At 36.7% G+C, this 106,498-nt stretch overlaps 9 protein-coding genes and 4 pseudogenes across 10 annotated transcripts; all 13 read left to right on the top strand.

Moving 5' to 3' along the window:
- The first annotated feature begins 21,460 nt into the window (after positions 1-21,460).
- LOC149015100 (eukaryotic translation initiation factor 4B3-like) lies at positions 21,461-26,783 on the top strand. Its single transcript, XM_089155875.1, has 2 exons — positions 21,461-22,745; positions 25,678-26,783. Exons 1-2 carry the CDS (start codon positions 21,568-21,570, stop codon positions 25,709-25,711), a joined length of 1,212 nt encoding a protein of 403 aa, XP_089012001.1. The 5' UTR covers positions 21,461-21,567; the 3' UTR covers positions 25,712-26,783.
- Positions 26,784-26,846: 63 nt separating this feature from the next.
- On the top strand, positions 26,847-29,334 carry LOC149015099 (Pollen Ole e 1 allergen and extensin family protein). The gene is made up of 3 exons (XM_089155874.1): positions 26,847-27,270; positions 27,367-27,799; positions 28,757-29,334. The coding sequence occupies exons 1-3, from the start codon at positions 27,081-27,083 to the stop codon at positions 29,106-29,108; spliced, it is 975 nt and encodes a 324-aa protein (XP_089012000.1). The 5' UTR covers positions 26,847-27,080; the 3' UTR covers positions 29,109-29,334.
- A 6,312-nt stretch (positions 29,335-35,646) lies between these two features.
- On the top strand, positions 35,647-47,579 carry LOC149015098 (protein PSK SIMULATOR 2-like). The gene is made up of 12 exons (XM_089155932.1): positions 35,647-36,364; positions 37,941-38,266; positions 38,458-38,550; positions 38,650-38,740; positions 39,939-40,032; positions 41,356-41,453; positions 41,694-41,763; positions 43,903-44,000; positions 45,389-45,505; positions 45,764-45,840; positions 46,078-46,122; positions 46,304-47,579. The coding sequence occupies exons 1-12, from the start codon at positions 36,119-36,121 to the stop codon at positions 47,169-47,171; spliced, it is 2,223 nt and encodes a 740-aa protein (XP_089012058.1). The 5' UTR covers positions 35,647-36,118; the 3' UTR covers positions 47,172-47,579.
- A 5,055-nt stretch (positions 47,580-52,634) lies between these two features.
- On the top strand, positions 52,635-59,643 carry LOC149015097 (ABC transporter C family member 3-like). 2 transcript variants are annotated; one of them, XM_089155600.1, is made up of 10 exons: positions 52,635-55,022; positions 55,246-55,332; positions 55,417-56,064; positions 56,172-56,336; positions 57,514-57,808; positions 57,916-58,124; positions 58,234-58,539; positions 58,930-58,993; positions 59,196-59,435; positions 59,543-59,643. In XM_089155600.1, the coding sequence occupies exons 1-10, from the start codon at positions 52,635-52,637 to the stop codon at positions 59,641-59,643; spliced, it is 4,503 nt and encodes a 1,500-aa protein (XP_089011726.1). The 2 variants fall into 2 exon arrangements, with proteins under 2 accessions (XP_089011726.1, XP_089011725.1); XM_089155599.1 differs by having other exon boundaries at positions 59,540-59,643.
- Positions 59,644-63,667: 4,024 nt separating this feature from the next.
- On the top strand, positions 63,668-64,791 carry LOC149015096 (polygalacturonase non-catalytic subunit AroGP3-like). Its single transcript, XM_089156497.1, has 2 exons — positions 63,668-63,715; positions 63,817-64,791. Exons 1-2 carry the CDS (start codon positions 63,668-63,670, stop codon positions 64,789-64,791), a joined length of 1,023 nt encoding a protein of 340 aa, XP_089012623.1.
- Positions 64,792-65,286: 495 nt separating this feature from the next.
- On the top strand, positions 65,287-66,656 carry LOC149015095 (uncharacterized). The gene has a single exon (XM_089156839.1). It carries the CDS (start codon positions 65,316-65,318, stop codon positions 66,522-66,524), a length of 1,209 nt encoding a protein of 402 aa, XP_089012965.1. The 5' UTR covers positions 65,287-65,315; the 3' UTR covers positions 66,525-66,656.
- Positions 66,657-67,130: 474 nt separating this feature from the next.
- On the top strand, positions 67,131-69,765 carry LOC149015094 (putative amidase At4g34880). Its single transcript, XM_089155588.1, has 5 exons — positions 67,131-67,862; positions 68,005-68,219; positions 68,382-68,624; positions 68,714-68,912; positions 68,998-69,765. The coding sequence occupies exons 1-5, from the start codon at positions 67,302-67,304 to the stop codon at positions 69,382-69,384; spliced, it is 1,605 nt and encodes a 534-aa protein (XP_089011714.1). The 5' UTR covers positions 67,131-67,301; the 3' UTR covers positions 69,385-69,765.
- A 3,807-nt stretch (positions 69,766-73,572) lies between these two features.
- Positions 73,573-76,193, top strand: LOC149015093 (putative amidase At4g34880). The gene is made up of 5 exons (XM_089156496.1): positions 73,573-74,115; positions 74,826-75,040; positions 75,139-75,381; positions 75,505-75,703; positions 75,834-76,193. The coding sequence occupies exons 1-5, from the start codon at positions 73,573-73,575 to the stop codon at positions 76,191-76,193; spliced, it is 1,560 nt and encodes a 519-aa protein (XP_089012622.1).
- A 1,600-nt stretch (positions 76,194-77,793) lies between these two features.
- On the top strand, positions 77,794-80,868 carry LOC149015092 (putative amidase At4g34880). Its single transcript, XM_089156319.1, has 5 exons — positions 77,794-78,333; positions 79,597-79,811; positions 79,907-80,146; positions 80,242-80,440; positions 80,509-80,868. Exons 1-5 carry the CDS (start codon positions 77,794-77,796, stop codon positions 80,866-80,868), a joined length of 1,554 nt encoding a protein of 517 aa, XP_089012445.1.
- Positions 80,869-87,615: 6,747 nt separating this feature from the next.
- Positions 87,616-88,199, top strand: LOC149015091 (dirigent protein 23 pseudogene; annotated as a pseudogene).
- A 5,384-nt stretch (positions 88,200-93,583) lies between these two features.
- LOC149015090 (dirigent protein 23 pseudogene) lies at positions 93,584-94,144 on the top strand (annotated as a pseudogene).
- Positions 94,145-98,898: 4,754 nt separating this feature from the next.
- On the top strand, positions 98,899-99,456 carry LOC149015089 (dirigent protein 23 pseudogene; annotated as a pseudogene).
- Positions 99,457-104,779: 5,323 nt separating this feature from the next.
- Positions 104,780-105,341, top strand: LOC149015088 (dirigent protein 23 pseudogene; annotated as a pseudogene).
- Positions 105,342-106,498: the final 1,157 nt, after the last annotated feature.

The following is a 106,498-nucleotide window of genomic DNA, read 5'->3' as shown; positions in this document are numbered from 1 at the left end:
CTGGATTTTGAACCCAAACAGCTTATGACTATTTCTTGTTTACGGTCAGTTTACTAACAAGTGAAGTCGTCCATGTGATTCATTGATATCCCTACTTAGGATTTTCTACTCATATGTTGTTAGATCACTTCATGTTTGCATATTTATCCATGTCATATGTTTTTATTAAGGATACCCTAGCCGCCACTTCATCTCAAGCTTATGCGGCCAGGGTTGCTTCCAAGAGTTCCACCACGCTTAGAAGTCCTACAACTGATCAAACACCAGTTATTACATTCAAGCACTAAGGAAGGACTCTATTTCTATATAAAGCCTTGTACCCCCCCCCCCTCTCTCTCTCTATGTACATCATGCTGTCTCCACATCACTTTAGTTTGCTTCTTTGACCTTCATATGCTCCAATCCTTGCCATGCAGCTAGAATCCCTTATTGTGATTCCCAACTTATTTTGTCTTAATAATTAATGTATTTTTATTTATGCTCTATTCCAAAAACATATATATTATCATTACTCAGACAAGTAATAGGAAGACTAGATTGACCAAGAAAACTTGGGTTCTTAATACTTTCCCCAGTCCCATGACTTGTACCTAGACAAATGTGTTTAGTCCCCAAGGGCAGTGCAAGATAGTCATTATGTTACAGTACATTTCATTTTCTACAGATCAGCAAGTGTATATATACTATAATAATAATGAGGGTATGAAATTATTTCAACTAGTCCATCTTCTTTGATGACATAATTAGTAGAGTAGCAAACCATTCAAAAGAGTTGATCTCAACCAAGAAAAAATTGGAATCTGAAATTGTGAACCATTTAGAGGGACAGCACATTGTTAATTCACTTTTTTTTAGGTAACCTCTGAACATTGTGTAGTAAAAAAAAGAAAATGTAGAAACAAGGAAGTAATTTTTTTTGGTATATGGTTGTATTGTATTGAAAAGACAGGAAATACCAAAAGAATACATCTTTACATAAAAATAAAACCTTGAATAAAGTTTTTTCCTCGATACCAATCTTACTGAGCAATGCCTTTGCAATAGGGCTACAACTGGGCCGGGCTTTTGCAATCCCAAGCCCAGCCCTGTATGTTCTAATCTGAGCCCATTCCCGCCTTGACCCTAGTTTAGGGCCAAGGATTATTGTCCCAGGCCCTAAACCCTACAGGGCCAAGCCAAGTCCATTCTCGCCCTAATTGGCCCTAATTGGGCCGGGTCGGGATGGGTTGGCCTTGACCCTGACCCTGATTAGCCCTGATTGGCCCTGTCCCTAGCCCTAATTGGCCCTGATTAGCCCGATTGACCATGTCCGTGACCCTAATTAGCCTTGTCCCTAGCCCTGATTGACCCCTATCTTGGCCCTCACCTTAATTGGTCATATTCTTGAACCTAAAATAACAAATGTAAATTCATAAAATAATAATAAAAATAAAAGTATCATAAGTAAACTAAAAATAAAATCATAGAAATATAAGATGATTCAAGCTCATACAAAATGATAAAATAATCAATAAGTTAATAGTGTTGCTTTAAACATAAATAAATTCATACTCCATAATTCTATGTTAATCTCTGAAAGTCTCTCATTGCTTTGATGATGGACCTCTCCCATTACTTCGGTGATGGAAATTGAAAACCCCTCCCATTGACATCCTTATTAAAAAAAAAAAAAAAATTCAAAACTTTATTAACAACTAAATCAACAATAATTTAGTATTGATATTTTTTTTTCATGGTTAAAGAAAATTATATTTTAGTTACAAACATAGCTATTTGTCCTTAATAAATTTTCCCCCCCTTTTTCTTTTCTTGGAAATATCACATTGGAGGCAAAAGAAAGATGTCAATATTCATGACGAGAAGTTGGGGTGTAGATTTGTTAGATATAAATTCTATATATACTAGCTTTTATTTTTATAATATATTATCTTGCCTTAGCTTAAAAAAAAAAAAAACAATGATTTTTTAAATAAAATTATCTTAAAAATAATATAAAAAGTGAACTCATAGTCTAATATTATCAAAATGACTGAATGTCAAAGTCGAGACTTATAGTTATATCAATGTTAATGTGAAGATTAGGGTAAAAATCTAATACATAATCAATGTCAAATTAACATTAAGACTAGAGCCAAAATTAGGGTTAGGATCGGGCCAAAATCAGATGAATGCTTACTACATTGGTAATGAAGATATAATTTATTTTTATTTTAATTTTTTTACAAAACATAATCATGTTTTTAAAATTTGACAGGTGTCAAATATTCACCCATGTGGATTATAATTAATTCTTCTCCATATGGGTGGAGGGTCCAGACTCAAATCAAGGCCAAAATCATGGGCCTAGATCAAGGCCAAGATTAGGGCCAATATCAGGGCTAGGATTAGGGCCAAGATCATGGCGAAAATCAGGGCCAGAATTAGGGTCAAAATTAGGGTCTGAATTAGGGCCAAAATCATGGCCAAAATCAGGGTCCAGATCAAGGCCAAAATCAGGGTCAAGATTAGGGACAAACCGGGATGGGCTGGGAGGGCTAGAGAGTAATCCCAGGCCCACCCTTGGGGCCAAAATCTTTAGCCCAAGCCCTATGCGGGCTCAGGGCGGGTCAGGGCCGCCAAGGCCAAACTTGCACCCCTACTTTGCATCACCCAAACTTGTGCCAAGCTCTTTTGTCGATGTTTTGCCCCAAGTCCTCCAACCCATGAGGCAGCCACTATTACACCTGCAATAAGTTTTTCCTCTTTGCCACTGATGTAGCTAAAAAAATCTGCAATTGGGTTAGCATCTCAATAACAATGTGTTATCTTCTCGTCTACTGTCTTCCAAAAGCCTTGCAAACACTTGCATCTTTAAGAGAAAGCCTGGAAAATATTTTAGAGTTATTTACCATCATCACCACTGTTGCTGAATCACATTCTACCCGAAACTTCATTAAGTTAAGCTGCTTTTACCCTTACAAGACCAAAAATTAAAGCCTCTCATTCAGCTACATTGTTTTGACACCCAAGGCCAATGGAAAACCATTGGCTATGAAAGACCTCTCTCTTTGACTGTGAATTGCTTTAAAGCCAACTCCCATTGTACATATTTGAGGATCCATTCCACCCTAGTAACTCACCCCCACTACAACAAAAATCCCTCATAACTACAGATAGTTAACTACAGTTTTTTTAACCGAAGCTACAAGTCTCTTTTAACTACAATTTTTCCATGTGTAGTAATATCAAACAGTTATTGTTGCAGTGACGTAACTTCGTAGTAACAAATATATTTATAGATGTGCTTATAAAAGTGTAACTAAAAATTGTAGTAATATGGACAACTTTTTACTACAGTATCCAAAACCACGGTAATATATTATTTCTAACTACAAAATTATAACTACAATTATGTATTGCAGTAATTTAAAATAGTTTTAATTACGATATTCAAGACCATAGTAATAAAAAAACATTGTAACTACGAAAAAAAAACTACAACTAAAAATTGTAGTAATATATGGAACTTATTACTATGAAATTAAAAGTGTAACAATATTAATTTTTTTAGCTACTAAAACATAACTACATTTTGGAATTGTAGTAATATAGTTTATATAATAACTGCAATATTTAAAACTGTAGTAACAATTTCTTTTTTAGTTGCGGTATTAGAATTGTAGTTAAAAATCGTAGTAAACACATTCCCTTTAAATGCAGAAATATAATTACAGTTATGTATTGTAGTAATTTAAGATATTTTAGATTATAGCATTTAAACCACAACAATAAAAAAACGCTATAACTACGACAACAACACTAAAGTTAAGAATTGTAGTAATATGAGAAACTTATTACTGTGGTAATTAATAGTGAAGCGACATCGAGTTTTTTAAAGACTATAATAAAACTACAGGCTCGAGGGTGGAACCCAAGCCCGACTTGACCCTGCCAGGGTCAAGTATTTTATAACCCTAACCCACCCTTCGGGTCAAATTTATCCGGGCTCAGGAGATTTAGGGTTGGGCTGGGTAAAGCGTGCTTTATTGACATCCCTATTTTCAAACATGGAAAGAGGGTCAAAGGAAAAAATTTAAAATTTTTAGAAGGGAATAGGGGAACATTTAAGTGTATTCATATCTAGAAATTTTCTTATCGGAAAATATCCGTATCCATCCGCTAAACAACCGGATTTAGATAATTGCTTATCGAATCGGATAAATATCTGGAATTTTTTTCTCGGATAAAGTAAGGTAAAGCATTCAACATTTTTTTCTCTGAAAATGGATGAAAATCGGATTCTAAAATCGGGGTAGCCGGATAATTGGAAATCGGTAATTATCCTGCTAAAGTAAAGTATTAAACATTATTTTTTTTCTAAAAAAGTGTTTATAATCGGATTCGGAAACCAGTAGTCAGTAACTAGAATTTGGATATCGAAAATTATAAATTAAAAAAAATGACAATCACCAATCAATAATCGGATAGTTTATTGGATATTCGATATAATTCAGGATTTGAATTCGGATGCCTTTTCTAAATTTCCATTTGATTCGGATAATAGTTTTGCTAATCGGATTCGGATACTGGCGTATCCAGGCCAAATCTGTTCCGTTTACTGGTCTAGTTACACTCACATACATAATTATTTAACACTATAATTAGGGGTGCAAGTTTGGCCTTGACCAACGGAATCCACCTTGATGAATTTTATTTATAGAAAATGTTATTTTTTGAGTACTGAGACACTACGAGAAAAGATACAATTGGTGACTCTTTTAATTTTTCAATAATGGCAGTTTTATGTAAATCGTCATGAATAGACAGAACCACGCGAGCCAAATTCCGATACTATAAAACACAATACATCAGTGGAGAGACGAAGGTTTGAACTTAAGAGCTCCTTGACATACATTAAAGTAGGTTACAATGGTAGAAAAAATTTACCAGGCCACACAAGTTCAAGCTTAGGATAGACTTCTCATTCTCTTCTAGTGGACCTAAAGTGAGGCAACTGAAGCACATCTTTTTCCATCTCCTGTAAAATAGTAGCTGATCATCTGTCTATCGGACTTGAAACTTCAAACCTTGCTGCTGTCGTCACAAGATGATTAGCTACAGCATTACACTCCCTGAAACAGGGAGATACAACATTGAGAGTTGCAATGGAGGTAATTAATGCAACTAATTGCATACATGGCCCGTTGAGAGTATACAAGTAGAGATATTCATCATTAATATACTTACCAACAGTATCTGGGAGGTTTTGATGCCTTTGATCTTGAGAAAATCATGGATTGGGAAGTACCACACTGTGTGTTCTGAAGGTGCAGTCATAGTTGCATGATGAGCATTTGGGAGAGATTTTTGTAGGCCTGCTTAAGAGAATTCCATACATCACTGGAGGTAAGGGTAATCAACAACTCGAAAATGGAATGATTTTATTAGTATACGAGATTCATTAACCGACTCATGATGAGTTGATCTTGTTGAATATATCTGACAAAGAGTAATCTTGTTGAATCTGGGTAAGATACGCTGAATTAATGGTCAAAACACTTGAGCTTGGGGCAGTATAATTAATGCCGAGAGTAAGTTAATAAGTTGGACAAGGGTGAGGAACCGATTAATAAGCCATAAATCATGAACCTTTGACAATAAGTGATGAATTGTGATCACCACAATAGGTAATTGGAATCAATAAGTTTGATGGAGAAAGGGGTTGTGGTTGGGAGAAGATCAACAGTAGGAAGTATTGATTGAGGCCATGGAGTTCTAGATTTCTGGTGCCATGAGATAGAGAAGAAAGAAGGGTGAACACTAGGATTTCAATGCAATTTGGCTTCTTTTTGACCTATATCACAGGATAGAGGTTTCTTGAAAGGGGATGATTACAAGGGAAGTTTATATATACAAGGAAAAGGGGTAACCAATTACACCTTACCGTATCACTTCCCCGACTAATCCTGTTTCTTCGTACCATTTTGGTGGGATTTGGGAGTAAATCATCATATGAATGTTTTCCTTCTTCACCATCTATTTCCCAATATTCAAATTTTGTTATGAATACTTCCCTTCTATAATAATGAAATGCCGGTATGGTACTCTCAAAATATTATTGATAGTCGATATATTTATCTCTCACCAACTGACAACATTTCTTGATATAAAATACTCCAAAACCACATAAACACACACTCTACTTGATTAACATTTTATTTTGGTAGGGGAAGAGGAGGATGGGTGAATTGGATATACCCGAGAAATCCTTACAGAGGGTGAAAACAAGTATCAAAAGCGGTCTATCAAGAAAAGCCCAAGACAGTATAGAAGAAGCAAAGAAGCAACAGTAGCTGAATTAGAACCTAAGAATGAGAGGAATTGCTCAAAAGAAGAAAGATACAGAGATTCTAAGATTGGATGATAGAGTGGCGAAAGGGTGAATTTTCCAGATCAAAGGTGATTAAAATTTATGGCTTTCCTCGATCGTCAGAGATGGTGGCTTCAAAGATCATTAGAGGAGATCTGGTCTAAGCACCAAAAGAGAGCTTACCACAAGATTTCTCTCTAAAGCATCTAAGGATCCAATCCTGGTCAAAATTGATCTTAAGGCATGCATTTCGACCAATAAACCAGATATCTGTGTGCTGTTATAGATAACGTTGAATTTAATTCTTGAGGCTTTTAGTCCTTCTTCACTAAATCATTTGACTTCAGCTCACAGTTTACTTCACCAGGCTAGATTTAGCCAACCCATGTTGTGTTCTATGTTGGATAGAGTTTGGATTCTCTACTTGGAGAGGTTCCCATAATAAGTTTCTATTGAGTTATAGGATTTTACCACGTGGAAAATTCTAATTCAAGGGTTAGCGTAAATCTAATAACTACCACTGGATTAGAATATTACACGTGGCCGAATCCTATAACTCATTGGGTAAGGAAGATGAGGAAGATGATGAACCAAATGCTGCTGTTACATACTAAAATTCAAACTCCGAAACGGAAAATGGCAATTGCCAACGGCCTACCTAGTATGGCTTCATGATTGTAGGTGCTTTTGGCCTATCACAGTACCTTGGTTGAAAGTGATAGTACCTTCAACTTAACCCTCTATATAAAGCTTTCTTTCCTTGTTCTCAAATTCAGAATGAGATCAATTTTCCGTCCTTCAGGTTCATTCAGCTTTCTGGTTTCCTTCCTTTCCCTCATCTGACCACCCTGCCTATTACAAGCATTTCCTTTGTGGCCTTCGGTTCACTCTGAAGCCAAAAACAGTTCATATTAACGCAAGTGCTCTCTCTCTCTCTCTTTTTATATGTAAATTTGTAGATCATTTGCTTTCAGTCTTAATTCTATTTCCCTTTTTTTCTTGTCTGCTTGATCCCTTGGATTTGGGTGTTTCTTTTTCTTGTCCGATTTATGCTTGTATGAACCCTTAGACAGGGTTTTCAGCTTATTTATTTACAGATCAGGTCCCTTTTCTGGCAATAATGGGTCTATGATCCTAAAAATTTCATTTGTTTTTATTGTAAAAATGTCTTGCCTGGATTTTCTTTTGTTGAACTGAAATTGATCCTCTGAGTTTTTTCACCCCTATTTGTGGATCTGCCGGTTTGCTTCTCTCTCTCTCTCTCTCTCTCTCTCTCTCTCTCTCATTTGTGCCTTTGGAATTACCGTGCATGCATGCAGAAGCTTTCCTGACGAATTTGATCTTCTTTCAGCAGTGATGAACTTGTCCTGCGGCGAATCCAGATGCAATCTTCTTAGATTATGAGTCTTTCTTTTTTGATTTGGTAAGATTTCTTCAACCATCGTCTTCTCTATGAATTCGCTTCTCTGTTTCCCACTTTGCTTTTTCGCATCAAACTCTCCTTTGCATTTTCATGAGTTACGGCAATTAGTGTAGCAATTGTTTACCATGTAGACCATGCAGAGACTCTCTCTCTCTCTCTCTCCCGACATGCGCGATTTTTGAGGTAAGAAAAATGTTTGTCTCGTGATGACATCAGCCCTTCTTTCCTGCTCCAAAGAAGGGGCACAAGAAAAAAAAAGTGGGTAGGCCAGGCGAGAAACCCGTGAGATTTATTTTCTTTTTGTTTTCAAATTTCCATATCTTTCTCTCTCTTTTTCCTGTTTTTTCCCCCCGAAAAGCCTAGGTTCTCTCTTATGAATCTAATTAATTTCTCTAGTTGGGTTTTTTCCCCGAGCCTAATGCTTTTTTTTTTCTGCTTTTTTTTTCTTCCTTGTTGATGATTATAGTTTGTGGTCATATATTTTTACTAAATGAGCATCCTATAATAAGAATATTCTGTTAATCGTATTATGATATATCACAGGTAAAATATTTTTTTGGCTCTGGTAATTATTATTTAGCTTATTGTTTGATCCTGAGACCATTTTGAGCAATGTACTTGGCTTGATGATGTTTCAAGTAAAATGTGTTTTAGCTGTGATGATTATTATTGCTAAATAGGCTAAACCAAGCATTAGTGATTGTAATGTATAATCAAATTTTAGTTTTCCTTGTATATATTCTAGGTAATAGAAATGGTGGCGGTAAATCTGAATCGCCGTAAGATGTCCCTTAACGTAATGATAGAAAATGAAAGTTCATTATTGAAGAGAAAACATTTAGCGGCAGTACTCAAATACCGATATTGAAGTTTTTATCATGCTATTATTATTGCCAAATAAGCTAAACTAAGCATTAGGGATTGCAATGTATAATTAATTTTTTGATTCTCTAGTATATATATTCTAGGTAATAGAAATGGTGGCGGTAAGTCTGAATCGCCACAAGATGTCCCTTAACGTAATGGTAGAAAATATAAGTTCATTATTGAAGAGAAAGCATTTAGCGGTAGTACTAACATACCAATATTGAAGTTTTTATCACCCTATATAGGTACCATGTATGAAATAGTAGCAAAATATGCTTCTATTCCTACTTTGAAAATCTTCTTTGACAACCCTTTGGCTTCTATGGAATATTAACAAGTATGTTTCCTTGTTGCTTTGCCATCACCAATAAAAGAAGTGCATAAACATTCCAATAGATGGTCATTACCAAAGACAGCCCTTTGATGTCAAATTTTCATTTCATAAGTGAAATGTTGATTGGACTACAATTTCAATGTTTTATTCCTTTAATTTTCTGACAAATTTTTAGTGTATGACAGAAAAAATGACTTCCAATGAGGAGCATAAAGGAAAAAGACAAGCAGACATGGTAGATGAACGCAAAAGACTGATAGAAGACATTGAAATAGAACATAGTGCAAAAAGACATAGACGACCAAGTTATGGGTTTTTTGAAGAAGAACTGTTTTGGGGACCATTCCCCTCTCAACATAGTATTCTTCTGCAGGCTGATCCTTGGCTAAAGACACAAAGGTATCAAAACTTCTCTATCATCTTCTCCAGAAAAAATTTTCTTACAAAAAGAAGAATTTTAGCACAAAATGCAATTGTATTAATCTCTTTTTGTCTCACAGGACTGTCTTTCAGCCCAAAAAATTTCGAGAAAGTTTTCTAACATCTCAACGATTGCAGGTATGAATACCACCTTTTGATTCTTTAGGCTCAACCTACTTTTGTGTAAAATAGACGGGATTTTAACATTTAAGTTCAATGGTTTCACGTGCAACTAGTTACGTACATGGTCACATCTTTCAACCGTTGGATTGGAGGGAAAGAAGAAATGCGATAACACTTCTTGCCTCAACATTTAATGGTTGAATGCACAATCATGTACTTCACAGCCATGAATGGAACCTGTTGTCAACCATACTAAGTATAAATTTTTGGTTCATAATAAAAAATAAGTAGAAGTGAATTTTTTTTAATACATTCTAGTATGCCTTCTTTTGCTTGCATGTAGACCTAAAAGGGAAGTAAAATTTTTTAAGAAGAGAAAGTTCTGTAATCATCACTTCTCTTCCCATAAATATTCTTTGCCACCAACCATAGTGTCTATGATTTTATGTCTCCATTTTGTTCTTCTAGGTTTCTTGAGTTTTAGACATGGAAATGGTGATTGTTACTTGTTTTCACCTGTGGTGCATAGTGATCTTGATTGAGGTGTAACAGTACCAATTATTACAGGAAGAAAGGCTGCATAGTGCTGACAAAGGAACCCAACCATTTAATTGCCCAAAGCTACCTGATCCCACGGCTGTCACTGTAAGTTATGATACTACATCCAGGCATCTGGACTGGAATAGGGCATCAGAGAATTCTTCTCTAGTTCCTCATCTGTAGTAAGACATTGCATTACAAGTGGCTAGTCAATTGTATTTGCTTACAACACTGGCTTTCAATGCACCTTACATGGGTTATCTTTGGTTTACCTGCACTTCTATCTCTATGTATCTCCATACCATGTTGTTTCCGTTTTCAGATCTTTTCAATTATCCAACATTTGTTTGCTAATTTTCTGCCTACATTCTACTGATTATTATAGGATGGAGCAGTGGATGATGAGAATCAAAGTTGGTCATCAACTGAAAGTCAAATTGGCTACAATAATATCTCTACTATGGTAAGTCCCATTCATTTCTTCAATTCCCTCTCTCTGAATGTTGATTCTAGATAGAAAATGTCTGCTCATTCTTTCTGCACTAGTCCATTTTTTTTTAATTCACTAAAAGATCATCTGTATGAAGTATAGAAAAGAAAAATCACATTAGGAAAATTTTCATTTGTAGAGCATTGATCTCTTCATTCTTTCTCACACTTCTAATATTCCAAAAGAATATCATCAAAAAATTTTTTAACTAGAAATACTCATTCTCTGTCAAAAGAGCCTATAATCTAAGTTTGATTGTTCATCCTATTATTTTCTTTCTCCGCCAAGAATTGATCAATTTTTGTAATTTCTTTGAAAACACTCACTCATCGCCTACTTTTTGAGATCTCTTTTCATCGTCTAGACTTGCAGATACTGAGTAAGGCTGATTCCTTCCCCCTTGCCCACTAGTTGCCCCATTTTTTTGGTTAATCTCATAATTCATACCAGAACACCTTGGCTTCACCATTGCACCCAAATGAACCATTGGATCAACTCCTAAATCATAATGACCAACTTACCCTCCATGCATAGAAGAGCATGCACTAGTCCATGTTGCATAATAATATTAACCGTAAATTCTACAGATAATTACAAGAAGGATTTGTGAGTGATGTGAATCAAAGGTTGTATGTTCTATATAAAATTCTGTCAAAATAGCGTGAGAGAAATATTTTAGAATGATTTGGCTGTAATCAACATAGTAACTTAGGATTTCTACTATGTTTCGAAACAATGTATTACAATCCTTTGTATAGAAGGACCCTTATGTGTTTCAGGTTCTAAACAATTTCCAACCCCGAAAGTGGGTGTACTAGAAAATTTTCTGATTATTACATATGCAGGGAAATGGGAATCAAAGTAAGTCATCAACCAATAATCAAACGGGCAATGGTTCCATCTCTCCACTGGTATGTTCTATGTATCTTACTTCATGTCTTCCCACATTACGTGTTCATTCTGAAAATTTTCTGATTGTTACAGCAAGGAGTAGTGTCAAACGAGAATACAAGACGGGTACCAATAAATCAGACCATGAGAATTAATCCCAACTCTACTGTAAGTGGTTGATCTACACTCATGTTGATGCTGGTTACATTGCATTTGGATTCTAAGGAAATCCAAATTTTATTTCAGCAAGCATTTGTGAGTAACGATAATCAAAGCTGGTATATATACATGCATGCATGCTTTTAACACCCACCTGGGTTGCATGTTGATGCTGATGAATGGAATAATTTTTTCTTATGGTTACAGAAAGAAGTGGATGGCGGTGACCACAGTGATTTTCAGAGATTGCTTCCCAGAAATCTGCAACTGGAAACTAATAATCCCATGTCTTCTTCTGCAGTACGTATACTCTGTATCATTTATTCATGTCTCCAATTCCCACATTAGATATTGGTTCCAAATAGAAAATTTTCTGGTTGTTACAGCAAGGAATGATTTCTAGACATAACAGAAGAGGGTTATCAATGGATCAGACAAGGAGAATCAGTCCCACCTCTACTGTAAGTAGTTCATCACGATTCATGTTACAGATGGATTATGGCTAATTTAGATTCTAAGTAGAAATCTTGCATTCTATTACAGCAACGATTTGTGAATACTAATTACCGAAGGTGGTCAGCACTGGATAAACAAAAGGGAATAGTACTGGTACGTAAAAATGAAGATGCTCTCCATGCATGCATGCATTTAATCCCTGCGTTTTATGTCTAAACTGAGGAGTGAATTTGTTGTAAATACTGTTACAGCAGGAAGTGGATGGTGTTGACAAGAATGATAATCAGAGAGTCGTTTCCACAAATCGGCTGCTGGAAACTAATAATTCTAGTTCTTCTCCAGTACGTAAATAAGATCACATTCATATTTTAATTTGATTCTCATGTAGCATTCGAGACACAAAATTACCAAATTTTTAATTGCAATGACCGTTCTTATTACAGGATTTTAGTCCAGAAACAATGCTTCAATTGCCTCAGCAACTCCAAGCAACACCCAGTAATCTTTTGGTATCAATTCCTTCATCCCAACGAATATTTTCATTTTTCCTTTTTTATCAATTTTATTCTTCTGAAATTGATACTATTTGCAATGTCTACTCTTCAGAACCAGAGAAGCTATAAACGAGAAGGATTGCTAGCGCCAGACATCTCTAATTCTCTGGACTTTAATGCTTCTTTGAGTAGTACTAACCAAAATTTGAGCAAGGCAACAACTTTCCCCACTGCAGAGTACGTTACTTTGTTTAGAATGAACCTAGGGTCTTTTTGGTATCAATTCTTATTCTCATTTTCTGATATTCTTTTATTTTCTTATGTGTCTGATATCTATTTAAATCCTATTTTTGTTTAAAAGAGTATAATATCCTCCAAAATCCACAATATGGATAAAATCTCCATCTATTCATTTTTTAGGGAAGTTAAAATCCAAATACAAATTGAAGGTATAATAGCAAACACACATTCTTCTTATGAAAACTTTGTTATTTCTTCTTTTTTTTTCATATTAACGTACAAAATTTATTTTTTTTCATTCCAAAATTTATTCTGGACAAAAGCTACCAAATTATTTTTCAATTTTTTTAAGAAATAAAATAGATTCTTGTTTTACACTTTTTTTAAATAAGAAAATTAAAAGATGCTAATTGATAAAGGCCCTTAAACTCTTCCTAAAGTGAATTTTTATTCTCACCTCAGGGCATGAAGTACATTGATATATGAATGTTTTATTTTCAGGTCAAAGAAGCTTTCACTTTATGATCTTGTATGTAAAGATGATGGAAATGGGAGGAAGAAAGCATACCAAACTCAAGCAGGTTCAGCAGTGTTAAATCAAGGAAGAGCATTGACAACTGAAGGTGTGACAACCCCACTCCGTAATCAGGGAGGCCTTTCAGAGAGGGCATTAGCAACTGTAAGACCATCATATCAAATCCAAGGAGGCCATTCAGAGAGTGTATCAGCAACTGTGAGACCATCATTTCAAATTCAAGGAGGCAATACAGAGAGTGTATTAGCAACTGAGACGCTACCATATCAAATTCAAGGAGGTCATTCAGATATTGTATCTGCAGTTATGGCAGCACGTCGAATACAAAGATCAGAGATGGTAGCAGCAGCTATATCTCCACGAAAAAGGAAACGAGGAGATCGACGTCAAAGGAGAGGAAACCTTTCAGAGATAGAATCGGCAACTGTGGAACCATATCAAAGTCAAGGCACCCTTCGACGGACAGCATCAACTGCTACAGTACCATATCAATTGCAAAGAGACCTTTCTGATATAGGTACAGTGGACGGCACACCACGTCGAAGGCAAGAAGGTTTTTCAGGGATAGCATCAACAGCTAGGGCACCAAGACAATGGAATGGACCCCCACCATGGCAAAGGGAAGGTAGCCTCACACAGATAGCTTCATCAACTTTGCGACAGCAGCAAAGTCAAGGAACCTTTTCAGAGATGCTATCAGGCACTATGGAACCATATCAGATGCAAGGAAGCCTTTCAGATAAAGTATCAGCAACTGTAACACCATACCAAACTCAAGGAACCTTTTCAGAGTTACTATCAGGCACCATAGCACCATATCACAGGCGAGGAGGCTTTTCGGACAGAGTATCCGCAGTTGCAGCACCATACCAAACTGAAGGAACCCTTTTCGAGATGGCATCAACAACCAGGTCACCACATGAAAGGCAAGGGGAACTTCCTGGTATAGCATCAGTAGCTGTGACTACACATCAACTAGGAGACTTCTCTGATATAGCATCAGCGGGGGTGTCATTGAATCAGAGGCAAGGAGACCTTTTTGATAGAGTATCAACAGCTGAAGCACCACTCGAAATGCAGGGAGAGCTCTTTGATATGGTATCAGGTGCTTTGGAGCCAAATGGAAGTCATGGAAGGCAAGGAGACCTCTCTGATGTAGTATCAACAGCTGTGGAACCACATGAAAGTCAAGTAAGGCAAGGAGACCCTTCTGATATAGTATCACCAGCTCTAGCACAACGTCAAATTCAAGGAACCCTTCCAGATAGAGTATCAGAAGCTATGGCATTACATCTAAAACAAGGAACTCTTGCAGATTTTTCATCACCAACTGTACATGGGACAGCACTTCAACATCAATATCTTCCAGAAGTGGGACTGCTTCAAAATAATACTCCTTCACAGTTGGAATTATCAACTATATGGGCAAATCCTTCTCTACATCAAAATGCATGTTTCTTATCAAATCAAGGTTTCACCTCTTCGCCAATTGAAGCTCCAGCTGATCTTGGTTTACCGGAGCAGCCATTGGTGACCCCGGAGCAAACAAATTTTATTCCTTCAATGGTATACAATCACTCTCTTGCTGTTAATAATTTTGTTCTTATTTCATGATTCTTTAGCTTATAGTAAGATTAAGAATTTGATTTTTATAGTCATCGTTATCCTAATAGCGGGTTTCTGGTCCACAGCCATTCCTAACAGGCCAGCCATTAAGTAGTTATCAGATGGAAGTCGATGCTAACTTCACTATGGTATGTGAAGATGGATATTACATCCATCCCATAGCATATATATTATTTATTTTTTATTATTATTATTTTATTTTATTTTTTGAATTTCTTGGATGAGGAAATAAGGATCTGTATACTCTAGGTTGTATTTATTTTTCCCTAACATACCTAACCAAAGAGGCAAAGAATAAGCTAACTTTGCATAGCTTCTAGTAGTTTATAAAATTGTCCTCATGGATGCTACCTTTTTTTCTTTCTTTCATAGTATAACCTATTGTTAATAACCATAATGACTACAGGGGTTGAATGAATCCAATCCGCCATGGATGATCCCGGAGCAAACAAATGAAAATATTGGAACCAATGATTTCATGGTATATTAACCCCCTTCCTGCTGTTGGGTTACTTTCTAATTTCTGATCATTCAGCCTTGCAATGAAGGGTCCTCATTTACTTCTGCTTCTTATTCTTTGTGTACTGTATACATTGGGTTGAGCTAGGTTTATACATTGTGTCCTCATGGATGCTACAAAAGCAATACTAGTTTTCTTCTTCTTTTTAGTCACAGAATGCAAATACTTACTACCTAATAAAAAAAATGACTACAGGGCCAGATTGAATCCAATTCACCACAGATGATCCCAGTGCAAACAAATGAAAACGTTGGAACCAATCCTTTCATGGTATATACTCACCTTCATGCTGTTGGTAACTTTCTAATTCCTTCATGTTTCTCTTACTTAATGTAAAGTTGATGTGTTTTAACTTTTAACTACAGGGGTTGAGTGAATACAATCTTCTGTCGATGATCTCAGAGAAAACAAATGAACATATTGGAACCAGTTCCTTTATGGTATACAATCACCTTAATGCTGTTAGTAATTTTTCTAATTATTTCATTTTCCTGACATTATTTTTTTTATATTTCTTGTCAATCATCACAATTGTAGGGAGTCTCAGGCCCATCAGCACTTTTAACAGACAAGCAACTAAGAGATTATCAAATGGCAGCCTATGGCAACTTTTCTTTGGTATGTGAAAGGGGAACTAAAGTTCCTTATGTACATTATCATGATTAATTAGTAAGGAATATTTGGCCATGAAACCGGTTTCCCATAAAAGGAAGCTCACTCTAGCTTTTTAATGATAAATATCTAAGGCTTTACCTGGTCGATATGAACTGAAACTTATATTTTGAGATGATGATTATAGGGCCAAAACTTCCGTGAAGGTTCGTCAATGGAATGGACCAATAAACATGCAAGCAACTCTGCAATGGTATAAGAATTAGATTTAATTTTACACTGTTGAGAATTTGTTGATTTTATCACACCCAATTTAGACTATTTAGACTATAAACCTGATTCTGATCATAATGATAAGTAAATATATGGGAAATTATTGCAATAACAAATGATAATTACAGGAGAATATTGGTAGTGAGAGACTACCATTGATGCAGCAACAGCTCGAAGCAACACCCAGTAACATTTTGGTATAAATCCTTCATTCTCGTCACAATTTCCATTTTTCACCCTTTGTTTGTCAATCTGGTTTAGTTTATCTTCCGGATGTTTGTGATTGCAATGTCTCTCTTTCAGAGCCAGAGAAGCAGTGAAGGAGAAGGTGGTCTGCCAAACATTTTCAATTCTCCAGAGATGAATGAACTCATCAGTAACCAGTTTTTGGGTGAGGCAAGAACCTTCCCTGATACATGGTATGCAAGCCATCAACTTATATATTCTAATACAGCAACACTGCAGTTAATACAAGGTTTAAGGTATTGTTTCATGTTCTATTTTCAGGTATGAGCCTTCACTTTTTGATCCCGAATATGAAAGGCTTTAACCTCCTAAAGATCCTATCTTCCACAACATCCTTCACAAACCATGGAACTATCAGCAATAGAAGTGGCTTCAACTAAGTAGATCAAACTCAAGGTTCAGCTATATTAAATCAAAAGGAAGGGCATCAGCAGCAACTGAACCTATGGCACCACCAAATGATACTTTCTTATACCTAGCTAGAGCATGTGAATCTTACAGTCTTGCTTGTAAATATCCATAGAAGGAGAAGCTTGAACTTAACAACTTCAATTTAATTTGATGATATTTACCATTAAACTTACCTCATATAGCTTAATCTTTATCAATCTCTAGTTTCGACTGTGGTTCAAAATGTAAATTTGTGCTGTCGAGTTTTTATTTTTTGCCAACGCTTAAGTCGATGTGAGGAAGATGAAGGTCACCTGTTGTAACGGGGATTTTTATTTGAAGCTCTGCTGCAAGCAGCCAATGGCCTAGATTAGACCATGTATTCAAAATAAAATCCAACAGTGCAGAATCAAAGGGCAAAGGTTTAGCTGTAAATATAAATTTTTATTTTTTACATTATAAGGTTTAATATTTACTAATTTACAAATTCAAATCCCTCCATTCACCCAAATCTTCAATCTCCTATCGGAAGAATTGCTAGTTGAACGGAAATGGTTCCATTGGTCACCGGATTCTGATGGTTCCAGAAGAACTGGTTTTACGAAGGAAAGCATGGCACATGAGAAAAACCCCAAAAGCCATGTTCGAAACTTCAACGTTGACAAGCTTGGGTCATTGGTGATCGGAACTATTAACCGGACTTCCTCTATTGGACAATCATTCACTTCCTCTAACGAGCAGGATTTCGTATCAACAATTGGCGCCGCAAGGATAAAGGGAATCAAATTAGAGGGGGGGGGGGGGGGGGGGGGGGGGGGGGGGGGGGGGAAGGGGTTTCAAAAAGCCATCGTGCAAATCAAATAAGAAACGATAAATCAACCCTCTGAATAATAATGAGGTGATCAAATTCCCTTGTGAGGTAATACTACCTTCAAATTCTTTTTTTGAATAATCCACTCATAAGGTACATCGCGTGTTCCTCTTCTCTTTAAAGTAATAATCTTTAAATCCGAGAAAACAGTGATGGAGATCATAAAATTGGTCTTATCTTGTCATAACTTGCTCTGAGATGGTGCCAATGCAAGGTTGGTTGAGTGGTAAAGATCCATGCTTCTTAGTGGAGAGGTCGTGGGTTCGATCCTTGACGGCATTAAATTTCCAGTATTAAAAAAGCACCGTACCAAAAAAAAAAAAAAAATTGCTCTGCGATGGTAGTTGCGACATCTATCCCGGCGGTTTGCACCTTCTAGGTATTGAGCTCTGGAAGTCTTGCTTTGGTGATGGAAATTGAATCAATGATAATTTAGTATTGGTATTTCTTTCATAGATAAAGAAAATGATATTTTAGTTATAAACACAACTATATGTCCTTAATAAGTTTTTATGAAATATCACATTTGGAGGCAAAAGAAAGATGTCAATATTCATGATGAGAAGTTGGGGTGTAGATTTGTTAGATATTAATTCTTTATATACTAGTTTTTGTTATTTATAATATATTATCTTGCTTTAGTAAAAAAAAAATCAATGTTTTTTGGGAAGTAAAAATGACTTAGTTCGAAAACTAAAAATTACCTTAAAAATAATATAAAAAAGTGAACTCATAGTTTAATATGATCAAAATGACTGAAGGTCAAAATCAAGACTTATAATTATATCAATGTAGATATGAAGATTAGGGTAAAAATCTAATACATGATTAGGGTTAAATTAACATTAAGACTAGCTAGAGCCAAAATTAGGATCATGATCAGGGCGAAAATCATATGGATGCTTATGGAAATGAGGATATAATTTATTTTTATTAATTTTCTACAAAACATGATCATGATGTTAAAATTTAACACGAGTCAAGTCTTCACTCATGTGGATTAGAATTAATTCCTCTTTATATGGGTGGAGGGTTCAGACCAGAATCATGGCTAAAATCAAGCCCAAGATTAGGGCTAGAATTAGGGTCAAATTATGGCCAAAATCAGGGACAGGCCGGGACGGGTTGGGCGGGCTAGAGAGTTGATGAGCACATTGATGTGTGAAATCTTAGGGCATAAAAGCATGCATTTTATACACTTAGAGTGGAGTTACCTTGGGTTTTATGTTGTTTTTGCAGATTTTAGGACTTTTCAAGATTTAAGCAAATATTTGGAGTTTTGGGCTTGAATCATGCTATTTTACACGTCAAAAAGTCCATTCAAATTCTCAAATGCGAAAATGGGCCTGATCTGGAGCATAATGGGCTAGAGATGTGTGATTATGGGCCAACTCCGAAATATTGAAGAGATAAAGAAGGCAAATTTGATTTACGGCTGAGATTTTAAATCAAATCTACAGAAATATTATTGAGAGAGTCCAAATGGAAAAGAGTCCTTGCATACCTCAATATCTTATTTTATATCTTGGATTTAATTAAAGAAAGAAAAAGAGGAAAAAGAATTATATTCAGAAAGAAAAAGAGGAAAAATCCCGTTTTTGAATGCTTTTGTCCAGTTTCGATCAAACCCTTCATCGAACGGTCAAGAGTAATCCTAGGCCCGCCCTTGGCCCTAGTTCAGGGCCAGAATATTTTAGCCCTAACCTGCCGCCCTTAGGGCCAAAATCTTTAGCCCAAGCCCTATTCGGGCTCAAGAGGGCTTAGGGCGGGTCAGGGCCGCTAGGGCCAAACTTGCATCCCTACATCTATTATGACCAATGGTTTCCCTCTCTTCTTTTTAAATATATATCCAGTCCCCACAAGCCAATGGGACTTCACTAGTACATGATTTGATAGATTGGTCAAATCTTCATTGGAAAAGAGACTTGTTGGCCTGTTTATTTTCTCATTTGGAGGTTGTTGTTATTCTAACAATTCCCATCATTTCCCCCAATATATGGATACATGGGAGTGGTACAATCAAAGCAATGAACTTTCAAGGTAAAATCAGCCTACTACCAATGTTTGGCAATGTCTAACTCCCAAGGTAATATATATTTTTCATCATCACCATCTTTTGTTGGAACAGAATTTGGAATATTCATACCTTACCAAAGATTAAATAGTTCTTGTGGAAAACATCTTATGAGGCGCTTGCTATAAGAAAATCTCTTTTTCATAGAAATAGTGCTCAAACCCCATTATGTCTTTATATGTGGCAAGAATGTTGAAAATTTTGGTCATGTTTTACTAATTTGTTCCCATACAAAAGAATGTTGAAGAATATCTCCTCTTAGGCATGATGTTTCAGATTTCCATGGTGAATCCTTTCATGATTGAATATATTTTATATTTGATAAATTTAAAGAATGTGGGAATTTGAATTACTAAGATTAGGTGTGGAGCTCTCTTATGTGGTGTATTTGGAAGTCTAGAAATTCCATTCTTTTTAATGTAAGTGATCATTCCATAAAACATACACTCACATCTTTTCATACTTTATATGCAGAAATTCAATTTTTTTGTACTAATACTTCTCATGGAGACAATAGGACAACATACCCTTTGCATAGAATGGAAAGCATGGATGATGATTTAGAGTTATTTTATCTTTTTGTCGATGGATCATGGGATTCTAGATCTTTATTTAGCGGCAAAGGATGCATTTTGTGGGATGTTCAACAGATTTTCGTGGCAACCCAATGCATTGGAAATGAAAGCTCATCAGCAACTTTGATGGAATTGGAGGCATTTAAATATGGTCTCCTTTTGGCAAAAGGTTTGAAAATTTCGAATGTGCATTTTAGTTCGGATTTTAAACCGGCCATTCAAACTCTTCAAGGTCTTAGTACCTCTCTTGATTGGAGGGGTTTAAGCCTTATTTTTGAAATTAGGACAATTGTTTTGGATTTCACATTTATTAGATTTGCTTACATATCTAAGTCTAGAAATAGTTTTACTGACTATCTAGTCCGGGTAGCTAATCTTTTTAAACTCTCTAGACATTGGTAAGGTTTTCCACATTTCTTTGTTTTTTTCCCAAACTTCTTCATCTCCAAACCTTTGTCTTTGGATGCATTTAATTAATGAAATTTTCATATTGTTGACAAAAAAAGGAAATGAATGACTATCTGGAAAAAAAAATATCATCCGTTGTGTACAGGAGTGTACTTATATGTCAAATAAGTGACTGAAAAGCAAGAAAAGTAAAAGATTATTGAGAAATTTTCAATTTAACATTAAGTCTTTAATCATAGCCTTCTATTTAGTATAAAAGTGCAGTGATCTGCACAATAGAAAGATGTGTACAGTAGATAATTTTTTCCCGATTATACGAAGAGGGGTTTAGGGTTTTCTCTTCAGGAAGGGGCATAATGGTCGTCTAATATTTAACTTTTATTAATTTTAGAAAGTAAAGATAATATTCGTAATTTTGAAAGCTGATGAGTTTACCGTTGAGAATGAAATTACACAAAAATTGTTAACGTTTCCGTTTCCGTTTCCCTTTCGGACGGTAAGTCTAGGGTAACTATGAGTCCATCACCAAACAGCATCGAACGTTGGATATATAATTCCTACAAGATCGAACGCTTGCGTTAGAGAGCCAACGAAAGAGGCAGGAGAGCGCGCGAACGACTGTGAGAGAGAAGGAAGAAGCGAAGAGACACAATGGCGGCCGCTGTATCGTCTGTTTGGTCGAAGCCAGGAAAGTGGGCGCTTGATTCAGAAGAACAAGAAGACGAACTTCTTCAACAACAGCAATTGCAGAAAGATGATTTCGAAAAAGGGAATGTGAATTTGGATTTCCCATCTCTTGCTGCTGTTGCCTCTTCAGGCGTCACTTCCAAGTCCAAGAAGAAGAAAGGTCAGACCTTCTCTCTTGCCGAATTCAACGTAGGGAAGCCAGTTGGGCCTGGAACAGGCAAACAAGCACCAAGCTCCAATGTCAATCGCCTCACCCTTGATGAGGCACTCGCCCTTCCCACCGGTCCCCGTGAGCGCACTGCAGAGGAGATTGATCGTTCACGCCATGGTTTCCGTTCTTATGGATTGAATGATGGTGCTGGTCGGAATAGGGCTTCTAATGGTGAGGATTCTTCCAACTCGAGGTGGGGTTCTTCTAGGGTTTCAGATGAGCCTCGTAAGAATGGTGGGTTTAATAAGGATTCTGGCCCTTCCCGTGCTGATGAAATCGATGATTGGGGCGCCACCAAGAAATCTATGCCTGCTCCTTCTTTTGAGCGGAGGGAGAAAGGTGGATTTTTCGATTCGCATTCTAGGGCTGAAGAGTCCGACAGTTGGGTGGGAAACAAGACATTCACCCCGTCGGAAGGTCGCAGATTTGGTGGTGGGTTTGAGAACCGTAGGGAGCGGCGAGGGGGTTTTGATATGTTTCAGAAGGAGACATCTAATGGAGGACCTGCGGATTCAGATACTTGGGGCAAGAAGAGGGAAGAAGGTAATGCAAGTGGAAGGCCGAAACTTGTTTTGCAGCCTCGTACGTTGCCAGTTAATAATGGAGATCAGCAGGAGCAGCAGGAGCAGCAGGAGGAGCAGCAACAACAACAACAGCAAGTGTCAGGGGTGACGGTCAGAGGTAAAGGATCCAACCCGTTTGGAGATGCTCGGCCTCGAGAGGAGGTTTTGGCAGAAAAAGGAGAAGATTGGAAGAAGATTGATGAACAGCTTGAATCAATGAAACTTAAGAAGAAGGATTCTGGGGGTTTTGATGGGCCATCTTGGGGGAAAAAGAATTTGGGAAGTGAGAATGGAAGGGAAAGTCCACGTGAGGATTCTACTGAGAGAAATTGGAGGAAGAGTGATACAGTTGATGCTCCGATCCCTAGGTATGTTCTTCATGGCTGATCCACTTCTAGTTTGTTGAATCAAATTGTTTAACCACCACCCCTCCCAAATTTTAGGTGGATAAGCTAATGATATTGTTTAGTCAAGCAAGGATGCCTATTGCTGCGCATTAATTAGTTCTTATGCTCTGTTTGTTTTTGCCTGTTGTCATCAGTTTTTTCATGACTTTGCATAAGTTCTTTAAAGTTGAAAGGAACTTTCTGTTTAGCTTATTTTGGATTATTTCTATTCTTATATGACTGTTAAATCATCTATCACAGTCTTGATATTTGAAAATCCATTCACCTTTTGGTAGATCTGAGAAGTTGTTACTTTCAGATTTTTGCTAGGTCTGGCTACACCCTTGTGAATTTGGTTAGGAGCTTATAATGTGCTCAATTTAACATAATGTCTTGCTAGGCTTGAAAATTCTGAGCCAAGAAAAATAAAAATGTTGAATTGGCATTCTGTAGGAAACAGGAAGAATTACGTTGGGGTATAATTGATGGTGAAATTTATGGGTATATTCACCAATGGTGGCTCCACTTGTGGGAGTAAAATAACTGGTATTGCATGAACACTCCTTCAAAAAATCCAAATGCTGCACAAACAATTAGGAATTAATAAACGTACTTTCGTACGCAAATATCATCCTCCATATTTTATGGATCATTTCAACGGAAGCAATGATAGATACATGTACAACTTGATGATTGGACAAAAAGGACTAGGAATCAGTATCTGGTTGGCCATTAACGGATCAGTGGTACAAAGACTAGGGAAGGCAACTAGTAAAAAAAGAAATTGGTATCTGAATCTTGGAGGGCAGTATCATCCCATCCAGCCTGGTACTGCCAAGCTGTATCAGCAGCAGTGTCTGTGTTGGAGGTGGCCGGTGCCGCTAACAAAATCCTTGCTAGACAAGATGTAGATAGACAACTTTATGAGTACCGATCATGACTTCTTTTCAAGTTTGAGGTCATGGAAATTAGGGGTGGCTTTGCTCTTGGATCTGATTGTATTTTTCTAGCAGATTTGGATATTCATCATCAATGAAGTCTTCTTTGTCAAAAATCGTCCATGCCTTCACAGCATTTTTAACGTGACATACTCTTCCTCTTCCTTTTCCTCTTCCTTGGTAAAAACTAGTTGAATGAAATTATCAATTGAAGGGTTTCAATGAAGGAAAAGTGCTGGCCCGAAGACTTGCAATAGAACCAACTCAATTAGTGGAAAATAGGGCGACATTAGGGTTTGCTGATTTAAGAAAATGATGATATCCAGTTCGAAGGTTTCATAGAAATTGACAAAAAGGGTTGAGAAGTGAGGAGATCATCCATCTGCAAGAATACTTGTGACTCCTTTGTCATTGCCTGTGAGCGAACCATACTTAGATCATAATGAAAATTTACAAGGATAGTCATAGGAGAGACAATGATGGTGATCATGATGATATTAACAATGACAATGGTGATTCCAGAATCCCCCATGAGTCAGGTTGCTTCCTTCAGTGCTCATGAGAGATTGGTAGAACCCTCAAAGTTACTTTCCTATCTTATTCCTACAAGGTACTAGGAGAGAGGATAGAATCCAGAGTCTATCAGAATTTGGGTTGCTTCCTACAGTGTTCATGAATAGATTGTTAGAAGTTTCTATCTTGTTAGAACCCTATGGCAGTTTTCTATCTTATTCCTAAAAGGTATTAGGAGAGAGGATAGAATCCAGAGTCCATCAGAATTGGGTTGCTTTCTTCAGTGTCCACGAAGGGATTGGTAGAACGGTAGAACCCCTGAAGTTAGTTTTCTTTCTTATACCTACAAGGTGTTAGGTGAGATGGTAGGTTCCAGTGTGTTGGCTTATGATTTCTTCACTCAGGTTAATATAGTGCATACAACTATTTCTGAATTCTGTGTAGAAGATAATTCACTGTAATTAGCTGGTGAGGAATTTCTGTATAGTTTATTGACTCCAGGTTAAATATGGATTGTCTGTTACATTCTTGTCTCCTTTACCTTCTGATTACATTCCATGGTTTGCCTAAGTTGGAGCAAACACAGAGATGCGTAGCATGGGTAGGATTGCTGGAGAATGTTTCTGCAAGGAAGGGGGAGGTTCACCAGAGATGGTGAAGGTAATAGGGTACAAACACTAGGCAATTTGGGAATTTGGAAATGGCATTTCAAATCTATATTTTAATTTCATGATGATACAATAATAAGGGTAAAAATGTAAATTTAAATTCAAAACTAACAGCTTACTAACAGCACCCTAATTCAGGATCACATATGTAATAGTCCAAACATTGGGGTGCATGGAGAAGAGGAAAAATCCAGGGGATGCATGTAATTAGTTCTTCATACAATTATTTGCTTCAGACTTTAACTGATTAGACTCTTCGAGAGTTGCATGGATCACTTTAATGTATGCACATGAGTAACTAACTTAATTCAGTCTGTTTTGAGTATTGTGCACTCAAGTTTCATTTTTTCGTTGTGTTTAAATTTGCTTAGTTAAAAATATCATTAATTAAGATGGAATTTTTCTGGTACTGCATGTTACTAGTTGCATCTTCAGCGATGGGAGGTTTGCCTCTGGGGGTGATCTATTGATGCCCCTAAAAGATTAGAAGATTATCTAGTTTTGCAAGTTGGGTTCCACGATAGTTTCTTGTCGCCTTTCTTTTTCTATTGTCAGACTCCTAGTGCAGACTTGCCACTTGACTGCCTAACTAATCTATTCACATCTGTTTGTAATTTAGAGCTTTTGATTCAAGATTAAACTGAATTTCTTTTTTCTGGTCAGAATATTCATGTTACACTGTAGTTCGTATGAAATACCATCCTGTTCTCTGTTATTTATTTTGGGGAAGCTGTATTTAAATAATCTGAATTTTTTGCTATGGTTCTCAAGTGCTAACCTTTTGTTTGGTGATAGGGAAACTGACGAAGGAGCCGCCACAGAAAACTGAGGATGAGAGATGCATAGCAAATACGACGGTGAAAGGGTGTTAGCTGTCCACCCATGATTCTTGTTTCCTCGGATTTTGGTTTTGTGATTTTGCAGTGAAAGCAGCTTGGAGACAATTTTGGTGGTTTTTCCTTTTCAATCTGGATTTAATTAACTTCACCCAGTAACAGAGTTGTCACTCTACATGCTTCTTCTTTTTCGGGTGCTAGTTATTGTTATATAAGTTTTCACTTCGTCATCATGTTTTGCGGGATTTTTTAGCTGTTTTTCGGGAGAATTAGTTAATGTATTATTTTTTCAAGAGACTTCTACTTATCTAATGAATTTGATTAGATTTTAGACTAGAAATTGTAAGGAGTCCAAGCTCCAGAATGACCCTGTTGTTTACCATATATCTGCTTGGTAGTGTTACAGTTGTGAATGCATTGTACGGGTGAAAGATTGCAGATTGCCATAATGCCAATGTGCAGTTCTCTTCACATGGATTCTTATTATGCTAAGTGCTTCAGAGATGCTTTTTTGTAAAGCTGGAGCGAAGAACTTGTGATAGATCAAATGGTTTGAAATGTGACACACCAAGCATTAATTTCACTCTGGAAACATGAACTTCTGCATTCTGATGGATCAAATGTTCAAACCAGAACTTGTGAATTTGTTAGCAGTTGGGAGTATTTTTCTCTTTTTATGGTAATGAAATTTATTCCAGTTTACCTTTCTGAACATCCTTCGGACAAAAAAAAGGTTGCCCACTACAATATCACGTTAACATGTTTCTGGAAGCAGAAGCTCAGCTTCTACATAAACAATGGCTCTCCCAGATCTCGATCACCTCCATATTTGTATCTTAGTGCTTGCCCCAAACTTCATATCATCAATGCGTCCCTTGCCTCCTGTTTTCTACTTTTCTTGGCCATTAAATGCTCCACCGTCAATATGACCCAGAAAAGAGCAGCACCACTACGCCTGTATTGACTTTTTATGTATCATCAGGGAAAACGTTAGGTGCCGAGTGTAATAACACTTCACCAAACATCCTCTCCATCTTATTAATTCTATGAAGCATATCATCGAACAGATGGTGAAAACACCCTTCCCATACTGATATGAAGCCAATCACATGATGTTGCAACTTGCAATCTATCGCAGGGGAAAAAGCTACTGCTGCTCTGTTTTCAGAACAATTACATCAATTAAATGCTCCTATAGTACAGTTGCAGAAGGCTATAAAGTTCGGGAGAGTTTGTCTCCAATAAGAACCCGTTTCCCACTTACATTCACATTCACATTCTCACATGATATTAAATGATGACAGTTGAGAGTTGAAATAAAATGTGCTCCTCTATTTAACTCTTCACAATCTACCTGGGTTGATGCAATTCAAGGCAGAGATGTTCCAACCCATAATCATGGATTCACTACTCAAGTTCTTCTTCATTTCAGCTATTCTTCTTCTCTGCGCTGCCGTAAGAGAAACACAAGCCGATGCAATGGTCACTGGTACTGTCTTCTGCGACCAATGTCGGGATGGGAAGACGAGCATTTTTGATTACCCACTTGAAGGTGACAAAGAAAACCCATTCACCACCATTCACCATTCAATCCAAACGTCAAGCTTTATTTATTTATAATTGTAGATGATGTGTTTGGGAGTTGCAGGAGCGAAAGTGGAGGTATCGTGTGGGGGAAACGATGGACAAATGACGATGATGAGGGAAGAGACAACCAATATACTGGGAAGCTATACGATGAGGTTCGTTGGAAGCCCAGATTTGAGCGGTTGCCAGGCGCAGGTGTCGGGAACCACCACCACCGCAGGCTGCGGAGCATCGGCCGGGCCGCCGCAGAATTTGAAATTGATGTTTGAGGTGTTTGGTATGGCCATGTATACCGTGGATGCCTTGGTCTCTCAACCTGCCCAGCCTATGCCCTTCTGCCCGACCCGATCCCCTAACCCGATCCAAAATCCAAACCCAAACCCAAACCCACCTCCAAGCCCAACCCCAACTCCGTCGTCACCTAGCCCTCGAAGTCCCAGGTTGCCACCCTTGCCGCCGGCTCCCTTCTTGGAGGCTTCAGCTTGTCCGGCCGAGTAAGTTCCCTATTTCTCAGTACTTGTCTTGTTCTTTTTTTTTACTAATACCGTTGAGCTTCAAATTTCAAACGTGGAGCGACCAAAATGCCCCTCAAATTATTTAATGCATTTTGGATCGAGCAATCAATTTTATTTATTCATCCCGTATCCTTGTCCTTTGATTCAATGATTCATAAGAAAGTCATGAAGGATACTTTCAAAGATGCAATTAATGCAAGAGAGGAGTATAGTTGTGCAAGAACATCCAAAAGGAGAAGGTTCTCTAAGTTGAGGCTTGTCATTTTTATACGAGAAATTATGATAGTGAGAGTAGGCCACCCTGATTGCATCCATTCTCACAAATTTGATGAATCTTACATACATAAATGTACATGTATTTGCATCCGAAGCATTCAAATAGAATCAATGTCCTAGATGACATAGCTTACATTAGCAGCTTAAAAAAACACTACCCCACACGTTTTACAAGTCAAGGGCCCTACTGGCGTTAATATGTTTTGATCCGTCCTAAGATCGAAAAGGGCCTGCGCTCAAGATTTTGGCCCTAAGAGTGGAATTAAGGCTAACAACAATTCTGAAATTAATGTTTGTCCTACTCAACATTGCCATAATGTTACTCTACTTTAGCATTAACCATACATATATATTTTCTTTAAGTATGAGCAATTGATTTTTATATAAGATTTATTAGAGCCAAAGCCAATCTTTAAGTCCTAAGTCAAGATTAGGGTGGGGAATGAGCTTAGCTAGAGATATTCTGGGCTGGGATTGAATTTGAAGAGCCTAACCCAGCCCATCTCTGTTGCAGCCCTAAATTAACTTATCCCCATGAGAAAAGCTCAGTTTAAGCTTGGAAATATTTGGTTGGGCTTGAGTTTGCTGGGACAAATTTACAGCTCTCTTGTAGTATTTTGATCAAATTCATCTATTTATTATCTTAACCTTTCTGGGCAGGAATTGGTTGATGGCAGAGTACAAATGTTACTGGAAGATAGTGAGCCCTGATACAAAGGTAGCTTTTGCTTTTGGACTAACTGCAGCAAGAAGGTATGGAACTGATATGACCCTACATCAAGGACTTCAAGGAAGGGGAGATCTTTACAGAACCCTTCTCAGAGAAGGAACAACTGCACTGCTCAATTCATACAACAGTGTTCAATTTCCCTTCCCTACACTTGTGGTAATAGCAGATATGAATATGGCTTTACTGGGTTCTTCTCGTCAAGCCCTATTAACTGCACTTCGCTTTAAAAGGGCTAATTCTGGCTCTGGCAAGGTTGGTTGCAAGTTCACCCCTTGCAATTGATAATTATATTTTTGGATTCCCTTTCCTGAACACAATCTCTACTCATCCTTCTTTATGATTAAGATGTTATCATTATCATAATTATTATCTTAATTAATTATAATATCATTAAGTTAATCACGTCTCCTTTGTTGTAAGATTTTTGAGCTATATATAATGTACACTAGTAATTAACAATGAGTTGTCTAGTGTCAAGGAATTAGATTTCAATTCCCCCAAGAAACTCAGATCCTTGATAACTCACCAAATGTTTTTGCATCGAGAAATAAAAGCAGTTTTGTGTGGTTCTGGAAGCAAAAATATTTTTATAGGCGTTTAATAAAACTTACTTCTGGAAACATAAATAGTATCAACAAACATTTATCGCACTAACTGAAAAATAGGGAAGATGAAGAGCAAAGACTACTTTTGCAATGACAACAGCTAAAATTCTGTTAGAGATGGAAAATACAAAAAAAGGAAAAAGGGTTTTGGTCTCCATACATACAAAAGATGAAGAATCGAACGGTCACTATTGTTAGGGTTGAAGAAACAATGAATAAAAGAGTATTATGGTATTATGAGAAAATTTTAATTTATGTTTACGATGTCAAATTTCACAAACATTTCTAAAATCGTTTCACTTAAACCCAACATATTTAACTTTTACTTAAATGGTATTCGACCAATTTTTTTTTTTTTCTTTAAGTAAAAAACTCAATAAACTTTTTTCGATGAGTTATCAAATGGATGCTTGATTTTAATTTCAAGACATGAATTGTTCTTACAACTTTTCATTATGAACAAATTACATATAGATCCCCTGTGTTTGCAGTCAATTACATTTACTACTCTTGAAAAAAAATCAATTACAAATCCCCATTATTGCCCCAATTAGCACTTTAATTAGAAGTTTTCTCTTTTCCTTGGTAGAACACTTTATTTAGAAGTCAAATTATGAACTTTAATCCAAATTCTAATCAAGTACTCATTCTGGTGCTAGGAAGATATCTTTAATTTATTTACTTAAATCAATTGTCAATTTGACTCCCAAAAATTCAAAATTTTAATATTCTATTTATTTATTTATTGGTAGATGAAATATCACTGTCTGCTCAAATAAGGGAGTCGTCTTGATTCTCTCAATAATAATAATAATAATAATAATAATAATAATAATAATAATAATAATAATAAACCATTTTGATGCAAAATCCACCACAATTTTTATGATAACTCTTGATAAAAAAAATTTTTTGGGGGGTAAATAATCCTTGATGATTTACTTTAGGTGATATGTCATATATTTTTTGGTACATAATATGTGGACATAAATATGTTAGAGGAAGTGGTGAGCACGTTTGAATGTTGGCTTAGTTAAAAAATGAGAGCATATACCATATATTGATATGTTTGCATGTTTCAGCATTTCAGATTTCTCTCAAATAAAAAAAGGTGTCCATTGGGTTTTATCATTAGATGGGCTGGAAAGTCTGATGGGGACAATAATGACATAACACAAATGACGAAATCATGATATCATGCTAATTTTATGTGATTTACAACTAATTAAGTACAGTTAGCCGTAATTTTTAAGAATAAATTTTCGTCATTTCAGTTTGACATCTCTTTTTCGTGGTTGCCATGATATGAGAGTCAACTTCTCGAAGTTAAATCCTATATCTATAGGATGAAGTAATTAGATACTTTGCTTACCAATCACATAGAATCTAATGCATACTAATGCAAGATTGGTAGAGTGGTAGAGATTTATATTTCTCAGTGGAGAAGTTATAGGTTCAATATTTGCAGACAGTGTCTCCTTGAGGATGTTATCAAGGTGCACACAAGTTGGCCTGGATGAACTTCAGCTTCCAGAAAAGAAAAAAGAAAGAAGAATATGAAATCACTTCTTTTACAGATTCTATGTGATTAACTCTTCTAATGTTATATACCTAATTGTACAATTATATACCTAAACTCCTTAATTTTAAAAAAAAAAATCTATCAGTTAAAAAGGATAATATCATTATGTACCAAATTTTACAAGTACAAGATCTAGATTCCTTAATTTTCAAATAGAGGAAAATGCTAATTAAAAAAATAATGACATTTTAATCACAAAGACTTGAACCCTAGGCCCAAGGATGGGAAGGGAGGAAAGAAGATGAAGGCGTGGTGGAATGGAAAACAAACGTACGAACCCAAGACTTCCTTGATCATTGCATAGGCGACTATGCCTTTAGCATTCTGTTCTGATAGGTTTTGTTGAACCCCAAACAAGAGCTAATGCTTGTTTTACTTTTGCTTAACCACTTTTTCATTTATAAATTTCAAATTCTTTTAATAGTCATGTATCCTTTGACTTTTTATTTTTATTATATATATATATATATATATATATATATATATATTATATATATATATATATATTGGGATGGGAGTATTACATAATATGTCATGAATCAAATTCACGACTTCTTCACTGAGAGTTGTTGGTTTTACCAACCAACCAACCCTGCATGGTAGTCTTTAATTTTGACTTTTGATACATCACATCATCTACAATTTTCACCCCCTGCAATTCCCTGTAATTCATATATAGGATTGTGACACGTGACATTTAATAATCCAACGGTCACCAATAAACCCTAATTAAGATTTGAATCTAATTCCTAAGGGTCTGTTTGGTTACATGAATCCAAAGATTTGAAATCTTTGGATTCATAAATGGGAGATTTATACCCGTTTGGTTTTGTGAATCCCCGGATTCATGAAATCTAGGGATTCACCTTTTTACACTAAAAACGTATATCTGTAGATTTATGGGTATGAGGTGAAATCCAGAAATTTTACCCCTACTATAAAAGCGTTAAACATTTGAATCATGACTCCTTAGACGTATTCAAGATGAATCTACAGATCTCATTCAAAAAATTTAGGCTAACCAAATAGTTAATTTTATGAATCATGACTCTATAGATTTGAATTCTATAGATTTGAAATCTCTAAATTTCTTGAAATTTTCAAACTCAAGTAACCAAACATACCCTAAAATTTATCCCAATTTTGACTCTTCTGTTTTTTCTCTTAAGCTTAACTTTGGAGATTCATTAGATTTAATTCTTAGTTAAACTTTATTGGTGACCATTGGATTATTTATTATTCATTGGATTATAATCTTTCACCTTCACTTTTCCCATCTACCAAACATTTTCTTTCCCAGTTGTTTCACATTATAGTTTATGTTCTAATCTCGTACTTTGGACAAAAATTAACTGGCAGTGCTAGCTCACAGCAATTAACAACTCCAAGCCGGTGACAACCGGATTCATGCCGGTTAATCGGACAGAGAGAGTGGTTGTAAGTCTTCACTCATTGACTCTTGAGAAATGTGGAAACAGAGGATGAATGGAATCGGATCCAAAACACGTGATCCTGGCCATTTTGAGAACTCGGACTTGGCCGTTGGCACGTGCCGCCAAGTAATTTCATATTTCTTTGCAAATTGACGAGTTTTTAGGGAGAAGCATTTTCTCATCTTCATTGTTTTGTCACAAAATATCAGAAAAATGTTTATTATTTTTCTATTTAAAAAATAATAATTTTTTTTATTCAGAATTGAATTTTCCGAGCCGGTTACTGTCATTTCCCATATGTATGTATGTCCACATCTATATTTTATGATTAAATGAGCAGAATAAGAGTTATTGACTAAGTATAATAATCCAACAAAAAAATTACCATAATTATATATGAGGAGAATTGAAAAAAATGCAGCTTGGTCGCACGCATTTTATCTAGACTTCCAGGTGGTGAATGACTACTACTCTTAAAATAATATAAAGGTCATGTGATCAAGCAATATTCTCTTGCCCTTCCATTAATATACATTCAAATAAAAAATTAGGATTATTCTATTGTTTTTGGATAAGATTTAGGATCATTTGACCATTGGTTGAGAACCATAATTTTGTCCGGAGAAAAATGTTTCACATGAAGGTTGTGTTTAGGTCAATCCAACTTATCCCTTGTTGAGGCATTGAAGTTATACTCAAATATGGTTTATGTATTTGAATTATACATAACATGTATTCTAATATAGGGTGGATGAAGTAGAGAAGTGCGTCCGGAGTCTTATGTGATCACTGTATTCCATTAAAGCTTAAAGAAAAATTTTATAGGACCGTTGTTCGACTAGCTATAATGTACGGTGCAGAGTGTTGGGCTGTTAAAAAGAATCATATAGATAAACACAATGTAGCATAAATGAGGATGCTAAAATAGATGAGTGGGAAAACTAGGATGGATAAGATAATAAATGATCATATTAGAGTTGGTCTGGGAGTTACTCTCATAAGTGATAAGCTTCGAGAAAGTCGTTTGAGGTTGCACAACCACGTTCAACGGAGACCTATAAATGCCCTTGTACGAGAGAAGTGATATAATCCATATTGAAGGACCTAGAAGAGCTAGGGGTAGACTTAAGATAACCTTAAAAGAAGTGGTGAGAAATGATATGTATAGCTTAGGTCTTGTATCTAGCATGACTTTGAACAGAACTGATTGGAGGGCAAGAATCCATGTAGTTGATCCCATTTATTGGGACAAGGCTTATTGTTGTTGTTGTTGTATAACATGTATTCTAATATAAGCTATCAGATTAATTATGATCCAACAATGTAATGGACCTTTGTGGGAGAGTCAAATTAACTGTAGAACTTAACGTTGTTCTATAAATACTAACAGCTGGAAGCAACGGTTTGGATATTGCAAACTAGATACTCAAGTTATAAGGTCTTAAGCAACATTCTGCTTAAATCCTAAACCCTAAACCCTAACATTCCTATTCTAAGTATGTGAATTAACTAATGGTATCTATCTTTACAGAACGAGAAGACAAACGATAGGGCAAAACGTAAAGAATGTATTCTTGCGGGTTGAGGGGCAGTGTATCTCTATAGGTAGAGAATTGAACATTTTCCTCGATAAGTTTGACTCTTCTAGATGGTATATATAATAGTTATGACTTTCTATCCTCATGAAGGGTCATGGGTAGAACAGTCATTTCAAGCTGCCAGCGACCCGTTTTATGGTGCCAAGCCAGCAAGCAAGGCCTGCCGCGTGACTCGTTCTCCTCTCCTCTTCCCAAAGGGCAGAAGTGCAAAACTGAAAGTCTGAACCTTGAAGCTTTCTTCGATCTCTTCAGTGATTGGCGTTTTCCATGGCGAATAGCGTTGTGTAACTTCGTAAGCCATGTGAACAAACGAAACGTCGCCGGCCGATTCCACTCTTCTTTTTATATTCTTACCTGTGTCATCAATCATGTTCGTTATTTTTAAATCGTAGACTTTTTTTTTAATTTCGTTATTTTTTTCTCTAATAAGTCAAACCACTAAAATATAAAACTCTCTTCTCTCCCTTTCCCTCTCTCTCTCGGGTCGAAATGCCTTTTAACTTTGACCTCACCTAACTGGCATCTTGTAGTCTGACAATAATGCCCTCTCATATTTTTTATTTACTGTGCTTGTCTTGTCTGGCCAAATTGAGTGAAAGTAAATAATTACTGAGGTTTTATTATTTTATTTTTTCAACTCTGCAAATGTGAAAATGTTCTCCAGCCGTTTTCTTTGAAATGTTACAACATTATTAAATACATTCAAAACAAATTAAATTTCCGTCACATGGTAATGCAGGTGATCCGTAAGCGAAGATTGTTCCAAAAATTTAAAATTGAACCAGCGTGTTTGACAAATTCGGTTTCTAAATATCCGTGTTGTCCGTATCATCTGTCCCATAAACAAATGTATACCAAATGAGAATCGCTTATCATGAAATCATCTAGATGTTTAATGGGGCTCATTTAGATGCTTCTACATTAGATTAGACCATCCTAGGCTCCTAGTATGATAGAGGTTAAAGGAATTGACTCAGTTGTTTCATTAGGTTTGAATCTTTTAATGCATTGATTAGACACTTAACATGTCCTTTTGACTCCCATATGTTCAATGTTTTGAACACTATATGATAATTGTTGCTTTGAAGAAGGCAGAAAATTTACTCATCTTCCTCGAGATTATCAATATCACTTGGATCAAAGAGTTGACCCGTTGACAATGCTTAACATCTCTGTGAATAGGTCAATGGTCCATTCTCCCTGATGATACATGTAATAGTCACATTCCAAATATATATAAATTCGCACGCGTGGCTTATGTTTGAGCCGGGGATAAATTAGTTCCATTGTAGTTGGACCAGACCGGGTAAATGTGACTTCTCACTGGTTCAGGTTGGTTCAGATTCCTTTCATATTATCAAATACCGGGTCAAACCATGGTTAATTAAATACAATAAAACCGCCTTTCAATCTCAGACGCGTTGACCAATCAATATCAGATTAATTTAATAACAACTATTATTGGTAATTTAGACAGAAAACAGAATCCAAGAAATTTACCAGGTAAGGGTAAGATGGTAAATTGACAGACCTGTACTCTTGAAATTACGTACGAACCAAACCGGACGGCGGGATTCTTACATGTATGAAATAAGAACTAGAGTCCTTTTCGCGCTTCGCAGTTCACAACCTGTCGAAGCATCAGCAGCGGTGATTGAATATTTCAATTCAACTTTCATTCTTGATGCTCGAGATACCTACCCCTCTATGATAAACAATATGAGTTGAAGCTCAACACAAATCCAACAAAATTTTTTTCTTTCAGATTTCTCTCTCTCTTCCTCTTCCAACTATTGCTTCGACGGGAACGACAGTTTCTTCTTTTTCAGATTGTTTTATTCTCCTCGATTTCTATCGCCAACATTCTAGGGTTTCTGATCCGGATAATTGTTGCAACTCGCATATCTTTTTGGTTTCATGGCATTCAGTGGATTGCTCTGATCAGTCGTTGCCTGCTACTCCTTTGTGAAGAGTTGGAAATTTGTTCTTAAGGTTTCTGGTTTGAATTGTGATTTGTTAATTTAATTTGTCATTTCGGAGGTTCTTCTGTTAAAATTTTCGTCTTGTAAGTGCAATGGGAGGGGTCTGTTCTGCTGGATCACCCGGCAGATGTCCAGTAAACTGGAACGATGGTGGTTGCAAGTATCCTGAAAAGGTCAAAAGGATTAGGAGCTGCAGAGAGGAGTCAAACGATGATCTACCGTTCTCTGATTTGGATGATTATGACTTTTCTCAGTCAAAAGACGATTCTTGCGAGTTTCCATTACCTTTCTCGTCTGAATTAAAGCCGGCGCCACCAAGAAGGGCAGTGTCCACCAAGGTAGTTCCTATATTTCTTTACCTTTCTTCTCTTTACATTTTATTCGTTTTCACTGTCAATGATTTTTTAGTTTCGTGATGATGATATCTTCATAATGCATCGATCATTTTCCTAATCTATTTAATAAGATAGATTTCAATCACTTAAAATCATGATGAGCAACTAATGAGAGCCACATCATACCTTCCAACTGCAGTTCTCTACAAGAAATTTTTGTAACTTAATTCACCTTTATGAGATGAGGATAATGGTAAACTCTGCTACCATTCTAGAAGCTCCCTTTCTGGGTTCAATCGAAATATGAGCAACATTTGTGGTAAAATCATTCAGATTGTTCTATAGAAGAGAAATGGTTGTAGATAAGTATATTTCAATAATGAGCTTCTTTTCCCGTAAGGATGATATAGATTGTTTTTGTTGAAACTGGAATAGGTAAGACATAATCGAAGAGGGTGATCCTTTATTTAGGAAGTTCTCCTTAGTTTTCCAATCTGTGGACCTTCTTTCCCTCAAAGACATGGGAGTGGAAAAGTATCATTTGTTTTTTCCATAAGTCCATGGCAAGCTTTTGGGTGCTTGTTTTCTGGTAGCAAATGAAGTAAGGGATCAAACCATTTATTTGTTGAGGGAATGCAAGTGTTGAATGGAAAATTTTCCCAGTTAAGTCTGATCATGATCTCCAATTCTAGCTCTTTTTGTTCTGGGTCTTTCTGTTTTAATTTCTTTTTGGGGATGCCAGTTGTTGTATATGAAGCTGACAAGCTGTATAACCATTGAAGGTTTCCTTCATGGATTGGTCCATAAAAGATAGAGGTGGATGATTCTAATGGGGTTGTGGGAAGCAAAGGCTGATTCCCTGGACTTCATTTTTTTGGATGTCTCATGTCAGCTCCTCTTTTCTGTGCATCTTTTTTTCCTCTCACTCCCCCCTGTTTTTGGGTCTTCCTTTTAGAGTTCCATCTTGTCCCACATTTGTTTGCCTTTGGGATCATTGAAAATTTTGGAATTATTTAATAAAAAGAAAAGGAGAAAGAAAAACAGGGGGACGGATGAGTAATAAATCCATTCTGTGCTAAACATTACAAATCTTCATTATCATTTCACCAGAAGGCCAACTCAACAGCATATCAATCCAAACCTATGAATAAAAGCACTAAACAGTTGCTTCACCAATAGATTTCAATCTCTTAGCAACTTATGTCAATGATGTTACTATATTATTTAGCTGGGGGGGGGGGGGGGGGGGGAATATACATACCAGTCAAAAAAAAAAAAAAGATGGCAAACTTGGTCCTGAAGGCTTCCACATAAAAAGAGTCTGGGGAGGCAATTTTCTTATGCAGTCTTACCTCAGAAATTTTTGCTGAGAGGCTGGTTTGATGCCTTGACCTTAGGCCAAAACTGTGGTCCACTGACCATGGTGTCCAGGTCCACACCTACACCCAGAATATCTGTGCCTTGGTGTTTATTTATGTGACTGTATATGACATCCATAAAATAGTTTTGGCACTGTGTATTATTTTCTTGTTGAAGGGCAAAGTTTGTGGGTCAACCTTAATTGTTTTACCTTTTGTAGGTACCACATATGGGTTCAATTTTGGGAAGAGCTCGACTTGTTGGACTAGAGAGGGCTGTTGAGGTCTTAGACACACTCGGAAGCAGCATGTCAAATTTGAATGGCAGTACTAGATTTGTTTCTGGGATGACTTCCAGAAAGAACAAAATATCCATCTTGGCATTTGAAGTAGCTAATACAATTGTCAAAGGTGCAAACCTTTTGCAATCTCTATCTAAGGAAAATATCCAGTTCCTGAAAAAGGAGATTCTACATTCAGATGGAGTGCAATGCCTAGTGTCGACAGATATGGAGGAGTTGCTAAGGATTGCAGCTTCTGACAAAAGGTGTGGGATGACTTTTTGAGAGCTCGAGCTTTGAAGCTTTGGTCCTCCTTTTATATTTCTAGTCTTATGTAATTTTGTCAAAGTCTTTTACTTACAAATTTAAGGATTCTATCCAATTGCCTTTCCATTTATATATTAATTTTCATTACCTCTCTTCTTTTGTCGTCTTAATTCCTTTGCTTGTTTTTCAGGGAGGAGTGGGAGGTGTTCTCCGGAGAAGTATTTCGGTTTGGAAACCTATGTAAAGATCCACAATGGCACAACCTTGGTCGCTGTTTTCAAAAGTAAGTTGGATACTTAATAGCTTTTCAAATTTAAAAAATTAAATCCCTGATGGTTACTGATGGAAGGAACATATTTCGTTGAATGCCTCAAATTTACAGGCTGGATTCAGATGCCACAATCCACAGCCAGATCAAAGAAGAGGTAGAAATGACAATGCATGAACTAGCAACTTTGGCTCTGAATACTGCTGTAAGTATATTTCATTTCCATTATAGTGCTCAAATTTTTGTGTATGTTATTCTCCTGTTGTTCATCTCAGGTTGTTTGTGGAATCAATACTGTGTAACTATTAACTTTGCTGTGGTCTAGTTATAAAGTTTGCTGTTGAATTAGATTCTATTTCAGAGAAAAGAAACCGTTGTGGATGAGTTTCTGCTATATCTAATACATTATAGGTTGTTATGTACCTCATAATGGAGGGTATTGACAAGCTTTATGCGTCAATTGTATTCTCACTCATCTTCTGCATATTTTGTCTTTTACAATATCTTTCAAGTCCTCTAATTAGTGAGAACCACGTTTGAAGCCTTGTAACACTAAGACATTTTGCTTTGAAGAAAAATACTCATTCTTTCTTTTTTTCCTTTTGTTTGGGGGCGGGGGGGGGGGGGGGGGGTTTCAGTCGACATTACTCTGTTTTTAATGTTGGTATTGTGAAGAGAAAATTGGGATAATTTTTTGAGATGAGCATTGATCCTTTTAACTGTAAGGATGAGAAATAGTTATAGCTTTAATTTAATAATTAGTTCAATAAAGATAGGCCTCGGCTTCCTAGTTTCCAGGATGCTCATGTTTTCCAATTGCTGTATGCCTGATATCATAGATTACTTACATGTGTGCAATATACACACGCTATTCCAAAGCAATTGATACCTTTGTATCTGCTGTACAAAGTGAGCACACATTTGGCTGACCATGACCTCTGGAAATTAAGTGACTGATGGTGAGAGTGCAGCATATTTAATTACCTCCTTGAAAGGTTTTTTCCATTTTTCCATGCAGTGATTAAACCAGTCATTAATTGCATATACTATTATACTCTTTTCCCACCACATAAGAGTATCTTTATTCATCTCTAGATTTTATTGGGATCAAATGGTTAACTTTATGAATGTCTGTTTCATTTGTAGATGATTCTGAAAATATGTGATTAACATCTTAATCTGATGCTTCTTTGAAGTTGTCAGCTTAGTACCTTACAATAAAGTTGGTTTTTATTGTTCACATAATTCTACAACTATACTGAACATTATATTGTGAGACATTTGTTCTTTTTCTGCCACACATTGGATGATTTTCTATACAGATGACGGAAGCACAATTTATTTATTATTACACTTCTCCTCTGACACTGGTTTCCTGCATTTGCAAAAATTTTCATTTGTAGGAATTGTACCATGAGTTACATGCACTGGATAGATTTGAACAAGATTATCGACAGAAGGTGGATGAATTAGAATCCCTGCATCTCACCGAAGGAGGTTGAATCTCTTAACCATGATTTTTCAAAGATGTGTGTTGAGCACTGCTTCATAACTTTTTCAGCTGGCTTTTTGGATCTTGTCAAAAATAAAAAAATTATTAGCTGCAAGCCTGCAATTTTGGATAAGATTCTTTCACTATTGTCAAACATAAAGCTACATATAAAATTACTCTAATATTAAATTAATAAATTATGTAAATATGTGTCAGTGACAATTTTTTGATCTAATATAAATTGCATGTAATCTCATCGATAGAGGTGGTCTGAGAAAACTAAATATTGAATTCAGCCAAGAAACCCTTAAAAATTCTGTCCTCATCAGTTGGGTGGTGGTAACATTTTTGGCATGAGGGCTTGGAGGAATGTTTCACTTTTCAGTTTTCAAGACGATGCATACAAACTAAAAAGATGCAAGTGGAAAACCAGACAAGATGAATTTTTAAGTTGTGAAGCATCATTTTGCAATATGCTTATCCAGAATTATGGGATTAAGTTTATTTTAAGAAGCATTGTACACAGATTTTGTTTTCGTAGAATGAAAAAGTTTGACAAAATGGTTATACGCTCATAAAGCTGCTTCATTCTGTGGCGTTGCAGTGTGGATCTGTGATTGAACTTGGAGAGGTCCTGTAGTATCATACGTCTAGAGGATTAAAGGCATTCAGTGATGTGCAAACTGATTTATTTCACATATGTTAACTATAAAGAAAAATGAATCAAAGAGTTGGGACCTGAATAATTTGTGTGATTTAATAATTTGAATGCATCAAAGTGCTTCACCTCTGATATTTTCCAATGCTGCCTACTCAAGAACTTGAGAACAGTAAATGCATCTGATCCAAATTCTAACAAATTTTTGTGTCCTATTGTCTTTATTGTTTCTATGTTAGTTAGTGTTGTATTAAATGTTTAGGAACTGCAAAATTTATTGAGTTGAGACATATCAACATAGTAATGGATTCAATTGCTTATGTTGGAACTTTCATACAATAGACCCTATGGAATTCTTAGTATTTCTTTTTCTTAAAATATTTACTTTTAAAGCTTACGATTTCCCCCCTGTTTCTATTTTGTTGGTTCAACATGTCCCTCTGTAGCAACTTGTTTATACTTCTTTTTTCGTTTTTGTTTTTGTTTTGTTTTAGCTCTTAGTTTTAGGGTGGTTCCTTTACTTCCTTTTCCATGTCAATGTGGGAAAAATATATTTGTGAATCTCTTTTTGTATGTTGTACCAGTACTCCATTGATTGGTTAAAGACTCTATGATCCATACCAATAGGGAATAATTTATAATGAGTTAGCTATTTTATCTCGTTTTGTAGGAGATAATCTTATGATATTGCAAAGTGAACTAAAACATCAAAGAAAACTTGTGAGGAGTTTGGAGAAGAAGTCTCTTTGGTCAAAAAATTTGGAAGAGGTATTTGTTACTTGCATCAGTCATTATTTATTAAGAGAAGAGTCAATGTTTATTGGATAAGTTTTCAGTGGAATTCATTTTCCATCCCCATTTGGTTTTCTTTCAAAGCCATTACATATAGTTAACTCCTTTTTCAAAGAAAAAAAATTCTATCGTACCTTACTGAGGAAGTCAGTAAAAATTTGTTTGTGATTGACAACCTTAATGATATTTGGATTTATGAAATGGAATCCACTGTAGGTCATGGGAAAGCTTGTTGACATTGTTACTTTTATTCATGAAGAGATCATGGAAGCCTTTGGAAACAATGGTAAGTGCTCACAATTAAATAGTTCATTTTAGCTCTTGGATTTGATAAAATGATTTAGTACATTCATCTGTACATGCATGATCACCCTTCCCTGGAATTGTAGCCTGTGCTTTTTGTTGCCCAACACCATGTTTTCTCACAGTAGTTCTCATGGATGCATTTAATTCTCTTTATATCTGATTGTTTTTCTATTTTTGAATGTTGATTTGTGATAACATATAAAATTGAAGCAAGTTTGATATAAAAGTCAGGCAACTGTCCAATAGTACCTAGGCTAGAAATCTTTTTCTACCTGTCTCTCCACCTGTTTGTGACCTGGACACTTATTTGTGTTGTATGCTGTACCCTTTCCCTTGATTCAGATGGCGCCAGCATGTGATGATCTCATGTGCAGAGCCGTGTCACTGTGTGTGGGCCTGCATACACCATGGTCGGGGATGATATACATTGTTGTGGCCCTTAACTGATCAAGCTTTTAGGATAGGCAGTTCTCACAGATTTATTTACAGTATTTTATGCTTAAAACCACTACTTTTGCATGTACTAATGCTTAACCAGCATCTCCCCAGGATGTTTGTTATATCCAGTTTCCTGATATGATGTCCATACTAATACTTAATTTCTTGGTTTCAAACATTTGCACTGAAGATCATAAATGCGCTGGGGAGTAATTATAGGACTAAAACAAGGAGTGAAAATGTGGGTTGAAATAGGGAGAAAAGATATGGATGCTTATCATTTCACAGAATATGTGTCTATATGTAGTAGAATGCTGGATGGAGATCTGTGTAACAGGATTTGTACTTTGTAGCCAATCAAAAATAGTGGCAATTGAGTTGGTACAGAAAGAATGTTGTATTTAAACCCACCATCATCCTGGGAATAAGGGCACTGGATCAATGGTATTGTATCAAAAGCAACCTAATTTCCTAGTGAAATATTTTGTTTCAAACCTACGGCTTTCTTTATATTCATAAGTATTGCAAAATCTTAGGAGAGTTCGTACTATGCTGGTCCTTACAAATTGTAAAATTTTAGGATAGTTCTGTGCTGGTCCATGCATTATTCTTTTTAGGTTGGATGCGTAAGTATCCTTGTGCCAAGTACTTGAGGAACTAATTCTAAGGTTAATAGCGTTTCTTTTTTCTTGTTTGTTATCTCTAAAAAAATTTCAAAAAATATGTTGTTTGTCACAAATGCTGTTGTCTAAATTCTTTTTCATCGTAAAATATCATGAATCAAAATTTTAATTATTTTCTTTTGAACTTTGAATAATGATACTAAAATTTGATTGAACTTATGGGATCATCATAATATTCAGCTCCATGTTTAACCTTTCCTTATAGGTTCTCTTTTAATGTTGCAAGATTGAATTTTTTCTCTTCCTGGAATGCTATAGTAATTACATCTAAAATTGAGTTGTGTTAGAATAATTAGTTGCTTGGTCTCTTTGTTTTAGGATTCACGTGTAACCTCCATTCTATACAAAGAACGTAATTTTGATATAAAAGAGTTGTTAACTAAGTCCAGTTTATATTATAATGGAAGTAGTTTGGTTTCATACTGCTCTAGCCTCTAAGATTCTCCACCCCTTCCATCTATGAGCATCATATTCTTCTTGTTAGGCCACAAAGATACTAAGCTGCCTTTTCAGCTGACAGAAGTACTAGTTCAATGATTTTACAGTACCAATTTAAAAGCATTATTATTTGTGTAGTTGATCTGCAAGTGCTTTTCCTTTTTCAATTTTCTACCTTAAATCTTATTTCTTCTATGTTTGCATTTATAAAAACCCTGGTTAATTAGATGAAATTGGTCCCTTTCTGTGCTTCAAAACTAATCATGTTTTATCAAAGGTTTTAGCTAATTGTAATCTGAAGTTTAAACAATACTCTAGAAGGTCTTTCTAAGAGTTTACAGGAAAAAAATTGTTTCTGTTGTTGATACTCACTGAATGAATGTGATTATTGCTACCATTTTTTTTTGGTAGAAGTGATTATTGCTACCAAGTAATCAAAAAAGATGGAGAAAGAAAAACGTTACATTCATTGACAGTTTAACCACATTTCCTTTGTAAGACATATTAGATTTGTACTCTTCCAACAATTTCTAATGTTTTCTGAGTTCTGGCACATGCAGCATTGATTAGCAAGGATCCAATTCACAAATCTCAAAGATTAGGCGTATGTGGTCTTGCATTGCATTACTCCAGTGTCATCACTCAGATAGATAACATTGTAAGTATGGCAATTCATCCACTCAATTAGTGTATAACATGGTTCATATACTCACTCTCTGATGTTTTCCTATTTTCAACTAAGAGGGAGGTTACAAAAGTAACTAGTATTCACAAACACATGTACTTATGATCATGACATAGTACAATTATGAACCATGGACATGAATTTACAGGTCCAACATGGTATTCTAACTATGTTGGTCATACAACTCTTCAACTGGGCATTGAGGGTGTAAGTCATAGTAGTGCCTCCAATGATTTTAGAAGTAGAAATAAGAAAATGTTACCATTCTACACCATACATCTGAGTGCTACCCAGATAGCTGGGTTTTGACTCATTTACATTCTTAAGCTCTTCTTTCTTTACTAGAACATTCAAATCCTCCACTGCAAATGTCCATACGAAACCTCAAACGACATGTCCATACTACCCTAATATGACTCCCTTGAACTTACCATATATAGGAACAGATCCTGGATTAGTTCCAGTGTTTTCATTCCTTCTTTTGATCTTTTCTAGTTTTACCTCTCATTCATCTTAACGCCCTCATTTCAGAGCTACACTAAGTTCGTCAACATTGTTTTCTCACTCCATAATTTTCAGCTCCATAAATCATGTTTTTAGAACATTTTAGGACTACCCCTCTATCATTGATTGGATTGTGAGCAAGGTTCATATTGTATAACATATATTTCTGGCTACTGAAATTCAGACAACATGATCTATGTAATAATTTCAAAAGATCCTTCCACTATTGAAAAACATAAGGTTCCTTGTTCTTCTTTCCTTTTGTTTTTCTTCTTTGGGGGGGGGGGGGAGCAGAGAAAAAGATTAAGTTTTACAGCCTCATACATGTATATGCTCCTTAGCTTGGCCAATGTTCCCCTTCTCCTTGAGGAGTTGAGTTACTCTATTCCATAGGTGGCCTTGTTTATTTGCTTTGCTTGAAAAAGGCTGATGAACTCTTCTTTGTCTGTTAGCTTCAGAAATCCATTAACATTTCAAGCATATGGGAATTGCTTGAAATATAATCGAATGACAAACAGTATTTGTGTATCTGACCCATCTAGTTGGGAAAAGGTTTATTTGTCCTTCAAACTTGTGTGGTTCTTTAATCTTTAGCCTTCAGAACATCCTAATGCAATATAACCAACTAAAAACAGGTCAGTAAAAACAACAATTCCATAATCACCACGGAAAAATATGAAACTGAAGTTCTGTTAAAAAAATTCAGATTGGTACTTCCACAGGTTAATAGTTATATCTGTCAAGACTAGATTAATAAACCTCAAAGCTAAGAGTCAAAATTAATAAGATAAACCTCAAACCTAAGAAGTGCCACAATGCAGCTTGATGCTGATCTATTTTCTCTTTCTGTGTGCTAGGTGTCTCGACGAAGTTCTCTTCCTGCTAATGCAAGGGATACACTGTATCATGCATTGCCACCAGGTGTTAAAGGAGTTCTACGTTCTCGATTACAGTCATTTCCGGCCAAGGAAGAGGTATGCTTCATCTATGTTGAAATTTACCTTCCTTGAACAAGTCATTCGAACTTGTATTTGATTAGCGTTTGGGCAATGGGTGGTTTGGTTCCCCAAGGTGCATGCCAAGGGCAAATAAAGGAAGCCTATGTGGAAAATTTTTGTTGCCCATCTTGGTTGCACACATGAAAAAGCTGATCAACAAGTGTTTGTTTTCCTTAAGTTTTTCTCTTGTAAGCATGTATATTTATGACTGCAAGTCCATGTGCATGCCTGCAGCTCACAGTTTCTCAGATCAAAGATGAGATGGAAAAAACACTAAGGTGGCTTGTCCCTGTAGCTTCAAATACAACCAAGTAGGTCCCTTACCTACTTTTTGTTATATATGGAACATACGTTAGTTTCCTTGTTATCTGTTGCTTGCCAACCCCCACCCGCTCACAGCACCCTCCCCTTTCTCTTCTTCTAGATTTTCTTTGTGGGGGTAACTGGGAAGATATCTTTCTTTATTCTGGTTACTTTCACTTCTAGGATTGTATGCATATGCTTACCTTTTCTTTGTTTTCTTCTTGACTTGTTGCAATACGAATCAGAGCACATAAATCTTTCGGCTGGGTTGGAGAATGGGCAAACAATAGGTCAGTTGAGACTTCAATGTCAGCCTTCCCTTTGTCATGTTCTTTCTCTGTTCCTCATTGTTCTTTTTCTTTCATCTGTTCCTTCTTGATTGGATCAACATAATTTCTGTTTGTGTTCCTAAAAATGGAGAAACAGCATCCATCTCTAGGAATTTTAACAGTGGTTCTTATGGACTGACAGTTCCGAAATCAAGAAGAAATCTAGACCTACCAATCTCTTGCGTCTTCAGACACTCTACCATGCAGACAGGGATAAGACAGAGCTTTATATCCTTGACCTGGTAACATGGCTGCATCGTCTGATAAGTCAAATGAGAAGCAGAGATTATGGATTTAGGCCACTCTTTCATGTTCGATCCCCATCACAAAATGGCCAATTCTCAAGGCCTGTAACCCAGCAAGGCTCATCTCCAGGGTATGTCAAAGGCGAAGCTCAACGTTTACGGCCTGAAACTGGTCGAAACTCATCCCCTGTACCTGTCAATGGTAAAACCATTGGTGGAACTCTTCTTTTACAGCCTGAAACCCATCAAAGCTCATCTCAAGAGCATAATATTGGGAAAAATGGTGGTGAATCCCTGGTTTTACGGACTAAATACCAGCAAAGCTCCACAGGGAATAACAATGGTAAAACCAATACCAAGGTTGTGCCTCAGCTTTTACAGACTGAAAACCAGCAATGCTCATCGTCATTGCTAGATAATAGTAAAATCAACATCAAGACACCACTTCGACAGCCTGAAAACCAGCAACACTTGTTTCCGTCGATAAGTAGTAGTAAAACCAGAATGGCTCATCAACTCTCTCAAGAAGATAGGGATATGTTGGACAAGACCCAGTGGAGAAGGCCGGTTCCCACAAGAAGCGGAAGCCAAGAATTTGGGGTGGGCGAGAATGACAAGCAAGGTTTGAGGCTGTCCGAAAGCACTGACAACTCTTCAAAGAGCTCAGTGCAAGATTTGAAGCTGTCCAAGAGCACTGGTAGCTCTCCAATGAGCTCAGTGCATCTCAAGACATTGACTGTATCAAGACCAATGCTTAAGACCTGATGGGTGAGCTGAGTCCTTATATGGTTGGCGTTTTATTTTACATCATTTCCCAATTTTAGTTGCACTCCAACCACCATCCCCAGATCCGAAAGAATGAGGGGGAAAAAATTTGGAGAAATCCATCTACTTTTGTATTTGTTTTGACCTTGGTTGGTTCTCATGTATATAGGTTTTGTTTAATGCTGGTCAAATTTTTTCGAATAATATAAAATACTTAGAACAAGTAAAAGAGCAACTCTGTAACGGGGACTGACTTTCCTGCGGTGATGCCCTGCCAATCTTTACTTACATCACCACTTCTTTTATGGAATCTTTACTAAACATAGCTTTGCCAGGAAGGAATAAGGTGAAAGAGCCAAGTAACATGATAAGGTACTGCCATAGCCAGTTAAATTCCAAACTTCCTCATATTCAGCTTATATTTCACAACTACCATGGTTTGTTTTTTTCCTTTTTTTTTTTGACAAGACACGATTACCATAGTTTGCTGAGAGTAAAACCAAAAATCAATCCCAAGGCAGAGTTGTTTTAGTGGTGAAACCAACACCTCTTAGTGAAGAGGTCGTCGGTTTGACATCTTAATACCCCTTCCTCCCGCTTAGTACATAAATAAATAATAAATTAATAATCCCCAAACCAAATTTTTTTTTTCAATTCACATGATTAAATTTTTGATAAAGTAAGATTCAAATTCAATGTCAGCCTAGCCTAGGAAGGAAGGTAGACAGGGATTTTTATCCAATCTATTTCTGACATTGTGGATGTGACGTATTCACAAGTCACATCAAAAGATTGTGATTTAATTAAAAAAAAAATTTAACTTCAACCTTTTGATATGATGTAAGGACACATCACACATCCACAAGAAAATGGATGGATTGAATATAACCCCAGGTAGAGAGCTAGATTTTAAGTTAGCATATGAGATCAATGCTAGAAAATGGTGTTGAAACCATCACCTTCTGCAAATGATACTATTCCTCTTTTTTTTTGGGTAGCCGATGAATGATACTATTTTGATTTGAAGTTGTTGCTCCCAAATCTTCCTGAGTCGGTTTAGCCAAGAAGGATATCAAATCAGGGATCTGTGAATAAAGAAACCAAGAGAGAGCGGGCAACCTTTGTGGATGGGAAGCCGCCTCCAATGGTGAAGTTAGCTTTTGGATAACACAGTTCCTCTCAAGGAGGAGAAACACGTGAAGAGATGAAACTCTTGGCTGTAGAAGTTATTTCTAGCTTAACTTGGCTTAGCTTGGCTTACCAAACAAGGGTCTAAGTGACCTATTTTATAGTTGAAGATGATAGATGCTAGTTGTAGGATGGCCAAATCCGATTCCCAACGAATCTCATTGAAGGGACCAAGGCAAAGGCAACTTGTTGGTGCACTTTACAAGATCTGTACGGGTTTTTACAAAAGTTGACACCAAATGTGATATCTTATCTTAAACTCCCGACAAGCCGACTGGAAGCAATATCTAGAAGGATTTTGGCAGGCTGACTTATCTTATCTTCTAATAAGCGTTGATGCATATGTATGATGCATTTAATGCTATGGCACACATACAACTATAAATGGAGTGCTTTGTATCTGTTGGAGATCTTGCTGACAACTGATGGTCAAGAAATCTATTAATTGGTAGCTCTGGAATGTAACTAAAGCTAAGCGGCTAATCCCAAAAATGAAGCTCTAAAAAGTGTCTTGGTAAGCCTGAAATGTGACTATATCCAAGTGGCTAATTTCCGGATACCAAATTCTGAGAGGTATTAGGATCTGGCGGGTGACTAGGCCAAAACCGGTTGACTTTGATCCATACAGTTCGCATGGGTTTGAAAGTCTCAAATACGGTTTGATATAACAGAAGCGTTCAAACCAAAACGTGTGGCTCTATTTAGAGGAAATGACCACAACTTTCTTAACTTTCCTAGTAATCTGGAAATATCTGCATTCCGGATCGGGTTACGAACCAGTCAAATTCATATTTCTTAGGAGGATTCGGTTCCCTTGGCACTTCAAAATGCTCCCTCTACTCACCGATAACTTGTATTTAAGCGCTTCACCACGTTCCATCATCAAAGGAAAGCATTTTTGGCTCGTTAAAGAAGTGTGTTTTCCACCCACATTCGAGTAACAGGGTTTAGTCTGAAGCTTCAATTCATCGATGAAGGTGCTTATCTCTTTCTATGGATAATCAATGCATGATTCCTGTTTTCCTTCCATTACTTGAATTAAACAAGATTTAGGCTTTGTAATGTTGATTAACTTACTATATAAGGAGTTTTATCAGCTTCCCAATGTGCTTCCCTGGCAGTTTTGAACTGCACAGTAGGGGTGGATCTCACATGAGTCCATTGAAATTTTTATTTTTAATTTTTAAGGCTCAATTCCTTTGTATATATCTGGAACCCACTTCAGATTCAACTGTGGAAGTGGTGTAAAAACTGCCATCGGAGAACCCTAAATGTGGCAATTGAAGGTGATTCTTCTTGACTCAGGCCTCACGTTTTGAGCAGACAAGGCATGGAGATATGGAACGATGAATGATCATCGAATGCATAAGAGTGTTAATGCTATTGTTATGACTAATGGAAATAAAAACAACTATTCAGTTCATTCTTAGAGATACTGAAAGTGAATCTGTCCATATCTTTGAGATAAAGCTTAATATTAGCTCATCCTGAATAGGATGGAGTGTTTGCCTATTGATCTATTTTCTGCCTATTAATCTTATTTTTGTACGTATTTTGAGATGGTTATTTACTTTCTCTTGTTTGACAGATGCAAGAGGTGGGAGAATTACTCAATTAGAAGGATAATTTGTCCAAGTAAAAGAGAGAAATGGAAGCTGAAGACTATTTTACCAAAAGTATTAATGGTACAAAAGCCCCTTTATATGCAGCAGTAACATTCTTTAATATATTAGTGGGGGCAAAGCCATGAGAAATGGCCAGTGGAAAATTTTCAAAAAAAAGATCGCTAGGGTAAATGGAATTTTCAAGGGGGAGGGGGGGAGGCCCTTGGCCCTGGGAAAGCTGTGCGCCTACATACTGGACGAGTAATACTGGTGCATATAAAGGAGCTTTTATATCATTGATATTATTGGATGGACGCAATATCTTCTAACGTTCATAAAGGTGCATATGCATTGCTCAATTGAATACAAGGTGTTGGGATTAAATATAGCAACCACCAGTCTAGTTGCAGACTCAAGTATAAGCCCGTTGAACCAGAGATTCGATTCGGTTTAGCGAGAGATTGGTTCTTGGCCAGACGCACAGAGGTAGAGGGCACACACGCATCAGCTGCGCCACCTAAAATCCAATCATCAGGCTTAATTAAGATCATACATTCAGTGCATGCATACTACTTTGTCATGTCCTTCATTGTTGACTAGGACACATTCAATGTACATTGTTGATTGGGACAGGTCCTACGCTTCAACCCTAAGTAGGGTAAGTATAAATACCCCCATATGTGGCAAAGCAAGAGTGTGCTCTTCTAATTGCTAATCCTTATTTCTCTAAGCACTTTGTGATTCTTTACAACCCTATTATTGTTGGTGTTGCCCACAATCTGATTTAACATCAGAGGTGGCCCTTCGATCACCATGATCAACCTGCTCCGACATTTCTTTGTTTTCTAAGCAGAACTTTACCAGGTACAACCTTGACTCCAGATTAGCACAAAATCGAGCCGGTCATCCAACCAATCGGTCAGATTCAGCAGCAACACAAGGTAATCACCTCTTTAATACAGGATGTGCTTTTCCATTTTTGATTTTTTATTCTAAGTTGAAGAATTTTGAAGCAGGTTAGTTAATCTCACCAGTTTTCTTGATCAAGATCAGAATGAATACCATTTGACAGGCAGAGCGAACAAGTTCAGCAAGACTTCTCTCTCTCACACACACACGCAATCCCTAGAGCTCGAAGATCATAATTTTTCAAGTTAAAACATGGGAAGGTGCAGTGAACTGTGTTCTTTAAAAGGGCTTACTAAATTCATTCTTGTAGTCATGAACTCATGATAGTGAATAGAGTTCTCCCAAAATGAGAATGATTTTTGGAAGTTTATAATACTAGAGGATTTTTTTTCTTGGTAAGATACTGTAGGATTGAGGATTCGATGAACCTTTAAGAATATTTATCTCAAGCTTCCATTACACCTTGCTCTTTATACGTAAAAACAGCTTGCATTTGGTCATCTGGGCTCTTCTTTAATGCATGACAAACCACTTGAATATTTTGGATTGCATAGATCCTTGCACGACATGATCACAATGTTCATCACATCAACAAAAAGATATATTAGCAGTCCCATTCTTCACCCTGTGAAACGATACAGTAAAGCAAGAGAGAGAGCACACAGGAACGCTTACCTAAGCAATACTGGTCCAATGAATTTTACTGTATATGAATGGAGGTAATGCATTCGTATTTGGAATATCCACATTTGTCTGAATATCTCAAATGCTTTACATATGAGAGAATCCTACACTTGGCTAATTACTGATAGGGAACTCAGATCTATTGACTTGATTTGAACAATCAACCCAAATCCTCGAACACACATTTGGATCAAAAGGATATAGACCCACCATTTACTATTTCTTCGGAGAACCCAGATCGTGTCCTTGTACAAGAACCTAATTTTCCTATTTCTGGGGGAATTATGTGCATTTCCATGGAGGTAGGAACCATCGATATCTTTCCTATTGTTTAGAAAGTCAAGAAAACTTAATGAGGCTCTGTACGTGATTCTGCCAATATCCAAGTTCTTTGAAGAGGTGCAGGGGAAATAAATTTGTTCATTGAAGAAGATCACGAAAAAGACCTTTATCATCAATATTCCCTTCGTCAAGGTGCATCTTATCTCTCCCTCTACGTAGAGAAACTGGTAATGTGTGATTTTAGCAGGATTGAAGTTTTGTACTGTTACCTAACCTAGATGTAATATTCAAGACTACGGTTTGGGATGATCTTATAACAGCTCTTTTGGCAGTTATAGGGGATAAGAAGGGATTACAACACACACACAGACACAGATGGACTGAAAAATAAAATTGAATTTTCCCCTGATTTTGAAACATGTTTTTTTTCCTTCTTGGTAAACCTGATTTTGAAACATGTCTTGGTTTATTTCATCTCATATTTTTTTTTATCTTCTCTATTATTCATGGTCTTAGTTGACATGGGCTAAATATTGTATAATTGCAATGTCTTCCAATCTTAATTTTCTATGAGAATCTCGCCAACTCTCTTATACTTTATGTATTCTATTGGTTCATTTACAGATTCAACTACATATAAGGGGATCTTGAGACTCCAAGTCTTGGGCTTAATATTTTCAGAATACATAAGAGGAATGGTCGGTATTCGGAAATGATGCAGGAGTTTCGAAAACATATATAGGATGTTCTTGAGCTAAGTCACTCAGTTGAAAACAGGAGGAGGAAAATCACAAACATGGATACTTTTGAAGAATCAAAGAACGATATGAATATCTGGGTTTTATTTTCACAACCTTCTACAATGATTTTCCTGCATGGGCTTTCTTCGTCCTCGCATCTAATTGTTTTGTTAGTTCTATCCATTTCCTGGGCTTGCAAAAGACAAATGGTGTCTGCCCGTGAACATTCGACACCATTATTCAAGAAGCTATACTTCTCATACCACTGGTTACCTACTGTATCATGCATGGGTATATCTTTCTGTCATCTTCTGTTATGCGTGTTAAATTATATCTCTGGTTATAGAGATGGTTGGTTCGATCTGAAGATTTTTGCCGAGTTAGATTTCACATTGAGAACAGTCACTTGGTTTGTGATCTCCGTTTACTTGTTGCACATCCAATTTTCTCATTCAAATATGCAGATGTTCCCTCTTCCATTGAGGATTTGGTGGACCTTCTACTTCATAATGTGCTGTTGTTATCTTGTTATACATTTTTGCTTCCATTGGGAACACTCAGCCTCACCATTCCTTTTATGGGTCTCCGATATTTCATCCATTATCGGTAGTTTAGTCTTGTGTTATACTAGCTTGTTTGGCAAGGCGCGGGAAGATGAAGATCATCATAATATAGAACCTTTATTGAGAACCAATTCCAGTCCAAGCGATGGCGATGATACACAAGAATCAAGTGCCATTAAAGATAGTGAAAATCCTTATACTAATGCCAATCTTCTCAGTATTTTTACTTTTTCTTGGATGGGTCCTTTGCTTGCTCTTGGGTATAATAAAACACTTAACCTTGAAGATGTTCCTCAGCTTGACAACAGTGATAGGGCCAATGTCATATTTTCTCATTTTCGAAAGAAACTCGAATATGATGGTAATGACAGTGGGTTGGGTAGTCAAGTCAACATACTCAAACTGGTTAGGGCATTGATTCTCTCAACTTGGAAAGAAATGATATCGACTACTTTCCTCTCCATCTTGTGTACACTAACTTCTTTTGTTGGACCATACCTTATTGATAGCTTTGTACAGTATCTCAATAGTCATGAGCAAATAAATTACAAGGGATATTTGCTAGTATGCATCTTCTTTCTTTCAAAGCTCGGAAGGTGTTTCTCGGAGAGACACTTATTTTTTCAATTACGGAAGATGTCAATTAAGATTCGAGCTGCTTTGTTTGGAATAATCCATAAGAAGGGTCTTAGGCTTTCAAGCCAATCAAAGCAAGGACATACTAGTGGGGAGAATGTTAATTTGATGACTGTTGATGTTGAAAGGATTGGACTTTTCAGTTGGTACTTGCATAGCATATGGAAGATTCCCCTTCAAATTATTTTAGCATTATTGATCTTGTACAAGAACTTCGGACTCATTTCACTTGTAGCTTTGGTTGCCTCGATGATTTTAGTGTTGGCAAATTTACCCCTAGGAAATCTACAAGAAAAATTTCATCGGGAACTAATGGATTCAAAGGATCGACGAATGAAAGCAACAACCGAGGCTTTGAGGAATATGAGGATTCTCAAACTCCAAGGATGGGAGATGAAGTTCTTGACTAAGATTATCAACCTTAGGAATATTGAAGCAAAATGGTTGAAGAGATTACTTTATTCTTTAGCTATTAGTGCTTATTTCTACTTGTCTACTCCCATGTTTGTGTCAGTGGTTACTTTTGGGTTTTGTGTACTTATGGAAATTCCATTGGAGTCAGGGAAGATTCTATCTGCACTTACTGCAATTGAGGTCTTGCAAGGGCCCATTTATTATCTCCCAGACGTAATATCCACGGTAGTTCAAACTAAAGTTTCCCTCAATAGAATTACAACATTCCTCTGTCTTGATGATATTCATTCAAATATTATACAAAAGCCTCCAAGTGATAATGTTGAGATTGCAGTTGAAGTAACCAATGGGAATTTCTCTTGGGATCTATCTTCCCCTAGTCTCATATTAAAAGATCTTAACTTTAAAGTGTATCGTGGGATGAAAGTGGCTATTTGTGGTTCTGTTGGGTCAGGCAAGTCAAGTTTACTTTCATGCATATTGGGAGAAATGCCAAAGTTATCTGGAGCTATCACATTGAATGGTAAAAAGGCCTATGCTACGCAATCTCCATGGATACAGAGTGGTAAGATAGTAGACAACATATTATTTGGAAAGGAGATGGACATTGAGAAGTATAAGATAATCCTTGAAGCATGTTCATTAGAGAAGGACCTGGAATTGTTTGCGTTTGGCGACCAAACTATCATAGGAGAGAGGGGAATCAACTTGAGTGGTGGGCAAAAGCAACGAATCCAGATTGCGCGTGCATTATACCATAATGCTGATATATATCTATTTGATGATCCTTTTAGTGCTGTGGATGCTCACACTGGAACTCATCTATTTGAGGTAATTGCTCACCACTATTTACAAAGTTTTCTTTAGTGCACTTGAGTTGAAGTCATACATTTCTTTTCTTATATCATAATTTTAGATATAAAATATAGAGTTTGCTTTATAAATTGATAAAAGAAGAAGGAAACGATTGCAATTTGAGTATTAGCTCATCTGCATTGTTGAATGCCTAACTGATATTTAACTCTCTGCTATTTATTTATTATTTTTTTTATAGGAATGCTTGTTGGGAATTTTAGGCTCAAAAACAGTAATTTATGTTACTCATCAAGTAGAATTCTTACCTTCCGCTGATCTTATCATGGTGAGAATACACCAACTTTCTTTTGTAGCTTGAAGTTCCTCCACTTGACTAAAAAGTTATCATTCTCTTTTCCCATTTTGATAGGTCATGAGAGATGGAAGGATTGTTCAGATGGGAAAATATGAAGAACTTCTTAGTTCAGGGACTGAGTTTATGGAATTAGTGGATGCACATAAGAAAGCTTTGGCTATTCTTAATTCTATTGAATGTGGGACTTCAAATAACTTAACTACAAACAAGAAAGATGGTCATATGATATCTAGTGATAGTAACACTCAAAATGGTGAAGAAAAGGAAGCGAAAAACTGTAAAAAAGAAGATTTGGTTCAGTCCGAAGGACAACTTGTCCAAGAAGAGAAAAGAGAAAAGGGTGGAGTTGACTTTTCAGTCTATTGGAAGTATATTACTGCTACACATAAAGGGGCTTTGGTACCATTTATATTGCTCGCACAAATTCTTTTTCAGCTTTTTCTAATAATGAGTACTTATTGGATTGTATTACGCACTCCTGTTTCAAATGACATAAGACCTCATATGAGAAGATCCAGGCTTATGTTTGTTTATATGGCTTTGACCCTTGGAAGTTCCCTTTGTGTGCTTATAAGGTCAATGCTCGTTGTAATTGTTGCATATCAAACAGCCACTTCTTTTTTCAACAAAATGCATATGTGTATTTTCCGTGCTCCCATGTCATTCTTTGATGCTACTCCAAGTGGAAGGACTTTGAATCGGGTTAGTATATATGGTTAGTTATTCATTGCAATCAAATTGTATTATTTAATTTGCTTTAAAACTAAATATTATTTTAAACCTTAAACAAATCATTTCTTTGAGTACAGGCATCCTTGGATCAAAGTGCACTTGAGACCTCGATTCCACATCAAATGGAAGAATTTCTCATGTCAATCATTGGATTCCTGGGGACTATCATAGTAATGTCACAAGTTGCATGGCAAATGTTGATAGTTTTTGTTCCGATGATTGTGACATGTATTTGGTATCAGGTAATTCTATGTACACTTGCATTTTTTTTATTTAAATTTCATATTAATATCAATCCTATTTTTCTCATTGTGACAAACCATAATACAAACTTATTTTAAGCTTTGCTTAATCTGTAAATTTTGAATTTACTTTTTCACATGAAATTGGTTTGGTGGCAGGTTGCACGTATGCTTTGGTGTAAAGTTTTATAATCACCTATACTTCTTATGATAAATATTTATAGGCAATGTTAATCATATTTTCCTCATGATTATAAGTTATAATACACCACTTTTGTTTTTAAGTTTTTCTAATTAGCATTCTAGAATTGCTGTGTTCTAAGTGGAATTGAACTTATAGTAGAAAAACATACGCTTGGTGCGAAATGGATGGTTTAAAATTTATTAAAAAAATGAACATAAAGTATGCATGTCCCCGACAACTTATTTTCATGTGAATTAGTACAAAGTTTAGTCATTTTTACACCAAAAATCGTTTTGAAAAGGAAGAAAGAAAAAAAATATGTACCTAAGGTACAATCATTGTGTTTTTCATAAACATAAAATATTTTAGATTTGATTGGATAATATAAAATTGTCACATTGACAACTCCATGGGTTGGAAGTCATACTACAAAAGACATGACTAAATTATAAATCAGGTATAATTCTAATAGTTGAGTATTATATAATTTTGTTCTAGCGTTCAACTAATAAATAAAATTTATTCATATTCATAAATAATAGGGATGAAAGGAAAATGTCATTTTAGTTTTCATACTGTTATAATTATTTAGGATCATGTGGAGGGTTTCTTCATCATATTATGCATTTATAATTATTCCCTACTTTAGATTATCCTTGATCCAGTAATTGCACATTCATAAGCTTTAGGTGATGTTTGTCTGGTCAATTATTAGTCACTTAGGTATAAAAGAAGGATGGGTATGAAACTCCTAGTAATACATATAGTTCCGGACAAATATAATCGAAATAGAAAACAATAATCATTTAAAACATAAAATACAATTTGCTTTAGTTATCTTGTGATGACCATTACCAAGAAAATTTAGATAGCCCAAGTCAAGAATTTTTTTATGTAAAAAATGTATTATTTTCTTACTAACTCTACATTCGTCGCTTCTTTTTGTTGAATTTAATCGATCTCTTACTTTTTTATGGTAAATCTTATTGGTAGAAATATTACATATCAGCAGCACGAGAACTTTCAAGACTGGTTGGAATATGTCAAGCTCCACTCGTACAACATTTTACAGAATCTATTTTAGGTTCAACCACAATTAGATGTTTTAATCAAGAAGAGAGGTTCATAAACACAAATCTTAAACTGGTGGATGCATATTCTCGACCCAAATTTTATTTCTCTAGTGCAATGGAGTGGCTATGCTTTCGTATGGATATGCTAGCAACCATCACATATGCTATCTTTCTGCTTTTCTTGACTTCAATGCCAAAGGGAGTCCTCACACCTGGTAAATTTTAAATTTTAAATCTTATACATACATTTTTTTTTAATAAAACATTTTGGTTGCTCTTATATAAAGAATGTGAATTTGAATTTTTTTTGTTTGTATTGAAGGTATTGCGGGTGTAGCAGTCACATATGGACTTGGTTTTAGCATGCAGGAGGTCATTTGGGTTTTTTCCAATCTTGAAAACAAAATTATATCTGTTGAGCGAATACTACAATACACTTGCATTCCCAGCGAACCACCACTATCGATAGAAGAAAATCGGCCAAGTCAAGAATGGCCATCACACGGGAATATCGATATTGTTGACCTAAAAGTGATGCCCATAACCTCATTCATTTTTAGTATGGAATACATTTTAAGGACTAAATACTTCCAAGCAGTTCTGTTAAGTTTCATAATTAAATTACTTAACATGTATATAGGTTCAATATGCTCCTCACCTACCACTAGTTTTACGAGGCCTCACGTGCACTTTTCATGGAGGGACGAAGATTGGCATAGTTGGGCGAACAGGAAGTGGTAAATCAACTCTCATTCAGGTTTTATTCCGTATGCTTGAACCCACAACTGGTCAAATTCGAATAGATGACATCGACATCTCTAAGATTGGCCTCCATGACTTGCGATCAAAACTAAGCATTATTCCGCAAGATCCCACAATGTTTGAAGGAACTTTAAGAAATAATCTTGATCCACTTGAAGAGTATTCTGATGAACAAATTTGGGAGGTAAGCAATATTTTATTTTATAAATAATCACTGATTAGTGCAAAAATATCATGGATATCTCTTTTGCTTACTAATTATTCACATATAAAACAAACATATCACAATTGATTGATTCGGTAATCTACCTGATGATTATTTTAGTTCAACTTTTAAAATCCTTTATGATAAGATATTGAAATTTATCATTGTATTGATTGCACTATTTTGTATAATTCATTCTTTATAGTTATGATACAGTAAAGGCAATATTTCTATTGCTTTATGTTTTCATTTCCATTTGGCAACCCAATTCATTTCATCTTTTCTTAGTTCATCTTTGCTGTACATTTATGCCGAACTCTTAAACAGTCTAGCTAATACTACATTGATATGGAATTTTGGTTGTTTTAGGCACTAGATAGATGCCAACTTAGTAGTGAAGTTAGAAACAAGGAAGGGAAGCTTTACTCTGCAGGTTGGTTTCCTGGCTTATTCTACCTATACAAAAATTTCTCAATATCAGTTAATTTGCATATTGTTGGATGATATATCAAATTTGTGATAAAGAATCTGACCTCCTTATCCTCAACCTAATTTTGGCAAGATGTATACAGGAGAAATTGAATGAAAGTAAATTTTTTAATAGACTGATGCATTTTGTGTGGTGTTTTTCATAGTGACTGAGAATGGAGAAAATTGGAGCGTGGGTCAAAGACAGCTAGTATGTTTAGGGCGAATATTACTTAAGAAAAGTAAAGTGATAGTACTTGATGAAGCTACTGCATCTGTGGACACTGCAACTGACTATCTAATTAAAAAAACACTTAATCAAGAATTCTCAGGATCTACTATCATTACAGTGGCACATAGGATAACATCAATTCTTGATACTGATAAAGTTCTTCTTCTCGATAATGGTTAGTATAGATGGTCATGGGTACACCACAAGCAAATGGGGTTCTTCTCATGTTTTTTTTGACATATTTAGTCTAATTGGATTCATTTGTTTTCTTGTTTTAAGCAGGGCTCATAGTGGAGTATGATTCCCCTACCAAATTGTTAGAGATCCCGTCTTCAACATTTGCAAAGCTTGTCAAGGAATATACCCAAAGATTCAGTTCTTAGTTTTCAAAATAATTGAATTTTGAATACTTAAAGGAGATAGTAAGAATGTAAAATGCAGAAACTACAGAGAAGTGAAGTGCATGCATTTCTATTTGCATAAAACAAAGAATATTTGGAGATCAATGTAACCATTTGACTTAATAGTTGCAGTCCACTTAAATGCTGGGGTTAGAAAAAAAAAAATTTAGTGAATGGTTAAAAAAAAGGAAAGATGAGAAGGCGAATAAGAGAAAACTTTTCCGTATGCATGTCTATTTGCCTTGGGAGATGTTTTTATAGTCCAACAAAACCTGTAGACTACCACAAATATCCATCATATGATTTATTGAATAAAGTTGAAATTTTTTCCTGAATCTAGGTGCTTCTTCTGTCTTCTATCTTAGATGGTGAATGGCAATGTTGTAAGTTTCCAGGATGAATTGTTCTGAAGAGTATATTAATGTATATATGTAAGATTACACGTGAAGGGTACAATAGTAATAATTCAAACTCTAATGCAAAAGCTTTGTAATACCCATAGTACAAACTCAAGCTACCATCAATAAGATTGAGTTTGAAACATAAAAAATGAAAATAGGAAGTAGGTAGCGCCTTGGCAAGCACATAAGCAAGCTTCTCTACCATAGAGATGAAACGACCTAGAAGATCGCCATGAGAGACCTTATCACGTACAAAATGAAAGTCGATCTTATTGGCTATTGCTACGGAGAACCCAAAAAGACGGCTTGAGTGCCATGAGGTAAAGTGACGAGACCGCCCAAAGGAGGCTGGTGTTGTAACTTAATGCATGTCTACCATATATAATACATTTGTTAGAGTCTATGATCATATTTGCATCACCATCATACATTATTTCATTATAATTTTATTGCATATAAATGTGTGCGACTATTGCATGATGTATGATTATGTTGACCTCATTGAGTTTTATTGAACTCATTTCTTTATATGTATTTTCTCTTAGATTTTATTGCAGGTTATAGGGACTCCTTTTATCTGGAGAGTCCGACGCCGAATGAATCCTACGAGAGACTGAGGACTCAGCCGGCGGGAGAGAACATGGAGGTACATCAAGAGTCTTGTCCATGCTAAGACTGTGCTTATGGAGTCTAGCCTTTCTGAGGTTGTGGAGATATCCTGGAGAGAGTAGTTGCATTAGTTTATATAGTTATGTTCCTTATCTATTTATTAGGTAGGGACACTAGTTATACTCTCAATTCTTTCATCGATAACATTTAGACTTCCGTTGTTGAACACTTTCTTTCTTTTATACTTTGACTTTAATTTTGATTATGGATTAAGGGTTACTATAGTAACAATTTAATACTTTGATATTTAAATACACTATTTCCCTTTTTGCTCTTTGATTATGTTATGTGGTATTATATTGTTACGGATTGGTCGTGAACCTGATCTTGTATGATTATCACCCCCACGAGTATTCGAGTGAGTCCGAATCAGGCTGAGTGGGGTGTAACACTAGTAAATTGAGCCCCATATCAGTAATATGGTGATGCTTCCTCTCAGCCACACCATTCTAGGCTGACATAAGACAATGGACGATGAATCCCACAAGTAGACAAAAATCGAGATAAAAACCTCTATATTCTCCTCCCAAGTCAAACTGAAACTCAGGAGGACGAACTACAGATCTATCTACATAACCAAACAAATCAACACCTCGTAGAAGAACAGGGAACTGTGATTGCCAAACCAGATAATTTCTAGGCTTGAGTTTGATCGAAAGAAATGGTGAATATTCAAGTTTGTCAAAGAAGATGACACACAAGAGTGGACGGAATCTAAAATGAATCTGAGGTTTCAGAAGCCATTAGTGCAACAATCAAACTAAAAAAAGCTGAGAAACCAAAGATTATATGCAAGAAACCAAGTCTAAGATGAATCGCACGTCAAACTGGAGTTTCAAATCTAAGATGAATCGAATTTTATTTGTAGAAAACACCAGATCCGTTGTGCGAAAGAAAATGAGAAGAAAGCCAGAAAATAAGGTCAACAATGCCAAGAAACGACACCAAGAACCAAGAGACACTATTCCGAAAGTGCAAAGAAGAACTAGAGAAAAAGAGAGAACGCAGGGAAGCAACCTAGTTAGGAATGGAACCTACTCAATGATACCATGTTGTAGTTCTCTAGAATGAATTATTCTGAAGAGTATGTTGGGCCTGTTTGGTTACATGACTCTAGAGATTTCAAATATCTAGATATTTTAAATCTATAGATTTCAAATCTATAGAGTCATAATTCATAAAATTAACTGTTTGGTGAACTTGAATATGTGGAATGAAATTGTGAATTCATTCTGAAAAAATATTTGGTCGATGTGATGTTTGTGGATGCACAAATGTTTGGCACTTTTATAGTATGGGGTAAAATCTCACCCCATACCAAAATATCTACGAACTCACGTTTTTAGAGTAAAAAGATGAATATCTAGATTTCATGAATTTATAGATTTTCACAACCAAACGGATATAAATCTTGCATTTATAAATCTATAGATTTGAAATATCTTGATTCATGTAACCAAACAGACCCAATGTATATAAGATTACATGTGATGGGTACAATAGTAATAACTCACTCTTTAATACAAAAACTATGTAATACCCATAGTACCCTTAATAGGCAATGGCTCAAGGTCTAAGGTTGTGACTTGAGTAGGTCAAATGAACAAATGAAGTCCTTGGTTCAATCTAGGGTTTGTTTTTTTTCTTTTCCCGGTACCTGAGGTTTTCATCCGGGCTAGCTTGCGCGCACCTTGATTACATCCTCAGGGGGGGTGCTTGTCGTCCGCAAGGGTCGAACCCATGACCTCTCCACTGAGAAGTATGGATTTTACCACTCTACATGATTAAATCTAGTTTTTTTTTTTGAAAACTGAGATTCATCCAGGCCAGCTTGCGTGCACCTTGATTACATCCTCAGAGGGGAGACAATGTTTGCAAGGGTCGAACCTACAACCTCTGATTACATCCTCAGAGGGGAGACGATGTCTGCAAGGGTCGAACCTACAACCTCTTCACTAAGAAGCATGGATCTTTACCACTCTACATACCGTGCATTGGCCAAGGACCAGAGGCCTATTGGCCTAGGAGATGGGAGGGGGGGGAAGAGGGTTGTGGAAGAAATGAAAATAAAGGTTCAAACCCAAGACATCTTTCAGTACTGTGTCAGAAACACATTCATACTAGGCACTAATCTAGAATTACCCTTTATATGCCTGCAAGGGAAAAAGAATTTTTCGCCATAAAATGCTTTCAAAGAAAATTTCATGCGACTCCATTAGACATGTATACCAAAATCTCCATGAATAGCAAGTGGGTCATCTTTTTTAAGCTTAAACTGTCTGAATTTTCCTCCGCTCAAAGTTTAGAGACATGCCTTCTGGGATTTGGCAGACTAAAAATTGGTTCACATACTAACAATTTATCTTTTTCTAGATGTAAGGTCATTTTGACCTGAAAAAACGAATGGTTCATATTCTTCACCGAAACAAAAAAGCTGTCTTGTTAATTAAATTACATAAAACATGATATATCAGCTTTTTCGTTCATGTGTTTTTGAAGATCTCTTAAATCTATTTTGGAAGAACTAATATCTGTAATTTTGTGTTGACGATCTACCCAAAAAAAAAAAAAAAAGAAGTTTGTGTTAACGATACCCGTTAAACTAGAACCATGAAAACTACCTCTGAAGTGCTTGAGCGCGGGAATTTAAATGATAACCAAGGTTCAAAATCCACGTTTCGATTTTGAGAAGGATCATTGCCCAAAAATCTTTTTGGATCGGATCAATATTATAAGTCGCTGTCAAGGTTAGAAAGTAGAAAACCTCTCCCCTACAGAGTTACCTAACCCTTGATTTCACACCGTCCATGGAGTTTACACATCTTCATATGGAATGTTTCTCTCATTATAAATTCAAACACTCTCTCTGCAACAAACCAAACTCATAACCACAAGAGCAAACCCCCATTCATATCCTTCTCTATTTCAATCCCACCATGACTACTCCCCTTCTCTTGGTTGTTCTGATAGCAGTACATTTCACTGTAAGAACTTCTCCTTCCGCATTATACATTCGTTCAATTTGAATGTTTCTTCTTGTTAGTTAAGTTCTACTTGATTGTTTTTTTCCCCCCTTAAATTTCAGGGTCCCCAAGCTTTAAATATCTTCTCACAATATTGGGAGCAACATATTGGTCTTCCATTGCCTCCAGATAGGTTGATTGCAAAGGCTTCTCCATTAAACCTCCATCAAGAAATAGTTTTTAAGAAACTTATGGAGAAAAATGAATTGTCTTTTCACTTGCGTTCATTTTGTAAGGTAGCTAATATTGCTTGTTCTACAAATATACTAGTGAAGAAGATAATTGATGAGACAATGCTGCCTCCAATAGCCCAATGGAATGCTTACATAATGGTTTATGAACACAGCCCAAATGACACAACCTTGTCGCTTTCCAGCCATGAGGGAATGCCCTTTTTTCAACAATCAATGGTGAAAGAGGGAAGTTTTATGTTTATCCCTGATCTAGGAGACCCCATGTCATTTAGATCATTCCTACCGCGATCTATTGCATCAAAAATTCCATTTTCATCAGCTCATATTGATAAACTAAAGAAGCTTTTTGGCGTGATAGATGATGCAAACATGAATAAGTACATAGAAGACACCCTCAAGATATGTGAAAGGAGTTCCATTCAAGATAGAAAGAATACTTGTGTGACTTCTGCCGAGGATCTCACTGATTTTGTTGCAGAAAATATAGGGCAACATGTACGTGCATGGAGTACTGAGAGTGCTGAAGGATCTTATCAGAACGTTACAATAAAAGCTGTGGAACTCCTGCATGGAAATCTCTCTGATCCACCAGTCACATGTCATAGTCAACCATTTCCATTTCAAGTATATCACTGTCACATATTTCAAAAGGTGAAAGCTTACATAGTCAACATACAAGTTAGGAAGAAAATGAATCGTGTGATCATGATATGCCACTATGATACATCAACTTGGGACCCAAACCATCTTTCTTTTAAGCTTTTAGGTTCTGGCCCAGGCTTAATTGAAGTGTGTCATTGGATAAATGAGAATGGGGTCGTTTTTACAAAGTCTCTAGGTTGAGCAGCACTTGAAGTGATAATTTTCTTCCAATTAATTCACTTGTTTGTTTAATATGTTACTGTTTATGCCATTGGAATGATGAATAATAGTTAACTATTTTGGTTTTCTATTACATTATTCAACTTTTCAAGTATGACTTATAAAATAATCATACTTGGGAAACCAAGTTTTGTTTGTCAATGCATGGCTACATAGTTATTGAATTGGTTAGGCCTACTTCATTCCCACAAAAAGTATAGTTTGAACTGCCCCATATTCTGCCATGCTATAATGTTGGAAGGCAATAAAAAAATGAAACCAGCATGAAATGCGCAGACCAAATCCAATATGACATCAAGGCTTGACTCTTCAATTAATCCTATTGGTTCAGTTCCTGTCATGAAATACTGAATCCTTCATCTCTCAACTGCTCCTACTTGGATTGCAGATCAGAGCATGAGCTCCTTATCTATTTAAACATCTAACACCCTTGCCATATCCATCAGAACACGAGACAGCAGAAATTTGTACTCAATATTACAGACATGAAGACCTTCTTCCTACCTCTTCTTCTCATCCTCCTTTCATCATCATCATCGTCTGTCTTCCTTGCTCATGCAGTGTCTCCAGCTGGAACAATTGAGAGGACTATAAAGCAACAAATCCTCGCAAGCCTTCCTCCTGAGCATGCTGGAACAACCCCAACAGCAGCAGCAACACCACCTGGTTCATCTCAACTATTCTTGATCTCCCCTTCTGGGAAATACACCGCCTTCCTCCTTCGCCGACCAACTATGCTTGGTGCCGGAGGTTTCGGGAATGAATTCTGCTACATTCAAGTTCAGGAAGCAGGACAAAGTGTGTGGGAATCTGATTGTGCTCCAGTGAGTAGTGAAAACACCTGCAGCTTAGTGTTTGATGATTCAGGTCTCGAGGTTTTCGATGGAAGCAATTCAATGTGGAACACAGATGCAAATGCTGACAACTTTCTGGAGACTCTGGAGTTGGTAGACAGTGGTGACATGCGGTTGAGGGACAAAGATGGGAACTTGGCATGGAGGGCTAGCGATAACCCGCAGGCTAACCAGAATTGTGGCTCCATGGGTTCTCCTGGTTTGGCTCCTGAAACTCCTCCATTTGCTAAACCTATTCAGAATAATGCTCCATTTGGGCAGCCCGCGCCCGTCCAACAACCCCAACTACCTGCAGTCCCAGTAGCACTGGGACCTGCCGGCAGTGTTGATCTGAGCGCGGGAGGAGTAGGGGCTCCTCTGGTGCAGCCACCACAAGGACAACTGGGTGATCAAGAACTGCCTCAACCGGGCGTGGGAGGAGTTGGGGCTCCTGTGGTACAGCCACCACAGGGACAACTGGGTGATCAAGAACTGCCTCAACCGGGCGTGGGGGGAGTTGGGGCTCCTCTGGTACAACCACCACAGGGACAACTGGGTGATCAAGAACTGCCTCAACCGGGCGTGGGAGGAGTTGGGGCTCCACAAGGACAAGTGGCAGATCAAGAACTGCCTCAAACTCCAGTTGGCTATAACCAGCCACCCATTTCAGGATCATTTAACCAGCCATTCTCATCTGTCAACAAACCACAGCCTTTTGGTGGGAGTTCTAGTTACCAACAACAACCCCTAGTGGACAACAATCCATTTGACAGTGGGTCAACAAGAAATTTGCCATTCAAGCTTGGGGCTGCTTTGGTTTCTATTACCACTCTGACGGTTTATTATGTTTTCCTTCTGTGAGGCCTTCTGTTCAACTGGGCTGGATTTCAGCAGCAGTAATTGTGTGTAGCTGCTTATTGATCCTTGGGGCATTTAATTTCTTTCTGGTTCTCTTGCTAGTACCATTCTTCATTAGTTTCTGCTAAGGCAAGGTAGGGGGGGGGGGGGAAGATTTGAAAAGGGTGGTGTAATTTGTTTTGGGGGAATGATGCAAATCATGCATGCAATGGAAATGTTAATGGATTTTTGATTTTGTTAGTTCTCATATTGTATTGGAAGTGGACTTGGCACAGTCCTAATTTTCTTTAAAATGATTTTATATGTGAGATAAGGACCTGTGGGCTGTCAGCTGTGGTTGTAGACATCTGCAGCCAGGAAATGAAAAATGAAAAAAACAAAAGAAGGGTCTCTGTCTTGGAACATCAATATTCTGGGATGATCGTATCGAATGACTTCTCAACAGAATGCCATATGGATGGTAGCAATCAGACTCGAGGATTATGAAGCCACTGCTAGCTTTATGAAGAGAAAAAGTTTTATGAAGCCAAAGCTCGCTTTCACAAAAGGACAAGAGGATTTTAAAAAACTTCATTGACCCTGATTTGAAAATTAGCAGAAATCTGGGTTCTGTCTGGTGAACAGTGAACTTGGTATCGATCTCTTACTATAATAATAAGCAACAAGCATTTCTTCTGAAACTCTTCCTTGATTTCTACGAATTTACATATTATATGATATCCTTTAAACACCAAAAATGGTTCATCTCCCGTCTTTGAGTCTTGATTTTGTTCAAGAGTAATGGCGTTCCATGCCCATCCCCACTTCATAGTTCTACAACTTTTAATTTCCCTACAAGTTCTGATCTCTGCTAACCTCATCTCCAATCTTCGATGCCATGGCTTCTCTATTAAGGAAGCCAGCGTGAACGATATCCACCAAGCCTTTAAAGAGAACAAACTCACCTCAAGGAAGCTAGTGGAGTTGTACCTGGAAGAGATTGAAAAGCTGAATCCAACACTCCGAGCAGTAATAGAGGTGAATCCTGATGCACTGGATCATGCCGACAAGGCCGATCTGGAGAGAAGAAGCATCAATAGAGACGGTGATCGATCCTCCTTATCTGGCCTGCACGGCATTCCGATCCTAATCAAAGATAACATAGCTACCAAGGACAAGCTCAACACCACTCTCGGATCGTTTGCGCTGCTGGGCTCCGTCGTCCCTCGCGATGCCGGCGTTGTTGAGAAGCTTAGAAGTGCCGGAGCCATCATCTTGGGTAAGGCCAGCCTTAGCGAGTGGTGCAACTTCCGATCTCACTCTCCGATCATTGGGTGGTGCGCCAGATCTGGTCAGGGTAAAGTAAGTGATTTCGACTTCACACCTGCAACTACTCAAACCTAGGGTTTCAAAATTTCCTAATTTCCTCTACTATTTTTTTAGTAATCATTTAGTCTGAAATGGGTGAATCGGGGTTGCGTTTTCTGAAATTTGGGAATTGCAGAACCCTTACAATTTATCGAACATGACGTGTGCATCAAGCACCGGATCGGCGATAGCTGTGGCGGCGAATATGGTGGCGGTGTCGCTCGGAACAGAGACAGACGGTTCGATCATCTGTCCGGCCGATTTCAACGGCGTTGTTGGATTTAAACCCACCGTCGGTCTTACCAGCCGTGCCGGCGTCGTCATCATATCTCCTCGTCAAGATACAATTGGGTAGGTGACTCTTCAACTTCTCCCACTTATCTTATATTATGATTTATCAGCCCGGTCTGGTTGAACCCATTTCGATCCAGTCAATTTGGTTTCTTTGTCGGTTTGTAATTGAATAATGAAGGCATTTAATTCTGGAATTTCTAAACTGGGTTGTCAAAAAAGACCCATCTGCAGAACAGTATCAGATGCAGTTTATGTGTTAGACGAGATCGTTGGGTTTGATCCCAGAGATGCCGAGGCTACCAGAGCTGCTGAGAAGTACATACCAAGAGATGGTTACAAGCAATTTCTGAAGGCAGATGGGCTTCAAGGAAAGAGACTGGGAATTGTGAGGAAGCCATTCTTTAATTTCCCCAAAGGATCAGTTCTTGCCCAAGCTTTTGATCACCACTTCAACACATTAAGGTAACACAACATCATTGATAATTGGAAAATTATGATACAAATAGAGATCGAAGTAGCTAATTATGCTCAAACTCTATACATGGATCAAGGGAAAGAGGTGCCATTTTAGTAGATAATCTTGAAATTGCCAACTTAAGCTCCATATTGGATCACTCTCGAAGTGGGGAACAGATGACAATGCTGGCTGAGTTCAAGCTTGCTCTCAATTCTTACTTGTCAGACCTGCTATCATCTCCAGTGAGATCCCTTGCTGATATAATTGCATTCAATGAAAATCATCCAGATGAGGTGAGTTCTGGCTTGGTCAAAACTGCTTGTCCTGGGTTTGATTAAGTGACAGTACTAAGAGTCTTCTGTCTATACTTGTTTGCAGGAAAGGATGAAGGAGCTTGGTCAGGAGAAACTTTTACAGTCTCAAAACACTACTGGAATCAACCAGGAAGTGAGAAATGCAATTGAGAACATGGAGAGACTGTCAAGAGATGGGTTTGAGAGATTGATGTTGGAAAACCAACTGGATGCATTGGTGACTCCAAGAGCAAGTGCTTCTGCTGTCTTTGCAATTGGTGGGTACCCAGCAATCAGTGTCCCAGCAGGATATGGGAGCGATGGAGTTCCATTTGGGATCTGTTTTGGAGGTCTGCGTGGTTCGGAACCTCAACTCATTGAGATTGCTTATGCTTTTGAGCAAGCCACAAAGATCAGGAAGCCTCCCTCCTTGACTGATTTTTATGAGGCAAGTAATTGTTCAGATTTGTGATTTGGGTTCAGATGTTGACAATGTTGGTGTAGTTGTATAAAATAGCAGCTGTTGTTTCACAACTTATTGAGATTGCTTATGCTTTTGAGCAAGCCACAAAGATCAGGAAGCCTCCCTCCTTGACTGACTTATAATGCAAGTACGCTTTCAGATTTGTGATTTCTGTTCAGATGCTAGCAATGTTGGTATAAAATATAGCTGATGTTTTTCAATTTCCATCTTGTGATGTTTTGGTGTAAACTGATACGTGCTTGCTGACATGGGCTTGTAGGAGTTGTAGTTCTATTCAGTTCTCACCAGTGCTAGAAGAAGAGGTAAAAAATTGGTGACCCTGCTTTATTCAGTGATTATGTATTTCAAATAGTGTAGATGGTTGGAATTTGATTAAAACAGGAGCATTTTTATGGGGCTAAAGATATTGATATTTTCAACCCTTCACTTATTTGAATTATGTTCTACCTACATAGAGAGGAATTGTTTTTAATCCGGATGGTTGGATTCTTCTTGATACAAATCCAATTTCAAAATTTTTTTTAATAAATTAACTAAAACAATGGTGTGTCAAATATTTGAATACTTTCATTCAAGCCAAAACAGCAGGATTGCATGAACTAGCCAAAACCAAAAACTTGGACGATAACAAAGACCTATCAATGATAAAAAGAGGGGGATAGACCACCAAGATCTAGAAAGAGAATGCCTACAAACACCCCTAGCAAGAAAATCAGCCCAAATGTTTTGGCTCCTAGGAATATAGTGAAAATTAATATAATTGAAGTCTAAGGTTAATCTAATTATCTCATGAACTAAATTAAAGTTCATCCAATCCAAAGATGATGATAAACCCTACAAAGCTAGCACCGTAGATAAAACAGTCAAAATTGACTTGCACACTCTATATTCTTAAAGAGCGCCCAAGAATAAGAGCATCTTGCACATATTTGAGCTCCCTAATAGAAGCATGAGTGGCTAATCCAGGAGTACATTGAGCTGCAATGAAAATCCCTCTTGTGTCCCAACAATGCAACCTCTTCCACCCTTTTTTGTGTTATAGTCCCAAGATCCGTCCAACAAAATCTGAAAATGGTCAACCTCTAAAACTTGATCTGTAGCTAGATTCACTAGATTACTTCCTCTATGTTTTGAAACCAAAGGGAGAATATTTGCATACGAAAAGGAGAAGTTAGTCATAGTAAATTGATACAAGCCTCTAGACCACGCTATAAAGTGGCATTCCTAGTTTTCCAAATACACCATGCTAGAGCACTCCATAATTGATCAACCTTCTCTTTATCATTACATCCTTTGAATTTAACTTGGATAAAATCCATCCAATCATGAAGATGAAGACCATGGAAATTTGACACATCAATACGCAAAGGAGAGAGTTTCCAACATTCTTGTGCATTAGGGCAAAAAAATAAAGCATGATTGATATTCTCAATTTCATTTCCACAAACAATAACTAAAGCCTCATGAAAAGGGCACCATAAAAAATGTTTTATCTTTTGTAAAGTGAGAATGTATCAAATCTTGTTCCAAAAAAAGGATAAAGTGGAGGAAGAATCAATATTATTTTGTGCATCGGCCCTTGCAAGACATTGAAAATATGCCGATCTAACAATGAATTTCCATTCTTGGTCTTAAGCCAAATCCAAGAGTCCAGGGTGTCATTAGCAAGGATTAGGATGATAAGGATGGCCTCAATCTCAAATAGGGAGATTCTATTTTGATTCTTGCTAATTAATTAAAGAGCTTTTACGCTACTCCCACTATTTTTTGGGTGAAATTAGTGACACCCACTATTATGCTTCACATTACATTGCACCCACTTGAAAAGTTGCAAGTGACCTATAGTTAAGTTTTGTTGTTAAATGACAGGTAAAATTACCTAAATGCCCTTGCCTACATTTAAGTCATTAATAATGATCTGACCCAACCCTTAGATGGTTGAAAAGAGAATCCCTTCACACATATTCTACCTACATATCTCTCTCATTTGCCAAATGTTGTTATGCCAAATAACTTTAACCTCCTCCCCCCCTCCCCTCTTTTTTTTTTTGGGATCTGAGGTTCTTCCAGGCCAACTTGCACGCACCTCGACTACATCCTTAGGGGAGACTTTAACATAATTAATAGGCCGTTCGGAAGGATCAAACCGACAACCTCTCCACTGAGAAGTATGGATCTTACCACTCTCTAGCTCCACAAGTTTTCGAATGCGCCTTCCAATCAGACTAAACGGTGTATTTCTTGGGACACTAGTCACATTTCCATTTCTTCTTGTCGTTTTTTTCACAATAATGCTTTTTAATCCTATAAGATCACCCAGAGCTCTTGATGGATCGTGATGAACACATGGACTTGCTGACGGACCTCATCGTTTGATCGCTGCTGAAGCTTCCACAAAAGGTTATGACCACAGTGGTGGAGCTGCAGATTCTGATTGCGTTGAAATCCTTTGTTGTAGATCTCACAGATGAACCGGTTCGTCGCCAGTAAAGCCTATTTGGTTTCCATTAAAGAGATGTAGGGAGAAGATGGGAGAAGAGAATACTTTCATTCACCTGAGGGTTTGGTAGAATCATTTTAAATGACTTAAATGGAGATAAAGGTATTGAAGTAATTTTATCTGTCATTTAACAACAAAACTTAACTGTGGTTATTTGTAATTTTTTGAATAGATGCCATATAAGTTAGAACATAATAATGAGCGGTCACTAGTTTCATTCAAAAATAATAGATACTGCATAAAAAACTTTGAATTAAATCAAAGACCCATGTGGGACTATGAGGTTGGAATGATTTTCACCTTAGAAATTGATTTGTCCATTCAAATTGGTTCGACTTAGATTATCTCAAAGTGTATATAGCATTTGTATTATATATCTCCTCAAACTTGCCCACAGATTAGAAGAAGGTCAAATACCTTATCCGACAATATTAAGCTTGAAAAGAATTAAAAATTAAGACACTTAGATACTTTGTGATCCGGTGTCTACTTGGAATCTCATATCTAAAGATCTTAGAGAGAAAATAATTTATTCTAACTAGACGACGACCTCCATCTTGCTTTTCATCTTTTCATCAGATGATGAAGGATGGATTTTATCCAGAATTCACCAAAGAAAATTTTCAATTCTACATTTTAAAACTTAAATACAATATAATATGAAATGTCTCATGCTACATGCTAACCATACTTTCTTTCTTTGTTTTTCTTCCCAAACATGCTAATCATACTTTTTTTTGTGCAATTTGCATGCCAAATCAAAACTACACAAAAATAGATAAAATGAGACAACACGAAAGTTTTTCCGTATCCAATTTTAATACATAATATCATAGTTAAGAGGGAAAAAAATGAAGTTTTTTTCATTTTAATGCATTGATAAATTAAAATTAGAGTTATAATCGTAAGAAGTGACGTTTAAGTACGAGTTCGGATGACTTTTCCATTAGGGTATGTGATATACACTTTTTTATCACATAGGTTTACTGGGTTCACTTTTAATTTATTTTGTCAATATTCAGAGATTGGTTTGATTTATTGTGTAGTAGAGAAGAATCAAAAGAACACATACCTCCCCCCCCAAATAGGGAGATGATTCAGATACCTTAAATATGGCATCTTGTTAATTATTGGTGCGTTTGACGTGATGATGCATGTGGTGCTAGCGTTGGATGGACAAAGCCTCATAGACTACATTAAATCTCAGCCGCACAAAAGAATCTTTCAGTTTGAATTAAGGAAAAACTTGTTTATTTGTCCATGCTGTTTTATGCGGCTAAGATTTAATAGAATTCACGTAGCGTCCATCCAATACTAGCCCATAGACACCACCACGTGAGACAAACCTAGCAAGAACTTAAATATGAATTGACAAATACTATCTAATCTTATTTTCTGCATTTTATTTCCAAGTAAGATTTTATATACTCTTTCCTGAATTTGACTTGAGTGTGTTCCTCTACCATAAATTTCTTTTTTTTTTTTTAGATTTATTTTTTCTAATGATCTGATGTAAGTTCAGCATGATTATTACTCACAAGCAGGTCCACTCTCCATAGCTTGATGAAGGAATGGAAATGAATTTAATTTTCTCTGGGTGAAATGAAGCCAAAAGAAGCAAGCTCTTATATATTGGAGTTCTGGGCTCAAACAAGCTCCACCCAGAAAATTCCAATATGGCATCTCACGCTCACCACCCAATTCTTCCCTGTGCATTGTTGCTTGTGATTGTCTGTTCTTCTCTTGGCATCAATGTCTCAGGCGCCTCCAATTTCTCTATCTCAGAGGCAACAGTACCAGAGCTGCAAGCAGCATTCAAGCAGAACATTCTGAACTCTACGACACTTGTTGAATACTATCTCAATCAGATCCTTTCGCTCAATTCAAAGATTCGAGGTATAATTGAGATAAACCCAGATGTTCTTTCATTAGCTCAGATTGCCGACAAGGAAAGATTAGCTGGGGCTCCAAACGCCGGTACTGGTTTGCATGGCATTCCAGTACTGCTCAAGGACAATATAGGCACCCAGGACAAACTCAACACCACTGCCGGCTCTTTTGCACTGCTTGGTTCGGTCGTTCCTCGTGATGCTGGGGTGGCGGCCAAGCTGAGAGCTGCCGGCGCTATCATAATGGGAAAGGCTGCTCTTAGCGAATGGGCTCATTACCGTTCTGCAAATGGACCCAACGGTTGGAGCGCTCGAGGTGGTCAGGCACTGGTAAGTTTATTTACATACTTCAGAAGAGGTAGAATTTGTGAGACGACCCGTTTGATAACTTATTGGTTCTTCATGAAAAACAAAATTAAACGAAAATCATTTGGTAAAATTGTTCCCTTTTTGTGATTTTACAACACAAATTAAAATTTGTAGAAATTTCTATTTTTGAGAAATATTTTTTGCACAACAAAACAAGAATTTGTTGTTGGGTTTTTGGAGAAAAAGTTGAGGGTGCTGGTTTAAATGAAACAATTTAAAAAAATGGGTATTCATGGTATTTGACATACTTAAATATAAGAACTTCGCTAAGACCTTCTCATATTATGATATAACTTATCCATTCGCTGTTTAATTTGTCATTTTTGCTATCTACAACGACAAAGTTCATCTTCATCTTCTGTATCTCTGTTGAAACCCTAACCCTTGTGTTTGCTAACCCTGTTCTTCATTTTGTCTATCTCCAATTATTGTCATAAAATGCTTATTAATTCTGTTTTTGCTTCCAAAAACAAGTTTTATCAAACGCCTATAAAAGTATTTTCAAAAGACAACTCTAGTGTTTCTCAAAATATAAACACATAGTTTGGGTCGGGTCTTTAACTAAAAGCTTTTATATATGCTGATTTGTCTGAGAGGATCTGGATTCATTTCTACCTAGCTGAGTTGTGATGTATCCTTCACACAATAATCTTAGTGTATGCTGAGTGCAGAATCCATATGTAATGTCGGCTAATCCATGTGGGTCAAGCACCGGATCAGCAATATCAGTGGCAACAAATATGGTAGCAGTATCTCTAGGAACAGAAACTGATGGTTCAATCCTCTGCCCTTCCTATTCTAACTCAGTTGTTGGTATTAAACCCACTCTTGGACTCACTAGTCGAGCTGGGGTCGTTCCCATTAGTCCAAGGCAGGACACAGTGGGGTGAGTACTTGGTAATTCTACACCAAATCCGTGAATTTGATGAAAGAAATTAATCTAATATGAATTTTCATAATAACTGTCTTCTGAATGTGAAATAGGCCAATCTGCCGCACAGTTACTGATGCTGCATATGTATTGGATGCAATATCTGGCTATGATCCTTACGACACTGCAACTGCAACTGCAGCAGAGTTTATTCCTCCTGGTGGTTATGCACAGTTCTTGAATGCAAGTGGGCTTAAAGGAAAGAGACTAGGAATTGTGAGAAACCCATTCTTCAACTTCACAAATGCTGCCTCTTACATGACCCAAGCTTTCCAGATGCATTTCCAAACCCTAAGGTACTCAACAAGCATTTCACTTTTCCTTCTTTGAATCCGTTTTTTGTTCTTCTATTTGGTTGGATGACCTAACTTTTATTAATCTTCTTCTGAACTTACTCTCCATAACCCAAAAACAAAAAGCCAATATGGTGCAGTTTTGGTGGACAATCTGCAAATAGCCAACATTAGTGCAATACTGAGTGGAAGTCAAAGTGGTGAATCATATGCATTGTCGACCGAGTTCAAGATCGCCTTGAATGCTTACTTGTCAGGGTTGGTTGCTTCTCCGATTAGAACACTTGCAGATGCAATAGCCTTCAACTATAACTACTCTACACTGGTAGGTCTCATTTGTTGCTTATTTAAAGTTTCGGTACAATTGAAGGATTAAATTAAAAACCCAAGTTCTTAAAATGGAAAGATTGATCTCAAGTAGTTAATCTGACATCTTTTGATGGATTGGGATGCAGGAAATGATTCCACAATATGGTCAATCCATTTTCTTAGCAGCTGAGAACACCACAGGAACCAGCGATCCTTTGTATCAAGCAGCGCTAGCAAATATGCTGAGCTTGACACAAAATGGGTTTGTGAAGCTAATGAATGACAATAATTTGGATGCATTAATCACTCCCAATTCTGGTGTTACTCCCATGCTTGCAATTGGAGGGTTTCCAGGAATTAGTGTTCCAGCAGGTTATGCACCAAATGGGACACCATTTGGTATCTGTTTCAGTGGATTGCAAGGTTATGAGCCAAGGTTGATTGAGATTTCTTATGGCTTTGAGCAAGCGACGAAGATTAGAAAGCCTCCATCATTCCTTGTCTGAGATCTTCCGAACAAGTTTTCTTTAAAATTTTGAATAATGAGTATAATGTAACCTTCAGATATAAGTTACATCAGAGCTTAATTTTATGTAATCGTTCTTTAAGGTTGGAGCAAACAACCCAGCAATCACCAGTAATGGGGTTATTCTCAATGATATGTATGAATATTTGTTTTTCCTTCCCAAACTATTATGATCTCAAATTTTGGGTTTTTTTTTTTCCTAAGTCAAACATAGTTAATCATCTGTTTGAGAAAGGTCGATTTTGTTTTCTTTGGGATAGTACAGATCGAAAAGGAAAAATATTACATATCCATTCGAGTGACTCTAACAAAACATACAGCAATTCTCTCTTAGCAAGAGCTTCAGAGCTATCAACTATACATTCATCTGTTGACATGTAGATGATCTAGACTTGATTGTAAAATCACAGACAATTTCTCGAAGAGTCATCAGTGACTATATTTTCATTTTCCTTATAAAGTCATTGTTAATAAGAAACAGCTTTTTTCTTTAGGAATTTCATTGGTACATTGTTAGATGAAAAGTAACAAGAAGTGAACTAAAATAGATAAAGTACTAATGAAAGGCCATAATTATTTTCAGGATAATAATTCTGGTAGTCCCATAAAATGTCATTTCTATGATACAACCTTTAAGATTGGCATTGAAATGTTGAATGAGACCATACTTACCATCACCACAAATTCATATAAATTAAAATATTTCTTATAGAAGATTTTCAATATATATACATATTGCATGTTAAGCGTTGGAAGCAAAATTACAAAAGAAGGGCCGGTATGGAATTAGGAACAAGAGATACTTGTAATTCATTATATATGTTTAATTTGGATTTCCATCTAAAAATCTAAATATCCTAAGATTATTAGTAATTGGTTTTTGACATTTCAGTCTTGTCTTATTTTAGTTCAGTTATGAAGAAATTAAGTTAGTGTTCATACATGTCAATTATGAGAAGTTGAAAAAAGAGCTTTATCACACAGGGGGAAAGAAAAGAAAGAAGAAAAAAAACCCAAACTTTCTTGAGAATGAGATATTAAAGAAAATGAAAAAACTGACGCATGAAACACCCTATGAAGCAAAACAATGTGTGCCAATTGTTGTGAATCACAAAAGGTCAATTTGAGTACAAGTAGAGTTAAAGATGAAGTGTATAACATGAGTGTTGAAGACAAGGAGCTCCTACTCCAAAACCATGCTTAAAAATAAATACAATTTTGCTTATGAATGCAGCATGGAACCACAAAATTTCCTGAGAATGAGACACTGAATATTATTTAAATGCAAGTATTGACTCTGTAAGACTGCCCAACCCTCTGTAATGAGAAATGTCATTGATATATGTTGACTCAAAGTGGCATGAAATGTGAATGACCTTCTACTAAAAACAACCCATTTGAATTTAAACCAGTTTTGTTGTATCTTTCATTTTGCATATTTGAACTTGTGCCAGTAACTTCCATGCCACAGACAAGCTTACGCAAACAAAACTCATTAGTCAGACTCACAAACACCACAGATGGAGCTGAGCGTATATAATCGACTATGGGGGAAGGCGTTTTCCATATCTGCGTCTGCAATGGCTTCTCACTCTCACCTTCAGCTTGTCCCAAGTGCGTTTTTAATTGTGGGTATCTGTTGTTGTTTTGCCGTCAATGTCACCGGCGCCACCAATTTCTCAATTGCAGAAGCAACCATACCAGAGTTGCAAGCGGCGTTCAAGCAGAACATTCTGAGTTCAAGACAACTCGTTGAGTTCTATCTCTCTCAGGTTGTTCAGATCAACCCACGAATTCGGGGCGTACTTGAGATAAACCCGGATGTGCTCACCCTGGCTGACCAGGCAGATCAAGAACGATTCGCTGGATCTCCCATCTCTGTGTCTGGGTTACATGGCATTCCTATATTGCTCAAGGACAATATGGGTACCAAGGACAAGCTCAATACCACCGCGGGTTCATTTGCACTGCTTGGTTCCGTCGTCCCTCGTGACTCCGGTGTTGCAGCCAAGCTGAGAGCTGCCGGTGCAATCATATTTGGAAAGGCAGCACTTAGCGAGTGGGCTCATCACCGAGGTGGAGCGCCTTCCGGTTGGACTGCTCGGGCTGGCCAGGCACTGGTGAGTCCTGACTCTTGAGTCTAGGGGTGCAAGTTTGGCCCTGAGGGTGCGTTAAGGCCAAGGGCGAACTTGGGATTACTCTTTGGCCCGCCGGGTCTGTCTTGACCGGTCCTTGATTTTTTGCTCTGACCCTAACCCTAATTTTGGCCATGATTCTGGCCCTAATCATGATCCTAATTTTGTCCATGATGCTAGTGCTAATTAGGGTTAGAGCTAGAGACAGGGCCAATTAGAGTGGGAATAGGCTTAGCTTGACCTTGTTGGGCTTAAGGTCAGGAGACAATAATCATTGGTCCTGAATTAGGATCAGGGCACAAATGTGCTTAGGTTAGAATATATAGAGTTAGGCTTAGGATTGCAAAAGCTAGGCCCAACCCAACCCTGTAGCAGCCCTCCTTGAGTCGATGAGTCAATTCCACCCAATCGTGTTCTGGCGTTCTTCCTAATACTTTTGTAATCACTTCAAGCGCTCTCGCCCTTACTTTACTTACTTAAACTTAAGCAATTACTTTTGCGTTTGCTTTTTCATTCTCCGTAAATGGAGGATCCGAGTAAGATTTTGGGTATCAAGAAAACTAAAGAAAAGAATTTGCAAATTTAACGTTGACAAAAGAAATATATTCCCAATTATTCTAGGGAAGGTGGATTTGGATTTTCTCCACCCTTCATCTAACTTTATGTCTCACAACTCATCTAACATAGGCCCTTGGGCCTACCTATTGTCAAGTGGGGTGTGAAACAAAAATTTTGGTGGAGATGTGCACCAATTCAATCTAAACCCAGCCCTATCATAGGGACCTACACCTCTAAACCCAAACCATATCCTGTTAGGGTTCTTCTAAGCCTAATCCTTCCTGATTTACACTCTTCTAAGCTCAACCCTACCCGATTTATACTAATACGATGATGTTAGCATTGTTTTACCTTAACTCAGCCTTGGTTAGTAGCACAAAGGAGATTTGAAATATTGACATCTTAGTTGTGAAGGGCTAGTGTTTGTCAATGAGTTAATTCATCAAAATAATTATTTTAGTATTTGGTTAAATAATTATTCAAACTCAATTTTTATAATTCTATTTTGATAAAATTAACAAAGGTTGAATAGGGCCAAACCACATTTCTACCCAACCCAGCCAGAACCAGATATTTTGTAATCCAAACCCGTCCTTCGAATTAAAATGTCGGGCATAGGGCGGGTTTGGGTCAGTTCGGACAGACATGGTTTTATTGACACATCTAAATTATTGTTTTATACAAGAGCAGAATCCATATGTATTGACGGCTGACCCGCGCGGGTCAAGTACTGGTTCAGCAACATCAGTGGCATCAAATATGGTAGCAGTAGCACTGGGGACAGAGACGGACGGTTCAATCATCGGCCCATCTTACGCTAACTCGGTGGTTGGAATCAAGCCCACACTTGCACTGACTAGCCGATCTGGGATTGTTCCCATCACTCCCAGGCAAGACACGGCTGGGTGAGTTTCTGTGATTTCTTCACCAAATCCACAGTTAAAACCCATTCTTCATGAGAATTTCTAAATTTTAGTTTTGTGGATTCATGGGATAATAGGCCAATTTGCCGCACGGTGACAGATGCAGCATATGTACTAGATGCAATTGCAGGCTATGACCCATACGACACTGCAACAGTAGCTGCATCAGAGTTCATTCCTTCTGGTGGGTATGTGCAGTTCTTGAATCCAAATGGGCTTCAAGGAAAAAGATTGGGAATCGTAAGAAATCCCTTCTTCAACTTCCCCAATAGTTCCTTCTTGGGTCAAGCTTTCCAGAAACATTTCCAAACCCTTAGGTACTATTCATATATTTGATCAATTGTCTTATTACAAGATTTAAGTATTCAAATTGTGATGTTCATCAGTTCTTTATCCTTTTGCATCAAAAAAGCCAAAATGGTGCTACGTTGGTGGACGATTTGCAAATAGCCAACATTAGTATGATATTAAATTCCAGTCAAAGTGGTGAAGCATTTGCAACGTCGACCGAGTTCAAGATCTCCTTGAATAATTACTTGTCGGATTTGGTCTCTTCTCCAATCAGAACACTAGCAGATGCTATAGCCTTCAACCTGAACTACTCTACCTTGGTATGTAGCTCTTATTAAACCATTGATGATCTTCTGTGGTGGTGGGTTAACTGGTTCTGTTTGTGTAGGAAATGATTCAACAATATGGGCAATCCCTATTTTTAGCAGCTGAGAACACCACTGGAACAAGTAATCCTGTATATCAAGCAGCACTAGCAAGTATGAAAAGCTTGACAGAAAATGGGTTTGTGAAGCTAATGACAGATTACAATTTGGATGCGCTAATTACTGTGAATGATACTGTTACTCCTCTGCTAGCAATTGGTGGATTTCCAGGAATTAGTGTTCCAGCAGGGTATGGCCCAAATGGAGCACCATTTGGCATCTGTTTTAGTGGATTGCAAGGTTATGAGCCAAGGTTGATTGAGATTGCTTATGCATTCGAGCAAACTACTAAGATCAGGAAGCCTCCTTCATTCTTAGTATGACCAAAGATCACTGCCTCTGAACTAAGAAAGTATATATGAATTTTATTTTTTTTTTTCCGATTTCAAAGGAGTTCGTGTGGACCAATTCAAAATAGTCTTCAATTATGAGATTTGAAAAAAAATGTGTTGATAACTCAAAAAAGGATTCCTTAATCACAGGCATCTGAAGTCCAGAACAACTAGAACATTCAGTTTTGAATGCCTCTCCTGGGGATATTTCTTTCTTCTTCTTTTTTTGTGAAAATTCCATGGTTTATTAAGAAGATGGGGACTTCTCATTATAACAAGAATCCCATCTAGCCAAACAAAAGAGCTATTGTAACCAACAAAAAATTGTAGACAAAGAGATCTACTCACGGAGGAATTATGAATTTGATCCTTTATCAAAAAACAGGGGAAGTCATTTTTGGAATTTAATTGTAATAAGAGTAGGCTTTTCTTAACTTTCAAAACAGCTTCCAAGATTGAGAAACTCGATCCATTAAGATACGTTGTACCAACTAATCATAACGGCTTGGTTACAAGTGGATGGCGTTCAAAACTTTCTAACCAAATATTCAATTCAGTTCTAAAACAAGAAAGTGTTGATTTGTAATCGAAAACTTCTATACATAGTTTTAGTAGTTTCCTCTTCTGTTATTCCTGGGTACCTGGGCCTATAACAGTATCTTTCGCTTTCTCAGTTTTTCATTGAATTCAGAATTCAGAGAGACAGAAAGATGGCAAAACCTGTTCTATTGGTAGCGTTCTTATTGTTCTTAGCTGAGATGGGTGGTGGCCAAACACAGCATTGGCACAAATGCATGAGAGTGATGAAAGAAGAAGAAGAGAGAAGGTAATTGAAAGAATGCAAAGAAAAACTCTAATTTTGATAAGTTGGTTGTTTAACTGTTGTACAAGATTCGTTTACAATATTCAAATTTGAATTTAAAATTCAAAACTTGAATCCAAAAATTGAATTCAAAAAACAAATTCAAACCATAACAGATCTGTTATGGTCTTTCATTTCCCCTCAAACTCTGCACTGGCAAGTGCAAAAGTTTGTCTCTATGCTTTAAAAAATTTATGATGTTAAGCCATTAGTAAACGCATCTGCAATTTGATCATTTGACCTAACAAAGTGCACTTTTATAGTGTTTTTCTGAACCAAGTCTCGGACAAAATGATAGTCTACTTCTATATGTTTTGTGCAACCATGTAGCACTGGATTTGCAGTCATTTGTGTTACAGACACATTATCACAATAAATGTTCATTCCTCTTGGAAGTTGCACTTGCAAATCACGTAAAACATAAGAGAGCCATATTAACTCAGATGCAGTGATGGCAAAGGATTTGTATTCAGCTTCCGTACTTGATCTAGATATTGTAGGTTGTTTTTTGGAAGACCATGATAATAAATTATCCCCAAGAAAAATGTAAAACCCACTAATTGATCGGCTTGTGTCTGGACATCGTGCCCATTCTGCATCATTGTAAGCAGCTATGAAAGAAACTTGGGTTGGTTTCAAGAGAACACCAGCACCAATAGTATGATTGACATAACGTAAAATACGTTTTGCTGCTTGTAGATGATCTTCTGTGGGAGATTGCATGAACTGACACACTTGATTGACTGCATAGGAGATATCTGGTCTAGTGATCGTCAGATATTGTAAGGCTCCTACTAATTGTCTGTATGGTGTTGGATTAGGTAGGGAATAACATGTTGTTGATGATAACTTTGTTCCAACAGCAATTGGGGTTGTGCATTGCTTTGAAGTCTCTATTCCTGTAGACTTTAATAAATTGATCGAGTATTTACTTTGAGTGAGTAAAAGACAATCTAAACTTCGATTAGCCTCAATTCTCAAGAAGTAATACAAGTGTCCCAAATCTGTCATTGCAAATTCTTTGCTCAAATTTTGAATAACCTCTTGAATTGCAGCTTCATTGGCTCCTATCAATATTATATCATCTACATATAACAACAATATTGTCATTGTACCTTGGGTTTTGTGTGTAAACATGGAAGAATCCGTCACGCTTTGCTTGAAACCTTCTCCTTGTAGGTATGTTTTAATCTATGAAACCAATCTCGTGGAGCTTGCTTGAGACCATAAATTACTTTTTGTAAATGACAAACATGTGTTGGTTTAGATGTGGAAATAAACCCATGTGGTTGTTTCATGTAAACATCTTCTGCTAAGTTGTCATTCAAAAAGGCATTTTTCACATAAAGTTGATGTACTGGCCATGACTTTGATAGTACAACGGTTAATACTGTTTGAATGGTGGCTGGCTTTACAACTGGACTAAATGTTTCATGAAAGTCCACTCCTGCCTGCTAGTTGAACCCCTTGGCAACTAATCATGCCTTGTATCTCTCAATGGAACCATCACTTTTTGTCTTGATCCTGTACACCTACTTACAGCCTACAATATTTATACCTATAGAATAAAGCACCAAGTTCCAAGTCTGACTGTTTATCAAGGCTTTGTATTCTTTTTGCATTGCATCAATCCACTTTGAGTCTTTTGAGGCCGATTGTAGGTTTTAGGTTCAGTTGGGATACTGGAAACAGTGGTAAAAAAGGTTTGAGGTATTGGGTGTCTAATAGTGAGTAAAGAGAGAGGGGTTTTTGGTTTGGCGGAATTGGTTTTACTCCTAGTAATCATAGGATGAGATGGTTGGAGGTTGGTCTATTGTTGGTGGGGATTGATTAACATCTTAGATTGGATTTACCATTGATATGGTTGGTGATGATGTTGTAGGGGTTGTTTGTGATGGTTGGTTGTTTTAAATAGGTGAAGAAGAATGTGAAGTGAGTGGAGGCACATTTGGTGGAGTGTGTGGGATGAAAATAGGAAGAGAAATAAGTTCGACTAGTGGTTTGTTTGATGATTGGTGTAATGGGGGATTTGAAAAGGGAAATTCCTTTTCTTCAAAAATAACATGTCTAGATAAATATACTTTGCCAGTGTCCTTATCTAAGCATCTATAACCCTTGTGATAAAGACCGGAACCAAGAAAGGCACAAGCCTTAGACTTTGGCGATAATTTGTCTTCTCTGTAGGGTGTCAAGTTGGGGTAACAAAGGCAGCAAAAAACTCTCAATAAACAATATCTAGTTTTAAGCCAAACAGTGCTTCATGAGGAGATTTTCCTTGCAATACCGGTGTAGGTAACCGGCTTATTAAATAGAAAGTAGCAGTAAAGGCTTCTAACCAATATTCTTTGGGCATGTGAGTTTGGAATAGAAGGGATAAACCCATCTCTATAATGTGTCTCTGTTTTCTTTCTGAAATTCCATTTTGTTCTGGAGTATGAGGACATAAAATCTTGGATACAATGTCACATTCATCAAGATAGTTTTTAAAAACTCCCCTTGTTAACTCTAAGGCTCCATCACTTTGAAAAAATTTAATAGAAGTAGAAAGCAAGTTTTCAACCATAGTTTTAAAATGCTTGAAATAATGAATTGCATCAGATTTAAATCGCAGAGGATAAAACCAAGTAACTCGATTGAAATCATCAACAAAAATAATATATGAATTGAATCCACTAATTGACAAAGTTTTAGTGGGACCCCACAAATCACAATCAATAAGCTGTAATGGTTGAGTAGTTCGACTAACTGAAATAGAAAATGGTAATTTGTGATGTTTGCCAAGTTTTCAAGCGTCATAAATTTTATTGGATCCAAGTGTTTCAAAGGAATTAAATAAGACATTATTTCTCAAATAAGTAAGTACTGCAGAAGAAGGATGACTAAGCCGGTGATGCCAAATATTAGAAGGAGCTTTATTTCCATAAAGAGCCAAAGGAGGCACAGCATTGGCTGAGAAAGAAGACAATTTATCTTTGAGTACTGGACCCTTCAGTAGAGTGATGCCTAACTCCAAATCCTTAACATAGAAACCCCATGGAAAAAATTCAACAGAACAATTATTGTCAGACGTAAATTGAAAAATGGAAATTAAATTATTTGGCAATTGGGGAACTATTAGTATGTCATTAAGAGATAAATGATTTGAATTATTCTTCAAAGTTGAGGAGCTTATATGAGTTATAGGGAGTTTCTTACCATCACTAACTGAAACCGAGTCTTCTCCTTTGTAAGTGGCAGCTCGATGTAGCATGGCTGGATCAAATGAGATATGGTTGGTAGCACCTGAATCCGAATCCACTTGTGCATCATTATGTGGTATAATGTGTTGGGTATTTTGGGTACCATATAAGCCAGCATAAGGAATGTGAGGTGATGGATTATGATTATTTCGACTTTGGGCATAACGGAAATAGCATCTATTGGCCGAATGGTTTTGCTTAGCACATATTTGACATTTGAAGGAATTAATATTAAAGGTGTTTTGGTTTGATCGATTATAGGAATTTTGAGATCTTGGAGGGTCATTTGATGAATTTCGGAAGTCAGATCTAGGTGGGTTTCGGTTGTTGGGTGGATAGGAATTAATATTATTATTAGACCGATTAAATTTAGACTGATCTGTAACAAGTAATGCAATAGGGGAATGGGAATTAGTTAAGATTGATTGGGTGTTCCCAAAGCCACGGCGTAACCGTTGCTTATGAGTAACTAGTTTGGCCCTTAGGTCGGTAAAGGTAACGCGTGAGGTAATATTTTCCACAATGATGATGAAAATGAGATAATCCGAACCAAGACCATTTAATGTATATGATACCAAGTCATAATCATTTACCTTGTCATTGATTACGGCTAAGGAATCGGCGACGGACTTAATTTTGTGAAGATAGTCCGTAATTGTGCTCGTTCCTTTATTGATCATCTGCAATTTACTACGAAGATAAGTCCTTCGAGCAGTGGACTATTGTTGAAAAAGTTGTGTAAGAGAATCTTATACATCTTTCGCTGTTTGAATGCCAAGAATATGAGAAGAAAGAGACGGCGTGAGGGTGGCATTGATGCATGCTAGAACAAAATGATCATTCTTTCTCCAGGTTTGAAATGTTGGATTCAGCGTTTGAGTTTCTCCAGTAGTGACATTTTGATTTGGCATTGATCCAGTACTATCAAGATGATGCATAAGATCACAGGTAATAAAAATGGATTCTAATTGTTCTCTCCACTTGAGATAATTTGCTCCATCAAGCTTTGATAGAAACAAGGTTGGAGAGATTGGTAATGGGGAATGGAGTGGTAATGGCCATTGAAAATATAGTGTTTTGGGGGGGGGGGGATCTCAAAACCTTAGCTCTAATACCATAAAAGAATGCAAAGAAAAACTCTAATTTTGATAAGTAGGCTGCTTACCTTGATAGGTAAGTCTTATGTATTTATAAATAAACATGGTTGTTGTACAAGATTCATTTATAATATTCAAATTTAAAAACTTGAATCAAAAAATTGAATTCAAAAATCAAATTCAAACCATAACAGATCCGTTATGGTCTTTCAATAACCGATTTGCACTTCTACTTTCATGACACCGTTAGTGGTAAAAACCCCAGCCCGTGAGGGTGGCACAACCAGCGAATTTTCAATATAAATACATATTGCATGTTAAGCGTTAGAAGCAAAATTACAAAAGAAAGGTATGGAATTAGGAACAAGAGATACTTGTAATTCATTATATATGTTTAATTTTGAATTCCATCTAAAAATCTAAGTATCCTAAGATTATTAATAATTGGTTTTTGGCATTTAAGCCTTGTCTTCTTTTAGTTCAGTTAGGAAGAAATTAAGATAGTGTTCATACATGTCAATTATGAAGTTGAAAAAAGAGCTTTATCACAAGGGGAAAAGAAAGAAAAAAACTAAAATTTCTTGAGATTGGGGTATTAAAGAAAATGAAAAACCTAACACATGAAACACCGATGAAGCAAAGACAATGCGTGCCAATTGTTGTGAATCACAAAAGGTCAATTTGAGCGGTAAGTAGAGTTAAAGAAGGAAGTGTATAATATGAGTGTTGAAGATAAGAAGCTCTTACTCCAAAACCATGCTTAAACATAAATACAATTTTGCATATGAATGCTGCATGCAACCATAAAATTTCCTGAGAAGAGTGGCTGGATATTATTTAAATGCAAGTATTGACTCTGTAAGACTGCCCAACCCTCTGTAATGAGAAATGTCATTGATATATATTGACTCAAAGTGGCATGAATTGTGAATGACCTTCTACTGAAAAACAACCCATTTGAATTTAAACCATGTTTCTGTTTTATCTTTCAGTTTGCATATTTGAACTTGTGCCAGTAATTTCCATGCCACAGACAAGCTGACGCAAACAAAACTCATTAGTCAGACTCACAAACACCACAGATGGAGCTGAGCGTATATAATCGACTTCGGGTTGGACTGCTCGGGCTGTCCAGGCACTGGTGAGTCCTGACTCTTGAGTTGAGTCGATGAGTCAATTTCACCCAATCGTGTGTGTTGAGTAAGCGAAGTCATTTTTGGAATTTAATTGTAATAAGAGTAAGCTTTTCTTAACTTTCAAAACAGCTTCCAAGATTGAGAAACTCGATCCTGAAAGACAAGTTGAACCAACAAATTATGACGGCTCGGTTACAACTGGATGGCGTTCAAAATTTCCTAATCAAATATTCACTTCAGTTCTAAAACAAGAAAGTGTTGATTTGTAAGATTCCGGTGATCGAAAACTTCTATACTCAGTTTTAATAGTTTCCTTTTCTGTTTTTCCTGGGTACCTGGGCCTATAAAAGTATCTTTAGCTTTCTCTGTTTTTCATAGAATTCAGATTTCAGAGAGAGAGAGAGATGGGAAAACCTGTTGTGTTGGTAGTAGCGTTGATACTGTTCTTAGCTGAGATGGGTGGCAGCCAAGCGCAGCATTGGCACAAGAGCATGAAAGCGACGAAAGTAGAAGAGAAGGTAACCGATTTGCACTTCTACTTCCACGATACCGCTAGTGGTAAAAACCCCAGCTCCGTGATGGTGGCACAAGCAGCGAATTCACAGAATTCGTCAACCCTGTTTGGAATAGTGTTGATGGCTGATGACCCATTGACAGAAGGCCCAGAACTAGACTCCAAGGAAATAGGTCGTGCACAGGGATTGTATGGCTCGGCTGACCAAAACAAGTTTGCCCTCATAATGGCCTTGAGCTACAGTTTCACTGATGGGATCTACAATGGTAGCAGTTTCAGCATTATGGGGCGAAACCCAACTTTGAATCCTGAACGAGAAATGCCGATCGTAGGTGGAAGTGGAACTGGTGTTTTCCAGAGGGCTCGAGGGAGCGCCACAGCCAAGACCTATTTTGTAAATGCAACTACTGGTGATGCCATTGTCGAGTACTTTGCTAAAGTTTATCATTATTGAAAACCTTAAATACTAATTAGACTGAGAAATTTATGTGATTTGATTGTAATCGTCGGTGCCGAGATGTATGATCGGTTATATAATAAATGCCGATGTATGTATGGATACATAATTATGACTGAATGAGGATTTCCTTCAGTCGACAAAGATATGTGATGAACAAGATTTAGTAATCTCAACTATCCATTTTTATCTTTGATTTCTCCCTCAAGGAGCGTAATTTACTTTCGTTTTATATTCATGTGTTGTTTTAGTTTTTTCTCCTCGGTAGATTCTGTTTTCAGTAAACAAAACATGAATCTAACTAGAACTAGAAATCCGAGAACTGAGAATGTGTTTGATTCTGGGCTTTTGTTGTGTTCACTGTGGCTAGAAGACAACAGTTTTTCACATTGTGATGGGTTCCCAAGATTTTGGCGTCAGTTGAAAGTTAATTGAATTAGTTTAAGATGACAATTGAGTAACTTAAATCACATGATAGTTTAAGATGATAGTTGAATAACTTAAATCACATGAAATCAAGGTTTAAAGTATCAGTATCGAGTATCGTATCAATCAGGTGATTTTAAGAGACGTATCGTCCTATATCCAGTATTATATCACTCTGCCTAATATATTTTAATATAATTTAATAGAGAGACGTATCGAAATGTATCGTATTGGTTGGGTCAAATATGGATGTGTATTAGCTAGTGTCAAGATTGTAATAGTAACATGGGTATGTGCTTACACTCATCATGGATTGTTGAGCTATGCTAAACAAAAATAGACTGAACAAGAGCATAATGAGATCTGTAGAACATGGGTTTCTTGAGGGCTTTGGAGATGAACCATTAATTACAATAATGATAAAGAACTAGAGAGAGACTGTGCGTGTGAGGGAGATATAAAGAGTTTTTTTGATTTGGGATGATGAGAACAGATAGAGAGAGATTTATGATCTTAATAGTTGAAAACCCAACAAAGATCTGGAAAGGAAGAGTTTCAAGAGAATAGAATCCAAACAAGTCTGTTCTACACCCAAGCCATTAAAGCTAAACCAACCAAGGGAATTAATGTTCATTAATGGATCTTAGTAGGCATAGATAAGCCTAGACATTCAAATAAGAAAACCAATAAAAGCAAGAGACAATAACCTAGAAGAAGAGATCAAAGAGCATTTACATAGTAGAGCAAGGTAGGTGAAGCTTTTTTCATTTGTGTTCTTAAACTTGTTTTCTTCCCTCCTCTCTCGTAATGACTGAGACCAAGGTACGTTAATATAGATCCACAATAGCAGGGGTATAAGTTTATAGACTACGTACAAGAAGAGGTCCTAAAAAAATTTTAAAAAGAAATTTCTACCAAGAAGCAGTTCATTTTTGCCTCACCTCCAACTTTTGAAATTCCTCAAATCCTTTTCTTCATTCCTAGATTTAATTCCATCATTTCTCAAACTAAAACTGACAATCTTCTGTGACTTACTTAATATCTCTTGCAACATCAATCCAAAAAAAAAAGCAAGCAATGGCTTGATGTCTACTTTATCTCAGAGAACCTTCATATGATGAACCAGAAATAAAGCAAGCAATGGCTTGTGATATTAAAAAACTAGAGGAAAATTTTCAGGAACATCAAGAGTAAGGTTCAACAAGCAATACTCCAACTGTAACTGTATAGATTTAAAAGCCATCTATTAACATCACATTCAACAGCGAGGATGAGTTGAACCCTTTGAATATGAATCTCAAAGAAAAATCTGATTCAAAAGAAGTAAGGGCAAAAGCTTACCAACAAACGATATTCAATGAATATTCAAGGTGAATCTGTTGTAGGACTTAAAAGAGGTCTTGAGCCACCGAGAGTGCTCATGCTAAAGCAGTAGGGTTTCAGCGGTTTCAGCATCGGGACAAGCTATTAACTTCACAAAATCTTCTCTTTGTTTCATCCTCAACACCCCATCAATGATCAAAAGATGGTTTTTAAAAATCTTCAAAGTCAAATATACAGATGAACCACAAAAGTACTTTATCACCCACGGATTTTGGAGTCTCAAAACTTGAGTTATTCCATTCTTTGAGTGATAATATGGTGAAGAAATTCAATGGTTGAGAGAAGAAATTGTTGAACCAAACTAATAAGGAAGTAAATCAACCTAATAAGGAAGTCTTATTCAAAGTTGTGGCACTACCCTCCACCATTTATGTGACTTCACACTTCAAGGTCCCAAAAAACATCCATGACAAAATGAAAGCAAAAGCATCAAGATTGATTGATTGATTGATTTTTATTTTTTTTTTTTTTTTTTTTTGTAGTAATGAATACAAAAATCCCATTTTTTAGATCTTGAAAGAAGTTGAGTAGGGGAGTGTGATATTGAAGTAGTAGCAGACATCATTTATCCCCAAAGCCAAACATGGGTAGAAAAGAAGATAAAGATGTATTTCTTACAGCATAAAGCTGAAGCAATACTTAACATATCATTAGCTCTATTTTCATCCCAAGACATTCAAGTATGGGGTGCTAGTACTAATGGAATTAGAGGGAATTGTAGAGGATTTGAACCCAACAAAAGGTCAAGATGAAATATTGAATTTAAGAGGGAATAGTCACCGTAGATTTTGCGCATGTACAATCAAATGAATTTTAAGTAGGAACAAACGTAGTTCGCAAGGTTTGAAATGAACCGTGATCTGTTCAAGTTGAAGTGGGGATTCGGTACACCATAAGTTGAACTAGTATGAGAGATAGTATGAGAGAGAGAGAGAGAGAGAGAGAGAGAGAGAGAGAGAGAGAGAGAGAGAGAGAGAGAGAGAGAGAGAGAGAGAGGAAGCAGAACTGGAATTTTGATATTAGGAGAGAGAGAGAGAGAGGAAGCAGAACTGGAATTTTGATATTAGGCGAGCTTAACAGAAGGAGATGGCCATCAGAAGCCATGACTTTGATGATGGAATCACCACCAAGGTGTTTATGCAAGAAAAACCACCAGCGGCACCACGAAGTCCTCCATTCTCTACACTATATGAATTTTTATTGGGATAATTACAATTGGTCCCCTGTATTTTGATTTTATTATTACTGTATCTCCTGTACTTTTCAAAATTACTAATCCAACCTTTAACTTTGTCTACAATTACTATTGCCCCCTACCATTAAGTTCCGTTAGCTTACTGATGATGTGGCATCTTTATATTTTCTCAAAAACCCAAAAATACCCTTATACTTATCTCTTTACTTATTTACATTTTTGTAAAGTTACTATAGCACCCTTAATCAATTGTTGGATTTTGTCCATTTCATTAATTCAAAATAAATGGAATTTAGGGTAAAATTGACATTTAATCTAGTTTTTATAAATGTGGTAGTATTGTCTTTTGATTTCTTAATTTTAATGAAGGGCAAATTAGACATTACATATTCAAACTTAACAACTACTTAACACCATTATAAGGAAGGGGGACAACAATAATTTCGTAAAAAACAGGGTTTTATTAGTAATAAAATCAAGGGTAATTTTCATATGGACCCCCTGAGGTTTGGTCCATTTCATTTTATTTTTTGTCCAAATAAATGGAGTTCATGGGGACCAATTGAAAATAGTCTTCAAATAATGAGCATATTAAAGACAATTTGTATTTTTTTATGACTCAAAAAATCCTCACTTAATTACTGGCATCTGATTCTACGATAAGACTTGAACATTTTGCTCTTTTAGTCTCCTTCATCGTCTCCATCTTCATGGTCATGGTGTCTCCACACTTTCTCCTCCTCAACTCCGGCCACAATTGGATAAAAGCCTTTGTGATCCGAGACCTAAGTCCCAAAACGTTGCATATAGAATTATTAATATTATTTCAATATATATCTATATTTCTCATGGCTGAATCGTCGAAAATCACCGGTGTATCAAATTCCAGGTTATTACTATTATCATTCAAATTTATAGGTGAAGAGATTAAATCCATCATTTAAACAATGGTTTGAATTCCGTAAATCGGATCAAGAAGCCTCAATCCACAATCCTAAAATATCATTCGGTAATCCAAAAGTAAAAGTTGCACCAGAGGATCCCGACTTAGTAACGACCACTCGATTCCAGGAATCGTCAAGGGGCTTGAACTTGAAAATCTCGTCGATAACCTTCCGGCTTGGAGCTTGCAACGTCAACCGAGTCCCGATGTGGTTAGGGCCATCGATACAGTTGAAATAGATCCAGGTCTCTTTGATTCGATATTTTTTTTTGAAAAATATAGATAAATTAAAGCAAAAAAATAAGAAACAAGATATAGATCCTGAAAGAGGGGGTCAAGGAAACAATGCACAAGAGAATAGGTGTTTGTTAGTAGAATTAACAACTGCAAACCAATTGTTGTTTTACCCTTAACTATAGACATTCTTGTTTCACAATCTAAAGACGTGGTACATAGGATAAGATGTCAAAAAAAATTCTACAAGAAATAAGAGATTAACAAATGAGGGTGAGAAAATCAAATAAACAAATAAAAAAATAAAAAGATAAAAAACTAGAAAATAGAGACTTACAAGAGATTAGGATTCCTAGATCGAAGAGAAGAATTTTTGGTCCAATTTTTCTTCTTCAACCCATGATTTCAAGTAAAGGGAAGATAATAAATAGGAATTGAATCTCAGAGAGGATGAGAGAATAAATAGGGACTTGAGCAACAAATCCTTCTTCAACCTTTTGAAACTTTGAATACCTAAAAAGATTTTTTTTCAAAAATTTTCCTTAACCCACGTCTAAAACAACTAGAACATTCAATAGTTGAATGTCTCCCTGAGGGAGAAGAAAGGGGAGCATAAATAAGGTAATGGGGTACTCACATTTTCACTTTGAAATGACATTTCCATATCAATACTTATGACCTTGACCCAATGGTCCTCAAGTCATATAGGGGCCAATTAGTAATATTATTTATATATAAAAAGAGATAAATATATAGATAAATAAAGGAATTGTTTCATACCAAGGTTCAGGCTTAGTTTATTATTATTATTATTCAAATTTAATGCCACATGCACAATCTTAACAGGGAATTGTATGAAAAGTAACTACAGAGGATGTGAAACTTGCGATTGGGAAACTTTTTATTTTTTTCGGGTAGGAAGATACGCTGTAGCAACTGCTTTATTACAGCTCGGTTACAAGTGGATGGCCCAATCTGATTCTCTTATTCAAAACTTTCTAACGGAATATTCAATGCAGTTCCAAATTCCAACAGAAGAAAGCATTCATTCGTAAGATTCCGGTATTCACAAACTTCTATGCATCTTTTTAGTAGTTTCCTCTTTTGTTTTCCGTGGGGAATTGGGTCTATAAAAGTATCCTAACCTTTCTCTGTTCTTCACAGGATCTGCTCGAGAGAAGAGAAAAGAAACTAGATTCAAATTTCGGAGAGACAGAGAGATGGGAAAACCTGTTCTGTTGGTAGCGTTGATATTGTTCTTAGCTGAGATGGGTGGTGGCCAAGCGCAGCACTGGCACAAGAGCATGAGAGTGATGACAGAAGAAGACGAGAAGGTAACCAATTTGCACTTCTACTTCCACGATACCCTTAGTGGAAAAAACCCCAGCGCCGTGAGGGTGGCGCAAGCATCAAATTCACAGAATTCGCCAACCCTGTTTGGAATAGTGATGATGGCTGATGACCCATTGACAGAAGACCCAGAACTAAACTCCAAGGAAATAGGCCGTGCACAGGGTCTATATGGCTCGGCAGGCCAAAACGATCTTGCTCTCATAATGGCCTTGAGCTACAGTTTCACTGATGGCATCTACAATGGTAGCAGTCTCAGCATTATGGGACGAAACCCAGCGTTGAATCCTGAACGAGAATTGCCGATCGTAGGTGGAACTGGTGTTTTCCAAAGGGCTCGAGGGAGCGCCTTAGCCAAGACCTACTTTCTAAATGCAACTACTGGTGATGCCATTGTCGAGTACTTTGTTACTGTTTATCATTATTCATGAAAATCTTAAATGCTAATTAGATTAAGAAATTTATGTGATTTGATTGTAATCGTCGGTGCCGAGATTTATGATCGGTTATATTGTAAATGCTGATGTATGTATGGATACAGAATAATGACTGATGAGGATTTCCTTTAGTCGACAGAGAAATGTGATGAACAAGATTTAGGAATCTCAACTATCCATTTATATCTTTGATTTCTCCCTCAAGGAGCGTAATTTACTTTTGTTTTATATTCATGTGTTGTTTTAGTTTTTTCTCCTCGGTAGATTCGGTTTTCAGTAAAAAAACAGGATTCTAACTAGAACTAGAAATCCGAGAACTGAGAATGTGTTTGATTCTGGGTTTCTGTCATTCGACTGCTCGTTCACTGTGGTTAGAAGACAACAATTTTTCACATTGTGATGGGTTCCCAAGATTTTGGCGTCAATTGAAAGTTAATTGAATTAGTTTAAGATGACAATTGAGTAACTTAAATCACATGATAGTTTAAGATGATAGTTGAGTAACTTAAATCACATGAAATCAAGGTTTAAAGTATCAGTGTCAAGTATCGTATCGGTCAGGTGATTTTAAGAGACATGTCGTCCTGTATCCAGTATTGTATCACTCTAGCTTAATGTATTTTAATATAATTTAATGGAGAGACGTATCGAGATGTATCGTATCGGTTGGGTCAAATATAGATATATATTGGCTAGTATCGAGATTGTAATAGTAACATGGCTCTGTGCTCATTACACTCATCATGGATTGTTGAGCTATGCTAAAAAGAAATGGACTGAAAATGAGCATAAAGAGATCTGTAGAACACGGGTTTCTTGAAGGCTTTGGAGATGACCCATTAATTACAGTAATAATAAAGAACTAGAGAGAGAATGTGGGTGTGAGGGAGATAGAAAGAGTTTATCTGATTTGGGATGATGATTTGGGATGATGAGAACAGATAGAGAGAGACCTATGATCTCAATAGTTGAAAACCCAACAAAGATCTCGAAAGGAAGAGTTTCAAGAGAAAAGAATCCAAACAAGTCTATTCTATGCCCAAGCCACGGAAGCTAAAACCACCAAGGGAATTAATGTTCATTAATGGATCTTAGTAGGCATAGACAAGTCTAGACATTCAAATAAGAAAACCAATAGAAGCAGAGACAATGACCTAGAAGAAGAGATCAAAGAGCATTTACAAAGCAGAGCAAGGTGAAGCTTTTTTCATTTTTGTTCTTAAACTCGTTTTCTTCCCTCCTCTCTCATAATGACAGAGACCAGGGTACGCTAATGGATCCACAATAGCAGGGGTATGAGTTTATAGACTATGTAGAAGAAGAGGTCCTAAAAAAAATTAAAAAAAAATTTCTGCGTCACCTCCAACTTCTGGAATTCCTGAAACCCTTTTCTTCATTCCTAGATTTAATTCCATCATTTCTCAAACTAAAACTGACAGTCTTATGTTACTTAATATCTCTCGCAACATCAATCCAAACAAAAAAAGCAAGCAATGGCTTGATGTCTACTTTATCTCGAAGAACCTTCATGTGATGAACCAGAAATAAAGCAAGCAATGGCTTATGATATTAAAAAACAAAAGGAAAATTTTCAGGGGCATCAAGAGTACGGTTCAACAAGCAATACTCCAACTGTAACTTTATAGATCTAAAAGCCATATGTTAATATCACATTCAACAGTGAGGATGTGCTGAACCCTTTGAATATGAATCTCAAAGAAAAATTAATTCAAAAGAAGTAAGGCAAAAACTTACCGACAGACGATATTCAATGAATATTCAAGGCGAATCTGTTGTAGGACTGAAAAGATGTCTCCAGCCACAGAGAGCGTTCTTGCTAAAGCAATAGGGTTTCAACTGTTTTGGCATCAGGACAAGCTATTAACTTCACAAAATCTTCTTTTTATTTCATGCCCAACACCCCATTAAAGATCAAAAGATGGTTTTTAAAAATCTTCAAAGTCAAATATACAAATGAACCACAAAAGTACTTTGGATTACCCACATATTTTGGAGTCGCAAAACTTGAGTTATTCCATTTTTTGAGTGACAATATGGAGAAGTTGGGAGAAGAAATTGTTGAACCAAACTAATAAGGAAGTAAACCAACCTAATAAGGAAATCTTACTCAAAGCTATGTCACTACCCTCCACCATCTATGCCACTTCATACTTCAAGATCCCAAAAAGCATCCATGACAAAATGAAAGCAAAAGCATCAAGATTTTTATTTTTTATTTTTATTTTTTATTTTTTATTTTTTATTTTTTGTGGTAGTGAAGACAAAAATCCCATTTTTGGATGTCTTGAAAGAAGTTTGATTAGGCGAAAAGGAGAGGCATTGGATCAAGAGACCCCTTATTACACAACCATGCTCTACCATGCAAGGTTACTTGGAGATTATTCTCATAACTGGAGGTAGAGTGGGCCAAGTTTCTCAAAGCCATCTATTTTTTCCATTGTTCATTTCTTGAATCAAACTCAAGGAACAACTCTTCATGAGCATGCAAGTACTAGAGGGGATACCCATACCGATACTATATTGTCCATGAGAAGGAGGGACATCATAAATACTAGTAGGCCCATAACCAAATGTGGAGCCTACAGACTCATCTAAGTTTATGGACCCCATCACTCCTATTAAGTTGTCCGTCAGATCCGAAGGATTTACATAAGAATCATAGGATCTGTAACCGTAAGAACCGTAGGATCTGTAAGCGTAAGATCCGTGCGGGAAGGTGACATCATCATACTTTAATTCATTATGATATGCATTTTGTCAAAAACTTCCAACTCCGTGAACTCATAGATCAGTTGACGGTATTCAACATACTTTAATTTCATTGCTGAACTACTTTACCTAATAAGTATTCTAAAATATATTTATTTGTTAGTTATCCTTATGTTTTAATTTACTTTTTTTTTTTTTTTTAATTTACTTATATTTTGGTTAGGGTAAAAATATCATTATAAATAATTACCTATTTTTTAATATATGAGTGTCATATCTAAATATGATATTATAATTCAAAGGTGAGATCTTTAGTGGGTCTCTACATGGGCCCATACAATGTATGGTGAAAATTGAAAAAGTATTAGTGTTAATCTGATGGGGAGATGATCTAGACTCTCATTATTCGACCCCTCAATGTTGAATTCTGGCTCTGCCCCTGTTCACATAACTATTAAATTCCTCGTATTTTGTTTGGCTAGGTTTGAATCCATCAACAAAATTCCAGTTATACTTGGTCTCAGGCCCAAGTTTAAGACCTCTAACCCAGCAGTCATTGGTCTACCTACCATTATGATTCTCAATAGACTGAATAGTGAGGGCCTGTCCAATAGCAAAACTATTCCCTTCAATGAGTGGGGTGTGGCCAACCCATCTGTGAGACTTGGTGGGCTTCTAGGCCCAGTTGACAATCCCTCTATAGTAGTTAATAAACCAGTTGGGTTCAGATTACCTAGACCATAGCGATGTGACCATTCTGACCTAGCATGCAAGTTTTGTTGGAAGATCTGGTTTCTAGTATCTTAGGGTTTTCTTGCCCAATGGAAATAGGGCTTTCATCATTTTCAACAAATGGCATAATTTGGTTAATTTTAAAATGTTTGAATATAAAATAAATAATTATAATTACAATTACAATTATAATTTACATTTTTAATAGAAACTGTGATATTTAAATGAGTATATATGATATAACCTTGACTGTTTTACAATAAAAGGTATTTTGGTCAAAAATATTATGTTGTATCCTTAATTGGTCTTTTTGGGATTTTGCTTGGGAGCAGTGTTCACATAGTACTACTCCGAGCTTCACATCCTCTACATTCCACCACTACCTATCTAGAGGACTCACGCTTATTACCAAGGGTCAATTAGAATCTAATAAATTCTTAAAAATAAACCTCAAGAAAAAATGAGAGACGAAATTAGAAAAAATATTAATAATTTATTAGATTCAATTTCTAATTTACCGTTTGGTTGTAAAATCTAGACATGAATTCTGGCACCATTGGTTTATGGGGGGGGGGGGGGGGGGGAAATTTTGGGGCCCTTTTTTTTTTTTATCGGTGGTGTATTTGTTTTACCCCGCCCCAAGCCCTAAGAAAATGGGGACTTCAAGAGTAGTTTTTGATTTCGAAAAATAGTTTAAAAAGGAAAAAATAAGGCGAAATATCTCTTCATCCCACAATTAAGAAAATATTTTGACTGAAATTCCTTCTCATTATTCCAAGAATCCCAACTAACCAAACAAAAGAGCTATTGTAACCACCAAAATATTGTAGATGAAGAGATCCATACACAAAGGAATTATGAATCTTGATTCTTTTTGTGATTGTTTCATGTTGGCGAAGTGAATTTATGACAGTTCACCATAAAGATTGTGCAGGATAATGCGATCAAAAAGCAGGGGAATATTAAGTTGTTCTGTTCTTTCCTTTTCTAACTTTCAAAACAGCCTCGAAGATTGAGAAACTCGATCCTGTAAGATACGTTGTAGTTTGTACCAACTAATTATAACGGCTCGGTTACAACTGGATGGTCATTCAAAACTTTCTAACGAAATATTCAATTCAGTTCCAACACAAGAAAGTGTTTATTTGTAAGATTCTGGTAATCGAAAACTTCTATACATAGTTTTAGTAGTTTACTCTTCTGTTTTTCCAGAGTACCTGGGCCTATAAAAGTATCTTTTGCTTTCTCTGTTCTTCATAGAATTCAGATTTCAGAGAGACAGAAAGATGGCAAAACCTGTTCTATTGGTAGCGTTCTTATTGTTCTTAGCTGAGATGAGTGGTGGCCAAGCGCGGCACTGGCACTGGAGCATGAGAGTGATGAAAAAAGAAGAAAAGGTAACCAATTTGCACTTCTACTTCCACGATACTGTTAGTGGGAAAAATCCCAGCGCCCTGAGGGTGGCACAAGCAGCAGATTCACAGAAATCGCCAACCCTGTTTGGAATAGTGATGATGGCTGATGACCCATTGACAGAAGACCCAGAACTAAACTCCAAGGAAATAGGCCGTGCACAGGGTCTGTATGGCTCGGCTGGCCAAAACGATCTTGCTCTCATAATGGCCTTGAGCTACAGTTTCACTGATGGCATCTACAATGGTAGCAGTCTCAGCATTATGGGACGAAACCCAGCGTTGAATCCTGAAAGAGAATTGCCAATCGTAGGTGGAACTGGTGTTTTCCAGAGGGCTCGAGGGAGCGCCTTAGCCAAGACCTACTTTCTAAATGCAACTACTGGCGATGCCATTGTCGAGTACTTTGTTACTGTTTATCATTATTCATGAAAATCTTAAATTCTAATTAGATTGAGAAATTTATGTGATTTGATTGTATTCGTCACTATATTATATTGGATGGTGATGTATTTATAGATACAGAATTATGACTGGATGAGGATTTCCTTCAATCCACAGAGATATTTGATGAACAACGAACAAGATTTGGGAATCTCAAAATTTATTGCACATTTACCAATGCAAGATTGGTAGAATGGTAAAATCTATGCTTGTCGTAGATTCAACCTTACAAACGGCATATATAATTCTAAATTTCATGTTTCTCAAAAAAAAGAAAAAACATTTACAGTAACTTGAATATTACTTGTCAAATTTGATTTCTTCTCTGATTAGAACACGAATTTGTGCTACATCCTTCAAGCTGAACTACTTTCCCTTATAAGTATTTTGTAATATATTTATTTGTAAGCTATCCTTATGTTTAATTTATTTATTTTTTAAATAATTTACTCATATTTTTGTAAGGGTAAAAATATCATTATAAATTATTACCTATATTTTTAATATGTAAGAGTTATAACTAAATATGATAATATAATACAATGTATGATGAAAAAATCATTAGTGCTCACTTGATCGGGAGATGATCCAGACTCTCATTATCCGCCCCCACCCCCTCCAATGTTGAATCCTAGCTCCGCCCCTATTTATATAATTGGTTATTAAATCCTCATATTTTGTTCGGCTAGGTTTAAGTCCATCAATAAAGTTCCAATTATACTTGGGCTTGTGCCCAAGATTAAGAGCTTTAACCTAGCAATCATTGGTCTAGTATTGTGGTTCTCAATAGACTGAATAGTGAGGGCCCGTACAAGAGCAAAACTTTTTTTTTTCTTTTTTCTTTTTGGGTATCTGAGGTTCATCCAGGCCAGCTTTCACGCACCTTGATTACATCCCGGGGGATGTTTGTCGTTCGCAAGGGTCAAACCCATGACCTCTCCACTGAGAAGTATGGATCTTACCACTCTACCAACCCTGCATTGATGAAGAACAAAACTATTCCCTTCAGTGAGTGGGTGTGGCCAACCCATCTATGAAACTTGGTGGGGGCTTCTAAAGTACCCAATGGACAATCCCTCCATAGTAGCTAATAGATCGGTCGGGTTCAGGATAGGACCATAGCGATGTGACCATTCTGACCTAGCATGCAAGTTGTCCTATGGTGGAAGATCTAATTTCTGGTAATCTGGGGTTTTCTTGCCCGATGGAATTATGGATCTCATCATTTTCAACAAATAGCATAATTTGGTAAATTTTAAATTTTTATATGCTTGAATATAAAATAAATAACTATAATTATAATTCACATTTTTAATAAAAACCGTCAAATTGAAATGGGTGTGTACACAACCTTCACTCTTTCACAATAAAAGGTACTGTTGTCCCCTTTTAGGGGATTTTACTTGAGGGCGTGCCATTTTGCTCGAGTATTTTCAGTGCCATGTTGTGGTGAAAATAATCACAGTAGAGAAAATAAAGGGTCTCAAGGTTTGAGACCGAATCGCGATCTGCTCGAGTTGAAGCCTGGATTCGATACATCATAAGTTGAACTAGCATATGAGAGACAGAGAGAGGAGGCAGAACTGGAATTTCGATATTAGACGGGCTTGACTGAGGGAGATGGCCATCGGAAGCCATGACTTCGATGATGGAATCACCACCGAGGTGTTTATGGAAGAACTCAGAAACCACCAGCGGCACCGCCTAAGTCCTTCATGCTCTACGTACACTATATGACAAGGTGCTACCACCATATCTAAGAACGGCCTCGTTCTGGAATATGGTCTGAGCTATGCTTAAAACTACATCAAGCCTCATATTAACATTAATGTTTGATTAAATTCCTGTGCAGCCTTGTAATTGGATCTGGTCGAGATCTTCTCTTTCAAAGCCTCCATAGTATCTATCCACATCGTTCTAAATTAATAAACAAAATATCAAGAAAGAAAGAGATTTGTCTTTTCAATTTTGCCACAATTTCGTACCTAGGAGGCGAAATATCCGAAATTTCTTTCCTTGGTTACAGGTTGAATCTTGCATCTTCCTTGGCCACCCTATTTTCGCCAGTTCCATAGCTTCCATCACTCGCCCCGATCTCTTCTTCAAAATCGATCTCGGCGATATTTCGCCCCCTATAGAAATTTCGCCCTAATTTTTTTTGAGTATTTTTATGCAATAATTTTGGTAAATTTGATGCCTATCCTAATCGGATGCAAATATGTGGTAAATTTGAATTATTTTCTAAAAATTATTCCATTTAAATTCTCTTACCTAGTCATATTTAATATGTTACCTTATAAAGCCTACATCATTAGGAGATAATTGGAACGATTATCAAATCACTCTGAAGATTATTTTATAAGATTCATTACTAATTTAAATTGTTTCCATAAATTATTTCATGTATACATTCTTCCCTAATCACATTTGGCATGTTGACTTTGATAATTTAAATTATTTCTTAATATATATTTCCATTTAAATCTCCTGCCTAGCCACATTTAATGTGTTACCTTCTAAGGCCTAAATCATTCGGACATAGTTGAAAAGATTAACCGACGATTCTATTACAAAATATCTTCATAATTAAATTGTTTCCATAAATTATTTCATGTATATATTCTTCCCTGACCACATTTGGCATGTTGACTTTTGAGGACTAGATCACTAGAATATAGTTGGTAAGATTGCTCATTAATCTTGATGATTTTACTATAAAAAGTTTTTCTATTTATAAGTTATTCTATGTAGATTTTCTTCCGAATTACATTTAACACATTAACTTTTGAGTCTTGAATCATTGTGATAAAATTGGTAAGATTGTGATACAATTGCAAGAAATCGCCTAAAAAGTGCAAGAAATAGTATAAAAAGCATACACAAAAAAAATTAAAAATATATTTTTTTTCCGAAATATCGCGAAATATCGCGATATCTCGCGATATTTCGCGATATGTCGTGTGGGTTTCGCCCCTGGCCAAGGAAGCCTGATTTCGAAACTTCTTTCCATGCCTGTAACTACTCTAAGATGGCTAGAAGGTCGAAGGCGTAGGATTCTAAGGTGGAGTATCGATCGGAATCGAAGTACTCTAGGTTAGTAGCACCGGCGCCCATGTTATCATAGAGGATGACACGATGGTCGTCGTGGTGGTGAGAACCAGGTGTTTCCACACAAATTGATCTGTACCGAACCCAGGCTTCAACTTGAGTTGATCACAGCTCGTTTTGAATCATACAAACCGAGTCAGCTCCCACTTAAAATTCATTTTTTTCATACATGCGCAAAATCTATGATGCCTATTTAATCTACCATTCGTTGTTTGAAAGAGAGCCACGTAGGCACTACCCCAAGCAAAATCCGTCTTTTAGATGCTATAGAGATTTTTTTTTTTTTGGTTTTACATATGAAATTTTTTTATGTTTCACTCACTTAAAATGGTGCGTTAAAAACTCTAATTGATTCATTTATGTTTACCAAAAAAAATTACATATGGCTCACAACTTAACAATTGAATTTAAGGGAGCAAGTTTAGCCCTAGCAACTCTGACCCTCCTTGAGTTCAAATAGGAGCTTGGGCTCAAGATTTTGACCCTAAGGGTGGTTCAAGGCCAAAATAATATGACCCTGACTAAGGCAATGGTAGGCCTAGGATTACTTTTTTGTTCGCTAGGTTCGTCTTGACCCATTCCTGATTTTTTGTTTTAATCCTAGCCCTGATTCAAGCCTTGGCCTTAATCCTAGCCCTAACTTTTGTCCTAATTGTGATCCTGATTTTGGTCCTAATTCTAACCTTAATTTTAGTCCTAATCTTGTTGCCAATTTTGTCCTTAATCTTGATCTTGATCCTATCATTGATTTTTACCCTAATCATCATATTAACGTTGATATAAGCCTTGATTTTGACTTTAAATCATTTTTATCATATTTGATTATGAGTTCACCTTTTATATTATTTTTAGGGTCATTTTCATTTGGATCCCTTGAGGTTCTACCAAAGTCATTTTTAATTCCCAAAAATATTGACATCTTTCATTTGCCTTCAATGTGGTATCTCAAAAAACTCTTATCAAGTAAAGATAATTAATTATGTTTGTAACTAAAATAACATTTTTTTTTACTACTACTACTATTTACTTATTAAAAGGTTTAGAATAGAGTTTTTTTTTTTTTTTTGGGGTCAAATAGGGATATTAATTTATTGAACAATTATGAATGAAACTAAACTTTGTCAATAATAGAGCCAATTAGAGTCAAGAACAAGGTCAAAAACATGGCCAATCAAGATCAAGGACAAAGCCAATTAGGGATAGGGTCAAGAACATGGCCAACCGGTCCCAACTTGGCCCAATCAGGAAAATTAAGGCGAGAATAGACTTGGCATGGCTCTATAAGGCTTAGGGTCAAAGACAATAATTCTTGGCCATAAATTAAAGTCAAATGACCATGAATTAAAGTCAAAGACAATAATTATTGACCCTAAATTAATATAAGGGAGGCAATGGGCTTAAATTAGAATATATAAGGTTGGACTTGAGATTGCAAAGTTCCAGCCCAGCCCAGCCTTATTGTAATCCTATTTGAGTTAGAGCCCAATTAACTCCCACCGTCAAATGATCGAAATATCCTCACATAAAATTTAAAGAAAAAAAGTTACTGAAGTATCCTTGTTTAATTAAATACCTTATCAAGTATGTGAATGAAAGGATTCCTTGTTCACCCATCTCTTTCCTGCTAAAGTGAACAAGATCAGTGAAGAAGAAATCCCTTCACCCACCTATATGAACGGGTATCAAGTCAAACATACAAAACTCTTACAACAATTTACCACTGTGTACGATGAGGCCAAAAACCAGGGAAAGTTATCTGCAGCATCCAATTAGAGTGATAATGAGTTAGAGTTTGTTATTCTAATCTTTACTTTCTTACTTTCGAGAACAGCTTCTAAGATTGGGAAACTCTTTATTTTTTTAGGTTAAGAAGATTGAAAAACTTGATCCTGTAAGATACGTTGTAGCAACTGCTTTATGACAGCAAGGTAACAACTTACAAGTGGAAGGCCCAATTTTATTCTCTTATTCAAAACTTTCTAACGAAATGTTCAATGCAGTTCCAAGTTCCTACGGAAGATAGTATTCATTCGTAAGATTTCGGTTATTCTAAAACTTACTATGCATTTTTTTAATAGTTTCCTCTTCTGTTTTCTGTGGGTAACTGGGTCTATAAAAGTATCCTAACCTTTCTCTGTTCTCGACAGGATCTGCTCGAGAGAAGAGAAAAGAAACTAGATTCAAATTTCGGAGAGACAAAGAGATGGGAAAACCTGTTCTGTTGGTAGCGTTGATATTGTTCTTAGCTGAGATGGGTGGTGGCCAAGCGCAGCACTGGCACAAGAGCATAAGAAGTGATGACAGAAGAAGACGAGAAGGTAACCAATTTGCACTTCTACTTCCACGATACCCTTAGTGGAAAAAACCCCAGCGCCGTGAGGGTGGCGCAAGCATCAAATTCACAGAATTCGCCAACCCTGTTTGGAGTAGTGATGATGGCTGATGATCCATTGACAGAAGACCCAGAACTGAACTCCAAGGAAATAGGTCGTGCACAGGGTCTATATGGCTCGGCTGGCCAAAACGATCTTGCTCTCATAATGGCCTTGAGCTACAGTTTCACTGATGGGATCTACAATGGTAGCAGTCTCAGCATTATGGGGCGAAATCCAGCGTTGAATCCTGAACGAGAATTGCCGATCGTAGGTGGAACTGGTGTTTTCCAAAGGGCTCGAGGGAGCGCCTTAGCCAAGACCTACTTTCTAAATGCAACTACTGGCGATGCCATTGTCGAGTACTTTGTTACTGTTTATCATTATTCATGAAAATCTTAAATACTAATTAGATTGAGAAATTTATGTGATTTGATTGTATTCGTCGGTGCCGAGATGTATGATCGGCCATATTATAAATGTTGATGGATGTATGGATACAAAATATGTGATACATCCAGTATGACTGGAGGAGGATTTTTTTCCTACCCAAAAAAAAAAGGACTGAAGGAGGATTTCCTTGAATGGATAGAGATATGTGAACAAGATTTAGGACTCTCAACCATCTAATTTATATCTTTGATTTTTCCCTCAAGGAACTCAATTTACTTTCTTTTGATTTGTGTGTATTGTCTTAGTTTTTTTCCTCGGTAGGCCCAAGATTATTGTTATTTTCAGTAAACAAAACAGGGGATTCTAACTGAAAATGTGTGTGATTCTGGTTTGAGTGAACAAAACAGTGGATGGGATTCTAACTGAAAATGTATTTGATTATGAGTTTTCAATATGGCTAGAAAGCAACAGTTTTTAGGTTTTCGTACAGCACTGTGGGTCAGCTCGTCTGTTGGGAAACTACCTTCGATAGCTAAGTCAATAATTGCACTATTAAAAAGTTATAAATAGTTGTTGAGCTTAATTGAGAGATAAAATCGAGGAGAAGGATTTTGTACTAATTTCTGTTTTATAAAGGGTTTACTTTCTATTTTTTACCGTCGGATTAATCCACGAATCTTGTTTGTGACCATATGATCTTAGGGTTTAACTTTCCTAATCTATGCAATTCCACATTCCTTCCTCGGCACAATCACCTGTCCCGATTTTGGCCGAATCATAACTCAAGTAACATTTGGATTAAACATTCACTTTAGACCTGACTAAAACGATCCCATGGTTAATTCGCTCTGGACCTGACTAAAACAATCCTGGCCATGGTTCAACCGGATTGACTTATTATTATTATTTTAACTTGTCACGACATAAACTTAGAATCACATTAAGGCAACAGTTAAATCTCTATCCTTGGAAAAAAAAACCTAAAAAAAATGAAATCATTAATTCACGATGAAACGACTCTCACAACCGTTCATTTAACTCTCTCACCACTGCGATTCTGGAACACTGAGACAGATCCCAACATCCTAGATTCCACAAAAGTAAATTGAAAATAGGTGTATGGTTAAAAACGTTGAACTGATATAAATTAAATAGGG

Source organism: Hakea prostrata, chromosome 5, assembly GCF_041222555.1.
Source record: "Hakea prostrata isolate BN-2017 chromosome 5, UWA_Hpros_2, whole genome shotgun sequence".
Taxonomy (NCBI): Eukaryota; Viridiplantae; Streptophyta; class Magnoliopsida; order Proteales; family Proteaceae; genus Hakea; species Hakea prostrata.
Note: the sequence above shows the minus strand (reverse complement) of the source record. Positions and strands in the feature narration are given on the sequence as shown.

Coding starts and splice junctions, on each gene's coding strand:
- LOC149015100 (XM_089155875.1), top strand. CDS start 21,568: ATGGCGGCCGCTGTATCGTCTGTTTGGTCGAAGCCAGGAAAGTGGGCG. Junction 22,746..25,677: donor GTTGATGCTCCGATCCCTAG/GTATGTTCTTCA, acceptor GTTTGGTGATAG/GGAAACTGACGAAGGAGCCG.
- LOC149015099 (XM_089155874.1), top strand. CDS start 27,081: ATGCAATTCAAGGCAGAGATGTTCCAACCCATAATCATGGATTCACTA. Junction 27,271..27,366: donor TTTTGATTACCCACTTGAAG/GTGACAAAGAAA, acceptor TGGGAGTTGCAG/GAGCGAAAGTGGAGGTATCG. Junction 27,800..28,756: donor GCTTCAGCTTGTCCGGCCGA/GTAAGTTCCCTA, acceptor CTTTCTGGGCAG/GAATTGGTTGATGGCAGAGT.
- LOC149015098 (XM_089155932.1), top strand. CDS start 36,119: ATGGGAGGGGTCTGTTCTGCTGGATCACCCGGCAGATGTCCAGTAAAC. Junction 36,365..37,940: donor GAAGGGCAGTGTCCACCAAG/GTAGTTCCTATA, acceptor TACCTTTTGTAG/GTACCACATATGGGTTCAAT. Junction 41,764..43,902: donor GGAAGCCTTTGGAAACAATG/GTAAGTGCTCAC, acceptor TGGCACATGCAG/CATTGATTAGCAAGGATCCA.
- LOC149015097 (XM_089155599.1), top strand. CDS start 52,635: ATGGATACTTTTGAAGAATCAAAGAACGATATGAATATCTGGGTTTTA. Junction 55,023..55,245: donor CTGGAACTCATCTATTTGAG/GTAATTGCTCAC, acceptor TTTTTTTTATAG/GAATGCTTGTTGGGAATTTT. Junction 56,337..57,513: donor TGACATGTATTTGGTATCAG/GTAATTCTATGT, acceptor TCTTATTGGTAG/AAATATTACATATCAGCAGC.
- LOC149015096 (XM_089156497.1), top strand. CDS start 63,668: ATGACTACTCCCCTTCTCTTGGTTGTTCTGATAGCAGTACATTTCACT. Junction 63,716..63,816: donor TGATAGCAGTACATTTCACT/GTAAGAACTTCT, acceptor CTTAAATTTCAG/GGTCCCCAAGCTTTAAATAT.
- LOC149015095 (XM_089156839.1), top strand. CDS start 65,316: ATGAAGACCTTCTTCCTACCTCTTCTTCTCATCCTCCTTTCATCATCA.
- LOC149015094 (XM_089155588.1), top strand. CDS start 67,302: ATGGCGTTCCATGCCCATCCCCACTTCATAGTTCTACAACTTTTAATT. Junction 67,863..68,004: donor CCAGATCTGGTCAGGGTAAA/GTAAGTGATTTC, acceptor TGGGAATTGCAG/AACCCTTACAATTTATCGAA. Junction 68,913..68,997: donor ATGAAAATCATCCAGATGAG/GTGAGTTCTGGC, acceptor ACTTGTTTGCAG/GAAAGGATGAAGGAGCTTGG.
- LOC149015093 (XM_089156496.1), top strand. CDS start 73,573: ATGGCATCTCACGCTCACCACCCAATTCTTCCCTGTGCATTGTTGCTT. Junction 75,041..75,138: donor CCAAGGCAGGACACAGTGGG/GTGAGTACTTGG, acceptor AATGTGAAATAG/GCCAATCTGCCGCACAGTTA. Junction 75,704..75,833: donor ACTATAACTACTCTACACTG/GTAGGTCTCATT, acceptor ATTGGGATGCAG/GAAATGATTCCACAATATGG.
- LOC149015092 (XM_089156319.1), top strand. CDS start 77,794: ATGGCTTCTCACTCTCACCTTCAGCTTGTCCCAAGTGCGTTTTTAATT. Junction 80,147..80,241: donor AAACATTTCCAAACCCTTAG/GTACTATTCATA, acceptor GCATCAAAAAAG/CCAAAATGGTGCTACGTTGG. Junction 80,441..80,508: donor ACCTGAACTACTCTACCTTG/GTATGTAGCTCT, acceptor CTGTTTGTGTAG/GAAATGATTCAACAATATGG.